This window comes from Strix uralensis, chromosome 4 (assembly GCF_047716275.1).
Source record: "Strix uralensis isolate ZFMK-TIS-50842 chromosome 4, bStrUra1, whole genome shotgun sequence".
NCBI classification, from domain to species: Eukaryota; Metazoa; Chordata; class Aves; order Strigiformes; family Strigidae; genus Strix; species Strix uralensis.
The window spans coordinates 47,423,671-47,567,849 of record NC_133975.1 but is presented as its reverse complement, the minus strand read 5'-3'; positions in this window follow the sequence as shown (position 1 = coordinate 47,567,849).

Sequence of the window (144,179 nt, the reverse complement as noted above, 5' to 3'; positions counted from 1 at the left end):
GATGGGGATGAGTCTCTTTAACCAAGTAATAAGCGATAGGACAAGAGGTAGTGGCTTCAAGTTGTGCCAGGGAAGGTTTAGACTAGATATTAGGAAGCATTTCTTTACAGAATGGGTCGTTAGGTGTTGGAATGGGCTGCCCAGGGAGGTGGTGGAGTCCCCATGCCTGGAGGTGTTTAAGAGTCGGGTCGACATAGCGCTGAGGGATACGGTGTAGTTGGGAACTGTCAGTGCTAGGTTAACGGTTGGACTAGATGATCTTCAAGGTCTTTTCCAACCTAGACGATTCTGTGATTCTCTGAAGTAAGCACCATGATCTGAATTGCACACTCACAGCCTGTTTCTGCTATCTTTAATTTACATGTACTTTCTCTGAACACGCTATTCAGAAAATGAGAGGAAGAGCGGAGAATAAATTTTTTGTAAGAGAAAGAGTGTATCATCAATTGAAAGTGGTCAAAGAAAACACTTACAAAATACAATTTACCCCATAACCCACTTTACAGAGAAATCTCAAAACATACTGAGGCACAACGTCATACTACTACAGCAACAACAGTGTGAGAGCAGGTAAAATAAAGTTGGAGAGAAAAGCCAGATAGGTGTTAAAATCCCTAGCAGGGAATTGTCTGACACCTTTCTAGCTGGGAAGAAAAAAATGAAATATCCTTCCTGGAGTCTCTGTGCCACAAATACAGAGGCAGACATCAATTTAGATCAGGTTTGGGACCTTGAGGATCCCATAGGTACAATCCTTTGATGTGCTGAACACACCTGGAATTGGTCAAGGCCTCCCAATGCTATTAGAAAGGAAGGGGACTCTTCTTGTCCTTGTTCCACATCTGCTGGTTGTTGGGGAGTGTAACAGTTGAGTGGGAGCTGATCCTGACAAGAGGTCATCCCTGGTGCATCCCTCGAGTTGTCGTGGGCAGCCCAGCCTGTGACAAGGAGAGGGGATGAACTTCCCTTGGTGGTCAGCCAGGTCTGTCCTGTGCAACTCTCCTCTGCGTCTGAGAAGACACAAAACCAGCTGTCTGCCACTTGCTTTTACGTTAAACTGTAGCACAGAAGAGCACTAAAGCTGTTAATGTCCCCCAGCACCTCAAGGAAATGCTGCTTCCCCCTCACAGCATCTGCACAAGGAAGCACTGATTTCCCCCAAGCACACCTGGATGACATCAGCTCCAGGGAAAATGGTCCTCACAGCCATCTCTTCTTCATGGCCACGGCCTCTGAGTGGGGAGGAGTGTTTCCTTGCTGCTCTTGAGTTGGCAACAAGTGTGGATGATGCTTGAGTTTGGCTGTGTCCATGCTAAGCAGTCTCTGCTCTGCTGTGAAAGGAGTGTGGACAGGATCAGTGCTCACCTGGGGGCCTCGGGGCCTGCCACTGAAAAGGGACGGCATTGCTTGGCTGAAGCTGAGCCCTTGCAACATCCCTAACCACAGCCTCAGTACAGCAGGATGAAGAACCAAAAATTTAATTTGCCCCAGTGAGTTTCTTAGACTCAATTCAAGATGGGCTTGCTAATATCTGTCTCATTGTCACTCCCTGCTTTGTACATTATCAGCCCCCTTCCCTAGTACCAGAGAGCAGCAAAGCTCAAAGCTGCCCAAAAGAAGAAGTCTCCTTGTTTTTCTCTTGGCTTAACCTGGGGATCACCATCCTCAGCCCACCCAGGCATATGTGTGCACCAGCACTCTCACTCACACTTTACAGGTGTTACCTAGGGGACCCCAGTCCTTGCACTGACAGGCTGCGGTTTGCATCAGGCAGAGACACAAAGAGCCAGAGGTGGTTCTGTTTGGGAAGAATGAGCCTGAGGCTCCATTTACAGAATGATTATGCACTAACATATCTTGTCAGAGGGTGTGATTTTTTTTCTTCTTTGTCTAATGATATTAATGCATTCCCTCAAGTGCACACAGCTATATCAGTATGAAGGCACTTATGTTCGTACAGTTTACTCCTTGCTGTAATTAAGGTAGCAGAGTTTATGTTCCTTAATTAGGAGAAAAATGTCTCTAACTCTCCAGCCAACTATAAAAAAGCACACATATTGCTACCCCAGCTTCTTGTAACTAACCCGTGAGATTTTCAACATCTTTTCAGTGCTGATTAGGGAAAAGAGACAATAAGAAAGGACTGTTTCTCATGATTTTCGTGAGCAGACTAAGCATTCAAAAGCGTGCCACAAACAAATAGCAAACTTCACAGTAAAACATGAATAAGTAAGGCCTGGTTCAGTGTACACACTGCTTGAGAAAACCAGGAAGGCAGCTTGAACTGTGTGACAGAGGAAGAAGGAAGGTGCTGCAAGCAGCCCCTAGCCCTCCAACTGGGAGGTGGCTGGAGAAGGACCCAGCCAGACCGACAAAGAGAGAACTGAGGTGAAATGCATTGGGAAGAAGACATAGATAAGCTGACCTCCACACACTACTTTTCTTTGATAGCAGCAGTCAGTTACCTATAGTGATATTCAAAGCCTCCATATTTTCAAAACTGATGACCCAAAATCCATCTCTGAGCCACTATGAGCAGAGGGGAATCATACGTTTACCCTCTGCTGTGCTGACAGCTCTTCACACCCAGGCAGTTCTCAACAGCATCTCTTTTGATGAACAAGTACCCACTGTTCAGAGTCAGCAGAAGTAAAGGTGGGACCACAGTTAACTTGGGACGGCTTTGGTTTGTGAACCAGAAGAACTGACAAAGTATGTGATTTTCGTCTTTTGTGTTTGACTTCTTTGAGACTTGTTTTTCTTCTTAATTTATTAGCTTGAAACATAAGATGTCACTGTGATAGAAAACACATGCAGGAAAGTGTTCATTAAGGTAGTGTTAAAATGACATTGAGGACAGCAATGTTAAGCATTTAGTGTAATACAAGTACTTTTTCTAATACTCTAAAAACCAGAAGAAATTGTCATTTTAAGTGGATACTATTATAGTTTACATCCCACATCATGCAACAAACTTAATTCTTGCAGCAAATGCTATGCATGAAGCAAATTAAAAGTCTTAGACTCTCTGGCTACTGGCTAATCAAATTAAGCACAGTGACCTAGTGAGGATCAGAGGAGCAGCAGCAGACAGAGGCACCTTGTAACCTTATTCAGCGCAAGGGGAGCACAGGGCTGGCTACTCCTGAAACTGCAGGGAGGATGATTGCACCCTTGTCACTGGTGGGACACCCCGATGCGACTCCCTGCCCAGAGCCTGAGTGTGCAAACTGCTCATGAACTTGAAGTAGGGCTAGCTTGTCCCTCGGTTTGCCAGGGAAATTTAAAAAAAAATTCCAGTTGCACATCTTCCATTACACACTCATTTATAGAGGAAGATTTCTCCCCTTCAATGGTACGTTATTACAGAAACTTCTGCCAGGTGGAATTTATACAGCATGTTACCAGGACATTTAATCTGTTGTGAGGGTAAGATAAAACCAATAAAAGGCATCAACATATATTATTTAGAAAATTATGTGTGAGCTGATTTTATAAACTTAATTTGTCATCAGGTTGTTTAAAATGTGAAGTCTTTTCTATCCCATTTAAAGCCAAAGTCAGAGAATATTGCCTTGTGATCTCCAGGTAGATAACAGGAAAATACATTCTTTCAGCTCACCTAGAAGAAGGAAACGCATAAACAGGTCCAGATTACAGATTTTTAGACAATGATTTAAATTACCAAACCATTAATAGCAGATGAACTATATGGTATTAAATACCAGTACAGAAACTAGATTGGGGTTTTTTTCTGGAACATTAAAATTTTCCAGGACCCTTTTTTTCAGGAGGTAGGACATTTTGTCTCTCATTTTATAAATGTGGTGTGAAACAAGAAGAGGAAAAACACTCACTCTTCCCTCCTCCCCCAGCTCTCTGAGGAGGAGACTCATCGTGGCACATACAAGAAAAACAGCCACCCACACAGTGGAGCCCTTCAAGCAGAAAGCACCTGACAGGAATTTAAAAGTAGGTTTTCAATGGTGAAGTTGGCAGAAATCTACATAAAAGCAGTTCTTCAAGGGAGGGTATTATGTGATATGAATTAGATGAATGTATTGAGTTGTTCTTTTTTTAAAAAACTGTGGAGTCTAAGATTAAATTATTGTTATCGTCATCAAATATTTTGTTTGAAACAGCTCATGCCTGAAGACGAGGAATAACAACAAGGGAAATATAGAGGAACACATTATATTTTAATGAAATAAAGTTTGCCTATCACTCAACATCTTGAATTTTTGTTATTAGAAATCTGGGTGCTAGCTGCTTGAGTCTTCAAAGCCCCCACTATACACAGAGCCATCAGTTTGCCTAAAGCATTTAAAAATTGAATATGCCAAATAAACCAGTAAGAAAATATGGACATAGCGAGTAATTTATTATATTTTATAAGAGAACGTGAAGTGTTTGCAGTTTTTCTTTTAGTAACAAAACCCAATAGCATTCTGTTAAGAATGACACTTGTTTTTCCAAAAGCTTTTTGGAGTCTTCATATGATCATCTTTAGGGCATTGCATTTCTTATCCTTAAGGCCATATGACTACATTAAATACATTTTAATTCTGAGTCAGTTTGTTCTTCTGTAATGAAGAGGGAGGAAAACAGTTGCTGCCATTTAAGACCTCACTTAGATTTTCCATTGTCTTTGCATGTTTTATATAATCTGAATTTAAGTAGCTTTCTTTTAATTTCTTCCTTCCTTTCTTCTAATTTTTCTTCCTATTTATTTTCAAACTGAAGCCAAACAATAACCTCTATATCCAGTTTGTTTTCTCTGCACTGCAAGGAAACTTTTAAATGATTTACTGATTTGTAGATTATTGATAACTTAATCTGGCAGATAATTTCACACTGGCTTCATTGCTAGACATGATCTGGATCTTCTATACAACAATGGCACAACCACGTAAGTCCTTCTTGGAGTGAGTTTCCTCTGATTTGCACCATTCATAAGCCAAAAGAAAACTAAACTACATTGCTCAATCAGTTGTGAGAGCTTTCTTCAATAGCACCAGCCATGTCAGATTTCTTGTGAAGTATCTAAGAAGTACTGAGATTTTGTCTACCACCTCATGTATAAATTAGCCCATAAATTGCTGGTGTTAACTCTAAAATTCAAATTTCCGTGCACACCTCGTGGGGCCAGACTTTCTGATATGCTGTACCTGTAACTAGCTGGTGGTAACGGCAGGTGCACTCGGTGTGTCTTACCCATTAATAAGGAAAGCATAGATTGCTTAATCATTTGCACGCACAATAACAATTCAGAAAGTCCTTGTCCTGGCATTCACAGAAAACCATTCTTCTGAACTGCCATCTTCCTTTTAACTGTACTATGTGTCTTTCACAGATGAGGAACACAGTAAGAAGTGCATACATTTCTTGCTAAGAAAAACTGTATGTCCAGTCCTTAGCTATGCCTTTCAGTGTCACCGCTGTGCAGACACCTCTGCCTCTAATTGCAGCAAGGCCCCTGGTCGCTTTGCAGATGAGAAACACACTCAGAGATATTAAACAGTCAGAAAGGTTTTTGTGGTTTGATGGGCTGGAAGTTCTCACAGCGGTATTGACTCATTAGCTTGTCACCTGCAGGTGAATGAAAAGTATATATACACTGTTCAAAGCCTCATCCTGGGCCACTCTATGCCAAATAACAGCTCCTGCCTTTTCATATTCAAGTATCTCTGTAATCATGGATCCATAATCACAGATAAGCTTCAAATGCTTAGGATTTTTCTGGGATATTTGTTTCTCTGTGGTTAGCTGTTACCTGTAACCATGTGGGACCGACCAGGCCACTCTGGCTTATTGCTTTAGTCCTGACTGATGCCAGGATTGATGTTTTTTACCACTGATATCAAAACAAAGTGTGTGGGGAGGAAGGGCTTAGTGGTGGTAATGGAAGGTTATATCCTATGTCTTAGATGCAAGCCCAAGTTACTGCTGTCTTACAAATCAGTCTTAGAAGCTCATTTCCTACATCAGCTGCAAAACATCAACATGCACTTTGTTTTAAAGGAGAGTTAGGTGAAACTGCTGTTACCACAGCACTGTGCAGCATATGATACTAGCTAGTTTAATTAAATTCCTCTTCATAACTGTAATCCTCAAGTGCATGCTTATTATCTTCTCTTATCTTTCAAGTTTTTTAGTATGGTTCCTAAGTTGTAATTAGACCTCAGTGTCAAATGGAACCTGTGTTACAGTTGCAAAGACACATCAACCTGGTGATGTTGCTCTGTATCTGACCCTTCTTGCATGCTGAACAGAGAAGAAAGGTGCTTGAAAACCTGATATGTAGGATTTGTAATACTGAGCTCCCATGCATTTTTTATACCCAACTCCCACGTTTTGAGGATCCTGAAAATTAATTCATTGTAGCTCACTCCTTGTGGATTTAGTTGTAAAAGGGTGGGGGGAAACTATAAAGGAAATCTATTCCTGCAAGTGGCAGGCCATTTCCTTTGAGAGGTGCCTCTTAAAAGCACAGAAAATCAATTAACAATCCTTGTGTTTCAGGCTTGGGTCTTTTTTTTCATGCCATTGAGCACCAGATTGATACCACCGCTGAAGTCATCCCCACTCTATCACAGTGCTGCCCTGGTAGCCGGTGTTTGTTTTTGACAATAAAATCCCAACTCTTGTTTCTTGAAAGTATGATATTTCTCATCTCCAAGAAATACTGCTTCTGTCCAATGGAGTAGATTTTTGGATGAAAGATTAAAGAATTACATGGAACTTAATGAAAAATAAGAGAATTGCTCTTCATAACTATTTTAAATTATGTCTTGTGGACTTTCTAAATAACATATGTGATGAATGGCTTGGAAATTTAAATAGCAGTTAGAAGATGTGCAATTTGAATTTATAAATTTCTAATCTTAGAAAACTTTCTACTAAACTACAGGGATTTTTTTCCTCTCATTTTAAGGCTCTTCCAGAAATGAGTTATGGATCACACTGCAGCACATTAGCTGTCAGAGTAAAATTTGGCAACCCTGCCACAGTACACATGTTCTCTTTTATGACTTTATAAAATGTCCTATAAACAAGCACTACAAATATATAACTGATATCAGAGGTCTTAGCCCATAAAGAAACTCCAACATAGCCACAGACAAGTTCTAGAGTATCTGATTTCTTGTAGAGAGGGATGAGGCAATTGGTGTTAGTTGGGTACAGGGCAAACTGCCAGGCGAAGCTGGTTTTTTTTAAATCTCTGCCTGCCATTATTCATTGCACTGGGATAAAAATTTCTGACACTGCATAAACTTCATATCTGTGTTTGGGCATTTGACATTTCCACATCATAGCAATTTAAATGATCTGTTCATTTTGAAGGTTGTTACACTTTTTCCCTATTTTTCAAAAGGTTATTAAGGAGAAGAAGATAAGCTTCAATTTTCTTAATCAGTCTGACTGCAGATCTGAGTATGACATGGACATAGATATCTTTGATGGATGTCATAACATCATGAGTTAGTTTGTTTTATTACACTTGTGCCATGTTCTGATATAGGTGAGATAAGGTAGCCATGACAGTTAGGAGAGAGAATTTAGTATTTTACAGGGGGATTCAGTTCATTTAAGAAGGTTCTCATGATACTTATGATGTAGCCACTCTTCTTTTAAATCCACATAAGGCTGTAATGAGAACTGAAAAAGTATTTCAGGTATCATCTCATCAAGATTGAACTGCAAAGTCTGAATTTCCAGGAAATAAGATCTCAGATAAAAACACCCTTATTTAAACTAAATCTAAATAAAGTGTCCAGTGCCTGAGAAATAGAGCACACACACACACACACACACACACACACACAAAATGAAAAGGAAATGGTTCTTTTTGGGGAGAGGATAGATGCATAAGTGACACTGCCACCCCTCAATATCAAAGTCCTTGGGAGAAGATGAGAATGAAGAGTAGCTATAAAACTCAGCTAAGATTTTGTCTATAAAAAGATAAAAATACAAGTAGCTTTTCAAGAGTCTGGTAGTTAACTCTGAGAAACTCAAACACAAATATTTATTTGATTTATCAAGACAAATTCCATGGACTTTTTCCCTGTGTATGGGTACATATATATAGATTTTAAATCACTTTATGTCAGGATTTACTAATAAAAAGCCATGAAATTAAGAGAAAGAATAAAATTGAAGTAAGCATGATAAAGCATGGTGTCTGATAAAGCTAACATCAAACTAATTTTAAACAGGCTCAGTGCTGCAAAAGGTCTGCACATCTGAAAGCAGTGTGCAGCAGAGTGAGTCCAACCCCCGCGGGATTACAGATTGAAGAGGAGATGATTGGTTACTTTAGCAGCATTTCACTCCCTCATGGCCATTCTCCCTCCAGCAGTAACAGTGTGAATTGAAATTGTACCTGACCAAGGATCTGGCCATGGATCCAATGCATCTACATATGTATGTCTGAAGAAGCAAATTGGATGATTGTGCTATTAGCAGTGTGTTTAGAGAATACCCTGAGCAAAAGAAATAAAAGAAATAAAACTACTTTTGGTCATACAGAGAGGGAAATCGTACAAATGTTACAATATTGAATATCTCAGGCTAGCTACAGTCATTTATTGTTAAACTGTACATCTATAAAAAAGATATTAGAGAATATATTAAGCCATTTGGCTTGCAGTTGGGGCTTTTTATTCTAATCTCATTAATTTGAAAACTGGCAAAATAACTAGACTTGTTTATCTCTATTTAACTATATTATTTTACTATCCTTTCCCTTTCCCTTTCCCTTTCCCTTTCCCTTTCCCTTTCCCTTTCCCTTTCCCTTTCCCTTTCCCTTTCCCTTTCCCTTTCCCTCTTTTCCTTTCCCTCTTTTCCTTTTCCTTTTTTTTCTTTCTCTTTTTTTCCTTTTCCTTTTTTTCCTTTTCTTTTCCTTTTCCTTTTTGAAAGCTTCATTTAACATTGTGCCCATGCGAGATTAAGATAGGATCCTTGCTGAGGTTGCTATAGTTGGGCAAGGGAAAGGGAGGTGGTACCAATTCAGTCCTCCGCTTCCAGTTGCTTGTTCTCTTTCTCCATCACCCCCAGGCCCTCCCTTGCACCAGGCACCCATCATCAGTATCGATGGCTCCTCAGGAAGTCTCTGCCTTTTCTGCTTTTGCAGAAGTTGTGAATTTCCTTCCGTTTACTCCTCTTCACCTTTTTCCCCTCTCTTGTCTTCTCAGTTGACAGGTCTTGATTTGGGGGTTTCCCAGCTCAGGATGCTAAGCATCTCTGTGAAAATTGTCTCCTCACGCTGATTTCTCTTGGTTCACATCTGTTAATGTAGGCTCCAGGCTTGCCAGATTCCCAACTAAACTTCTCCATGTTAGTTATATTCATGTTTATAATCCAGTTTACTGTTTAACTATTCAAAAACTCCTTCCTCTTCTCTCTGTTCCCCTCTCTGCAGAGGGACTTGATTTCTTCCAGGTGAATACCAAGAAACAATCTGGCTATTTCTGTCCTTCTGTTCCCTGAACAGCCCCTTTTATGATGTGCATAAGAAATTCTCATATCTAATTGCTTTTTATTCTTTCTACACACCATGATCATCCCACATTAGCTGTTGATTTCTCATTTTTACTTTTCTGGCCTTCTTTCTGATTTTCCTTAACCTTTTCCTTCTCCTAGGTTCCTTTCCCCCTCCCAATAGATCTCATCTGAAGAAGTGAGAAAAACAGGCATGGGTATACCATAGGTATCATCTCTAAGCTTGTGTAGCAGAGTTTCTCTATTCTCATTCAATCATAGGCTGTTGCTAATCCAGTATCCATGTCTTGTAGTTTTTTGAAGCGACTCTTGCCAAAGTCTTCAATGACCGCTTTTGTGGAAATGCCTGGTGCATGTAAGAACTCTGCATCCTCTTCAGCCTGCGATGACTTTATCCTCAACCCCCTGGCATTCAGTAGCTTTTCCTCCTGGGTCTTTTTGTAATCACTCCTTCAGCATGTATTACGACAGTTTCTCTGTTAGCTGTTTTGTGGGGTCTCACATGGCTCTGTGCTGGATATTTTTGTCTTTATAAAGTTGATCTCTGATCTGCTGCTCATCTCAGCTATTGTCCCTAGGAACATGAATCACACATCTGCCACTCCCATCTTGTCATTTCAACATCAACTCAAATTCACACCTGTTGTATCGGAGGTCTTAGTATTTTCCACCCAAATCTCTCCTTATTACCGCCTTCCTCGGTCATTATTTGTCAGTCAGGACTGCAGATCATTTGGCATTTTTCTGTGATACCAGTGTAGGTCCTCACATGCAAATCATATAAATTCTGTAGATTCTTTCTGTGTAATTGTCACGGATGAAAGTTTTGACACAGTAATGATTTAGTAAGAAATCTAGGTTTACTAATAACTAACAGCAATTTATTACTACAAAATGATTCAGAAATATTGAAAGAAAGAAAAGCGACTTATTCACAGATTCTAAAATGACAAGATTCACACTAACTTACTTAATGGTACCTTTATATACACATGTGCATACACAAAATAGACAAACATACAGAAACAAAGGTGTTTGGATTCAGTAGAATGAACACAGAACGGACATACACACACAGAAACAAGGGTACGTACACACACACACCCCACACACACCCCCCCCAATAAACAGAAAGAACGGGTGAAAGAGAAGCTAGCTCAAAGAAAATTTCCCTCTCGAGTTTAGAGCAAATACTCACAATGCCTTGGCATTCCTCAACGGGCGATAATTGAGACTCGAGTGGGCGGACTTCGCCCTGGCCTTCCATCTGGAGCAGACGACATCTTAAGGGTTTGGTACCTGAGAGGTGTCCCAGCTCAGGAGAGGTTCTGGTCACAGGCCCGCTGCAATCCAGGAGAGCTCAAAGGGTCTCCCTGGTGGTCGCAGTTTATAGGGACCAAGATAATTGACTTTTGTCAGATACCATCTGGTGCCTTCCAGTAGTTGCACAAAAACTTCATGAATGTGCAACTCTGTTATTGTTCCCATTTGATCACATCCCAGGCACAGGTGTGTCAGGCCCTTAGGAGATGATGGGCTGTTATGGCCGTTTCCGAGCAATCGACAGGGGGCAGGAGCCAGGCTCCTTAATGTTATCAGTCCTTATCTCCACAGACCAGTGTATAGCTTAGGGATGTGGGTGGAATCGCAGGTAGCACCAAGCAGCCCAACAAGGCGGGGCGGGGGGTAAGGATTGCACCACCACAGTAATCTCCATAGGGTAATATCCACACATCCAGCTAAAACTATCCAGGCCATCTTGAATTTTTGCAACATCTTTTTCCTTTGTCTTTTATAAATAAAGTCTTGGGCTGCTCACATTTATTGAGAATTTGTTGAAAAACCTGATCACTTGAATGTAAGAATTCCCATTCTCAGTAAGTATTCCCATTCAAGGCCCTGAAGGGTCTGTCCTCCTCAAATTAGGTATCTATTGCCTTTCACTGAGGAATGATACCATTTTCAGTTGTTCACTTTTTAAGTTTCTATGATATTTTCATGCATCTCCCAGGCTGTACCTCCCATGTGGGGGAAAAAAGCACCTTGTTGCCATCCATCAAACTACCTTATCATGACTCAAAAATTCTGCTTCTTCTCAATGTATAGTGAAAAATAGCACATTAGTTATTTAACTGACATGTCAAGTTCACTGCCTTTTGCTATTTCCCCATGTGCATTCTTTGTATTATGTCTCATCTTCTTACCTAGGTGGCAAGCTGACTAGGAGAAATAACAGTATATTTCTGGTTTTGATGAACAGCTGCTCCTGCAGTTGGATCTTGGTCCACACCTAAAGTCTTTTGAGTATACAAATAAAAGAGCTGTCAAATAAAAGTAATTGTTTAGAGGTTTGTGTTCATCATTCCCAGTGGTCCAGCTCATAAAAAGGAATAAAATGGGTTTGTCCTTCAAGAGTTTGCAAGAGTATGCTCTTTTGATCCATGGCATAGGGGTATTCCACTGCATTTCCCATCCACCCAAAGCACCTTGACAGCTTTCAACACAGAAAATGCATACAATATAGAAATTTGTTACCATAAAATTTTAATTCCGTGTTCCTTGTTTTAGTAGTAAATTTAGATTAATACCAGGATGAATATATCACTTATTGGATAAATAAATATACAGAATCAATTCATTACTCCTAGCACACAATAATAATGGGTTATTTTCAGCTGACACTGCACTTTCTCTGCATCATTAAGGTTTACATTAATTTTCATTCTCTTATCTATTAAATGTTCCTCAGATACGTAATGTAGTCAGGTTACCTATTATTAAAAAACAGAACTCAAATTATTTTCAGTATTGGTTTATTCATGGGTGACTTAAAAATCATTAAAGAATACTAAAATCAGACATCTTAGGATAGGGGCATTTCTACAAGGACTAGGACTTATTTTTTTCAGGTTGGAAGAGATACTCAGGAAACAAGTTGCTCTCTTTTTTAACTAATGTGACCTTTCTGAGCCCACTTGCTGATTGGTCTCACTTTAAAATCTGCACATTAACACCCTCTATTATATTTGAATTGGACCATTTAAGAAGTGCATAAGAAGTAAGTTATTTTAATTTAGATGATAATCATACTTACAAACCTTGGACAGGAGGAAACATAAACATGTAATATAGTTGCTTAAAAAGCTAAAAGTTACTTTGAAAATGTCAGTTTATGGATTTCTATCAGTCCACAGAAAGGGAAAGTAGACATTCCAACCAACAGAAAATGTACCAGGGAATAATAATTTTTTTAAGAAGCTGTTCAGTGAAAAGGAAATAATCTGAAAGTAATAATGCCAAATGGAAATGTACAAGAGAATGAATAAATTGCTTTCCAAATTAGTCAGCCTTTTCAACCCAGTAAAACCATTAATAGTGGCTGTTTTCATTATAATTATCTTATTTTGCAATGTAAAATTATACTAAAAGGGGATTGAGATAGACTTCTCCTTACAGAGAAGATATGAACCATAATGACTTTCTTTTACAAAAAAACCCACAAAACAACCCACAATAATCACTTTTTAAAGTGTTGTAAGAAGCTAATGAGAACCTCTTCAGGATGAATTCTTTATTTGCTGGGGAACGTAGTTTGTGACTGGTTCTTTCTGAACTCACTCTTTTACCATACTGAAACTTTTTGGACATTGTGGATCAAAACATCTCCAATTCATTTTATTACCAGCTATTGAAATTTCAACTTTGACTTTTATTCTACTAATTTTGTCAGCACTAAGAAAAGAAATACCAGATACAATTTAGTTTGCTGTGTTATTTTCAAAATTACAAAATCCTCCCAAGTATTTTGAGTCACCAAAATATTAACTGATGATAAACATGTTAATATCAAGGGATAAACTTCTACAACCTAGCAACTCATCAAGCTTATGATGTGTTTTTCTGAAATATTTCTGAAGAAATTCTGAAACATTTTCTTCTAAGGGTTAGTATAGATGTTTTTTTCTGATAGATGAGATCATTTGAACTTGAGGACAAGTTGTAGCTGGTAAGTTCCTTACACATGGACTGAAAAACATGACAAAGATGTGCTGTGTGGTTGTTTGGGTTTTTTACCCTCTCCTCTAATGGATTTCTAATTTAGGGAACTTGATTAGTCCAGGTTAATATTGTGACAGGCTTCCAAAGAACTTAGAGGAATATCATAGTACTGGAAGTAGTAATTAGATTAAACTAAATGGGACACTCGTTCAGGTAACTTACAGGGTCAATCCGTTTCAGAATTAATAGGATCTGGTAATATAAAGGGACATAATTCACTATGAATAATAGGTTTGCTGGATATTTTCATGCTAAATAGTTAGTTGGTACCACAGAGAAAAAAAGGTATTTTTTTTCTGTAAAGATTTGTACCAATGCATTCTTCATTACAATGCTTCCTATACGTAAGATGGCCCCCATTTTAAAAATCAACATTTTATCCCTTCCATCTGTATTATATTGCATATGCTCTCACATTTTCTTTCACAAATATATACCTCTTATATTAATATACTCTAGTAGAGTAATAGACAATTAAACTATAAAACCACTAGAATCTTTTTAGAGACATAGACACAATTAAATTTCCTCCTATACTGGTAAATCTAGCTTAAAATTTCAGCAAGGTGTTGTTAAACTTGTATTATCTTTTCCTTTTAAATGTAGTTAGCTTCTGGTAGAAGTCATTCATTCAGTTATTAGGCCAGTGGTTTATTTGCTCAAACATTCTGGGAGTTATGTGACAAAAATTGCTAACAAAACTTTAAATTAACTTTTATGATGTCTCTGCTTTGAGCAGGATGTTGGACAAGATGCCATCTGGAGGGTCCCTACAGATAAAACATTATAATTCTATGATTTAAATTTCCAGGAAGGGAAATCAGAAAGTGAAGGGTGCGACCTCAGTCAGAAGAAATAAGCGTTGAAATGTTTTACTATGCCTTGGTAGATGAAAGAATGTGAAATAACAGAAAATTATATAGAATAGACTTGACAACTCCTATGGAAAAAAGAAAAAAAGAAGGAAGAAGAATGTTAAGGCATTGTAAAACACTATACAAAAGTAAAGAATTTGCTGTATTGCATCACATAAAGGACCATCTAGGTAGGTAAAGTGTATTTAGCTGCGTCCCTTTTCTAGAATCAGTGTCAGAAGAGCCCTAAACATAGCTGTTTAGGTGTATGTTATCATTTATTAATTAAATTACTTATCCTTAAACAGAAATTCACTGTATCTATTAATTTTTCTTTCTCTTCATCTGGAACATAAAAAGTAGGATCACTTTTTCTCTTGTAAATACCTTGATGTTAAATAAAAAAGAAGATCCTTTAGAAATTACTCCAAAACCCAGTTTTAAGTAAAACAGTATTATGCTGAGAATGTGGGATTCCTAAACTAAAACTCTCAGATACTAAATGCAGATTATATGTAGCCTCAAAGGGACCCCATAATTGACATTTGAAACTGAGGTCTATAGAGGAGAAGGAAAGAAACACAGTCAGCAGTAACATTTCTGGTACACCAGCTGGGGCCGAAGATAAACATTAAGCGCAGATGTGCAAGCCTGAGCTTCGGTGGAAAAACAGAGTAACTTGCTGTACTAAGATCTGTGCTTTTTTGATCTTCCTTGCAGTGATGCGTTGTAGGGCCAGAGCCGGTTGACTATCATCCACTGTCAGGGAGCAAGATTATCGCTTATGCCAGAGACCTTCAGGCCTCAGTTTGTACTGCCAGTAGCAGCCTGGAAGTGGCAGTTCTGAAGGTATAAAAATCACTGATATTGTCTAAAGGGAAAAAAACCAAAAAGCCCAGGAAGAGCTTGCAAATCTGCTGATATCAAGCTCATTTACGTAAGTTTACCTTAGTAGTACTATGCCTTAATTCTGTAGCAGGGAGCACTCAGAACATGAAATGAGGATCCTGCTTTGTAGGTTTTTCTTTTGGTGTCATTGTTTTCATTTTGTAGATAGAAATTATAGTTCAGGAGTAATGAGTCAGGCACAACGGTGGGCTTAGCTGCTTCTCTTGTATCTGAAGACACATTAATTGCATTCTCCATTCAGTTGTAGTTAGGATTGAATGGGGGAGAAAAAATCCTGTAGGCAGTTTTGGAGGCTGGGCACGTGTCAGTGGAGGAGAAACTACAGGTTAGCATTCCTGTAGTGCATGCCTAAGCAAAACTGAAATCACAATATCCTGGGTTCACTGATAGTTTTCATTTTGCAGAACAGCCTCAGATATCTTAATTATAGTAATCTCTTTGAAATTTTCTATTAAGACCCAGTGGGGACTTACGTACTATCTTTATTTGAGGTGTTTTAAATTGTTGGGTTTTGATCGAGGAAGGTAGTGAGAAAGGGGAATTTACTGAGCAGGCTTTTGCACATTCATTTTTCCAGGGTTAATTCTTGATGACTAGGTAACTAACAAACTTTTTAATCTTGAGAAAAAACTATTCCGTAGTTTCGGGTTTGAAATATTTTCCTGTCCCTTCTATTCTTTTTTGAGATGAAAGGAAGACAATCACTACTGGCATCTTGGTTTCAGAAGTAAGTGGATATTTTATTTTTGTTGTGTGCCTATATCAGTGTGTATTGTATGAGTATCTACTAGGAGGTGGTCAACATCACAGGATGACTCAATGCTTTCTAAACTTCATACAAAATTTGAGGTCGTTAACAGCATTTAAAAAAAAATACAGTGCAAAAATTTAGAAGAAAGTATAATTTTTAAGAATGGAATCTAAAACTTTATCTTGACTCATTTCAATTTTTATTCAGTGTACTATTGGACAACAGTTTAAAATAGAAGGATGAGTGATAAAAATTCTTAATACAATTCCATCTGCTATTGTAAAGCCTATGTTTGGTTCTACCCTCTCATCTGTACAAGGATAATTAATACGTGTTTCTAATCACTCATTCCTTCTGTTTCAAAAGAATAAGAAAGGTAGCACTTAAATAGGTGCTGAGCTGCATGAAAGAAGCATTTTTGGTGATTAGAAATGGTAGAGAAAAAAGAATCTAATGAAAAAAAATTAACATTAGCAAATTGACATTTTCAAGTGTCTGAATGACACAAAGAGCAAGTGCACCATTATACAAACTTGTTTTCTAGAACAGAAAATGGATTGAAGAAAATTGCTTAGAATGAATTGCTATCAAGTTGAGTTACAGGGGAAAATTAGAAGAGATTTTATAGAGCAGTCACTGAATGAGATAGTACATTAAGACTCCTGAGCAACCATTTATCTTAGGGTTAGTGTGATATAATAAGAGTAGGGTCATTTATTCATGTATTTACCTAAGGGTGGTAAACATAATTAAACAAATCTTTTCCTTGGGTTACCTTCTGAAGGCAACTTGCTAAATCCTGCAGGAAAACTGTCGGCAGAGAGGTTAGCTCTATACATCAGAAGCAGCGCTGTTCCCTCGGGATTCTTCTCCCAGCTGTAGTGTTAACTCCTCAAACCTGCTCTATGCCTACATCTTTTGCCAGAGTAGCTACCTCACTGAGCAACATGAGAAGAATTTCTCAGCTAACAATTGGCAAAAGATAAATATATTGCCAATAAAGTCTTTACTGTGGTGTAGCTTCTTATGTTTGGGGTTATGGTTAAACTACAAAGATAATTACTCATTATTTCTAGTAGGAGAATGAGTAACCATAGAGTGTGACTGCTACAAGATCAAGCTGAGGTTGCTGCACTGATGTAATGGTACATCGTGCACACTGGACTTCATTAATAGTGAGATTTAACTATTCTGCTATGTCTATTTTAAGTGCAGGAAAAAAAACCCCTTTTTAAAATTTACTTTTATCTTCAGTATTCCAAAAGATTATGTAATTAAAATATTCTCAACTGCTACACAGACCTGTAAGCTTTGTCAGTAACATTCCAAACCCAGAGGAAGTTAGAAGAAGAGGAAAAACCAAGCAGCTCTTTTGGCTAAATGACAAATGGACCCGGTTGCTGGCAGGTTCTTTTCCAGTTAATTAAGTACCTTTGTTTCATAAGATGAGAAGTTGGGAAGTAGAGTCCTAGTGCTGCAGCAAGTTCTCCATGTCCACCTGTATCAAAGATTAGTAAAATATGGCATTAGATACACAAAGTATAGGATTCTGTGTTTTATACTAAGGAACATTATGAACTGAAGTCTAGGAGCTGGGATATTCATTAGATGCATGTTTTGTAGCAGAAAATAAGGAGTTCCTTATTAGGGCATTCAGTGGTACATGAAGAAATAATTACAGAATCTGTCATTTGTTTTACCAGGACAAATGTTTGTTGTTTTAAAATATGTGTTCTGTAAAAGACATCCCACAATTAAATGCTCCCCCATTCAGGTTTGTGGATCAAAACCATGAAAAGGCTCGCCCCATGCAAGCAACAACAGTAGCTACCACATTGTGCACATTTATTTTCAGATGAAAACCACTGTTGTCTCTTTAGTTAATAATCTCTGCCAGTTTGGCCTGATTGATTTACTGCACGTCATTTACTGCTGCTGTCCAAATAATCTCTATTCATGCCAATAAAAGACAGTGTCAACAACTGTAATAATAGTGCACTTGTTTTTTCACCACTCCAAAAAGAAAAGACATCCTGAGTTCAGAAGGATCCTGAAAGAAATAGTGTTAATGAATGGCATTCCCAGCTGTATGCGCTATAGCAAGTGAAAAACTTCCCCAAGAGCATTGCATAACCGAGCACCGACGTCACTGTCTTCCCAAGCACACACCTTGCTTGGTCTTGTTGACATCAATGCAATTGCACAGCGTACAGGTTAGCACAGAATTGGCCCAAATACCTCTCATGAAGCCAAAAGGCTTTATCCCCATAGACCAACTGACGCTGAAGAAACACAAGATAATTTACATCTACTTCAGCTCTAGTTCATCTAACCCAATGGGAGTAAGTAGTTATGCAAACTTTGAAAAGGAAGAGCAAAGAGAAAATTATGTTCTGTAACTCCTCACTGATGTTTTTATGCTTCAGACTGGAATAGTAACTCTCTCCCTGAAATAATAATCACTTTCTGTGCCCTTCACAAGCGTGTTCCACATTTTCAGAGGAGATCAAATTTTCTTTCACACTTTCCTCAGCCCTGGACCTCCTGCAATGAGATCTGATTTGGCGTCAGCCTCCGGTAGGCTACCCACGCCATCTGCAGAAGAGGCTTTCTGCAGAGTGAATGAAACAGCTGTAAGAGTGTTTTTAGAGAGGGAAATGAATAATGTGGCAATAGAGGATTTGCAGCCATTGGAGACTTTCTTCAAGTATCAAGGCACTGACTTCACTCCCTATTGAACTGAGGCAACTTCGCTCATTACACAGACAGCTTTTTATACCAGAGGGTGTTGGGATCACTGGACTTTTCAACTACTGCCAGAGGCTTTATGCAAAGGCCACTATATTTCCACAGTTTTGTAAGATCTGCAAAGTATTATTGTTTAAAGCCTCCTTTACAACGGAGACCCTAATCAAGATTGGAACCATACTGAGTTGTATTATGTATTACATCATTTATCTTGAACACAAATATTATAAGAAACAGAGATGAGTATCTGTCAAAAGGATTATGGATGCAGGAATACTTTTCAATTAGAAGGAGATATATTTATCAAAAAATATAATTTCACTAGGAGCTTCCAAGCTTTTATTATGAAGAAGCAAAAAGTATTATCTTGGTGGCCAGTAAAACAAATACTGAATTGCAAATTTTTGATGAAATTTTTAACATTTCACAGAGATAAAAATCCGTGTTTCAGTTGCTCTGGAAGTGAAATAAAACATATAGATTGAGAGAAATTTGGATTTGCAGATCTTATGGCTGCAGCTTGGAAATCATTTCCATTTGGTAAATATTGGACCATTCCTCCTGAGTCCTGAAGATGGATAGCTAACTTCTTTTCATTGGTTTGTTTGTTGCTTTCATTCAGGAACAGTTTGTCCATAGGAACAGCTTTTATTTTTCAGTTATTTTCTCTTTTACTTCCCAGCATGTGTTTTTCTTTTTATTCTTTTCCTTTCTGAAAATAAAAATAAAATAAAACATTAAGATATTTTGTTTTCTGAAAACTAATGTGATGTTTTTGTCAAAGAACAAAATATGGCTGTGGAAATTACAAACCAGGCTATGTTTATGTTGTTATTCATTGCAGAACTTTGTAATTTTATAAATGTGGTTTAGATTTAAAGATTTATAGAAAGTGACTGAAGGAATCAATACAAGTGAAACAAAATTAGCTAAGAAAACTAAGTGAATAAAAACCCAATGTTTATTAATCTGTAACAATAATACTTGTCTTTACCATGAATATTTTTTGTTATATTTGGCTTCAGTGGAAATTATCATGCTAGTTATTCAGCTTTACAATTTGGTTGTAAACTTAGGAGTTAAATTACATTATCCATAGGTACATATAATACATGGTCATCATCGTGAATTCTGTTCTCAGAATTCTCAGGTGTTTTAGAAAACAAATAGAATCATAGAATTATAGAATGGTTTCGGCTGGAAGGCACCTTTAAAGATCATCTAGTCCAACCCCCCTGTCATGGGAGGGAACATCTTTCAGTAGATCAGATTGCTTCAAGCATCATCCAACCTAACTTTGAACACTTCCAGTGATGGAGCATCCCCAACTCCTCTGGGCAACCTGTTCCAGTGTTTCACCACCCTCATTGTAAAAAATTTCTTCCTCATGTCCAATCTAAATCTATCCTCTCATTTTACAACCATTTCCCCTGTCCTGTCACTACAGACCTTGGCAGAAAGTCTCTCTCTGTCTTTCTTATAAGACCCCTTTACGTATTGAAATGCCACAATAAGGTCACCTTGGAGTCTTCTCTTCTCCATGCTGAACATGCCCAACTCTCTCAGCTTGTCTTCATAAGAGATGTGTTCCAGCCCTCTGACCATTTTCATGACCCTCCTTTGGACCTGCTCTAACAGGCCCATGTCTTTCTTGTACTTGGAGTCCCAGAACAGGATGCAGTACTCCAGGCGTGGTCTAACAACAGGAGAATCACCTTGCTCAACCTGCTGGCCATGCTTCCTTTTATGCAGGCCAGGATACAGCTGACTTTCTTGTCTGCAAGTGCATATTGCTGGCTCATCCATCAGTATCCCCAACTACTTCTCCACAGGGTTGCTGTCAATCACTTCATCCCTCAGTCTGTATTATTGGGGATTGCCCCAACACAGGTGCAGGACCTTGTACTTGGCCTTGTTGAAATAGTGCAGCCCTTTGTAAATCTTCATTCATACCACTCACTTATATCATCCTTATCTTGTTTTGAATGCAGTGTTTTACAAATGGCTCCCAAATTTAAGCATATTATGTAGAGTTTCTTCAAGTAGAGTTGTACAACTCACTATAAGGAAACTGGAAATGCTAAGAAGCCTTCAGACTCCACTGCTATAATATACTGGGAAGTCCAGTAGCCTAAGTGTTGAAATTAAGGGTGACAGAAAGGACAAGAAACTTCATAGAATACCAGATTTGAAGCGACCTCAAGGACGATCTGGTCCAACCTTTCTGACAAGAGCACGGTCTAGACAAGATGGCCCAGCACCCTGTCCAGCTGAATCTTGAAAGTGTCCAATGCTGGGGAATCCACCACTTCCCTAGGGAGATTATTCCAATTGCTGATTGTTCCCATTGTGAAAAATTTTCCTCTTGTGTCCAATCGGAATCGCCCCAGGAGTAACTTGTACCCATTACCCTCATCTTTTCCATGTGACTCTTGTAAAAAGGGAGTCTCCATCTTCTTTGTAGCCACCCTTTAAATACAGGAACATGGTGATAAGGTCTCCCCTAAGCCTTCTCTTCTCAAGGCTGAACAAACCCAGTTCTCTGAGCCTTTCCTCACATGTCAGGCTTCCCAGTCCTTTGATCACCTTTGTCGCCCTCCTCTGGACCCTCTCCAGCCTGTCCACATCTTTTTTGTATAGTGGGGACCAAAAGTGAACACAATATTCCAGGTGTGGCCAGACAAGTGCTGAGTAGAGTGGGATGATGACTTCTTTATCTCTGCTGGTGATGCCCTTGTTGATGCAACCCAGCATCCCGTTGGCTTTCTTTGCTGCTGCAGCTCACTGGTCACTCATGTTGAGCTTGTTGTCCACCAGGACACCCAGGTCCCTTTTCACAGAGTTGCCCTCCAGCCAGGTAGATCCCAGCCTGTGCTGCACTCCTGGATTATGTTTTCCCAGGTGCAAGACCTTACACTTGTCCTTGTTGAACTTCCCGAGGTTCTTGTTAACCCACTCTTCCAGCCTATCCAGGTCTTCCTGCAGGGTGGCTCTCCCTTCCCGGCTATCCACTTCACCACTCAGTTTGGTATCAGCAAACTTCATCAGGGTACACTTGATCCCATCAACCAGATCACTTATGAAGATATCAAACAATATTGAGCCCGATATCTATCCATGGGAAGCCCCACTTGTGACAGGTTGCCAGTTTGAAAAGGAGCTATTTACCACCACCCTCTGGGTGTGGCCTGTCAGCCAGTTCCCCACCCACTGCACAGACCACTTCTCTAGATCATAATGCATCACTTTCTCTAGGAGGAGGTTGTGGGGAACCTTATCAAAAGCCTTGGAGAAATCCAGGTAGACAATGTTGACTGCTTGCCCCACATCAACTGAGCAGGTTACTTTGTCATAACTCAGTTTTGTCGAGCACGATTTGCCCTTGGTGAATCTGTTCTGGCTTTTCCCAGTCATGTGCTTAAACTTCTTATCAAGAGATTTTTCCACCTAATTTATATCATAGCAGTGATTTTTTGTTGATGACTGGACTTTGTAAGACAAAACCCAAACATAATCCTTTGCATATAAAATACTATGATTATACCTTTCGTTGTGCATCGGAATAATGAATATTATTTTTCATTAATATAGGGGAGGTGAAACAAAATCTTGATGCTCTTACGTATTTACAGAATCACAGAATCATTCAGGTTGGAAAAGACCCTTGGGATCATCGAGTCCAACCATCAGCCCTACTCTACAAATTTCTCCCCTACACCATATCCCCCAACACCACATCCACATTTAGACAAAGTTGAAATTAGAATTCCTTCCAAAATGAAGAAATTATTTTTTTTCTTTCTGATCCAAAATCTCCCTCCATTTCCCCCCCTTCTTTGAATGACCTCTTTAAAATTCTCATCAGGCTTTCTTGTCCCTCTTGGTCTCAAGTTCAGTCACAGACACTTCCATTTAGGTGAGTTTCAGTCATTACCCGTTATCCTCTATTTGATACTCTCACTTTATATTAAGAGCAGATGACCTATACCCTTGGATTTATATGTTTGTATCATTATTAAAAGCAGCCATATAAAGCTATTCCAGCATGCATTATGTCACAAAGTTAATTTGGTATTACTCACTTTAACCAATGCAAAAATGGAGTTTCTTCTTTTCAGTTAATGGACTAGCTGCTACTTCCGCAGCCACTTGCAACCTTATTTGCATTGTTGTCTGTGTACAGCCCTGTTTCTCCTGTTATTGAAGGATGCTTTGAGTATTTTCTTTCCTCAGGATTTCCCCTCAGTTAGCTCATTATATTTTTGTCTCTGCAAAATCTGTTCATACCAAATGGATTTTGGGTGCATTTTAAGTCACAGGACTGAATATTATTTTTTCTCAGTCCTCTATGCTAGCTGAATTTATAAAAAAGAAAAAGATTTCAAGGATATAATGCTGAAACTTGACTTTTTCAACCTGTGAGTATTTTAATATTTCATATTTGAAAAATACTGCTATATCAGTATGAATACTAATATTACAAATAGTATTAGTTCTGATATGTATTTGTATACAAACCTTAGAAGCATTAAATTATAAATATCTCAAGATGACAAATAAAGTTAGTCGATGGACCAAACAAATGAAAGACCAAAGGCTACACATTAAAGTTTGAATAATTTAAATGAAAAGGCAGATATTTTTAGCAGTGAAGAAGAACAAACTTTAATAGGATTCTCCATTCCTTTTAGTCTTCAGATGAAGCCTTGATGTCTTTTCAAAGTTGTTTAGTCAAATCACAGATCTACTTGTCTTTTGACTGAGGCGGTTGAAGAAGAAATCCAGCACAGAGAGCAACCTCAGAAGACCATCTAGCTCACCACCTCCCACAAGATGTCTCTGTCCTACCTTGCAGGTGTTTCTAACACGCTAAAGACCTTCAGTAGTGGGCACTCTAGGGAAAAAGTCTTCCTATATTTCAGTAGTTTTCCTCTAGTATCTAATTTTGTGGAGTTGAAGGAAATTTATTTTCTTTTATCGATGACAGAAATCAGTCATTAGATGGTCTTCTAAAACTGTCTCGCTCCCCCTTGCTCTCCTCTCCTTTAAGCTGAGCAGCCCACATTGTTTTATTCTTTTCACAGGAGAATGAATTTGGTGCTCTTGAAGGGGGATAAAAAAACTCCAGGTTTTTATTTTTCACATTACATCTTCTGCACATTTGTAGAAATTCAGTCAAAGCCAGGAGACATGGCCTCTGGAAGGGGCTTAATGTTGCTGATGGTTGTTTGGCCTCCTTGCTTTGTGCACAGGTGCTATCAGCTTTCCTTTGTTCCACTTCATCGCTTTTGAGATCTGAGTTTAAAGTGTGGAGTCTTGGGGCTGCCACCTCTCACCAAAGCCTCCCTTCATGGTCCCTGGCACCCCACTGTCACCTCTGCATCAAGTTGCTGTGTACCAACCGCAGATCTGTCCATAGATCCAATAGCTACCATGGACCTGAGGCTGCTCTCTAAGCCTTAACAGTGAGAATTAGTGCAAGTGGAGAGCTATAAGCTTTTCACTGCAATACAAAAACCAGAAAAACCTCCTTTTTTGCTCAGTACCTTCTAATATGATCTACAGAACACTCTGTTAGTCCATTGGTTTTGACATATCAATTTCCTGCACGCAGCACTTAACTTCTCTCTGCTTTCTGTAACATCTGATTAGAGATGTTTCTGTTTTCAAGGCCTCTCAAGGTCTGTCCCTTTCCACTTCTAATCACTAATGCAGCGCTGACTCCCACCTCTGGCCAGCCTCCAATTCTGGTCTATATCCACTTGTTAATTTTCTCTTGGACAAAAGGTTTCTTTTTTTGTCTCCCACTCCATGTGCAGGGACAGACTGGTGCATGCAGTAAATAGGCGTGGAAGGCAAAGCAGTATGAAAAGTTACTGTCTTCAGTTCCCCTGTCAAAGCTCCTTGTGTGGAGAACTTGGCAGAGTAGACAGGGAACTGAGGCCAGTGGCTATTACAGAAGGACATATTTTTTTCTTGTTGGTTCCTCTTAGCAGTATCTCCCCATCTACTTCTTGTTTAATATTTGTAAAAATAGTTATAGAAAGGGTGTTTTTTTCTTTTAATTCTGTGTTTTCATAATGTCTTGCACATTGAAATCTTCATCTATAACTAGGGTCCCTAGTTATTACAGTGATGAAGATGCCTATGTTACAATAATAATCATATAGAAGTGAACATAAACTGTAACAGTCATCAAGTGGAATAACATCATCTGAATCTCTGAAGGGGAAATTTACAGGGGTTTTTTTTTTTTCAAATCAAGATGAAGAGTCTGCTTTCAAGACAGCTTACTCAGAGATCACACATGGCATAGATTCTAAACTGAAATATTTGGCTGCCATACTTTGGTAGGCTGTGAAATCTCGCTGTAGTCCTTAGCATTATTTTGGCTCAAACAGTCAAGAATATTATGAGACGGATCTTGCTTCCTACTATATAACAAGAGTGTGTGAAGACTTCTAAAATTTGATTAAAAATGTTAAGAATGTTATTAGTATTACATCAATTTTTAAAGTGATTGTCACTTATATTTTCTATATTCTCTATTACTCTGAAATTAGAGATACTTCTCATTAGCTCTGGTTACATATCTAATGCACACACTTTAAGAAGTATTCAACATTTTAATATCTTAGCCATATTTCCAATTTATGTGATGGAACAGCCTACTGCAATGTTTCAAACTCTTACAGCTCCTCTCTATAGTTGTTTTTTAGGTATGATTTTCACTGCAATTTGTATTTATTGCTTTTGTATTATGATTTTAGTTTGATGAGAGAAAATTGTGGAACTAGAGTTCGGCTGGTATTTGGGGCAGCAAGGTGGAAAAAAGAAAGTGATAGTTGGTTTGTTGGTTCTCGGTGTGTAGTGCCTGTCTTAAAAGGGACCTGTAAAAAGTAGAAACAAATGGAAATCACTGAGTTTCTCAGGAGACCTAATGGCATAAGACAACCTATAACCTTTCTTATAGATGACAATTTTGAACCTAACCATTTGTTAACCCTGTGTGATGGCCTCTGTACAAAAACATATGAACAATGTCATGCTGAAAATAAAGCAACGTAACAAAATCTATATGTAGAATTAGTAACAACTGTTATTTTTCTCATTTTTGTGTATAAGGTGTATCCTTTTCTCAGAAGTCCATTTTAAATGTACGTCTCTTCTGCTACACCTTTTTTTTTCATTTACAATGTTCAATTCAAACAACAAATATTGGTTATTGAAAGAAAGAAAGTTATTCATAGAAATACAGGCCTGTGAGGGATTTTTATTCATATTCACAATGAGCAGAGACACAGAAATTAATGACAACAATGGGAGATATTTTAAGGAATGTAAAAAACCTATCGATTCCAAAATTTTTGATGTTCTTCTGAAAACCTATTTTATATGAGTATTTCCTTCAGAGATAATTTGCACAAAACAACATCTCAACATTATACATGCTTTTCAGGAAATCTCATCCAAATGTGTTGTTTTAATGCACAATTATGTACCAGAAAATATTTTTTTTTGGCAAATTAATAGTAAAATTTCATAAAAGTCAGGGAGAAAGATTTAAATAAAACCTAATAAATAAAAGCCTAAAGGTTTAGTGAAAGGTATAAAAAGCTAAAATATATTTTCAGATACATAGTTTGATTTTTTACAAAGCAGTGAGAATAATTTGAAATTCTTTTCAGGCATATCTGACCTGTCTAGCACCAGAAAATAAAGTGAAATAAATAAATAAAATGAAAATAAATAAAATAATAAAAGAAAGTGAAAATAAAGTGAAAACCTGATGTTTATACTTACTTTTAGGATCCTTTACTTAAAAAAAAAAAAAAAAAGAAAAAAAAGTAATCTATAGAGTCCCCAAAACAGTGAGAAATTATTTCTTCACCCAGAGTGAAATTATGGACTGATATGTAGGGTTGTGGAGTTTTCATCTGATTAAATATGCCCTCTGTTTCATATTATCCCTTTTCTATTAAGAGTTTGAAAAAGAAAAATTAAAAGTATTAAAAGAAAAATTTAAAATTATATTATATCAAGATATATTTTAGGGAAAAATAATTATTGGTAAATTCCTTTATGACTCATCATTGAACAGCAAAGACACTTGCAAATTCCACAGAATCCTCCAGCTCAATTATAAGCTAGTTTAGTGTGTAAATCTTTGATGACCTCTGCCTTCAGCATAATATGCTTTTTTAACTACTACATTTTGCCCATATATTTAGAGAAAACTCCTTAAATGCTGCACACTAGCAATAATTCAACATCTTTTGTACTGTCCCTTGTCTATGCTTTGTTCCACAGGTGTCGTTGGTAAAGCAACACAGTCATTCATTCTTTGTGCCCTATAAATCATAGTCTTTCCTCATTACACTGGCCATAACATGCTGATCCTTTTGAGTTATGTTGTTTACGTGATGTTGACAGCAGGAACTTGCTTGAAATCAAGACACTTTTCTTTAAATAGCAACTAAACTTCAAAGGGAGCAAAGATGGTTACCCTATGGGCTTGCATTTGAAGCAGCAATATTTATGGTTGGTTTTCTTTTGATAAAAATACATTTTAGAATCATGGACGAGATTTTACATAGCCAACATATCTAAAAGTAACACCTAATGCTGTGAATGTGAATTTTTTAGAAATGAATGAGTGCTGGTCATGATCCATGAAATGCATAACATTCAGTGAGCTCGCCTTGGTGTTACACATGGGTGAGGGTTCTTTCAGAAGGGTAGTCATTGCATTACTCTAACATTACTCCATATTCCTGTCTAGCAAGCTAAATGTGTACAACATGGGAGTGATGCTGTGGAAGTAGACATCCATCACTGGTTAATAACATAATGTAAGCCATGTAAACTTATAGGCACAGTGTTATTTAGTGCCATAGCAGTTCTTCAGATACCATTCAATACAAAAGATGTGCTGAAGTTTCTAGCTATGAACTGCTGTAGTCTATACTTGTTTTGAAGGAAAGATCAGAAATTATGTGCTAATCTTCACTATTGTATTCCAGCTGCACTTCAGGTCTCTACCAAATCTCAGCAGAGTATTTTAGAGTCAAAGCTTTTAGCTCCCCCTCAACCCCTCCCTGTGGCTCATTGTCTATGTTAGCCACTTTACTGGCTGAAATGTGCTTCTAGTGAGAATTTAATATTCTGATAAGAATAGAAGAAGTTTCATTAAGGGGGAGTAGGTGAGACCTCTTAAATACTTCTTTAATACTGTGGAACCTTCTGAAGAAAACTTCTGGATATTTATCTCTGATTTAAACACTTAGACCCTTCCACTGTCCTCTCCAAATCTTTTTACATTTTTGGTTGGTATACCAGAGTCTACTGAGTTTGAAGTTCATACTGAGCAAGTAACTTTCATATCATCTACTATGATAAATGAATATCATGAAATACCAAGTAATCCAAGAATATTTATTTTTTCATTACTATCTGATGCACTTCTCAGTTTTTAATTTACCTTCCATAAGGGTGTATACAGTTTTTCTTTTTCCAAGTAGAAGAGGACAGATGTTTAATTCTTTGGGTTTTCTTTTTTTTTTTTTTTTCCAATCTGCTGTACCTTAATGGTTTAAATACAACCACGCAATCTGTCATATCAGTTCTCTTAAATTCCCCTTGTTTTTTCTAAACAAAATTTCTTCTTAGCTTAGCTTGTCCTCTAGCATCTTTTATCTTCTATATAAAATGGGCCTCAGAGTATCAAGCTACAAACTGGAATCTATGTAGATACAAGTAGGGAACCGAACCCGTATCACTCTGGACAGGGCGTGCATAAAACATGAAACATATACAGACCTCCAATATTCATGTTTATTTCTAAAAGAAGAGCTATGGCTGATTGTGTGAGGTAATATGGAAAAAAAACACCCAAATGTGGTTCCCATTTCACACAACATTTGGCTGTGGGGTAAATATCTATAATAATAATGTACAGTGCCCATAAAGCATGAGAATCAATCAACTTTAAGTTGATTATCAGATTTCACAAAGAGGACTAGTTATTTTGAAATTATAAACATTATTAAATGGTCAAGTACATGGTATCTGAATGTAAAGTTCTCCACTATCATGATGAATTCAAAGTTTAAAACCAGCAGTGCGTAATGAATGCACATTTATCATAAGGCTGTGTTATGGGGTTTGAATAGTCTCTTTTGAAGGGAACCTATAGATTTGCCAGTAATACTTCCTTTTAAACTAGGTTTCATTTTTAAAACAAAGCTCCAAAATAATAGGGTAAGAATCTTCTGTTACTCTACTCTCTGACACTATTTAAAAAAAAAAAAAAAGAAATATACACTGCATTATAATGCAGTACATTGACCCTCCCTAACACAAACCTACAAAAATTTATATATGTACATATTTATATATTTTGTCTTTCTTTCATATGGCCATAAACATGCACTGAACATCTGACAATGAAACAACTGTAAAAACTTTGGAGATTGAAACACAAAATCCTTTTGGTAATATCCTGATATCTAGCTAGTATCAAGCTTCTTATAGCAGACTTGCAGATTTTTGACTATGACTGTGTCTGCTTTCAGCTACAGCTTTCTGAATATAGTTTGAGATGAGATTATTTTCTCTTTTTTTCTTTTTTTCTTAGAGCAGTTCCAAATACATTCCAAGTTTGAGCACATAGTTCTTGATTTAATTAATGTTTCCTCTACAGCAGCTCACTTTTTTAACTCAATGTGACATGTTATTCAGTCAGAATAAAGTAGCTTTTTCATTTGCATGTATTCACCCAAGGCAGTCAAATACAGTTCACAGACAAGTACTGGGTGAGAAGTAAGAGTATTTTATAAATTTACGTAGAAGGAAAAGATAACTTTTTTATTAAATTGGTGACTGTAGCATATACTTATGTATGTAATCTAGCCTGCTTTTTATTCATGTAAGGATGCCATTCTTTAGGTTAATGCTTGAATTAAAGTGTAATAAATTCATGACACAAAATCAAATAATATCAAGCTATGACATGCTGATAGAATACCAAATTGTTATTAGTTCTTCAGGGTTATAAAAGAGCATCTCTAATCCATTAATGGAAAGGAAACGTAAAGAAGAAAAGTAAAAATGTTACATATTAAATGAGTAAAAACTATTCCTGTCTTTCTGTTTCAGCCAGGGCTATTCAGTCATGTCAGAACAACTTTTGCAGTCCAGTATCTTCACGTCATTGCTTTTCGCTACTGCAAAATGTTTTGCACACTATCTGAAGAAAGCACAAGATTTTGACAAAATGGAAGGATGTGGAGGGGAGCAAAGAGATTTGGTTTTTGCTTTGGTTCTCCCAAGAAGACATCAAAATCAACACTGAACTGAAAATCTTGGCCTTATCTGACAGTTTCATGGGAGCAGAGCTCATTGCTGAATGAGAAGACAAAAAAAACTGGTTTACATTAAGAAAAACTAACATTCTCATCCAGGAGCAGGATCATTTTGGTCTTGTGCTTCCTAATTGGTCATTCCCACAACCCACACCATGTCTTGCCCCAAGGTTTCCATCTGCATTTCTTTAATTAGAAGAGAGATTCATTTCTCAGTGTAAAAGAGGGATAAGAGATAAAGTGCTGAACTTGTGTATTTCCTTTGATGTCCAATGTGGGACATAAGTACTTTGGAAGGCCTGTTATGCATCTCATCCTAGCATAGCTAAAAGCAGTTCAAGTTAGAAATGTTTCTGAATCCATTTTCTCATCAAAATGGAATTTATACAATGGTTGCTCCTATTAATAGTAATGGATTCATGTAAGTCTCCAAAAGCCCTGATGTTCATACCAGTGTGGAAAGACACAGATCATTATCATCTGCTTTTTGCACTCAGTCAGTGTGCAGAGATGGTCACATGGTACTGAAAGTGCATTCAAATGTCTTAAATAGAGAAATCTTGTATGTATGGAAGAAGAAGCTTTTTGCATCACATTGTTTTACTTATGAAAGTTTGCCCTACAAAGAGCTACTTAAAATGTATATGAGCTATCACATACATTTTGAGACATTACGAGAGGCTATTTTTAGCTATTTATAATACTGCTATAAAATTCTGCTCCTACTTAGCTTCCAAAGAGATTTTTTTTTTCCTATTTATTCTATATTAGATGCTCAACCTAGAACAGGTATTTGGAGCACCACTTTCAGTTTGACTCTTCCAGTATTTAACAAGAACACAGAACACAGAATCATCTAGGTTGGAAAGGACCTTGAAGATCATCTAGTCCAACCGTTAACCTAGCACTGACAGTTCCCAACTACACCATATCCCCAAGCACTATGTCGACCCGACTCTTAAACACCTCCAGGGATGGGGACTCCACCACCTCCCTGGGCAGCCCATTCCAACGCCTAACTACCCGTTCTGTAAAGAAGTACTTCCTAATATCCAGTCTAAACCTTCCCTGGAGCAACTTGAGGCCATTACCTCTTGTCCTGTCACTTATCACTTGGTTAAAGAGACTCATCCCCATCTCTCTGCAACCTCCTTTCAGGTAGTTGTAGAGGGAGATGAGGTCTCCCCTCAGCCTCCTCTTCTCCAGACTAAACAACCCCAGTTCCCTCAGCCGCTCCTCGTACGACATGTGCTCCAGACCCTTCACCAGCTTCGTTGCCCTTCTCTGGACACGCCCGAGTAATTCAATGTCCTTTTTGTAGTGAGGGGCCCAAAACTGAACACAGTCATCAAGGTGCAGCCTCACCAGTGCCGAGTACAGGGGTAAGATCACTTCCCTGTCCCTGCTGGCCACGCTATTTCTGATACAAGCCAGGATACCAGTGGCCTTCTTGGCCACCTGGGCACACTGCTGGCTCATGTTCAGCCAGCTGTCAATCAACACCCCGAAGTCCCTCTCTGACTGGCAGCTCTCCAGCCACTCCTCCCCAAGCCTGTAGCGCTGCTGGGGGTTGTTGTGGCCCAAGTGCAGCACCCGGCATTTGGCCTTATTGAAACTCATACAGTTGGCCTTAGCCCATCGCTCCAGCCTGTCCAGATCTCTCTGCAGAGCCTCCCTACCCTCGAGCAGATCAACACTCCCACCCAACTTGGTGTCATCTGCAAACTACTGAGGGTGCACTCGATCCCCTCATCTAGATCATCAATAAAGATGTTAAACAGGAGTGGCCCCAAAACCGAGCCCTGGGGGACACCACTCATGACTGGCTGCCAACTGGATTTAACTCTGTTCACCACCACTCTTTGGGCCCGGCCATTTATTATACCTTATTATAGTTACTCTTGTTGCTGTTGAGGTTACTATTCTCCATGTCCGTTTTTGCATATTAATCCTAGGTCAGATTTTGCCTGGAACAAGGTTTTCTTATAACATAACCTTAGAGTGTCAGCTATGATTATATCTCCCTAATAATGATTCTGTGATTCTGTGATAATACTTTGTTGCCTCAGCTGAGAATTAAATCAAAGGTCTGCAAATAGTCTGTTGCGGAACTTGGTGTCCAGCATAGTGTTCTATGTCATATCTGTAGTTTAAACTGTTCATTCACCTGTGGTCCAAATAGCATATGCTAAGCCTTGAATGTTTTCATTTTTATTATACTAGTACTGTACTTTATTATACTAATACTACTCTTTTGATGAAAACATATAGAGCACATAAATAGTTGCTGACTGAACTGGGTAGACTGAATTCCAAATAGTTATCCCATTTTAAAGAAAGCTTAAGTAACCTACGTGAATCCTTCATCAGGTTTTGCATTTTGATCAAGAAAGCAGGTACAGTTTTCTGAAACACCTGTTTCTGATAAAATTAGGAAAGGGATTTGTGGATCATAATAGAATCAAATTTATATCAGCCTGAGTATGCAGTTCTCGATCACAGTGTCAGAGGAGGCAAGCTAAAAAACACAGATCAGGTTTCTTTGAAAATACATTTTTCTACTCAAAAAACAGAAAGCCATTAGTGAGTTTGGGTGTTTGCGTTGTCATGGACACATATATGGAGACCCGGATGCAGAGTCTAGAATCCTTATTTATATCAGAATCCACTTTGAACTTGGATTTATGGATCCTTTGAAGTCCAGGGGACCTTTATCAGTACAGACAAGGGCAGATTTAGCTACCTATTACAAATTACAATAGTCAAATGCTCTGCTTCGAGTGATATTAATCTCAATTTTTCCCTTGCCGACACTAGCCTTTGCAGGAAGCTCCAGTTTGGGCATTCACAGAGACAACCAATTCCCTCATCATATATTAATTACATCCTGTGTGCAAGGGCATCCTTGAAAAACATTTTATCCTCTGCTTATACTATGTGCTTAAAAAATTAATTGTGTCTTAGGAAAATTTATATACAGATCATGTAGGCTTATGTGATGGGTGATTCAAACCTTCTATATTCCTCACAAAGGTAGAATGCATAGTTTGAATTCTACCCTGCTTTATTTTTTTCTCTTACTCTGCCAAGTATTGCCATTATTGTGTTCCTTTTATTTGTATTAGTATGTAAATTATGGTGCAGTAAGCAGATTATATTTATTACAAATGAAATTATATGATATTTATCATCCAGAACAAGCTTTGGACAAAACTGTTGGGGTTTTAGTGATGACTACTACGTGCTGTTTATATACTCTGCTTAAGTTTGGTTGGTTGTTTTTTTTTTTTTTTGCTTTACTATCCTGGAAATTAGTATTCCTGTATTTTTTGAAAAATCTGTTCCTGTTCTGTCTTCCACTAAAAGAGAAAGGTTTTGCACAAAATCTTTATCTATGAGTTCACATATTTATTACTATAATACAAACAGCATCTTGTCTTAACAGTTACATATTTCTTATTTTATGATACCCACCAGCATGCTGGCATCATGAGAAGAGACAAATATATATATAATGCTCTTGTTTCAAAACTCAGAGCTTCTGTATTAGCTCCTTCCATGGGCCAAACCAAGGTATCTTTAGTAGTCAAGAGTGCTCTGATCTGTGAAAAGTGACCCTTGGAATGTGTATAATAACTTTGATATAAAAAATTGGTTTTGTAGTAACTAGAAATAAAACATAGTCAAATACATAACCATCAATAATACTAACACTTCTGAAGTTAAGTCTTGGGTACTTTTTCCAGCTAAACCTTTTACTGATGCACATATTACCCTTAGTGAAATCACCTTTCTAATGGGATGTAAGACACATCTAAGGGGCTTGTACTCAGTCTGTTTTCTGTGTCTGCAGAACTTGTAGGAATAAATATGGAGAAGCCCAAAGCCCCCTCATTTTCCAGTTCCTTTCAGCCCCTTTTTCCATTGCACATTATTCCATTGCATTGTGAGCAAGCATCCAGGAGTTGGCTGGATGAGCTGGTGGACAGTTTCTCATTTACATTGATACCTCTGTCAGAAAGGTGAATGGCAGTTGGTTTTGTACCCTTCATCAAAAACATGTCAGAAATGTGCACAGGGTTCAGTCCAGACATTATCCATTAAGCTGAAGCATGAATCAAAACACATGCACAGAGTCAAGACATTTTCACTGCCTTCACTGTCTTCTAGCTGCACTTTCCAGAGCTGCAGTCTGAGTCATCTCTGCTTGCAAGAAACAAGTTGTGGCTGCTGTCACTTAGACAGAAACTGCCAGTCTGAGACTCATCTGGACCTCTATGTGTTACCAATACTTCAAAAAATAAAGGACTGTATACCTACCTCATTCTTCAGCTCATGTGAATAAAAACCTTTCCCCTCCAAGTTATTATGTTAGGTTCAAATATTATTCAAAGTAATGACTTAACCTTCCCTTTGATAAGCTTCACAGATGGAGTCTTTCATCCTTCATCCATAAATAAATATGTTTACGGTGGATAAAGTGTGGTTTTTTTCACTGTCTGTAAGTGCCTTGGGGAATGTATTTGATAATAGGAGGCTTCTCACTACAGCAGACAAAGGCAGAAGAAAATCCACTAGCTGGAAGTTGAAGCTAGATCAATTCAAGCTAGAAATCAAGTGGGGAGTTTTGACGATGATGGTAATTACCTTTGGAATCACCTACGAAATAGTGCAGCAGGTTCTACAAAGCTGTTAATACTTCAAGTCAAAACTGGGTTCTTGTTGTTATTAAGTTTCAATTAAATAGGAATTTAAAGAGAAAGTTAAAGAAAGGTGTAAGGCCTGTTGTTATGCAGGAGATGTAACAATTCCTTCTGGCTTCAGAACTTCTGAAATATATACTGTAAAACATGGCTTATTTATCAAATCTATTCATGCAGCAGTATTTGCTCTTTTTTTGCTGTTACTCTTCTGTGATTTCAGAAAATTCATAGGAAACAGTCTAATACCATTTTAGTCACAATGCAATTTCCCTCCTGGTGGAAGAAAACTTCTTTCTTCTCTGAAACAGAACTAAAAACATAAAGGAAAGGAAAACATTCTCTTGCAGTTATATTTATCTTCTTTCTTTGTACTGTTAACAAGTTAACAAAGCTTCAAGCCACTCTATGACTGAAGGCAGATGACAAAATTCAGCTCTCATTTTACACCAAGACAAACCCAGAGCTACCACTTCAGAATCCGTAGATTTTCTTTAGATTTTGTACCAAAGAAACTAAAGGCAAGATTTATACCATCATAAATTAGAAGTCTTCAGGAATTATTTTACACATGTTCTCATTTCCCAGAATCTTCTCCCTCCCAAACTTCCCAAAGAAGTCATCCATAGATTTACAGAATCATGAAATTATTTTGTGTCATGCAGATGCTTTTGTCTTATACCACACTGCCAGGTAACTCTAAATGTCAAAAGGAACCCATCTCTTTGCAGTGTCACTTACAGCTCTCATCATAATTTCTTTTGTTCTTCTGCTGGCATTTATTTCTTTATGAAGAACTGTCAACAGTTCTGGAAGAACTGTTCCACAGACTTCAAAAACCTGCTACATTTGAGTTTCCTACATTACACACAGCTGAAATGATGGTGGATTTCCAGATGGTCAATTTTGCAATGACTTCTGTGCCCAGATCTATCCATTCTGAAAGTCCAAAACACCAAGAAGTAAAACTGCAAGGAGCAATAAATATAATGCACAGGTCAGTAGTCTTGTGCACCTTGGGACCTTTGAAAGCTGTACTGTATCCTCTGATTAATTTATGTAACTCTTCCCACTCTTTAATCAAGTGTTCTAATTGAGGATATGGATATTAGTTTCTGCAAATCAATATCAATTTCTACAAAATTTTCTTTGTCAGTCTTCCTTTGTTTATTTATCCCATAGCTCATGTCTGATTACCACAGGTACAATTCCAATTATGTTGTAAATTGATGTATGATATTTATCTCTCAATAGCCATATACAAATCATAGTACACGCTGCAGTATAGTGTAGTATTTCAATTTGAAGACAGCTACTTCTGAATCCTCTTTTTCCTTAACCTTCATGACTGACTGACATCAAGGGTGCTGAAGATCAGGCTACAGCAGTTACAGTGTATACTTCAACACAGCTATTAATCCAACTTTCTGCTGGACATATGTGCATTGTATACAATTCACTGCATTTGTGATACTTGGATAATTGGACTTCTAAAATTACTCTTTCTTTTTTCTTTGGTATGTTCTTTGAAAAATTTAAATATCACCATAAAATTTCCGATTTTTCTGCTTTTCATTTACCCCTTTGAAGAGTTTTTGCACTCTTTCCTGTGTGATCAATTCACCATCATTCATGAAAAGAGATTGAATACTCCATCTTCTGACAGCAGACCTCCATTTGTGGCTCTTAGGATTTCTTCAGACATCTGAAGTGGGTTTGGTCATGCAAACTTCTCTGACACGAATCCTCAGACACATCTGTTTCATTGTTCCTTTATGATGAAAGAGATTTGCAGTAAAATCCCTGAAAGAAGAATGGTTTGAAAAACACAGTATCAATATTCCACCTTTATTAAGGTTTACCAAATACTCAAACTTCTCTTTGGACTTCTACCTGGCAGAAAAATAGCATCACATCAGAAACCTAGGATAGGAGCTACTTAAAATTAAATGAGGGGGAAAAAAAATAAAGCAACTGAGACCAGATTTATATAAAAAGCTTGACATATGATAAAGACACTGCTCTGAGGATTAAAGAAGATGTAGGTGTTGTGTGGGAATAGAAAACTTTTATTTTAAAATTGACACTGTAGTGAACTATGAAGTCTGAGGTTTTTTTTCAGATAAGCTCTTAAATTTCATCAGACCTTTAAAAATCTTGAGTCATCTGATAAATATATAGCAATCTTTTTTTTGTTGTACAGTTGCTGAAAGAGAAATCAGAAGGCATTGATGCTTTTATGCTTACAATAATGTGTATTACTGAGAACATACTGCTATTATTTTATTAATTACTGCTTATTTTTCAGATAAACCCCATGCAAAGTTACAGCTATGTGCAAATCTCAGTGACTGTATTGCATTGCCTTTGTGAAAATAGAATTTATCAAATTTTACTTTTGATTTTCATAAGCTTCAACAGCATATTTGGATTGGTTACAACCATATTCTTCTATCACTATCCAGATGAAGGAAGTATAAAACAGAATTTACCAATACTGTAACTAATTATTTCTAATTATAATATAATTACTGCTATTAGGCAGTGTTAACTTAATCAAATTAGCATGTTATGTATAGATTGATAAAAGGCTATTATTGTATATGAAGCTTGAAGTCACATGTGGAGAACAAATAATAGATAAATGATCCAGGTTATAAATTTCATAATGAATTTACCATTTCATCATTAACATTTCCAGGTTTGGATTCAGATATTTTTCAATATAGTTTGAAGATTAATAATTATCTGATTGTTGCTAACCAAAACTTTTATGGATAACATAAGCATTTAATTTTCTAGTAACCTGTCAGTTATAGGACATTTAAAATGTGTCCATGGGAGATCTGTTTTCCTACAGAGAGGGATTAGAGGGAAAATAGGACAGTTTAGTGTTGAGGATATGAAAATGATTGGAGTTTTAACCATCATGGCAGTGTGGCCATTCAGTGATCTGGAGTGTAGTCTGGTTGTACCCCAAGTGAAAGCATCCATGGACCCAAACATATCCCGTCTTAACATTTTCTGATTTGATAATTAATTGATGTCTCCAGACACTGGAAGATGTGGGGTGCCTTGACGCAGCACTGGATTTTTACAATTTGGAAATTAAATGGGCAGCACATCTTCCTTGGCACTGGTTCACAGGATAGTCACAATAGATGCATTACATGTATAAGATACCCATCCACCCAGGTTAAAGGAAGAAAAAATTCTAGAAAGGTCATCTTAGCTCTATCTTTTCACTTTTCTCATAGCATCAAAAATAGGGAACCAAAGGAAGGTGTTGCCTTCTTTCTCCTGCAGAACAGGTGTAGACAGCTTAGTCAGTGGCCTCTCCTCAGCAATAAATATTACATACAAGTCTGAGGACATTAGGTTTGAGAAAGGTGCTTGGCAAGACAAAATATCTCAGAATTCTTAATAACACCGGCCCTATCAGAGCAGGGATGGCTGAGTGTTCTCAGCTTTGGGTCATATCCTGAGTCCTGCACCCACACAATGAAAATTATTTGTCTAAGAATGGATAATTATAAATACAAGTTGTGACCTACCTCTCGGTCCAGCTTTTACAGTTCTATGTCATTCTTTTACTTGCATGCCTAAATCAATTTTCACTGCATGTTTTATAGATGCTTTAATCCACATATTGGTATAGAGGACATCAGAATTGGAAAAAACATACATCTGTTGAATAAAATGCTTCCTGTCTATGCTCCACCTTTCCAGACATTTTTCATTTATCTCCAGGAAAAACATAGCAACCACCACAGGTGCTTATTAAAAAAAAGGTGATGGTTCATGAAAATGCTCCTATTGCTCATTCTCTTCTCATGAGGGCAAGTGCAAAACTCTTTGAAATATTCGTCAATTAGTGGTTCAATAGGAGAAAGCACTGAGGTTAAAATGTGTAGCAAAATCAAACTACAAGGCCTAAGACTAGAAAGATTTGTGTAAAACCAACACAGTTTAGTTGGTTTTTGTTGATGTTGGATCATTTTATTTTATAACATACTTTACTGGATATATGATACTTGTAAATCTTTGGAGCAATGCTATTTTTCATTTTCTGTTTATTTCTCCTTCATAAATCTGTGTGGTTTTTGTAGCTTGTCTTTGTCACACAGCAGAATTTTAATTTCCAAATGCAATTCCACTGACGCATAAGTAATATTCATATCTTTTATACCTTAGTGACTGCAATGAATGGAGAGTATTTTACAGAATGGTTTATATGAAAGTAAATGTAGTGTTTGAATGTCGTAGTTAGCTGATAGGTGATATTCTTGTATCTGCTGAAACAGTTCATTTGCCAGAAGCATAGGGGGTGGATTATAATAGCAAATCCAATGTCTGCTAAAACTTGGTCAAAACCTGAGAGATCTACACTTTCTGAGGGCTATTCTTCTTTACCAGGTACTGAAGTATTAGTGACATGTTTGCAAATCCTCTGCATCCTCTTCCTGATAAAGCAACAGCTAGAATAAAAAATGGATCCTAGCTTCACAGATGCATTTTTAAATGTGTAAATCATGGGTTATTGCCTTCTGTATTAATGAATATCATTAATAAGTCTTTCAACAAGCAATATAATATTTCCCTTCTTCCTTTTACTCCCTAACACTTTAGCCACTACTCTACTTAATCAGGAACGTAGGTTATCAAGAAGCTTTCACTACCCTTCAGTGAATAGTTAAATCTCTGAAAAGCATATGCAAAATAGTACTTATCACTCTATCTTTATTACTTACAACTGTTCTGTTTGCAGGATATATATAAGCAAGCATTCTGACTAGGGCTGGGTACACATCTTCCATAAAACTAACTATGATATAATCTAATGGGAGCAGAATGTGGATGCCCTGGCAGGTAAACATCAGCAAATACTGTGGTGCCACTTTCTTAGGGGTTGGGCTCCTCGTTTGCCCTTCACTAGCTTGCCAGTACTCCGGGCAGCAATTTTTCTGTTTGGAGTACATTTAAAAATTCAGGGTGCTTTGGAGAGAAAATAAATACTGTTAGCACTGTCTCCATTCATTTCAGGTGACATTGTAGAAGTGATTACTATTTTCAGAAGAAACAGTATTAAAGTAATTAATTAAAGTAATTATTAAAGTAATATTTTAAAAGTACAGTAAAATGCAACATAATCTAAGCAAATTTTACAAGTGTTTTCCCTTGCAGTCAAAAAACAAAAAGTGGATTAATTAAGATAAAACATTTATTCCTTGCTTAACAAGGCTATACAGAGACAACTGTAGTTAGCTTGCCTTAAAAGCGTATGTGTTTGCAAGCATCCTAACTGCACAACAAGTTACTTGATGCCCTAGAAGTTAGTGAGTAATTGTTTCTCAAACAGCAAAACAATCCATTTCATGCTACAATACTGCCTGGAGTGATCCTATCTGCTACCTAGTAGCACTGAGTTGACTAATTGTGACAATCTGGGGATGCTGAAGTCATGTGTAGCCTCTTCTTTACCTTGCCAATGGGGGAGCAACTTCATTCTCCATGGCTCACCACCTGGCAATGCCAGTTCTCAAAGAGCCACTTTCAGGCTGTGTGCCCCAGTTAATGACTTCCAGGTTTGTGTTATTGAGAGACTACGTGCAGGCATTGTTTTTTAGTATTTACTATCTGTAGAGGAATAAACAGAAGATTTTGTTTTCAGCTTCAATTTCACTCTTAGTACCAGGCAAACCTAAAAGTGAAATGTACTAATTCCTGAATATTTGTTCCATGGGCTTTTGACTCTAACCACTGGTCATCTTCAGCTCATTTTTTCTGAGCTGATGTTGCCTTATTTGCCATCATCAACCTTCATTTGAGACAGAAACCTATGTTCCCTGCCTCAAGATAGCAGGCATACACATATATTCATTATTGGTGGTTTTAATATTAATAACATAAAATAATATAAATAATATAATTCAGAATCACAGAATCACTCAGGTTGGAAATGACCCTTGGGATCATCGAGTCCAACCATCAGCCCTACTCTACAAAGTTCTCCCCTACACCATATCCCCCAACATCTCATCCAAATGACCCTTAAACACATCCAGGGATGGTGACTCCACCACCTCCCTGGGCAGCCTATTCCACTGTCTGACCACTCTTTCTGTGAAAATTTTTTTCCTAATGTCCAGTCTGAACCTCCCCTGTTGCAGTTTAAAGCCATTCCCTCTTGTTCTATCGCTAATTACCTGTGAGAAGAGACCAGCACCAACCTCTCTAAAATGTCCTTTCAGGTAGTTATAGAGAGTGATGAGATCTCCCCTCAGCCTTCTCTTCCTCAAACTGAACAGTCCCAGCTCCCTCAATCTCTCATCACAGGATTTGTTCTCCAGGCCCTTCACCAGCTTCGTTGCCCTCCTCTGCACTCGCTCCAGCACCTCGATATCTCTCTCGTATTGAGGTGCCCAAAACTGGACACAATACTCAAGGTGTGGCCTCACCAGTGCAGAGTACAGGGGGACTATCACCTCCCTAATTCTGCTGGTCACACTATTCCTAATACAAGCCAGGATGCCATTGGCTTTCTTGGCCACCAGGGCACACTGCTGGCTCATGTTCAGCTGCTTGTCAATTAGAACCCCCAGATCCTTCTCTTCCACACAGCTCTCCAGCCACACCTCCCCAAGCCTGTAGCGATGCATGGGGCTGTTGTGGCCCAAGTGCAGGACCTGGCACTTGGCCTTGTTGAAGCTCATCCCGTTAATGTTGGCCCACCGATCCAATCTGTCCAGGTCTCTCTGTAGTGCCTCCCTATCCTCATGCAGATCGACACTCCCGCTTAACTTGGTGTCATCTGTGAATTTACTGATGATACACTCTATGTCCTTATCAAGATCATCAATAAAGATGTTGAACAGAAATGGTCCCAACACCGAGCCCTGAGGAACACCACTTGTGACTGGCCACCAGCTGGATTTAGCTCCACTGACCACCACCCTCTGGGACCTTCCATCCAGCCAGTGCTTGATCCAGCAGACCATACACTCATCCAGGCCATGAGCAGACAGTTAAGAAATATAATAATAAAAGAAATATAAATATGACTATATTATACTAAAATCCTTTTATATTATTTGCAGAGAAAAAATAATTTACAAGAACTGAAAAGAGACATTGGGTCACTGATTCAGGAGTCTATTCAAGTTTCCCTGAAGGCCATGGACTTTGCACATCACTGAAAATAGTTAGGTTTATATATAGGTTTATATATTTGTTGTGTAAATTGTGATGGATACATTATTTTCACAAAACAAGTAATCATAATAATAACATTTTCTTGTCCAAACTTTTCCTATCTCACAGTATTTAGTACCATTCAGCCACAAGAGGTGCTCACCTGTTTTTCTTAGGCATCTTTTAAATTTTTCAGTGTAAGATTTCCTTTACTTTGGAAAGGCAGAGCCACTCTGCCAGACTTACAATGATGCATGCCATCTCTGCAGTACACTTTCTTCTTCTACTGCATTTCCCAGGTGCCATCCTTCCACAGGTTACTCGTGCCTGGCTCACCCTGACTGTTCTGACTGAAATTCTCCATGAGCTCTTTCCCTGAGCATTCAATATGAATACTCGTTGGCATATGTCTCTGAATGTGACAAGACTTTTCATCCAGTGCTTATTTTATCCCAGAAGTTCTTCAGAACATTTAATTCCTTCTCCTGCAAATGTTTTCTTCTAAATTCAATGCCCCTATAAAGCTCCCTCCGATTTCTATTGCACTGGAAATTTTGTTCATTCTTTGAGCTATAGACAGTCTCCTAATGATTGTTGCTATGTATTTTTGTTGTGGTTTTTTTGGCCCATTTTACTTTTCTCTCTTTTCTTTTTTAAATCCAAACTGCATCATAATAGAGCTAACAACTTAATTTCTCTGTGTTCAGTCTTGGTAACATATAAAACTGAAATAACAAACAGACATTGACTTCTGTCAATGTGCATAATAAAACTTATCATCCAGAGAGATTGAATATGGAACAAGACAAAACTGGTATTCAATGAAACATGAAGCCATCGTTACAGACACCATTATAGCCCTATATTAAGAAAAATTACTGTAAATTAACATTTTAAAGAGATGGAATTAGAGGCCTAGGAAAAGCTATTCATGTTTTATCAGGAAGCAAAGCTTTCAGATACTGTATGACTGAGACATCCTAAAAATACTGTGCTTTTTTTCCTCTAGTCAACTGGAGCCAGTCACAACATGCTGATATTGATCTTGTCCTGTTTGTTACCCCTAGGAAGGTTGTTTGAGGTAAAAACAGGATCAGGCGTGATTTAAAACATCTCTGTTTCTCTCAAACACTGAAGACAGAAGTCCAGGACATGGCTATTTAACCTTTTCTTTGGTACCAATCCCATGCTCCAGTGGGCTCAAACCATTGCACCTCCAACTTGCATCAGATTAAAACTATTTAAGCTTTTTGCCTCTATTGGAGGGATGTTTCATACTTTAGTGTTTAATAAAATTTTTACTTTTTAAACAGCCAATTTTAAACTGAATATTGTTGCATTTTTATTAGGACAATGATATGTTGCTGGGCCTGAAGAAAAAAACATGCACAGGCATGATTGTTAATAAGTCTGACAGCTCCAAATTCTAAACAAAAAAACCTTCTCCTATTCTGGGATGTTGTGATATAGCAGTTATTTATAATACTATGATGAAGGTGACAGAGGTTGCAAGATCATGTCTGTTTATTTACAACTAAGAAGCTTAAAAACAAACATTGTTTATGGTGATGCACAAGCATGGTTATCTAATTTTCTCTCTCATCAGTAGTGCTTGCTCTCTAACATTCTTTCTGAAGATCCTTTTGCTAGAAGCTGACCTAAGCAAATGAACATGTAGTTGTGTAAGCTATTTCTGTCTTTTCCCTAATTTGTAGAGTTCTTTTGCCCATAAAAAAACCCAAACCAAAACAAAACAAACTACTTTCAAGCATATTTCCTCAGCCATTTTCATTCAGCTTGAGGTTTCTGGAACCTTTCACACTGTCTGAAGGTACAAGTACTGTTGTAAAGTACTCTTCTGGGATTTGAATATGAAAGCACCAATGAAAACTTAAGATATTGTCGTATGTAGCTGGATGCACACACAGCAATGTTCCTTTCTAGTACCTTATGACAACTATTTGTCATTTGTACTAGCCTCTAACTTATTTCCAAATTCAGAAGAAAAAAAGAAACAACTTCCAAAAATTGCTCCAAAAATTCTCAATAGTGTAGGAAACTCATGGCTAAAATGGTGTTTTTCATGAAAGCCACATGACTCTGGTTTTAGCTATTTCCTTATGCTTTAGCTTGTCAGAGTCAGTTTTGATATGAATTAACAAGCTCCAAATTTAAACTCAATGCAGCGCTTACTAAAAGCCATAAATTGAGAATTTATTCCAAAACTAGGTCTGAGAGTCAGATTTTGAGCTTTAAGGCATGCCTCAAGGCTCTATGCAAGGGCTTTTGCTCAAATATGAGAAATTAAAGGGATTGATTTTTACCTTCTTTCTGTAAAAATCTTATCAGCCATTTAAATTAATACTTTGTGAATTTATTAAATTCCCTTTTAATTTATCACACACATTTCACATGCACATTTCACATGCAAAATAAACATACATGTTTATTGATGTCAAAGGCTCTTTTGACTAAATTCAGGTTGAGTCTTAGCAAGAAAAGAGATTTGGGCTTAGTTCATTTTATGTCTAAGTTATGGGGATGGGACCTAAAACCCCTGATCCTCGTCTCACAGAACACATGTTATTGTACAGACTTCACAGAATCACAGAATCATCAAGGTTGGAAAAGACCTTGAAGATCATCTAGTCCAACCATTAACCTAACACCAACCGTTCTCAACTACACCATATCCCTCAGCGCTATGTCGACCCGACTCTTAAACACCTCCAGGCATGGGGACTCCACCACCTCCCTGGACAGCCCATTCCAACACCTAACAACCCGTTCTGTAAAGAAATACTTCCTAATATCCAGTCTAAACCTTCCCTGGAGCAACTTGAGGCCATTCCCTCTTGTCCTGTCGCTTGTTACTTGGTTAAAGAGACTCATCCCCAGCTCTGTGCAACCTCCTTTCAGGTAGTTGTAGAGGGAGATGAGGTCTCCCCTTAGCCTCCTCTTCTCCAGACTAAACAACCCCAGTTCCCTCAGCCGCTCCTCGTACGACATGTGCTCCAGACCCTTCACCAGCTTCATTGCCCTTCTCTGGACACGCACGAGTAATTCAATGTCCTTTTTGTAGTGAGGGGCCCAAAACTGCACACAGCAATCGAGGTGCGGCATCACCAGTGCAGAGTACGGGGTAAGATCACTTCCCTGTCCCTGCTGGCCACGCTATTTCTGATACAAGCCAGGATACCATTGGCCTTCTTGGCCACCTGGGCACACTGCTGGCTCATGTTCAGCCAGCTGTCAATCAACACCCCGAAGTCCCTCTCTGACTGGGAGCTTTCCAGTCACTCCTACCCAAGCCTGTAGCGCTTCTGGGGGTTAATTTATTGTAATTTCTCACCCAGGCTGAATTGAGTGGTTTTTGGCAATGTGAAAAACATAGACCTTGATATTTGATACCTGATTGATTACACAGTATTAAGATCTTAAGCCAGGTTTCCAGAGGACTGCGAAACAAAGACTTGTAGACAGTCTACATTCAAAAAACTGAGAGGCCAGGCTGCCTGCAATATATATATTCAGCTGTGTTGAGAGTATACTGTGGGGAGAGCCAGCTGAAAACAGAGGAGTGGCCATCAAATCTGCAAGTTGTTCAGGTCTCCCATAATCTCAGATATGTTTAGCACAGAATTTGTATTTTAGTGACACCTTCCCAACAGAAAGATAGGAAATCTGAGAGTGAAGCCTGTGAGGAAGCTTAATCCAAGTTTGGGAAAATATTATTGCTTGTTGTTGCTTTATGTGGCAAGCGAATGTTATAGGAAAAAAAGAATTTAATATGTCCTTATCCTAGGTATTCATCTGTTGAGTCTGGAAGCTGACTGTGATCTAAACTTTATTTATAATATTATTGACCTGGAAGAGAGGTGATGAACACCATAACCTAAAGCATTTTTGATGAAAATATAGTCTCAAAACTATATGACTTTACAAAAAGTTTCTATTGAAATAGTAACTGAAATCATCTTAAAGAAGGAGATGCATGTGAAAGAATACAGGGGTAAAACATATTTCAAGGGAAATAAAACAGATTAAATGACAAATGCAAGAAGAGTTTAAATAAGGGGAAAGTAATAAGTTGGCAATTTTCCAAACCTGAAGAATACCAGTAATGTTTCATCCTTTAGAAATGATAACCAGTCAGCTATTCTACTAAAAAAATACTAATGTGCAAAGAGGAGGCAATCCTTTCAGAATTTATCTAATGAGGCAATTTACATTTGTACAATGAGACAAAATGTCCACTGAGGTCAAAAGTATAAATACTATGTTTGTTCCTTATCACAAGTGAATTAATCTGTTTAATACTAAAACTTATTGCATAGGTTTCTCTCAAACACAGGCTAATACCAAAAAGGTTTGGATCTGCTGACAACTTGCATTTGCATTTTAGTAGAGGTAATATGCTTTTATTTATTTATTTATTTATTTATTTATTTATTTAAACTCTAAATTACCTGCTTTCTCTAACATAGCAAAATGTCATGTGCAAATCTGATACAGATTAAAATTCAGTAAACATGGTATAGGTTTTCCTTCTAAAGACAAAATTAAAAAAGCAAGTTAAGGAAAAAGTCAGGGAAACAAAAAGGTTCATAAATCATAGGTTTCAGTAAGGAAGGTTTATGTATAAATACTACATGTGCTTTTATACCTGCCTCATTTAATATATAAAGATATTTTTTCCATAGAGGTAAAAATGAGCAAAGATATCCTCGGAGGAAGATAAGCAAAATAAATTGTTCAGGAAGTTTTTCCATCTTGCTTATTTGGCTTGGGGTTTTTGAAAGCTGCTCTGTTAGAGGAAATTCTTTCCACTCAGTTTGCTCTGCAAGGATGCTTTAGTGGAGATGAAGTGGCCCTTGCTGAGGGATAGGCCCTTCGAGGACCCTTTAGCATCTGCCCTTCGAGCAGCTGTATAATCAAATTCATTATATCCCCATATTCCTCTTCCCACAGATGGTAACAGCTTGATCCCTTCCCCATGAGTCATCATGGCTATTAGGGCTATCTCAGTAAGGTCCTTCCAGTGCTTCCTCCCATGCACTAACTGAAGTGTGTGTGGTCCACACACGGCCTGTGACCACACCACGTGGCCTGAGTTTTAGGGTCCTTCCTGCCTCACACCATTGTTCTTCAGGGCCTTGTAACACAAGGATGGAGTGTAGTGGTGAAGGGTGAACCACTGATTTTGGGAGACATCGGCCTGTCAGCCTTGCACAGCCTCTGAATCAACAGCTAGGCTTTGATGAGAAACAGGCCTTGGGAGAAAGATAAGAAACTACCGAGTTGTGCCAAGGTGGCAGGGAAAAACAACAGACAGCTGCAACACTGAACTGTGGAAAAGTACTGAACTGTGAGAAGTTACCGCCGTGTGAACAGCGCGTGAACAAGAAGTTGATTGGTCTGCACAGCACGTGTTAGAGTGGTCTTATGCTGATAGGAGAAAAGGTTGATAACTGTCTAATTGCTGATTTGCTAATTATGATGAGCTTTGGCGAGAGTATAAGTATGTACTATTAGAAAAATAAACGGCTTTGCTTGATATAACTCTCATAGATTTGTGCAAGTCCAATATCCTCCTGCAACAACTGATCTGGTGGCCTCTGAGTTCTCCAGATTCTTCCTTTAAGGCGTACTGGATCACCTATAAACCACCTGCACAGGGATGTCCTGCAGGCAGTAAGACTGAGGGCTTTATGGGAGACTAGAGCTGAGCATACTGGTGTGATGAGTGTGAGGAGGAAGACTGAGCCAGAAGGATACGTACCTATGTGTAGCAAAAGTCTATTTTATCCAGTTTTTCTTGGCCGTCAATCTGGTTCGGAAAAATAGTCATGTCCATAAGAAAATACATGCTGAGCAAGGGCAGCTTCAGGATGTGCCTGATGTGTCATGGGTTACAACTGCCTGCAGTGGCTGCTGAGGAAGAAGTCTAGGCTCTCCTGAATGCAATTGCTGGTCATCCAAGCACATTATAATTGGATGGTAAGACCTCAAGTTTTAATGCTAATCTGATAAACAGGTTTTAGTCACTTGGAAACCCCAGAATCAGTATTTGCCTGAAAATGCTGAATCAGAGTTCCAGGCAGTAGACTACACTATCTACAGTGATACACATACTGATCTACTCAAGGTGGAAGGCCATCCTCTGTGGGATGTTTTTTCCTGCTGTTGTATCCACATGCGAAACCTTTTGTGTGGATGTCTCCCAGATACTTCTCTGTTCTAAGAAAGCTCAAACAGGATAGATGTTCTTACTGCTCTTCCTCCCCAGCCTTCTGAGTGCCCTCTAAGGCCAAGGCACTTTGGACATGCAGGCACTGTCACTTCAGTGGTGTCTCCAGCAATGTAGTATAGATGTATGATCTCAGAAAAAGAAAAGGGTAGAACATGGGCTTTGGAGGAAGATGTCTGTCTTCTGGCACCTAAAAAAGCTGTCAGCAGATGGGAGCAGGAGGCTTCAAGATATACAGAAGATTACAGACTTCTACCCAGTTCAGACCTTTAAGGTTAATAACTTCTTTCAAGATCATGATGCACGTTAGCAATATTATTATTATTTGTATTTGTATGGTTGTGATATCTGTGTAAGTGCTTTCCAGTACATATAATAAAACATTCCTTCTTCAAAGTTCCTGTGCTCCATAACTGGACTTAGGAGAGAGATCTGGGTTGTGTCTATCTCAGGGTCACTTTCTGTGTGCCAGGCAAAGTCCCCCCTAAAGAATCAATTAAGTACCAACTTTCTGCATGTAAGAGAAACCTCGGGGAATTTCCTTCTCCCCTACACCAGTTTTATTTGCACAGGAAACAATCTGTCCCAAGAACTTGATCCACAGTAGAAAATGCAGTCCTCTGAAGCTCCAACAGTAGAGTCCTCTGGCTTTCTATATAATCATTATGTTGAAGTACAAGTGATACATACAGGGGCTTTCCGGAATTCTTAAACAGGAATGAAATCCAAGGCCAGCATGACAATGCATAAGCTTGAAGAAGCACTGCTCAGGCTCATTGCTTTACAAAATATTTGCTCTTTTTTAATCATGCAGACAAAATCTTTCACTAATGACCAATAGTTATTTCAGTCTGGCTCTGTATGCAGCCTAGCTATTTCTATTTTTTAACCAATTTAACCAGTACGAAGTGAGCGACCTGAATCTCAAGCATAAATTTGAAACATCACTACAACTTTCCAATTCTTTTCTTGCTTATTCATTCTTGAAATGGAGTGACTGGGCAAGAGTAACAAGCTCTGTGTTCTATTTGTCAGATTGATTTAGTTTTATCTTGAGGTCTGAATTGTTTCACTATTCATTAGAGAAAAAAAATCATTGGTTAGCTCAACTATGTTATTTTTGATGCAAGTGTAATGCTTTTTTTGAATTTCAGTGGAAGATCCTTCCAGTAATTAGCTTTCATAGTTTCTTGGAAATCAGTTATTTGTATCAAACTACAAGAAAAAAGTACATTTTTTTTCTTTACTTGGACATGGAACTCACTCAAAGCCTGTTAAAGTATACTGACTACTTCCATTAAACTGAACAGTTTAAAAATTAACAAATGTCAACTTTCCTAAATTTTCTGATCCCATATGCTTTCTGAAAATACACTACACACAGTGGAAGTTTTGCCTGAATGGGAATGGCTAGAATATACATCCTATCTGTTCCTGGGGTGCCACAATGAAATAATTCACGTCCAAATACAAAGGACTGTATCTGATGAATTTACCATTTACGAACACAAATACAAAGAGGACTCCAGATGATCTTAATATCAAAGATCGTATCTTGTTAAAATAAAATTTTGCTGCACCTTTTGTAGATCTACCTAGCTAGGCAGTGACAAATGCATAGGTTTATACTGAGTCAAAATTGATGCCTTATTTTCTCCAAAGAAACCCAGAAGCAGACTAGTTGTTAAAATAAATTTAGCTTTTCATTTGCAGTGCAAGCAGATATGGCTAGAATGTGTGAGAACCCTGAGTTTTAACGGCAGTTTTACTGCCTGACAAACCACAGGAGTCTTTCTCTCTTGCTCTTCTATCCTGTAAGGTGGAAGTGGTATTTGACCCACATTTACTCTATATAAGTGCTATGATGGAAAGTAAAAATATGTGAGTGGTTTGTAAATGTTATTACTACTTAAGTACTGTTATGCATTATTACCATATCATTCATTAATCCTGTAATGGGTAACTTGCTTCCCACTCTGTAACCTTCTAACAGGATATATCATGACCAAATGGAAATTAATTTTTTAAAAGTTTTATCTTGGGTGTTAAATCAAATAATTTATTGTAGATGCATCCTGTGAGTCACCAACTCCTGGAAACCTTTTCAGTTTAGCTGTAACTCTGAAATAAAATTTCATTCATGTCACTGAATCAGTCAGATAAGACTCCAATTCCAAACAAATTGAAATTAATTCAAAATTCTCAAAAACATTCTCATTTGACTTTAAACAACTATAATTTTACTTTAAAAACATTTCAACTACCCAGTATATAAAAAGAAACATCACTTATGATTATAATTTGGGGTTCCAGAAGACACTTAACAAACTCTGCATCATGGTTAGAAAATGAAGAGATGGCTGTAGACCCTGCCTCTGGGGGATATAAAGATAATTAGTAAGAAATAAGAACTTAGCTTGAGACTTGACATTTTTTTTGCCGCATTTTTTGCTACAGTTTCTTGCTGTACACATTAAGAGAGATGCGATAGTATGAAACTGTAGTATGAATAATATAAATAAAAAAGCCACTCAATTATGTCAACATTATGCATGTATTAAAACCTGTATCGATCATAATCTATTTCAATCTATTTTCCCATCTATTTTTTTTCTTTGATGTATTTGTTACATTTTTCTACTGTCTGTCCAATTCGTGGGTCACTTCTGTAAAGTGCTGAAGATCTCAACGGTCATTAAAGTCACTAGCAGCAGGGCCTGTATTTGTCCTGTAGGATCAAGTCTTTTAACATCCATGCCCCAACTTTCTGGTTACAAAATGGATAAATATTCATACAGCTCAGCTGTCCAAAAAACTTGCCTTTAGCCTCTGCACACCCTCAGCTCATGATCTTGAAGGAATCCAGGTACTATATGCAGGGTAGAAAAGTTAGTGCCTTGTTCAGGCAACTCCTCCAAATTTTAACCTGTTGTCCAGAAATCTCATGATGTTCATCCTGACCTTAGCAAGTGAATTAGGACAAATATACATCTAAGCTAATGTAATATGGGAGCTTCTTCACTGAGCAAACCCAACTGATCTTAGTAAACTTTATTCTGTTCTATTCTTTTCTTCCTTCATGACCTAAATTATGCATAAAAGCCAGAATGTGTATATTTTGCAAGTTGAGAAGTTAGCACATTTTTTACTAAAGGGAAAATTAATGCACTGATTGCTGATTTCATCAGAAGCTTCAATTTGGGAAAAAAAAAAAAAAAAAAAAAAGAAAAAAAGGAAGGCCCTTGATTTTTGACTCCAGATCTAAAATGCATACAGGCTTAGAAGTATTTTGGGGAAGAAAAATGGCATGGCATGTAAATGTAAAATATGACTGTTCTTTTTACTAGTGAGGTGATCTACAGGTAGAGCCATTAGTGAAAATAAATAATGTAACCCTGTTGGTAACATTTCAGGTCTTCATTTAAAATGTAAACCTCTAACAGTGAAAAAGAAAAAAAAAAAAAAGGTTGTTGTTGGTGCAGGCTGGCATGAAATTGTTCCTTTTCACTGCTAAAAGCATTTGCATCTCAGTGCACACTAACTCTCTATTTTCTTTTCCAATGCCCTCTAGTGCTAATTGAAGATTTTGTTACTAACTGAATATACAGGAAATCCTACCAGGAACCCAGAGCTTTTGAAATGAATGAAGTTTCTTGCTAACTTGTTACATAGTGTCAGCCTTTGGGCCTCATTAGTAAGCACATGTGCTCCTCAAGTTAGCTGGAATTAATACCACTTAGATTTAAAGATGACTCAGAAAGAGTGGGTGTAATTCCACACATTCACATTAAAAATGTATTGATGAAGCAAAATTGTGTGCTGTAGATATAAATCTGTAGGAAAGATTTTGCAAAGACATGAAAATGGATATCAACACCTAAGTTTTCTACTAGTTTGTTGCTCTTATCTTTTCTGGTAATCTAATTTGCAAAATTTCCTTATTATCCCTAATTTTTTAAAAAAATTACATCTAATGAAATGACCTGTAATAGTTGAGTAACATTGCTGTCACACTACGAAAGAGTGAAATAAAGTGTCTAACTTACTCAATGTTTGTAGACTGGCAGTACAGATTTTATTGCTTTAATAGTTGTTGCTCAAACCAGTAACTCCTAAAAAGCAAAATAATTCATTTTCATATTAGACTAAAACCACATACATTTCACTATCACCATGAATAAACTCATCAGATGATGCATTTTAAACCCAAATTTACAACCTAGTTAGGAACCCAGCAAGATATGGAACTGATTTTCTTTTTTAAGTTAAAAAATAAGAATGTGTTATTAAAAATGTATCTTTGGGGTTGCAGGTTCAAAATGTCTCATAAATAAAAAAATATGAAAATAAAATAGATATAAAAATAAACATTAAAATAAATTAAATATAGAGAGTGCCTCAGAAGTAGAAAATGTATCTATGAGGAAAATGATGCAAAACAAATTCAGGGAAATATATAGATGGAGGATAAGAGAATCACTGCTGAGGAGGGAAAAATTCTGGGTGGCTTATTCAATAAGCACTCAGGTGCACTAAGGCATGGAGAGTTTTTTTTAATACTGCTGGTGGACATTGTGGCAACAGACTGAAGAATGAAGTGGGATGGAGTAGCATTTTGCATTTTATGTAATAGTTCCAGGTTTTCAAACTACATGGAGATATTGATGAATAAAGGCTCACAACCATGTTCTTGTAAGTACTGTTATCCCAGTTTTATGGGGGAGGAAAACAAAGATGTGAAAAATGAAATGCCTTGAGTCACTGAGTCTATGGTAAATCTGGATACAATTTAGGTTTTTTACCTCACTGTTACGTGGGCAAGCAACAGGAGTGATATCTTTCCATGTGTTAACAGCTAGAAATGAAGTTGACTTCACTATTTAAATTAATCTCTAAAAGTTGTTGTTTAAAAAGGCTGACCAGAAATAGATTTCTCTTGGCTATTGCTATGGTTTCACTACATTAATATCTGAAAGATTATCCATTGCTAATGCAAATAACACTCCTGTGAAACTAGTATTAGTTACTGTTCCCATTCTCTACCTGGGGAAGTAAATCAGGGAGGGTTATGCTCCTATGTAATCACTGCTGGTTTTCTGAAACTCCCCAGTGAAACCCGAAACCTGCCAGTGCATGGGCTTCTGCTGGTACAGTGGCGTGCTGTGGGATGTGCACAGAGCGCTTGCTGCTCAAGTTGCACTAGTACTTGGCTGTTCAGTGTCTCTGCCTGAGCAACACGTTATCGTGATTCATCAAGCCAGTTGTCCTCTGAAGGTGATAAAGGGCAGGCAGATCTCTGTATAACTGATATGTTCCTGGATTGTTAAGCCATTTTGTTTTGTTATTCCAATGGTATAGATATGAATTATGCATATGACAGGTTAGATCACTTGAATAGTCTTGACTTCCTATCCTTAGTCTCCTTTTCACTAACCACCAGACTGCTGTGTCCAAATTGTGTAGCCATTTTTTCTCAAGAAAATGCATTCTGGCTGCAGATTTTCATCCCTCATTACCAAAAGCAAAAGACTATAGCATCAATGGTGTCTGTCTTACTGCTGAAAGTTATATACAGTGGTGGGAAACAGGACTGATCAATGGGATAATAGACATTATAAAAGGCCATTTGAATCTTCTGTGCCCCAGCATTTAAGTAAGTCTTCTGATGCCTGCACCAAGTAGACTGTACCCGTTTCCTTGTAATTTCTTACATTCTGTGACTTCTATGTGACTTCAGCCTGCTGTCATGGAACAGTGGATTGATTTTGCTCTTCTAAATAAATAGTCTTAAATAGTGGCAGCTATCCATCTTTTTACATAAAGGCTTTTCACACTTTATTAATTTAAATTCACATTAAAGGCCTTCAGGGCATGTTCAGTAGTCATGTTTTTTAATCAGTTTTGTATTGTGTTTATTTCCCCTAAGAAATCCCCTGAGGCAGGGATGTATTCCTGACACATTTCAGACTTCAAATCTTGGGCTTTAGTCTGTCTTCCTATATATATCCTGCTAGTTTTACTGTTGCCTGTCACCTTGTGCATAAGCCAGACTGAACATAGTGAAGCCACAAGTAAATCTTTGGCTCTGGGCTTTTGAGGGAGGAGACAAGCTGTGATGTACAGGAATGAGGAAAGAGACTGGTTTCATCTGGCTTGCTCTTCTGCAGAGAGACTGGAGTAGCTTTTGGAAGCGCTTTGCTATGTGGGGTGGCATCTCTTCAGTTTAACCTGTTATTTATTTGAACCAAAGACTCTTAATTTAGTCAGGACAGAATTCTTGTACACAGAGCTACATCTAAATACTATTGTTAGAGGTGAAAAAGAAGAGAGAGACACTGGTGTCATCTGGAGAAAGGTAGTAACCAATCTTATAATGAGAAAAAATGTAATTTGTACGGTATTAAAATTGCTTCAAACATCTGAACAGTCAGTGTTCAGACTTTTTTCCCTGTCACAAAACATCTTTAGGCGAATAATAAGCATGGATGTTCTGGTAGAACAGCTGACTATTAAAAACTCTAATTGAAAATGGAGCCATAATGAAAATATTTCTGTTTGAAGTCCTAATATGGGTGAAGATGACAGGGCATTAAATATATGTTGCTCATTTTCAGACAGCTTGTGAACAGAAGTGGTGTACCTGGTCTTTTTGGTATGAATCCATTGCATTGGTTAGTAAAATATTTTAGTGTGGCAGTCTAGTAACTTGATTAAACAGCACTGATTTCACTATACAGCCATAATATAGCAGCTTTTGAAAGTTTCCTTGTCATTTTTTTCCCATTTGATATTGATGTTATTGTGAACATATACTGTCTTTCTGGAAACTCTCATGTAGTGCTGAAAAGTAAAGCTTAATCTCCATGACTGATATATACTTTTTATGAAGTCGAGTTTAGTGTATTCTGAACAAGAGGATCAAGCTATTTCTCTGCCTCTATATCTGTTGCTTATGGGCTACTGACCTTCAAAATATCATGTCCTATAAGACAACACAGTGTTTTATATAAGTTGACAGACAGAAAAATAGATGGGTTTCTATTAATAGGCTGATTGCTGTGACTGAAAAATTTAGTTATGCAAATGAAGTCTTTCCCTCTCTGCTGAATTAATTATTAAGGAAGAAGAACAGAGACTGAGACACAAATTTTCAGCAGAGGTATAACTCAACATTTCCTGATCCTTGGTGGGACTCTGTCTGTCTTCCTGCAGCTGTGTCCATCCTGGCCCATGGCTGTGAGCTGATCAGGCTGGCCAGCACCCATCTCTGGAATTCAGGGGAGTTTCACTCCCTCTCCTTCTTTCCAAGATGGAGGCACAGTGTCCTGGAAAGCCTCCTGTGGGGTTTCTTTGAAACCAAGCACCACAAATTCTATACACTGCACATTTTGGTCAATCAAATGGAGGTGAGGACCTGCCTGAAAGCAGCAGGAAACACTTCAGGCATTCCATCCCTCCGTATTCACTGAGACAGCATTGGAAGGTGATGAGGAAAAATAATCTGGCAGCCCCGGTTAGTTTGGAGTTAAATGAATCAAAGCCAAGCCCGGCTTGCTGGGCTGCTGCTAGGCAACAAGTAACTTTCTGCATTCAGAAGTTCCCCACTAATTGATTCTTGACACCATTCCCTGTTGGTTTATATAAATAGAGAGCTGTTGCTGGGGGGAGGACAGGAAAGCTGGGGTGCGAGTGAGCACCCGGCACTGGCATGGCCCTGCCAGGTGGTTCAGGTGTGCAGAGGGTCACTTCCCATCGAGGAAGGGGTTCACTCGCTATAGGGGATGGCAACCACTTAAGATTCATACTTGATAAAACAATACCAATGTTAAAGGGCAAAGAAATATACAGAAGCCACATGAAATATTGCAGTATGTCAGCTCTTTAATACATGTCCACCCGACACAGTTTTTTTTAATCCACTTGTTCCTTGCTTACATGTAAGTGACCAACAAAGGAATAGGAAACAGCCTTCCTTATGCGGCTAATATTTGGCAAGCTGGCATAGTGAGTGTAGTGTCAACGGGATATCCTCCATGTGGAAGCCTAAAAGCACACAGAGCAGAGAGCTAGAGTAGAGATTTATAGGGGCCGGAGATACTGGGAGAGTCAGACTAATGGAAAGAAAGGGGAAGCTTGCCTGAAGGAGAAAAGTAAGCCCAGCAAGTATCTGTGTCAAAATCCTCTTTTATTGATGGCTCACTTCTGGAGTATTTATTATATTGGCTCTATGCCTAACCCTGATAAGATTTTACCCTTACCACCAACTGCAAGACTCAGGCATTTTAAAGACTGCTTCATGAATTAAACTATTGTTCCTCATAAATAAACTCTAATTCTTTTTTTTTCCTCGTACATTATTTATTTCCTAGCTCTTTCTTCTGCTGCAGAGAAATGAAAGGCAGAGGGGGAGTACAGAAAGGAAGAGAATGAAAATGGGATGTTTCAAAGATGATGGGAAGAACATAATTGTTTTTTGACAATGGTGAAAATTCCCTTTCATAACACGAAGGTAATTGGTGGATGTTACATGTCTATATCCAGTGTGCACACGCTAAAACTTGCATGATATTCTTACTTCCTTTTAGCAATGATAGAAAAATATGTACTATTATGCTCTTTCTATATATTTCCATATTTTCTTGCAGACATTGGGGGGTATTTCTTTCTTCTTTGACATCCTCTCTAAAGTGCTCTGTTTCAATAATGCTGATATTGTGTTGCTCAGGTGACATGTTTCCCTAAGCATCTGGGAGGGTAGAGGGTGAAAGGAAATATTTTTTCAGAAATATATCAGTTCTGAAGCATATTGAGTGATAACAGAGAACACTTTGGATTTTGTCATTCATTTTACCTGGCCAAAACCTGCAAACAGGGCTTCATTATTATGTTGAGGGAGTTTTATTTAATTGCTAATGACCATATTCATCCCCTTGCTAGATGAGATGGAACTATTGCCAGTGAGCACTACAGCATATTTTTGATAGTTTCATTTATAAATCAGTAGCTATTCCATGAATATTTACATGTTGGAAAGACTGCATTAATATATTTTGGCATGATTTTCAAATATGCTGCTGGTTTTTTTTTTTTTGTATCTGATTACCCCTCACTACCTTTTCTTTTTCCTTAACAGTGACAAAATCTATTTAAAGAACAAATCATCATTTTCCTTTTTATTAGAATTGCAGATTGTCTGTGTAAGGTACAAGACAGAAGAATCAGAAGACCTGACCAACATACATCCATTTGTAAGTAAGTGTATCCTGGCACACGTACCCTTTGTAAAATAGAAAAGCATTCTGGAAGTATTTAGGCAAATTTAAATCCTGACCTCTGCTGTTTGCAATTCCTTGTGGAACAGCAAAAGTGAAATGCACTACCCAAGAGAGCAATATGGAGCCGAGAGAAAAATCAAACTGATGTCTTTGTTCCTTTTTCTTTTTAAATCTCATCTAGTTCTCTCTTGATGCAAAATAGTTGAGCTGCCATTTCATACAGGCTTCCACAAAAAGCTGAATAATCTATTCCAAAAACACTTTCTTTTTTAGATTTAAACTCATTTTACCTCTAAAGTTATATAACAATATATATTGCATATAATCTAATTTACAATATCTAGTTATTCAGAAATGCCTACCAGTTGGATTGGTACTCTTAAACTAACATTTTGCACATATCAGCACTGCTAAACTGGCCCTGAGCTCTTCATAATTTCTGAATATTTAGGATTTACTGTATAATTCATGCTATCTGGATAGTAGTGCAAAGTTACTTTTTGCAGAGACAGCACACATGACAAAAAGCCAGTGGGCTGATGACTCCCTCACGGGAAACCTGAGAAGCCCTTCAGGGAGACACAAAAGTTCGTCTTTAATATAATTACAGAGACTCCTTAGAGAGTTCACACATGAGACCAATTAGTCACAGTGTGTGCATTCCCATTGAAATACTTTTCTGTCTCATCTTTCTACCATCATGCCAGTTTTTGCAGTATCTTTTCAGTCTTTAGAATCAAATTTGCAAACCACAACACGGAGATGAATTCAACATTAGGTAAAATAAGTTAAAGCCTACACAGGAGATGAACATGAGTACTCTGATCATGCCTGAAGAGCCAAAACACATCTATTAAAAAAGGATTTTAATCTTGGACAATCTTCGGCAACATTAACTAAAGAGATGGCCACTGTTGCCAGTGATGTCTTGCTTCTGTTTACCTTGCTTTAAGAAAGAAAATATATTATTTGCTATATCAATTTTCTCTAATTATTCTGTACCATTAAATACTGTTTCTGTTGAAAGAATAACTGTTCTTTTCATTGTTATTATTCAAATATTGGTGCACTGCAATAAAAAGTTAAATGATGACTTAAATATACCAGAGAAGTTTTTAACTCTCCTTTTATATTGAATCTTAAATAGAAAGTAATTGCAATGATGACTTTGAGTAACCTCAGCTTAATGAAGGAATTGTGATTGTCTGCATTTGGAATTGTTACAAGGCAATCATGTAATAATAATATCTACTGGGTTCTAACATCACTGTATAAGCATTTTTTATGACTGCTTGCTGGCAAAGCAGTAACTCCATTTTCCAAGCCAAGTTGCAGTGGAAATTCTGGCAGCAATCAAAGAGGAGCCTCTAAAAATATGTATGCAAAATAAATAAGATTTCTGTCTTTTAGACATTATCAACAAGAAAAGGTGAATAGAATCTCAAACTGTTACTTTTACTAGTCTCTTTATACTGTCACTTGTTCTTCTGGATTTTGGCACTAAGGTAAAGAAGGTAAGGTGCTAAGATAAATAACTCCTTTTGTTTTAGACCAAGATGGTCTAAGCTAATAACTTTTTTTCAATAACACAACTTCGTATTTTATTGCTGTTGGAGAGGCTTTGTTTAATACATAAGAGTAAAATCCATATATTTGTGATCCCTCACTGGTTTGCTGAAGAAGAGCAGGGGCTTCACTTTCAGATTCAGCCTTATGCTGGTGCTATTGGTCTCAGTAACAAGCATTACTGATAGTGTCCTCAGAAGCATCCTCAGACAGCGTCACCTCGTGTCTCATCATGCTACCCGTGAAGGACAGGTTTCCTTGTGCCTTGGCACTGCCTACACAAGCAACCAGGAAACAGTCAGAACAGGTATATCTGGCCCAGATGTTCCCAAAAAAGTCCCCACAAGGTTCTTACTGGATAGAGAATATGGACTCAGGGTGAGGGGAGCACCCAAGATGTGAAGTCAGACCTGTCTTTGTGCTCTTTTTGGCTTGTGTCCAGAGGACTGGGGGGCCTGACACAACACTATGTGTTCCCTGGCTTGCATGCCTGCAGAAATCACTTATATCAACCATGCCAACCCCGTGGCAGCCAGGCTTGCCCCCATTTCCTTCAGATGCTTATTTCCCTCATGCTGTCAAGCTCATGGTTAATATCATCTGTCTATGAGGACCCTGCCAGAAGCCTTACAGCTACACAGATGAAACCAAGTACAGTTAAGAAGGACCAGATAAATATTTCATGCTTGCTGCAAGGTGATTTTTGAGCAAATACAGTTTCATAAAAGCAAGAGAAGGATGAGTCAGCAACTGATTTTATAATCAGTTTTGGAGCTTTTTGAAGAACTCTCTGTTATTGCCATAAGAGCATGATCATTTCAGAGTCTCATATCCAGCACAGTAAGGAAATATTTGAGACAGAGTCCCTCAATGTTTTAAAAATCTTATGGACAGACAGAAGGACTCCCACAACACCAGAAGAACCACTAAAGAGTCACAGAAACAAAGTGCACATGGAGTAAAGAAAAAGAATACAATAATATATTGCCAAACCAATGCCTATAGTTTGCCAGGCCCCAGCAATGGGAATGACACAGAGGATGTTGTGCAAGGCTAACCAAACTCCTCATGGACAGCAAGTTGAGATCTCAGATCCTGTTCACCCTCTCTCAGCTCTGTTATAATTTTCCCTGTCTGCTAAATAAGAAAGTAGAACAAAAATGCTTAAAGAAGTAATGTTGGTGGTCACTATAGAAAGCATGCTAAGAGAAGCAGAGAGTCTTAGAATAGTTGGACCCGTGCGACAGCAAAGGTACTCAAGGTAGGAAAACCAGGCACACGTAAGTGGAAGGAGAAAAGCAAGCAGACAGAGGAGTTTGCTTCTTGAAAGTTTAAAAATGGAGTTTCATTCTAAAAAGGATGTTGATCAGCTGGTTTAGGGTGGGAGAGTTTTTTTAAAAGTGTGAACTTCTGTATTTGCAACAGAATTTCCAGACTATTAAGAAGTAATTATTGGTTGTGTTTACTGTCCCTGTGTAATTGTAAAAAGATACCAACTAAAATGTGTGGGAAATGAAATATCTTAGATGACAGTATCCCTTGTTAAAGAAAAAATTGCTTTTGCCTTGCCCACTAATCATCTGCCAAAAAGTAGTTTGCATTGGAAATGTTCCATTTTTATGCTAATGCTACTTGACAGTAACTGAGATTTCAGCATTGGGAACTATATAAGCACCTTAGGAGAAATTCAGAATTGTCTGTCTTAGAGCTGGGAGAATGTACAAAGTATTATTTTTAAGGAACAAGGTTATGATTTGGCTATTTTTTAAATAGGACTAAAACTACCCAAATACTGCATAAAATAATCTAAAGCTGCATTTTAGGGCCTTAGTCTCTGCTCATTTCCACCATGCCTAATGAAGTCTCTGGAACTACAGCAATGTATAAACAGTTTGAAACAATAATAAGTATCATATTAAGTAGTAAATACAATTAATAGTTTAGGAACAAATAACTAGTTTTAATGAAAATTATTAAATTAATTTTTTTTTCCTGTATACCATTAGGATGTAAGAATTATAGTTGACAGACATAAAATATGCAAGGAGAATCACAAAAATAGATAATTTTTTGTAGTGTTCACATTTTAGAAAGAAAAAAAAAATTTTGATAAGGCAGGTTAAAAAGCAAAAGAAAAATTGTTTACATTCCTTCAAAAAGGGGGAATGTAAACAGTTTTCACATTTCACTGCTTTTTCACATTTCAGATGTTCAAAGTTAGGAATGTTAAAATGGCATGAGAACATATGTCAGTACTGAACCAGATCAAATGCACATCTAATCCAATAGCTTGTCTCTTACAAAGGCCATAGTGTTGCCTAAGGACAAATAAAAATTATCAAGCACGTATGATATGATGCTTCACAAGCATGAAAGTGATTTGCTTTCACTGCTTAAGGGTCAGTATATCTCAAAAGCCATATTTTATTCCTTGAATAATGTTACCAACACAATTAGAATTGTACTCAAAGAAGTGATTCATGTAGGATAAAGAGTTCCCACTAAGTAACAAATACTTCCATTTATCAAACACCTGTTGTGCTTTATAAAATATGCATGCCATTGTTCAAGAAGACAGATACCTTTTATAGTTACACATGAACATTTAATATAATTCACAGATTATAATTGACATTATCTTTTATTCCCATTATTGAGGTTGAGAACTATTGAACTAAAAAATTCAAGCAACAGTAAATATCTTTGTAATATTAATGATCTCAACATCACAGATATTTGCTTTCAATGAATCTTATTTGTTTATAATATGAACCAAAAAGATGATAAGTGTTTGTATTGAAGAGAAGGAAGGGATACTGCATAAAATAGATATAGTTCAATCTAGTATCTCTTTATAGGCTTTGCCTCTCTTTGCTCAGCAAAGATTGACCAATCTGCTAAATCTGTTCTCTAATTTCAGTGTTTATCAAGGTTCGAAGCAAACAGATGCCCATCTTGCAGGAGGTTACACCACCAGGTTCAATAGTCCCCCACACAAACAATGGTTGAGGAAAGCTGGGAGAGGAGGTGTGCAAATGGAAGGGATTGTTCTGAATCATCAGCAAGCACTATGTTCCTGTTGAATTAAGAGACCTTTCAGCTGGAAAAAAGCAGCTGAATAGCAGTGCTAAATTACTAATAGATATCCTTTAGAGTTAATGGAAGGAGAAAAAATTCTTCATGTTTTAGCAAATGTTACTCTTCATAATAAGAAAATAACACATTTCTTCATTTTCTACAGCTCTTTCTTCCAGACATTTATCCTATCTTTCTTCTGTGTTAATTCAGAAAATAAATGGGTAAAATTAATATTTATTCAATAGTAGCAAGTCTTTAAATGCATGGAAACGAGCATGAAGAGAAGAAATCCTATGCAATAAGTTGGTTATATCTGTTAAATAGACCACTTTGTCATTACAACATGCCATTTACTAGTTTTAGAATTTTTTAAAAAAATGTGACTGCCCAATTTACTAGCAATTATTACTATATATATATATATACGGGTGTGCAAAATCTATGCCCTGTGGCTCCTGAAAGGGTGACCTCTGTTTCATCTACTTTGAAAACAGCCAACACTCTTCTTGAAAAAATTTATTTCAGGGAGCATTGGCAATGCTTAAGTGAGCAGTAAGTATAATATTATCTGGTTTGTAAACCAAGGCTACAATGTAGAGCTAACTAATGACTGTGAAATCATAAAGAGGTCCTCTATGTATCCATCATAAAGATAATAATTGTAAAATGTGTAAAATATGCACAAATAAATATTCTTTTTAATTGTCTGAAAGCATATCCTTGTTGAAATATAGACACATCACAACACAAAGTGTGTATACAGCAATAGTATTTCATATAGTGATAATATTTTATTTTATATAAGATGGGAAAAAGAATGATCCCACCATTATACATTTTCAGGACACAAGCTGTTTTTTGCTCATTTTATGAGCATCTGTAGTTTCTCTATCTAAATAGCTATAGGATTTCATAAAGTTTGAGTGCGTTAGTAGCACCTTGAAGTATTTCTAAGATTTGTGAGCATACTGGAATTGACCTGAGTAGTAGGACCTGCCAAAGCACAATATACTCTATGCACAAAAAATATTTGCTGAGGTAGACTTCTAACAAAATATGAAAATTGAGATGTCTTTGTAGTATATCAGCCTGCAGTAACAACATGTTTGGGAGAGACTCAAATGATGTAGAGGAGATGGCTGGTAGGAATAATAATTTTGGCAGAGCTGATGCAAAGGAAGTGCCAAATAACACAGATAACCTCCTAGCCCTAAACAAATCTAAAAAACCTAAATCTGAAATGGGTCTTTTTCAAGTCTTATCTTCAGAATTCATTTATTCTGCAGAAGCCCCTTGCTTGTTCTCATTGTCTCCTGTAATGATGCAGGATGATTGTAAGTTATCTTGAGCCAGGTGTATCTGTCCGTTATAAGAGGGATCTAATGTGGGTTGGAGAGAGGAAATAAGTTGCATATTGTCATGGCAGAAAATTTTTTGCTCACATGCCTTCCCAAAATGTAATAATTACTCCATATTAAAAGCTTGTACTCAGATATTATCACTGAGCAGAGCTGCACTGAAGTGAGTGCTGATAATCTTGTTTCCCACCTAAGAAACTGTTCCTTTTATGCACCTAAAGATTTCCGTGTACCAGAGGTGGAATTTGGTTTGCACAACTTTCAGCTGCAAAATAGATAAACATTTGATATTGTCAGGGGTAGTTTTCAAAGACACTAGCTTAGCCTTGCTCCCATACAAAAAAATGTCTACAGCTACTCTAAATGAGTATAAATATAAGCTTATGTTTTACTTGGGGTATCCTGACTTATGTAAGCCACAGAATTTTTTTTTTATTTCTCAAAGGGGAAAATCTGGAAAAGAGATCTTTCCATTTCTCTTTCCTACTTTCCTTGTCCCTCTACTCTAGTGACCTTTCAGTCCCACTCTTTTTTCTCTTCATCCCTTCCCACCTTCCTGTCTCCCTGTTATCTGTCTTTCTCTTTTCCTTCTCTTCTCTTCTCTTCTCTTCTCTTCTCTTCTCTTCTCTTCTCTTCTCTTCTCTTCTCTTCTCTTCTCTTCTCTTCTCTTCTCTTCTCTTCTCTTCTCTTCTCTTCTCTTCTCTTCTCTTCTCTTCTCTTCTCTTCTCTTCTCTTCTCTTCTCTTCTCTTCTCTTCTCTTCTCTTCTCTTCTCTTCTCTTCTTCTCTCTCTTCTCCCCTCCATTCCTTCCTACCATCCTCCCTTATCCCCCTCCTTCCCTCTCTTTCTCCCTTTCTGCCTCCATTTCTCCTTTCATTTCTCTATCTTTCTTCTTTCCTTGCCTTTTTTCTTTCTCTTTGGATTTCTTTCTTTCTCTTTTCTTTCTCTTCTTTCCTCTTTCTTTTTCTTGTTATTCCTTACCTTGTTTCTTTTTTTTTCACTGCTCTTCATAGAGGAAAATAGGACCCGAGTCTCAGATGAAGTCAGTGTAATTGAATAATCTTCATTAGTCTCAGCATTATTTTCTTGGCAAAAGAAAGACTGCATCATTGCAGTTAGAGATCCTCTGAGTTGTTTTTCTACTGCTGTAATTAAGATATCGTGTTTGGCATTGCCTGTGAAGGTCTCTTCAGAAATTTGTTAAGGAACAAAAAAAGGGAGGATTTGAATTTAAAAGAAAAATCTTTTCGTCTTTTCACCCGTACCTGAGAGATGAGACAGAGGACTACAGTCTGTAGCAGTTCATGTATATTTTCTAGCAGTTCTGCAGCCTTTCTGTATCCCATAAACCGTCTCAGTCATGTCCTATGAAAGTTCTCCCAGTATGCAGATGGGCAAATACTAATTTTTTTGAAATTTTCATAAAACACCAGAGAGGTCAAAGAGAGTCTTTGTGTATGGAACATTTAAAAAAAAAAAAGAGGGAACTGCTCAATTAATGCTCTATGGTGTATTGCCAAGTGCCCAAGGGGAAAAATGTGATCAATATCTTAGGGAGATAGCAAATAAAATTATTTAGTACTTATTGCATGGATTTTTAATCAAAACCTCTCTGTATGTGTAGAAGTCTTGTCTACTCACAGACAGTAAAATTCAGATCTTCACAAAAAACTGCAGGAACCATCAGGAGCTGAAACCCTGTCTGACACGTTGTCCTGTCTGACACATTGCAGCTACCGTCTACATGTGAGACTTGGATATCAGCAAGGTCCCCAAAATGGGCCTGGGGTTCTGTTCTTAACCAAGACGGTGTCATGTGTCATCTCTACGAACGTGAAACATGTATTGCTGCTGCCTCCCACACTCCCCTTAGAAACCCCAGAGAGAGTGTTTCAACAGCATGTCTTGACATCAAATATACAATACAGAAAATTGTCTTAAAAGATATCTTGAAAAACACAATCAAAATCAAAATTGTCGAAATTTCATAGAAGGAAGTATATTTGCTGTTTTCCCCAATATGATGTGTGTGCTTTTCAAAATAATTGAAAAAAAGTGCTAAAAATACTTTTGCAAAAATAAATAGCTTTAACTCCTCTTTAAAAGTACTTTGATATTCCAAATATAGATCTCCTTACTCAGAAAAGGGACTCATATTTTTTTTGTGGAGAACAGGTGATTTTGAGCTTCCAAAAAGCAGCTAGGGGCTGGTTCAGCCTTCATGTCAGTTTACAGTCACCCTGAGCCTGTTTTGGGTCACATGCAAGCTTCCTGTTGGATCACATACTAAACAGTTTTATTACTAGACTACAGTGTGCTCATGCCACATCTGTCTTCCTAACTCGACCATCTAACCCTGTGCAAAGGACTAAAAAAACCACAAAGTCTTAGAAGAAGGTGACTGCACAGAATGTAGCTAGAGTGAAACCATAGCTAACAGAGTGTAAAACAGTCTCTGGATAGGTTTTCTAGATCAGTTTTTGTGCTGCAGTACAGCGAAGCCAAAGATAAAGCTTATTGTGCCTATACCAAGGATAAATACAGATATATATATGCATCATGGATGCTCCATTTAATACACCTTGCACTATGACCAATTGTATGGTTATCCAACTAATTTAAGGATGACTTAAACTCATAATTTTTGATTTTTTCCCATATCTAATGCAATAACAAGAGCCTGCATTTTCCTTTTTAAAATATTGAAGTTAGAGAATGCCAAAAAAATTCTAGAGAAAAGCTTGTATTTACGCAACTGATTACTGTAAATATCTAGTTTGCTGAAAGGGTAGCTGCAACTATTACATGGAAGTGCTTGGATTAACACATCACTAAGGAACAATTCAAATGTTAATGAAACACTCATCTGCACCTATGAAGAATAAGGTGGTCAAGTAATTTCAAATGAGTCAGTGAACCTACCAGGTCAGCAATCTACAGGTGAAACACTTTTAAAAGCTTTTGAACTATCTACTCTCCCTAGTGCCTTCTATGAGCATAAAACAAAGAGAATGTCACGTTTTGTCCCTTATGACTGCAAAATGCTTTTAAAGTTAGGAATGCACTTAGTATAGCACATGGATTTAACATTATAAAGTTTTATTTTATTCCTTCAGATGTAGGAAACCTGTATTAAAATCACAATCCTGCAAAAGATGTACTAAATATAATGTGATAAATCTTGTTTGTAGATAACGAGATATTATATTTGCCTATTTATTTTGTTTTATGATTTGGAGGTCATTTACACTCCAAAGTAAAATAGCAAACCCGGACTTCATCCAACCTTTGTTCAGATAGAAATCTATTGAAATAGATTTTAAATCCATCACATTTTTTTCCCTCCATTTAGGCATTGCTGAATACTGCATCTTGACTGGACTTTCAGGAAGCCTGCTAGTCCATCCCCCATGCCCCAAAGCAGGAGCAGCTATACCCTGTGTCATTCCTGACAGATGTTTGTCTCTTACTCTTAAAAACCCCAAGTGACAGCGACTCTACAACATCCCCAGGCACTTTGTTCTCATGTTATTCTACATTTGCCTTTGCAGTTTTTCCTAAATGTCTAATCTAAGTGTCCCTTGCCACAGTTTAAACCCATTATTTCTTCTCCTACCCTCTATGGAGATAGAGAACAGATTAATTACTCTCTTTTCCCTTTCTGTTGTCCTTTAGATATCTAAAGTTAGTTATCATACTCCTACTTTGTCTTCACAGTCTCCTCAGGAAAGGCATTGTTATTTAGCATCATTGCAAAATGAGGAGACAATATTTTCTGGTAATATTTATGTAATTATTGTCAAGGGAATAGTCTTTCTACTGTATGAATTTCCAGCAGTATTTGTGAGGGGATTATGTTAGGAGAAATGATAATACTCTTCCTTTCTGTAGTTCTATGGGAATAAAAAGAATAAAATGGTCTAATGGGAACAATTGCAAGAGAGAGAACCCTTCAATGAATTTTTGGGCTGCAGCTGGCTGAGAGTTTCTCTTCTAGTTAAACAGTATTCCTTGTCTTAACCCAATTGCTGCTTGTGTAACAATATGAGAAGGGGAACTTGAGGGATCAAAACAAAATGTAAGGGCAGTGTTTTACATGTGAGTGTGCATGTGTAACGGAGAATGTTCTGAAAATGCTTCTGAAGATGATTTCTGCCCCATGAAAATAGTCATGTCAAGTCTTTTTGTCACTGGGAAAGAGTAGTAACTACAAGAATATTTGTTTCTACTGACTGATTCTTTGGCACCTGAAGCAACTTCTTTGCTCTCTCAGAGTCACATCTCCACTCATTTTGACTTATTTGGGCACCTTTCAGCTGTCACTCGGGATCTACGGCCTCTCCTCTAGGATAGCAGTGTCAGCAGTAGCCTTGGAAACCTGAGCATATTTGCCCCTATTTTATGCTATCATCAAAGGACCCTTTTTGTCTCACCCTGTTACAGCTTTGACTACAATGCAGAACTCCCAGGTAAAGCCAGAAGTAATTTTTGCATCACAACTTTCTTACTTTTTGTCTCACTGTATTGTTTAGGGGAGTCCATTATGGTCATACCACATGTGCCTCCATGATGTCAGGTGTGGGAGGTCAAAGACCTCTGCCTGGTGAGAAGAGAAACTGTTATGAGGACATCTGAGCTCATGATGCCCACAAATCTCAAGAGTCTTTGCTTATCTTTTATATTTATTTTTCCAAGATGTTTTGCAAAGACCTCTTAAGATCTCTCCCAAAGTTTATGTTTCAGAGCTCATTCTTTACATTTCTCCAAATTTAGAGCCAGCTATATGCTTCTCTGCAAGTTGAGTCAATGAGTCATAAAAGCCTTACCTTATTTAATTTATAATTTTTTATTTAATGATCTTGAAAGTAACATTAAAGTGATAATAATGTAAACAGTATACAGAGATTAAACGCAGATGCTCAATAAAGTGTTTTAGTAACTTTACATTACAGAATATAATAGTTCATATAATTCTTTCTGATATATAATTACCATAGCAGCATTTGGCATTTATAACAATTTTTAGAAGAAATTTTACTTACAGCTAATTTGTAAACTGATGCATAGAGATGCCAGAGCTTATTCCTTAATTTGAAAGTAGGACATAGACTTCTGGGATTTTAGAGAGCTAATACAGAATTAAAAAACAGAATCATATTTTAGACACCTGTCTCTCCCTCTCTTTTAAGGAGAATACATAAGCCACTATTAACTCTATGTGGGAATTATGTGCCTCAAAGAAGAATGCCAAAAACCTGCACACAGGAGCTACCTGCAAGAAATGCTTGGCACAATTTCGTTCCGAAGTCAATCAACCAATCAATCTCTGATTTTAAAGCCCACAGGAGAACTTACATCCACACTTTGTAAGCACCTAGAGTGGTAAACCAACAATCCTTCCTTTCTTTCCCTTCCTTCCCTTCTCTATTTTCCTTCCTCTCTCTATCTTTCTCTTTCTCTCCTTTTAATTTTCTTTTATTTTTAATAATTAGGCACAGATTTACCAGGCCCTGCCTCCCACTGACTGCTCAGATGTTCTCAGCACAGAACTGAAGCTTCTCCCTGCTTCAAATGAAATGTGCCAGATACAGGGAGCCAAGCAGAGACTGTATGGCTCTGCAGAAGTCATAGGGTTGATGCTCACCCCTGTCCACACCCCATACTTCTTCTCTGCTCTATCATGCAGTTTGACCTGGCTGCAGTTCCCCTTAGCCCTCATTTGCATTGAGGATCTGTCTGCCTTTTCCAAAGGCGATGGAATTACTGTTGTTTATCTTTTCTATATCTTGGGTTACACAAATGCCTACAAAGCACCCAACTGGGTTTAGTTTCTTCCTCCAACAGTGAGATTCAAATTTGTATCTTCTTTTAATTGATTAACTACTTTTGAGAATAAGCTGGAGATCACTGACAAAGAGCTCTGAAAATTATGGAAACCACCAGGAATGTGATTGCCCTGTGCTTGTCCAAGGTGAGTGGAGTGTGATGGAGAAACCTGTCTTCCCAAATGAAGATATCCTCCCAAAACTGCCACAGGAAAGATGAGCTAAAGTGATAAAATTTCCATTTTTAAAGACTTTTCACTCTGAAACACCTTATGAAGAAAGAGTGACTGCGCTTCAAATTCTGGTTCATAGTTGTTTATGTGTCTGTGGACTTGCTTGTCTGTTGCTTGTGCTTTTCTGAGGAAGTTAAACTATTGGTAAAATCTCTGTAGGTTTTACTCAGAGCTGAAGTATCAGAGGCCATGGAGGAGCTGCATCTATGACAAGACATAAGTAACTGGTCTGTGAGGTGACATCTGATAGGAGTGAGCATTAGAATGACTGTACATAAGAATCACAGAGTCTTTGTGCTGAACCACCTCTAAGCCCTGAGATTTAAAGCAGCTGGGCCTTACAGCAGTCTGGTGGGTCTGCGGGGTGTGAGATGTCAAGCTACAAGACAAGTTTTTTCTTGTCATGGGAATGATAGCCTCCCCCAGGAATTGGATGTTGGTAAGTAGATTAGGTGGCTTCCCATGCTGAAAAACAGGCTAGACTTAGTTACATCCATTTACACTCAGTGGAGCTCAGTATTTAGCTTTGACTTTTGCACTTGCCCTCTTATATATTAGCTTGTAATCTTAGTGAGCTTTTTGTATTTGCCCCTTTTTCCTCATGGAAAAATGTTGCTACATTGAAGACATCACTCAGAGGCCACCATAGTGAAACAAACATTGAGCTATATGATGATGCATGTTTCTTAATTCTCAGTTTGCTGAGTTGTTTTAAAGCCACTCTCCATCAAGAGCTCTGTATCTGTGTCTGTGTCCCGGTGCAATTTGTAACTCAGGAAGCATTTATATTTACATGGTTCTTAGAGACCACCTCGTCATCCTAATGTAAATATCACACGTAAAATTATTTTCACCCATTTTCTACCTATTGCTCAGAATGCAAATCGTTATGGAAACATGAGATTTCTCATAAAGCCCCCTGATAACTAGACTCTGTTGCTTTCTGTAAGGGTATAAAATAGTATCCTAACAAGATTTTATGGCTAATCTTTCATGGTAATCATGAAATTTATTTACCTCACCACAGTATGTTTGAAATTGTATTTAAAGATTCATGTAGTGTTTATTTGGTTCCAGTAACAATTTAGCTTTCCATACAGCAGCAAGTCATACTCATAAAAGTACAACTTATTTTAAAGTATTGCCAGTACATGAAATAAAATTTATGAACTTGGAAATGTGTTTAAAGTCTGAGTATTTATTTCTCTTAACCAAACAAAATGAAAAACACTTTCACTAATGTATATAGTCCTCTGTTTAAAAAACATCTCAAAGAATATAAAGGCCTTTCTTGAGCCTCATCTATTTTGATAAGGACTGAAAGAAATTATAGTTTATCACCAGATTTTTATTTGATTGTCTTTGTAAGAAGCAAATATTCAAAATGGGAAAGTCAAAGTTTTGATGCTGTTATTTGCCTATTAGAGTGATGCTAGTCTAGACCTAGAGCTTGAGTCATCACTAGCAGCCTGTGTATTTTTCTGCTAGAAAAAATGTTATATTTTAAGGTGTTAGCCTAACAGAAGCAAGTAGTCCATTAGTCCAGAGCAAAGTTGAAGGTCATTGTTATCAGACTTTGAGATTCATTTGAGATCAGTTGAAGTTCAAGCATATATCTCAATCACAGTAATAAAAGCAAACTGTTGCACTGGTCTATAAAGACCCATGACTTGGAACTTGACCGTTTCTGGTCTGTTCTGCTACAGTTTTTTGGGTGCTGAGGTCAGAAGCTAAAGAGTGAATGTAGCTTGCAAAAGACAGCTGCTTTCTGCCCAAAGGTATGAAATTAGGAGGGAATAACTGCAGATATATAAAATGCTTTATTTTTCTTGAGTATAAATATCTAAATTATAGAAGACAAAAAATAAAACAAGCATAACATTATATTTTTTTAGCTATGCTGTTAGCTGATTTTAAAAATCTCAGTTCCCAAATTCCTTGAAATAAAGCACTTTACAGAATCTGAGTGTTAAATGTCTGTGGGCATATCCAGCACTTTTCTGTACTAATGTGCATATTTGGTACCTGCATATATTGCCTGTTTCTTTTTTCTGTGATGAGTCTCACCATTGTTGCACAATGAGAATCATATTTGATTTTAATATCATTTTGAAGCTACATGCAGCATCTCTATGTCCTGTTCTCTTCCTCTGTCTCAAAATTCCCATGGAATCTCCTGTAATTGTTCATCAGACTTTCCAAAGCTACATTTAATGTAAACCAGCTCCATTAAATATCATTCATCTATTGGAAATTAATCTATTATACAATCCATGTGTAATGCATGGATGATTCTAAATTAATAACTCTTTCTGTGCACAACAATAAACTTTACTGTAATTAGTTTATTTATATAATACACAGAATTTTGTCTCATACCTATGCAACTGTTCAGGTTAGCAGTAAAAAAAACCCCAAACCTGAATTCATGTAGATAACTCACTGCCAGGGGCAGACACCTGGAAATGAGAAGAGTCGGACTATTTCAAGTCAGCCTCTGAATTTTTTATGATCTTAGGCAAGTCATTAATATCTATGCCATAATTTTACAATATGTAAAAGAGGGATAATGATGCCTGATGACCTCTGTGAAAGTGTTCTGAGTTTTTATTTTACTGGAAGTGTTATTGCTGCTGTTCTTCAAGGAATAAACCCATCCCATGGAACTGTGGAGGAGCTTCAAAGAACATGGAACGTGAATGAGAAGATTTTAAGAGTCCCAGATAGAATGTAAATTAAACCTTCAAAGCTTTGAGTCCTGTCTGAGGCTTGCATATCAGGCATGAGAAGTGAAGCCACAAAATGCCTTTTCTATGCCTACCAAAGGCATAGGTAAATGGGATACAGGTGTTTCCTTGCAAACATCTGCAAATAAAGACAATGTCACACTATTCTGTCTGTTTGAGCATTGTTAGAGAATATTTTGGTTGCTTGGCTGCTGAGTTTCATTAACCACAAGAGAGCTACAATTTACTGTAATTTACAGGTATCATCCCCTGTGTAGACCTTATACAGAAAAAAAATACAAATATCCAGATCCCTCCTCCCACTACCCCCCCCAAAAAAAGAAAAAAGAAAACCACATGAAAAATAGAATCATAAATCTTCAAATAACATGACATGAAACTTTAAATAAAGTTGGAAGCAACTCAGCAGCATTCCTCAACACTGGACCTGGAGTAGCATATCTGTAGGACTTGAAGAATCTTAGCAAAATGAGATACCTCTAATCCAGGTGGGTTTTTAACTTCCTTTCATTCACTTTGTTATTTATGTCTACAAAAGTGAAAGGAAGTAAAGAATTTTGCCTGAAAATGATTTGTCTTCTTACTCGTCACTAGGCTTCTATACAATCCATGTCTACACAATCAGAGAGAAAACAATGGAGTGGAACAGAGTGACATAAGAAGTGATGGAGGTTCTTTAAGGCACAAGAGTAAGAGTGAATAGTCAAGTTGTGAATAGGCTGCAAATATAAAGATCACAAAAAAGTCCTTATTAACCTAAAAAATGAAATTTATTTAAAGTATATATCTGATACTGAACCTGCCAGGGGAATGCTGCTTACCTAAAAGAGTTTCATTTCATTCCTTCACTGTAATATTTAAGCTGCTGCCTAACAGCGTGTTTATCCAGAGCAGAAAACATTTGATCATGACATCTAGTAAAGAATATTGGTAGTGCATATTGTAGAAAGAATACAGATATTTTAGGTCAGTCAAAGGATAGACTTTCCAAAAAACATACAAGACCAGGAACAAAAAAAGAACAAATGACCAGTTCTGTAAATATGAGTATACTTAATTTTTATTTTCTGTACAGAAATTATCCAAATAAATAGTGTGCCAGCCAGGCATCATGGTGCAATTAATTCTAAATATAAGTAATTCAAATAAAGCAGGAGGTTTTTATTATTTTTTAAATTTGTAACTTCGCTGAGAAAATTGCAGATTTTCATATCCTACCAGTTAAGTATAACAATTAGTCAATAATATATAGGAAATCATCAAGTTTTTTAGTCTTCCCACTCTATGTTTAGCTTCTCCCACCATTTTGAGAAACCTCTGCATTACTGGTATTAAAAGCATACCCTTATTAAATTGTCTGCTTATTCTGTTTCCACATTCTTAATAATGTCAAAAGCAAGGATATAGTAGAAAATATCTTAAGCCTTAAGGCTAGAGCACGGATAAAACCAGCCTGAATCAAAGCCTTTGAGACTCTTCTCATTTATTTCAGCAGACTCTGTTTGAAGCACTGTATCCAGAAGAATCTGTGTATCTCTGAGTGACAATCCTTGTCACAACAAGGTTATAGCAGATAACTGACTGCAATTCCCATTTGCAATGAGCAAGAGAGGCTGGATTAGTCATTCTGACTCTTGCCATCCATCTTTACAAGGGAAGATACTAATAGAAAGAAGGGTTATCATGAACGTATAAAAAATGCATACATTATTGCAGCTGCATGAATGAATATCAGTATTAAATTCCCTTGCATTTCCACCACAAGATAATCAGTCTCAATAAAATTATCTTCATGTGACTATATTGTATGAAAGGACATTTTTCCAATAGTTAATTGAAATTTAATTCTTAAATGTGATGAGAATATTTTGTAAGTCATTTCATGGAAAACAAGCTGTTTTGTCAGTGGGGGAACTAATGGAGCTGTGTTTCCAGCACAGTGACTTGTGACTTTCCTCCCATTTAAAAAAAAAAAAAAAAAATCTCAGGTCACTTTCTGATGCCTTTTGTCACCTTTTCTAAACTTCTTCCCAGGATCCTCTGCTTCCTCTCCTGTTCCTTATTTATCTTTCCCTGAGCTGTGCTGAGATTGGTTTAGAATTATTCACAGTGGGTAAACATGAGGCTTTTAATCAGCTGGCTGATATCTGAATAAAAAGGACTTTTTTTTTCTTTCCTGTCTCTTAGTAGATCAGGAACAGAATCCTGCTGAGATTTCCACCGCTTTGTCAGATCTGGCTGAAATTGGCTAATATATTTAAAAATTATTGGAGAAGGACAGACATATGATCATAGAAGGTGAAACAGGGTTCTCACTACTCCTCTTTCCACCCCAAACCCAGAGTATGACTGTCAAAACCACAAAAAGCATCTCCGTGTTGGCTCACAATAACTTAGATCAGTGAAACAAACACTATGCTAGCTGAACAGATTGCAAAGCTTTTGCAAAGTTAATGCCCTTCAGCAGAGCAATGTTTCAGCTCCCATGTACTATAGTTGCATATACACTGCTGTATCTCCAAAGCTAACCTTGATAAATTGGAATTGTACGGAAAGATTGGTAGTCTTTTTTCTTTGAAACAAGACTGTATAAAGAACAGTGTGGAGGTAATATGGTGTGCAGGCACCACTAGCATTACCATCAAATACAGAATCACAGAATCACAGAATTGTCTAGGTTGGAAAAGACCTTGAAGATCATCTAGTCCAACCATTAACACAACATTGACAGTTCCCAACTACACCATATCCCTAAGCGCTATGTCAATGCGACTCTTAAACACTTCCAGGGATGGGGACTCCACCACCTCCCTGGGCAGCCCATTCCAACACCTAACTACCCGTTCTGTAAAGAAATGCTTCCTAATATCCAGTCTAAACCTTCCCTGGAGCAACTTGAGGCCATTACCTCTTGTCCTATAGCTTGTTACTTGGTTAAAGAGACTCATCCCCAGCTCTCTGCAACCTCCTTTCAGGTAGTTGTAGAGGGAGATGAGGTCTCCCCTCAGCCTCCTCTTCTCCAGACTAAACACCCCCAGTTCCCTCAGCCGCTCCTCGTACGACATGTGCTCCAGACCCTTCACCAGCTTCGTTGCCCTTCTTTGGACACGCATGAGTAATTCAATGTCCTTTTTGTAGTGAGGGGCCCAAAACTGAACACAGTCATCGAGGTGCGGCCTCACCAGTGCCGAGTACAGGGGTAAGATCACTTCCCTGTCCCTGCTGGCCACGCTATTTCTGATACAAGCCAGGATACCATTGGCCTTCTTGGCCACCTGGGCATACTGCTAGCTCATGTTCAGCTGGCTGTCAATCAACAAAGACTCCACCTACCATCCAAGCACCTGAGTGAGGGTTGATCCCCCTCACGCAGTTTGCTGTATGGGTGTATTAACTTGTGTCTGTTACCAAGAATTTGCTAGTACAAAGGAAGTGCTAGAAATTTCCAGTTTCCTCCTATTTTCCTTAGTAAAAGAAATACCAAAAATATCAGTCTCTTTCTTTTCTGTCCGTTGTGCTTTGGTGATTGTGGGAAAGATGCAGACACTACATGCAAGCTGCATTTTTCTTGCAGCATAGATAAAAATATCCTGGCAGTGAAGTGTTAACCATCTTCTCCAAAAATGGTGAGAAAGAGATAATTTAGTTTTCTCTTGGTATAGTTTCATATGTTTTGGCAATCCTTCTTCCTTAAAAGGCTAACCTTGGAATTTAGGGCAATAATCAAGATAACCATTCAGTAAAGGGCATGGAAAGCATTCACATCTGAACTCCAGTCACATAAATTCATTGCTTTACATTTTTGAAGCTCACCTATGAATCTCCGAAGCCAGAAGGGTAAAAAACTTGTCATAATTGTCTCAGATAATTTTCAGTCAAAGCTAAAATGCTGTAGCTTCAATCAAACAAGTGAAGTACAATTATTCAGACTTACACTGGCTTTATCTCACAACAATAAATAATAAAAAATCCCAATGTAATAAGGAGATGGCTTATTTCTGAGGATCTTGATCTACTGCTTGGGAAGTGACAGGTTCATGTCCCTTTCCTGTCACAGACATACTGTAGGACCTTATGTGCATAACAAACCAGTCTGAACTTTTCCCAGGTATCAGTAGCATTTCTTTCTCTTAAATAAGTGTTGCAAGGGTAAGTCTACTAAATACAACTGGTACATCTGTAGACCAGGAGTGGGGACCAGGTGCAGCCATGTGCAAAGATGGAACAATCAAGAAAATATGAAGTTTTTACCCCTCTTGGGGCTTACCTGTCAACAGTGACTGCCCCTTGGATGCTGCCAGTTGTGGTGGAAGGTGGCTGACAGCTGAAGATGGTGACATATTCCAGTAGGTAACTAGAAAAAGATCTACCTGTGAGGTAAAATCTTCTGGCTTAACGCTTTTTACTACACATTCTGAAAAATAATTTGGAGAAATCCTCACTGTATTTCCTGTAAGAAAGCTCAGGACAAGCGTGCAGGAAGCAGAACCAAGCCACTCACCAACACTGGCAGGGCCCAGAGGGCACCAAGAGGCCCTAATTGCCCTGAGCAGCCTCATGTGGGACCCCCACCCACGCACACTCTGTCCATAGACCCAGGGCACCATTTAAGATCAGGACTGCTACTCCTTCTCTTTCTGAGCCATGGTCTAGGTGTGCTTGTCTCTAGCTCTGCCTCCTTCTTGGTGGGAACTTAGACACCCCATATACCTTTGTTTTCTGTACTGTTACTGGCTGGACCTAGGCTATCCATTCACTGTGCCTGGACCTGCCTTTCAGCACCCAACTCAGCTGATGCATACCCTGGTGAGTGAAAGCCTGGCCTGTGCTGAGGTTGCTCTCAGCTCCCAGCCCCATGGAGTAGCCCTACTCCCTGGTGCAGAGGCCATCCTGCATATTCTCAGCAGCTGTTTTACAGGAAGTAGGGAGTATATTGTAATTTTCTTTATGGGAGGCTAGCCTCACTGCTTTGAAGCAATCCTAGCACAGTCTTATCAGTTTGATTTTTTTCTGTATGCTTTTCTTAATTAAAAAAAAAAAAATCAAATTCTTTAATTTCAAGACACTAATTTCCAAGCTGGTTATTTTGGTTTTATGTGGGAAGCTTATATAGTGACTGTATATGATGCTAAAGTAGCAACTATAAAAATACTTGTGGAATTCTTCACTTCTAAAGAAGATAAAGAACTTCACAGGTTCTGATAACCTGATGTAATAGAGTCTCCTACTCCTTTCAAACTGCCAGGGTAGTTCTACAACATAACTGCTTAAAGTAAGTGTAATGGCAACTTTACTAGCTGCAGCTGGTCTCTCTCTCCACCTATTTTGCAGCTGTAACAATATTGCTTTGATCAGTAATTTAACAAACTAAAGTTTTCAGGGAATGCCTTGTAGAGTAAACCAAATAACACTTATTTTCTTCTCATCTATCAGATATTAGGAAACTTTCTCATTATCCTAGAAAGAGTGATACATTCTAAAAAGGTATAAATAATTTTATGCAAGTTTGTATTGAGCAGCTGCCAGGAAAAACAGTTAACTAATTATTTTCTGCAGCATTAACTCTCCTTCAGCAAATGAGTCTTCTTCTGCAGAACTGACTTACTGAACAACCTACAAATCAGCAAGCTTTGTGTTTCATGGTATGTAAAAACATTAAAGGATGCAAGTTGGCTCTCATGCAAGAACAGATGGCAACTACACTGATCTTGGTTTAAGTTGACTCAGTTAAACAAGTGGTGTTCCTCAGGGCTCAGTATTGGGAGCAGTTCTGTTTAATGTCTTCACCAATGGTCTGAACAAGGGGATTGAGTGCATCTCAGGAAGTTTGTAGATGATGCCAAGTTGGGTGGGAGTGTCAATCTGCTTGAGAGTAGAAAGGCTCTACAGAGGGATCCAGACAGGTTGGATTGATGGGCTGAGGCCAATTGTATGAAGTTCAACAAGTCTGATTGCTGGGTCCTTTATTTGGGTTACAACAAGCAGATGCAATGCTACAGGCCTGGGGAAGAGTGGCTGGAAAGCTGCCCAGTTGACAGCCAGCTGAATATGAGCCAGCAGTGTGCCCAGGTGGCCATGAAGGCCAATGGTATCCTGGCTTTTATCAGAAATAGTGTGGCCAGCAGGACTAGGGAAGTGATTGCCCCCCTGTACTTGGCTCTAGTGAGGCTGCACCTTGAATACTGTGTTTAGCTTTGGTTTCCTTACTACAAGAAAGACATTGAGGTGCTGGAGTGTGTCCAAAGCACAATGAAGCTGGTGAAGGGTCTAGAGCACATGTCTTATGAGGACTGGTTGAAGGAACTGGGGTGGTTTAGTCTGGAGAAAAGGAGGCTGAGAGGAGACCTATTGCTCTCTACAACTACCTGAAAGGAGGTTGTAGCAAGTTGTCAGTCTCTTCTCCCAAGTAACAAGTGATAGGACAAGAGGAAATGGCCTCAGGTTGCACCAGGAGAGGTTTAGATTGAATATTAGGAAAAATTTCTTTGCTGAAAGGGTTATCGAGCATTGGAACAGGCTGCCTGGGGAAGTAGGTGTGTCACCACCCCTGGAGGTATTTAAAAGATGTGTAGGTGTGGTGTTTAGGGACATAGTTTGGTGGTGGTCTTCTCTAAACAAAATGACTCTATGATTCTAAATTTGCAACCCAGTACAGAATGCATGCAGGATTCTTCCAAAGGACAATGAAAAAGATGCCAAGTATTCAGTCAACTGTTAATCTAAGCCCTGTTGTAAGGATCTATAGCATTACTCATTTTCTGAACATCTTACCAGCAATGTCAGAGGAGACTCCAGTTTTCAGTTAGAGGAATCAGACTCATGAAAGGCTTATGTCCCTGCTGCCTTAGCCCACGCATGCCTAGTGAGCATAGCCTGCCCATGCTTCCTGAATTATGGAACATTAGGAGGAAGTCCAGGAAGACAGAAAGACACGTCCCACATAGCTGCTGGCTCGTATCATCCACAGTAGTTAGAAGATCCTTATGGCTGTGTCTAAGATGATTCAAGGAATCCCTCTGTGCATGTGCTCTGGAGAGCAGGGGAGTAGAAAATGTTCTCCAGTCTTCTCAGTGAACCATCACCAACCTCACATATTTGCATATCAGGCCATGAAACCGTTCTCAAGACTTGACTTATTTTTACCCTCTGAGGCTTTAAATTATAGAATCTTGAATTTTAAACCTTTAAAAGATTAATTTGAACAAAACCATAAAGCTTTAGATAGGGGTGGGTGGATTTTTCTCCCTACACGGTTATGGTGCAAATAAGATGCAGAACTCCCTTCCAAGCTTTCTGTGAGAAAGTCACCTTTGGGCTTGAGATCAGGCAGAGAATAACTTTGGAGACAACAAAGGACAGACTGAAACCACGGGTTATATTGGGAAATGGTTTTAGTTGGCACATTTTATTACATGGTGTGTGCTTTGCAAGTACTGATGTATAAAGTGTCAGTTTTGAGACATTTGGGAGGTACAGATGGATTGGAACATTTCATAAAGACCATAAATCATATTTTTCATCATATTTTGCTTATGTGTTATTCTCTAGAACTACCCATTCATATTATTTTAAGGTAAGTTATAAAATTTCAATTTTATGCCAAAATAGCCATCCATAGCCATCCACTGGTGAATTCATATTAGTAATGATAATAGGATTGAGAGAGTAATTGTGTGCAGGATTTTCGATATTTAAAAGGATGGATATGCACAGTTTAGCTCCCTGCACTGCACAAGAGGCATTCTGCTTGAAATGAATCATGAAAATAGTAATAAGTTTTGTATGTTGTGCACTGCTTTGTACAGAAAAATGTTGAAGCATATTTTGTAGAGAAATGTTGGATATAGTCTACTTTATGTGCCCAAGGGACAGAGTTCTTCAAATTCATCCATCAGACTTCTATGCAGAATGGTAATTCTTCAAAAATGTTAAATTTGCATAGATCATGACTTTAAATTAGCCTGAATTTCAAGAAAGCGCACTACTTTAGGGGATAACAAATATCAGCTTAACCAAAACCAGACAAATACTCAACTGCTTCTAAGTTACTACGGGTATAGCAGAAAATGTAGGAGATAATGTGAACCCTGTTAGAGAACTGGTTAAACCTCCCCAGTTCTGACTCAACCAGGCAGCAATTCAGAAATGTAGTGAAGATCTGTGAATTGTGCATTCTTGTCTGCTGAAGTGGTAATCATATTCCAGCTGGGTATGGATGAAGTGCAAAGTCATGTTTCAAGTCCCAATGGAAAAAAGTAGTTTAAAATACCTCCTTAGTTTCTTTTTAACATTTGCTATTGCAATAGCTTTCTGCTGGTCTTGTACTCTTAGTTGGTCCCTATATTATATGAAGCCTATGTGTTTACCAGGAGGCTTTGGATTCCAGAAGGCAATAGGTGCCTAAATGCAGGGTGAGTGCTTCAGAAAAAACCTACAATTTCAGTGGTGTGTCTTGATGACTCTGCCAAGATACAGATCTCTCAAGACAAGACTTAAGGCTAGTTCCCTTCTACCATGTCATACGAAAGCTACCCTAAAGGAGAGCCATGCTCCAAAGAATTCAGCCCAAAACCACTGCATGAATTATTTCAGTTTCAGTAGCAGTTGCTAAGAAAGAGCTCACCAGAGTGTCTGTAAAAAATCCTCATAGATTTGGGCTTAGGATCAAGTTTGATTTTTAGAAAAGGTTGGCATATTTTTTCCATATAGTGTTCAAATCTGATATATGCTATGCTTTTCATCAACTAGGATCAATGAAATATATGTTTTGGGTAACAGCAGACTGGAGGTGGAATCGTTTGCTTGGAAGGTGGCCAATCTTTACCAAAGAAAACCTTTATCTTTCTACATTTTAGCTGATGGATGCTGATGAAGCATTTTTACTGTGTGAACAGCTCACCTATTACTTTTCCTCTCGGTTCTGGGAAAAGTCTAATAATGAAGCCTACATGAGGTCAGTCTCATAATTATAGCTGTCACCACAGTCTTCCCCCTTCCCTGGATACTTTAGATCATAATCTGCAAAGCCAAAAGTATCTCCAAGGCTAAAAACTACTGATTGTAATAACGAAAAGTACTTAGTTCTTATCAAATATCAATGTCTTCGAAGTTTAGAAAAAAAAAAAATGTTCAGCTCTGGTTAAAGGCAACAAAATAACTGAATCCTGGAAGAACACAGCATTAGATGAATTTCTTGGCAGTCAGATATGCTAGCTGACCAGATTTCTGTGGTTGAAGACTAATAAAAATGTGACACATAGCTGAAACCTCCAGTTAAAAAATCATATCACTTTATATAAAAGTCCTAGAAATTTTTGACCTAGTAATATTATAAATTCTTAATCTAAATATTGTTATGTTTCAGATGAAAGAAAGATTGTCAGTCATTCTTATTGTTAGTTACCTTGTGCTAGTACTAGGATAAACATATAGCAATATGCTAAAAAACATCTGCCCCAGTGATTAGTCCTGGCTGACAACGAACTTGTGGATAGACACAGGTGATTGGGAGGAGGAGTTTTCTGTAGTGCAGTTGGTTTTCTTTTTCAGTAGACATAATGTTCTAGTTTTAGATATTTATATCAGATACAAGAAAGTATCCCCTTTGTATTGACTTAAATGTTTTAACTAGGTCAGACCAGACAGTTTGAATGTTGCTTCCTGTAACTTTTAACCTCAGTTCTTGGCTAATTAGCTCTAAACAAAATCACTTAAAGCTGATTGGACGATGTATGTACACCTTTATTACAATAGTGCACACCTGCCAGGAAAGCCCTGCTGAAAATTTCTAGTGGCTGTCTTGCTCCTGGAACCGAAAGTCTATTACAGTTCTTAAAGTGAATGCTGCTGAATGACAAATGCAACAGGTAGGACAATGTTTCTATACAGCAGGTACAAAAAGATGACTAGACTACTAACAGATCTGTGAAAATCATATTTAAAGTAGAAGGAAATTTTAAACCAGCACAAGTATTGCAGGCTAATGGTATGCAAGACAAGGACCGTGCATAACAGTAACATGGTTTTATCAAGCTCTCATGCATGCAAATCCTTTTCTAGATCTGAGACAGCAGCAACAGACTTGTGAGCTAAGTGCAAGTCAGTGACTTGCAGATTGGGGAGGTACATATCGGTCAGCTCAAACTCAAGGGCAGTGAGCTTGAGTGATGGGGGATAAAACTATGACAATATAAAAGACAGTGCACTTACACTTATGTGCTTAAGTGTATGAGAGGAAGTAAAATGGTTGTTGAGAGTTTGGCAATGTATCACCAGTATTTTGGTGTGCTTCAGATGGCTGATGCTGTTATGTGTTGGGTGTAAGCACAAAATGTAAACCTTCTCTAGCAGTAAATCTCTTCTTGTGTATGGATTTAGGCCAGTTTCATCAAAACATTGCTAGACTAATCTCTTATGAATTTCATGATGATATAGACCAGAATATTAAGGTATTGAGAGATAGTTAAAGGTATGTGCTTAGAATACACTGTAATAAATCTTTTAAAACATCTTTTTAAAGTGGCTATTTACATTAATTATCCAGTATCTAGGAATAACTTGAGTATCACAGGATTAAAAGGGAAAGGGGACACTGGAAATAAAATACAATAACATTTACTGACTTAATTTTGTATTGTCTGAAGATAATGACAAAGCTTCTAGTTCATGTGCCGGATTAGTATTTAAAAAAGCATAACTAAGAACAGAAATGTTCAGATATTTCAGTTAATGTCATCTCTCATCAGAGACATGTAACAGTCAACAGACATAATTTTGCCATTTTAAAGGGATATGGGATTCCTTTAAGTATTCCTTTAAGTATTATCAATATAAGGTTATGTCTCAGTCTTTAGACATGGCAGATGTTGAAAGTCTTTTTAAAATTGTAATCTTAACTTCGGGCTAGTCACATCACTTAATATGATGCTTCTTTCTCATTTGAGTCATATTTTTGCATTTTTTCTTAGGAAGCATGTTGTGCTTTGAATATATAAATCCTTTAATATATCTAGAAATTATAGAGAGGAAAGACATTCACGTTTTAACTCAATGCAGTTTTAGCAGTGTTCAGTTGAAAAGCAGACTTCAGAGACCACCAAGAAGCTCCAAACTCTTTAATGAAACATGATCATATTAGATTTACATTTTTCTAAATGCATGCAGATTGATTTGAGAAATATTACCACCGTAAGAGAGATCAATTGATGTATACACATTTTAGTGTTAACAGGAAAACCTTGATGTGGTAAATTATTTACTCTTTGGATAATAGGTTTCATGGAGAAGCCAAGGTAAGTTGTGACTTAGGGTTTGTGTTAATTCTGGGAGTGAATTGCATAAATATATATGTATATAAACAGTTACAAAAAAGGGGGCAAAGCAGAATAGACATGCTTAGGATGGTTGTGGAGCAAATGCACAAATATAGTGGTAACTTCTGTATTCTGTTTCTTATGAACAAATGATCACTTTTGTCTGGTAGTGTCTTTGAAAGAAATTATGCTTTCATTCTTTCGTGTTCACTTTACCGATTTTTAGATGATCCTTCTTTATATAAGATTTAAAAAAATGTTTTAAATTCAAGTAATAAACATCATCCAGGGTTTACCTAAAAAAAAATAAAATCATTGATATGATAAACTGTTGCTCCTAAGGTAGGAAAAAAACCTAATGAGAGCTATGGCTAATCATTCTTCACTACTGTACCACCACATCTGCACTGCATACTTTGTAAAAATATTTTCAAATATAATATGCTTAGCATTTGTTTGAACTGGTTTTTTCCACTGCACTTTCCTTGGCTAATACTAGTAGATTAGGCATTTCATATTCTGTTTCACTTTGTTGCTATGCAAAAAGGTTTTCCCTTAGGAAAATAAGACTTCCTAAAGTACAGCACTTGAGAAGCATATTTAAAAAAACCTGTTTGCTCTTGTGAAATTTCTAAGGCAATTAATTTGTTATTCCTTTGAAAACAAAGCCCTGTTCTTCACAAGCAAACAAACAAATTTGTTTGTCTAAAATGTTTGACTATATTAATTATCTCTTTAGGATTGACCTGAGGGAGCACATGACTGAGGCATCCCTGAAAAAGGAGTTAGTGTTGCAGAGTAACATCAGCTGCAGTACTTTTTGTTTTTAAGCCAACTGTTTTTGAGAATAGTTCTTCAAATCTCTAAGGAAAAATCAACACAGACATATTTATCTGTAATGTACAGTATACACAAAAAATATAATAATGCCAAGGACTATGAGAGCATTGACAAAATGTTAAAATTTTATCCTTCAGATCACACGCATGAATTTGACAGAAATTCAATTCAGTAAACAGAAGTAATTTTTGTTAGTGCTTGCAAAGTGTCATGTTTTCCTGGCTTCTAGAGACCAGGTGTGCACAGCACCTTCCTCCATCTCCTCCCACTTAGACCCAGGTCATCCAGTTTGGAAGATCAGATACACAGTAGGAGATGTGAAAGGTGACACCTGCAGTGTGGCTACTTGCACAGCTGACTTCTGCAGAGTGTTCTGAAGCTCTGCAACTGCCAATCCTCTAATAACTAATTTTCTCTGAAAATACAATTTTTTTGATGGGAAAGTAAGTGAAGCCTTAAAGAAAGCAAGGGGTAAGGAGGCAACAACAATCTAGAAGTCTTTGCTCTATAAACACTGTCCAGTTCAGTTCTCTCCTTTAACAGAAGGGCTCTTGAGAACTGTGGCTCATCTGCAGCTGAGCTGACCCCTCAGGTACACTGAAATATCTGTGTTTTGACAAGAATTTGCATCTAAGGCAAATTACTGGAAGAAAGGAATCAGAATTTTAAAGTTGAGGCATGGTTAAGACCTCCTCAGGAAGGTGTTTCTCATGGGCATGAGTAAAAACAGTCAGTCACAGTGGTGATGGCAGTTGGGTAATGCAGTGGACCATTTCAAACCATTATTGCCTTGCACTTTTACCAAAACACAGTTGTTTTACCTGTAAGTGCACAGGTACAAATATATAAATAAGAACAAGAATGAAGCATATGGTGTGTGGCTATATGTATATATAGGTATACTGCTACTAGAACCCAAAAGACTGCACTTAATGTGTAATCTCTGAGCTGCAGTGAAGAAGCCATGTGTGTCAAAGAGGATGTGTGATAAAGGTTTTTCCTAAGCTGCACTGTTCAGCGGGCGCTGTGATGAGAGATCAAAGGGTTTTTCTCTCATTTTGCTCCAACACAGGAAAAATCCATACAAAACACATCCAAAAGACGACCGTGGCTCATAGCATATAAAAAATGATCTAAGTGAACCACCCAACAGGAGCAACTGTGTATTATTCTTTACCAGTGTCCACAGAAGTTTCAGCTATTGCTGCCCATAGAAAGGTATGTCTACCTTCCTGAATTAGAGATCTTTTTAAAAAGAATTTTTAGGTGAACCCAGACTAGCCATTAAGTAGCCAGTTAAGTGTGGTTAAGTTTAGTGTGGTTTCTGAACCCTGCAGAATACCTGATATGAAATAGTCTATTTTTTTTTCAGGTTTTTAAAGTCCAGTTAAACGTAAGTCAAGGTATGCCCCTCTAGCTAGTCAGTAAAGGAAGACCTTTTTACATATTAGCTTATCTTTTATACCTTTTTAGACTGCAAAATACATACTAATAATTTAATTAGTGAAGAAAAAATTAATAGAAATCAAGCAAACAAGAATTCCAATCTTTTAATATCGTAGTATTAAGGAAGGGAAACATAACCAGCACACACTAAATCAGTATTGAGGGAAGCCCAAAGACACTGCAGTTCTGAATTGGCTTTAGTCTGTTGCCGTAAAGTAATAAGTACTCTTGGGAAAAAAAAAAAAAAAGAAAACTAGGCAGCAAATAGATATAGGTCTTAAAGTTCAGTGATTGCCTGCAAATTTTGCTCAAGCTTTTGCTCAAGCTCACATCTCATAAGTTTCACAAAATTTCTTTCTGGCTATATAACATCTGGTGAAATACTAGGGCTTGTTGCTTTATTGAAGATAACTATTCATGTTACCTTTAGGACAGTATCTAAGACATGCTGTATAAATTGAATCCTTTTCCAAGTGGAAATTCATTGCAACATCTCTTGTTTGGTTACAGCTGAACAAGTTTTGGGAGTGTAGGCTAAGTTGCATTTGAGTGGACAGATTTACTTGCTTACTTCAGGAAGAAGATTGTGTTAAGATTAGGTTTGACTAGCAATCACTCTTTCTAGTCAAGAAAAATCTTCAAGGGAATAATAATAATTTTTTATAGATGCTGACCTAACTTTTAGCTTTCTTTACAATCTCAAGTCCACAGTATCCTTAAAAGCTTCAATGGAATTGCTTCACATTTATATCTGTTTCAACTGAAGAATATTTGGCTGATTTTCAATACCTAATGTATACAGCACATGACCTGATGCATTTGAAACAATCATGAATGCTTACATTGAATTGGTGTTGTAGCAAGTGTAAAGAATGGACACTTGCTGGTTCAAGTGCACTGAACGTGTGTCTCTATGACCAGCGTGAACCCCCAGCTCTGGACATTGATTACATTATGGAGGACATTCTCCTTATATTCATTGATGCATTTAAACAAGCCTTTTACTATGTAGGTCAAAGGAATCTTTCCTGGCTAAATTATTTCCATTGAACATTTTTACTGACAACTTTAGTCTGTTTTTCTGTTCTTTGTAAATTCTATTCCTCAGATCCTGCTACAAAGAAAGTTGCATGCAAGTATTTGTTGAAGAAAATAGCTTTATACTGCAGTTACACAACTGGATTTTCCTTCACATCTGTGTGTTTCTCTTCAGGTTTTATTTATCTTTGTACTTCTCTTGTACCTGTCCTCCACTCTACCTACAGCCTATTTCTCATACCTGCACATTTTGTGTTCAGATGATGGTTTGATGAATGTCTGGACTCGTGATTGAAAGTAAATCATCTGGGACAGCTAGTTTTTGGCTTTTTTGAAAAGGCAAATGAAAGAGTGAAAAGTAAAAGAACTCCAAAGCAGATTTGGAAGAAGGGGGATTTACTCTGAGTGTGTGATATAGCAAAATCTGCTAAACAATACATTAAGCAATCTTCCTTTGTGGAGATTATTTTAAATTAATTTCTGCTAGTAGGAAATAAATCAGTGCTAAAAAAGATGTCATACACATTTTAATTAAAACATTGGACATGGCTGAATAACTTCAGAGGTTTTGAATCTGCAGAAACTTGACTATTTCTCATACATGTAGATGGGGAGATGAGAGAGATCCAAGAATTACTTCATGTGAAAGTCCAAGTGACTACTGAAACTCTGAACAGTAACACAGACAAACATATATAATACCTACATATTTTCCAAGTAGTGAGTTCTGCTTTTACAGATTGATCTCTTTTTAATCTCCTTTATTTTTTCGAAGTGCTATAGATAATCTCCTGACATAATGAACCTTTTCTTTGAGAACATCTAGGTGACACTTCAGCCATTTTATCATTACCCTGTGAATTCAATTTTGTATGGTAAATCCAAGAAAAACAATATTTTCCAGTAAAATGGACTCAGTGTTTCTCTCTGCTCTATGGGAACTAGACATGCTCTGCATAAATCAAAACACCTAAGTGGTCCCCACTGCAGATCCTGGAAGATGCAGAAAGCCATGGCTGCCCTTGTAAAGGGTCTGTTCCTTTATACCAAACACCTTCTGCTGGTGACTTTAGGCATTGACCAGTTATTTAGGATTTTTTTCTGTCATTTAATCATAACTCCCTTGATGAGGTATTATAGTATGTTAGTTTTCAAAGAGTAGGTCTGTAGATACTGAAGAATTCCCATATGTGCATGAATGCATATACTGTGGTCCGAGTCATAGGAGTGTATTTGTTATCCAGCAGCACAGAGTTCTTATCAACAGTCTTAGAGTGAAGTAGCATCAAACTCTGTGGCTGTACTGGCCCTTTCTATGGAGGTGATATGAAGCCCACTTGGTAATACTCATTCTCTGTTACTTAGAAAAAAGTAGTTCTTCATAATGAGGGTTCAGGTCAGTCAGGGTTGCTCACAGACATACACTGAACAGGATTTTTATTGCCTGCTTTCAAATATAGTTACAAGTCCCTTTGGTATTACTGACACTTGACACTGGAAATCTGAACAGAATTCTGAATAAAAGGAATAGATCTTACTAAATTTTTCAGTAGAAAGGTGGCTATGGAATACTGAGGAAAAAAAAATTGAAGTGTACTAACCATTTCATTCTGTGACTTGAACACAGAAGGTACTCAGGATACCTGGTATAGAGTGGGAACCTAGCGTTAAGAAGGTAGGCTTCCCACAGGAAAAAAAAATGGAGGTGTGCTTAGCCTTGGAATGCTTGGTTTAATTTTATTATGTGGGTGTCCAGTTTTACATCCACTACTAATCCATTTTTTCTAAAATTCATTGCCTTCCTGTCTGCCTTCCTTTCAGGAGAGTGTGTTAGTAATTGCTCCAGAGCTGTTCTATTCTTGCTCTTCATCTGCCCAGTGGATTATATATATTCTGCCTACACAACAGCACACCTCTAATGGGAGAGCGCAGAATACATCTAGGTGACTTAATCTGTAAGTAGTTCTGGCTCTTGATGTTAGTGGTTACTGATGCTTCTGGTAACTGCAGCCCAGAGACTAGGATCACCTGCTTTTGATTTCAGGGATAATTCACTGTGCTATCAAATAAACATTTGATTACAGCAACCATGCTGACAGAAATATTTTCTTAAACTATTTGAATTATGAATTCATATAGATTAGAATTTGAAATATCTTCCTTTTCCTACTTAGATTACCGACCTTTCTTAACTGTTCTTGTCATTTGATTCTACAATGGGCAAGCTGTTCTTCTGTCCAAACTATAAAAACTGTACTTTTGAGCATGATAGACAGATTTCAACATATGCATACTCCCAGATACTTTTAAAAATGTGATTCTACCTAAATACCTAGTCTCATCCTTGAGGAATACTGAAGGCAAAAAAGTTCTGCAAGAATAATCCCCAATTTTTTAACAGATGATTTTTACTTTATTTTTAAACAACAGGCATTCAAAAATGTGAATATCTAGCAGTGTGTTTAAAATATGATTCTCTTTTTTCAATCAAATATTTCATTCTGTTTTAATGATTAGAGAGATACTATGCCAACAGATATTATCTTCATTTGTTGAATCACAAAGGGCCTGGGTGATTATTCAGGGCAACCTAAGATCACTCAGGATACAACTCCCAGTGAAAGATATATTGTAGTATTGTTTTAAGGCCAAGTGATTGGCCTTATGAAAATGACAACACCCATGGTTGTAGAAAATAAAACTCATTGCTTACAGTTGTAATCTCCCATGCTTTAAGGAATAAATCCTTGCCCAAATTTCACTGGATTTGATGAGTTTTATATCAACTTTAACAATGATTGAGCTGTGTTCACCCAGTTTTGGAAACTAATTTCCTTCCTAAGATCACTGCGCTTTATTCCTCTCCTCTGCATTCCATTCTAGCATTGACAAAAGCAGACACAGAGGTATGATAACTGACCTGATAAGCAGTGGATGAATAACTTCAGTGTTTTCCTACAAAAAAACCAGTTCACAGCTCCCTCAAGGAGGTACAAATCCATTGAATTTCATAGAACTTAGACAATTTAAAACTCGGCTCTAATTTCACTAAAACCAAAATTTTCCTCTAGTTTACATTTAAGTTGATCCAGAGCTCGAATTATGAACTGAAAATGTCTGTCTCTGCATGTGATTGCTTTGAACTGTTCTTATAACTAACTCATGTCACAGACAAAAACAATTAGAAGTAAAGCTATTTTAACAGGCTGGTTTCCATTTTCCAAGCAAAGGATTTGTGCATCTTGTTCAGCATTTTGGTTTTACAGCCATTTTTAACACTGATCTTACTCATTTGTGCCAGTAATTTGTCTAGGGACACATATAGAAAAAGTAAAGGAAGACCAGGTCATGTTGTAATTGAAGCCCCACCTAACAGGCTTGGAAGCAGAGCCAAACTCATGTCCTCAGTCTGTGAATCTAGGGTAAACTCTTAAGACCATTTTCCACAACTGTTTCAATTTCTGTTAACAATTCAGCCCTGAACTATCCTCAGATATGACTAAATCTTATTTGTATAGATGGGAGAGTCATTTCTTTTGTATGAATCATCATTCAAAATGAAGTATACTCTGTCTGGAGATGCTGGTAACTGTTATATATAATTATTAGATGTACCTGTGGCTTCAAGACATTCGTATAAGTTCTGTATTTTTAGACAGCCCCAAATGATATATTTCTGGTTTGTTAACCAATGAGCCTTATGTGTTCACAAGTACGTTTACATTATATTTGGCTGATGCAACAGTGTAATATGGTTCCTCTGGAAGATTTGGTGACAGCAAGTAGGGCAAACAGTTACTAGGGATATGGAGCATTCACTATTCAGATGTTTGGGTGACCTGTATAATAGATACTTCATTAAGCATATGAACTGTATCTATAAAAATCACTAATATTATAACACTATTAATAAAATTCCAAATCTATTCAGATCAACAAATATTTAAGTTGTCAATGTTTCCAATACTATTACAGAATTCAGTAATGTGTACCTCACAGCAGATCTGGATGCAAAATTAGAAACAAATTACTGCTTCCGTGAAGTTCTCTCTGTGTATACAAGAGAAGTTTCAAGCATTCAGAGGATTAACATGCAAATGATAAATTTTCAAATGTAATTATTCACACTGGTGTTTTGAGTTGGAAGTGTTCAGATACACCATAAACCTAAAAAACTTATGGCAGAATTCAACAACTTCTGTTAACTTTATTTTGTATGAACTTTTTTTTCCTTGCAGAAGTCACCTAGCAAAAAGCTCTAATTTACAGTAAACTTGATTAGTATGTATCTGCATATTTTGCCATTAGAAAAAGTAGATCTTTCCATTAATTCTAAAGAATTTCTGTTGCTTTTCAAGCTATGTATCTCCAAATGTTTTCATGGTAAAAATCATCGTTGTGTGCTTGTTTCATAGAATCATAGAATGGTTTGAGTTGGAAGGGACCTTAAAGATCATCTAGTTCCAACACCCCTCCCATGGGCAGGGACACCTTCCACTAGATCAGGTTGCTCAAAGCCCCGTCCAACCTGGCCTTGAACACTTCCAGGGACAGGGCATCCACAGCTTCTCTGAGCAACCTGCTCCAGTGTCTCACTACCCTCAGAGTAAAGAATTTCTTCCTCACATATAACCTAAATCTACCCTCTTTCAGTTTAAAATTGTTATGCCTTGTCCTATTTCTATACTCCCTGATAAAGAGTCCCTCCCCATCTTCCCTGTAGGCCACCTTTAAGTACTGGAAGGCTGCTATAAGGTCTCCCCAGAGTCTTCTCTTCTATAAGCTGAACAACCCTAACTCTCTCAGCCTGTTCTCATATGGGAGGTGCTCCAGCCCCCTGATCTTCATGACCTCCTCTGGACTCACTTGAGCAGGTCCATGTCCTTCTTATGTTGGAGGCCCCAGAGCTGGACACAGTACTCCAGGTGGGGTCTCAGGAGAGTGGAGTAGAGAGGGAGAACCACCTCCCTTGACGTGCTGGCCACGTTTTTCTTGATGCAGCCCAGGTATACGGCTGGCTTTCTGGGCTGTGAGTGCATATTGCTGGCTCATGGTCAATTTTCCATCCACTAATACCCCCAAGTCCTTCTCTGCAGGGCTGCTCTCAATCCACTCATTGCCCAGCCTGTATTTGTGTTTGGGATTGCCCCAAGCCATGTGCAGGACCTTGAACTTCATGAGGCTTGCATGGGCTCACCTCTCCAGCCTGTCCAGGTCCCTCTGGATGGCATCCTTTCCCTCCAGTGTGTCAACTGCACCACACAGCTTGCTGTGATTGGCAGATTTGCTGTGGGTGCACTCAATCCCACTGTTTGTCACCAACAAAGATGTTAAACTGCGCCGGTCCCAACACCAAGCCTTGAGGAACACCACTCATCATTGCTCTCTACTTGAACATTGAGCCATTGACCACAACTCTTTGAGGATCTAACTCTATGTGCTACCTATTTGTAAATAATTTATAACATTATTGTTATACCTGTCTCTGAGCTGAAGAAGAAAAGACGGTTTATGCACAGTATTCTATTCACAGATTAAAAATAAGATCCAGGGCAGGTTCTTATCTTTTTACAGAAAGTACTCTGGGAACTTTACTGTCCAGGCAGGTCCACATCACTGGCACGTTAAGCCTCCAGAAAGTCATTAGACTACATTATCTACTCTCCCTGTCTAAATTTTCCTGCTGTGCCACCTTGATGTTTGATGAATGTACAAAAGTAAATACTTTTCTGAAAAGACCTTTAAAACAGTGAAGGGAATTTTCCTTTTAAATGCATAGGCAAAGAGCTTAAATATTCAGGTATACTGATAAGAAGTAAAGTCAGTGTGCAAACAGATATATTTTTTAAATGTCAATTTCCTTTTCACATGTAATCTTTGATCTCATGTCATAAAAACAAGTCTTTAATGGCTAAAGTAATTGAGGCAAGTTATGCGTTACAAAGAACCTGTTAGGAAATCTTAACTGTTACATAGGTCTTTCAATCAAGTTCAGGGTTTGTAAAGCAGCCTACCAAGTTAAATCTAAAATTAGCACAAATTGTTTATGGCAATAACTCATGTAAGTTTCCTGTTAAAGCTTTCATTTAAATAGAGATTGAACAAAGAACTGAAGCACAGCATACTCATGCAGAAAAACTGTGTACTGAGTAGTTATGCAAAATAAATGAATACCAATTTCCTCTTTAATGTTTTGTTACCTATAGCTATAGCCATCAAGGAAAGCCTGTTGAGCAATAAAGGACATAATATTACATAGCTGAATAGCATCATCAATCTTGAAGAATGCTGAAGAACTTCATAAACCATATATCTTTATATATGACTTCAGCTCCAATATATAATAATCCACTGTCTGGAGGTTAGAATCTGAGATGGCAGGAAGTATACAGCATAACAGTAGACTGACAACCATGAGCTTCTAATTTTTTTCCACAACAAAATCCTCAATGTAAAAATTTTCTGAGGTCAATTTTGTTTCCAAATACATTATATCCTGGAAAAGATTTTTTAATTCTTCATTGAGTTTGAGGAGGGAAGATACGTTGTACTTGCTGCATGAATGTCATATTAAATGGCTGACTCCACAAAAAAAGGAAGGAAAAAAATCCTTGGTATTAAGCCAGAAAGCATTTTACAGCCATTCCCTTATCTCAGTGGCCAGCTCTAACAGTAGCTGTGTACCCTGGGGTCACTAGTAGCACTGTAGGTGAGGTCACAGGATAGGCCTGAGTATTTTCCAGCTTGATCCTTAAACCTGATTTTTCTTTTTATATCATTCATATGGAAAAAACTAAATTGTATGCCAGAGAGTTGTGTTTCTAAAAGAGCATAGCTTTCTTTGCTCCATTCCTCAAAAGCATGCCTCCCTTACATGGCTGAATTCAGATCATTCTGTTGTATCTAAAGGCAGCAGGGAGCACCACAAAGTGGACACATTTTTGGGTACTAAACAGCCCTGTGTCTTCAGTTGAAGCCAAAAACCAATCTGTTTTGATCCCAAAAAGGTAAATTTAACAAACCTAACAAATCAGGCTAAAGGTGTTATGTTACACCTATAATCCTTTTCAGGTGCTGCTAGTGAAACTGTCGGGCATACTAATTTTGCTGACATTTTCTCAGTGTCTCAGCTGAGACTGCTTTTCTCAGCCAACACCATTTATTACCCTGTTAAAAACTGAATGCTATAATCAGGTGAAAGGAATTATCAGAGATGAAGCTTGTTTCCTCATCATGTCATTAATTATCAGCACAGGTTTCACAGAGCATCTTTCAGGATAAGGGCCTTTATCCTTAATTTCAAAGTCATGCATTAAAAAGTCAAGAATTCTAAGTCTGGTGTAGATGTTGAGTGCATTTTCAGGAGCATACTTAAGTTATTACAGAGGGCTAAAACTATTTTCCCAAGTTAAAAGAAGTTTTTCTTTCCCTAGTTGTGCCAGGTCTAAATTTCCAGGGTTAAAGAAACCCGGGTGATGAAGGTAGTGTGCTAATGGGCTTTTTCTTCTAGATACTGTGGACAATAGCCTGTAGTCTATTAATTAGTTTAGAGGTGTTGTTTGGCAGAAAAGCTGATAGAAGCTGTTGAAAAATCAGGAAGAAGAAAAGGAGTGATAACTTCTGGTCAGTAATTCCCTGTTAATAATCACATTCTTCAGAGTATTTGGGTAGGCGTGGCCAGCACCTCTTTGTATCTTCACTTTTACGCCTTTAGAAAGTGAAGTGTAGACATTAATCTAAAACCATCAGTGATGTATGTATCATATGTACCAGGCAGCACTTATATATTGTAATTCTCCTGCCAGTGTTGTTTTCCTTACTTGCCAGCCAAAATTGCTGCTTGACACTGACTTTTATTAAAACACTGTCTAAAACTTTGAACTATATTCTTTCACTTAGTCCTCCTGCACCAAGCACCCATTCTGTAAAGATGCGTAGTTTTAATAAGGAAGCTTTTCAAGTGTGGTGTGGCCAACTGTTAAAAATAAATTGGGAGCATAGTACACCCTTGTGAAGGTTCTGGCCCGAATCCCTCTTTTTTTAAAAAAAATTATGACTTTATTTTCCAGCCAGCACAGATCAAAGTCCATTGCTTTGCCTCTGCATTCACTGGTGTTTCCATCTTTTATCATTACCATAGCCAAATACCTCCCTCCTATCCCATTACTCATCTCTTCTGTGATTAGTCAATGACATGCTGGGGAGCTACACCACAAGCAAGAGGGAAGATGTTAGTGAGACTAGCTCTCCCTTCCACTCACACATCTGTAAATATAGATGTGCTACTCATTGCCAAGGTACACTTTGTTTAATTGTTCTTTTTAGATAATCAAATATTAATCATTTTTTTCAGTTGTTGAAGGACTGTTGGTACTTTTATGCTATAACCTTGAATCTGTAAATATACATGTCTTATGCAACACAAACAAAACTCCAGTAGGAAAAATATACATGAAATTTTTTTAGACCTAAACGCCCATGGCACTCCTGGCTGTTTGGATCACTTCTTATTACTCTCGTGACAGTGTTTCATTACAATTTGGTATGAGAACTGGAAGAGCTATGTGATTTCCATATGTTTTTACATTTGTATTTTTCTGCTATTAGTATGCTAGAATACATTAATACATGGGTGTTGGTAGTCAGAATTATCAGAAGACTGTTTTGAACCATGAGATTCTCTCATAAAAATATTATGGTACTACCTTAAGGCAGATATAATTTATAGCAAGAACATCGAGATTAGAGGTTAATCTAAGATAACCCATTTCATATAAGAAGGTTAACTAGCAGAGAAAGAAACTAAAAATATATGCAACAATGATATCAAAACACTAAATATATTAATATTCTAATTTCTCCTTTTAAACACTACATTTTCTGATGTAATAACACGGAGAACCTTATGCCAATAACCTCAGAGAGTGGTGGTTCTAATGTTTATCAGCTGATGGGGCTCTCAACAGAAAATTCGGTAGTGGACTTTTGTGTGTATTTGTACATGTGCAGGTATGCACAGATAATCCAATGGAAGTCTAAGGGGATGATATCTTACAAAACAAAACCAGTATAATTTATTTATTAGTAAGGTAATATTAAGAAGACAGATAATTTAGTTGTGATATGCTGGAAAACAGGAGAAAAAAAAAAAAAAAAAGAAATGTTGTTAATCTGTAAGGCACTTTGTAATTTTTTTTCCTGATACACAACTTTTTGTGCTTGGCTTGAGTTGTCATACGCCAGTCTTTATGAGCTTAGAGATGGTCAGTGAAACCCCCAAAGAAGGCACACAGGAACGTCTGATGACTGCGATGTTTTAGCACTGGAGCGGGCTGGGAGGAAGACCACTTGGTTGGGTTTTTTTTCTGTAAGAAAGTGTTAGGTGATGCAACTTGTTACACACTGTAACAAATTTGTACAAAGTTTGTCCTTGCTTCTGTTGTGTTACACCACTCATGAAGGTCAGGACAGACAAAGATTTTATTTAGTTTGCAATGTCCTGGAGGGAATGTATCTCACTGTTCCCAACATAAGAGCTACCTTCAACTTCAGAGATCTACCTGTTCATTTCAATATAAATATACAGAAACCCACTTTGAGAATTTCAAGAGCATCTTCCTGGTTTTCTGTCTTTTCCTACAATGTAAGCAGCATTGATGTCAAAGGCAAGCCAGAAGAACACACTTTCATGAGGTGGTTACACTATCACTATGAGAAAAAAATGGCTATATAATGGCAACTGAATATTTATTATCCTGATTATTACCAGCTCTGGAATAACATGTTTGACCAAGACTTTGACTCAAGACCAAGCAAATGAGAGTGAACCCATTCTCACCAGTGTTGAAACATGAACTTTTTTTTTTTTCTTCCTCACCTTTCAGCAGTCATACAGGATTTAAAAGGGTTAAAACATAACAGCTTTCCCTCCAGGCAACAGTGAAATCATTTAGCTAAGGAAATTATAACTAATAATGTTTTGAGCTCTCCAAATTGCCTGCAAATGCATTTTGCTGCAGAGCTTGTAAAAAATCTCAAGAATTTCAATATCCAAAATCTAGGTAAGCAAGAGGAGGGTGGTCTGGTAAGAGGAGGCTTGCCCAGGTAGCCCAGCAGAACATGATGTATTATACTCTGCTCTGCTGATCCTATTGCTGGAAGAGGGTTAGGTATTATTCATTGCATGTCTCAGACTAGTGGAAGCTATATTTTTGAAAGGGCAGATTAACAATCAGAGGAGTTTTTTTTTTTTTAGTCTGTCAGTTTGATGTGAGTTTTTTTGATGTTTATCATGTCTGTTTGAAGCTCCTCTGTCAGGCATTTTGAATGCTAAAATAAGTTGTGAGGAGGTGGGTTAGTGGTGAAAGAACAAATAGTAAGATGTTCATGAGAAAGGCAAATGGAGATCTCTGTCACTTATCACACAAAGTGCAAGAAAATAAGGTGCAAAAATGGTTTTAACAAGTCTTCTATTTTGAAATATTCTCCTACTTCTGGTAGATTCTTCCAATAGCAAGAATATTGTTTAAAAAATTAATTCTTACAGAACTGTACATATTTTAAGTGGCTCTATTGTAAGCATATTTTTTCAAGCTTTCTCTTAAATATGTTTATTCATATGTAATAAATATAAGAATTCCTTAGAAAGTGAATACAAATGATGAGATATTTTAACAATATTCTAGTCTTTTCCAGAAATTACATGTATGGAATCAGAATTTGAAAACACTATATTCTCTCCAACCCCTTGACATAAACTGGATATTGACAGTATTATTTATTGTCTCTGCCACAGTTTAGTCCCTCACAACATTAGAAAAAGTTTAATTTATTACTGACTCACTCAAGCTTTTAGGCTGTTCTTTTGAGTTCTTTAGAGAGAAGATGCTACTGAGTACAAGTAAATTAAATAAACTGCACCCTTTTAGATACCTTTGCATTTTGTTTAACTCAGGAAATAAATTACTAGAAATACTCTATGCCTACCTGTATAATGCAACTGCATCACAGATCTAGTCTTTATTATTGGCATAAGAATTCAGTTCTTAGGCATTCAAGCTTTAATGTCAAAAAAGCTTGCAAAAAAATTACATTTACATAGAAGGGCAAAGTGGCATAAGTGTTTTGTCTGTTAGTACAGCAATGCTTGAGGTGAGTGGTTAGATTGCTACAGTTTATGCATAACATACATTTAGCCTAATTAGCAAATGAGGTCAGCAATTAGATAGCTGAAGGGGATCAGTGTATGAGCCCAACTATGCCATAAAGGTTATAAGGAAAAAAGCACAAGCTAAAATCTTTGCATTAGCCTTAAATCACAGTAACGCAATGCCAGCAAGAAAATACTGCCACAAAACCTGTTCTCAGAGGACAGAAAAGCCATCTGATCAATGGCTTCAATCATTGTGGTGGCTGATCAGTAGGGTAATGATGTAGGAAACTACATATCCCACACATCATCTGCTAAACTGACCTCCTCTTTGATAGGTGGGTTTGGCAGGGAAATGGGGGTGATCTGGACTCTCTTGAACTTGAAGTCGTCACCACAGGCTGCTTACTTGGTGGTAGCAGAACCTGCATTAACAAATAGCACAAACTTGATCACCATAACTGTTTGCGGTTTTTTAATCCTCATTTTGCTTGACAGTGTACAAATTCTCTGGCTCCTCCATCACCTGCAAGCTAAGCAGGATACATGGTCTAAAACTCGTTGAACCACCACCACCCATGACCCTCATCTTCAAATAATCCTGGAAATACTTCAGAGTGTTGTATAATACAGTTCCTTCACAGAATCACAGAATTGTCTAGGTCGGAAAAGACCTTGAAGATCATCCAGTCCAACCATCAACCATCTTGTTCCTTGACAAGAATTACAAAGCGCGAAATGTAATATAAAGGGATAAAAGAGAAGCTGTCTTTAATGAGCACACATGGCTCTCTGTCATAACAAATTACCCTGTGATGCTCATGATTAATTGTGCTGCCACTTGTATGGCAGCACAGTAATGTAAGCCAAATAAGCACAATGCAAGACTGTCTGCAAAATTAGTAAGCTTTTTAAATTTAATATTTATCACTGACTGCCAGCTGTGACAATCCTTTGACATATATGTGATCTTGCCTGTAGTGTCCTGAGTTAAAATGGAACATATAGAGCCCTGGTTCAGTGCAGGGCCAATGAACCTATACAAACTGGTAAGCCAGAAGGTGCTACAAATTAAAATGAATTTGTGCCAATCTCTCTTGAGCTAGATCTGATATTATTACGTTCCACTCCGTCTCTTTTTAAGATATTCTCTCACCATATTTTTCCAAGCATGTCGTCGTCTTTTATTCTTTGCATAGATTTTCTTGTAATTAAGATATTTTTTCTTTCTTGTACCTGGTACTTAGATTATGCACCTGTTTCCAGATTACTAATGTAATGCTATTAAAACTGAGTTACAATAGCACTACAGAAATCCCAGTCCAAACAGTATATAAATTCTTTCTTCAAGTCAAAATACCAGTTATGTGTGAAGATTGCAGATTAGCCTCAGGCATTCTGCTTCCTGGGCTTGTGACATGATCACTCTGCCTCAGATGATAAACTACTGAGATATATATATTAAGAAAAGCATATAATCTGAACAAAAAAATTTCTAAAATACCACATCATGACACTTATTAATAGTTCATCTTCTGGTGCTTTTGATTATGTTGCTTTTCATTATTTTTCAAGGGAAAGGGAAATTTCTCAACCTTTTCAGAGATTGGAGTGTGGAGGTAAATTTAAAAATTAGGTCCAATTTATGACAAATTATGTTTCTAGAATGTTATTGGGAATCCAGATAGCCTTTGAAGATTTGGGCTTTAATATTTACTGAGTTTTGCTCTCCTTGGGGCCTGTAAGGAACTGAAGGAAGAAATGCCTCAAAGATTCGTTGACACAGAAAACCTCAAGGACAAGTTGTGGCCTTTGCATTAGTCTAAGGAATGTCACCAAGGAAGCAGGAGTGTATCGAAGGATGCACCCCCCACTCCCTTGCAGTTGCATTGACAAACTCCTTAGATAAGCCTCAGAGGGGGAGACATGGACTGAATGAAACCAGGTTGTTTCCCCTCAAGCACAAGTACCGCTAAACCCAATACTTTGAGGCTCTATTGTGCAAGCCAGACACCAGGCTTGCCTTGCTAGTGACTAATGGCCCCTCACCATTGAAGTGGTAACAAGAACTGATAAGAGGCGATCATTTCTGGGATGACTGATAAGATCTCTGGGAACAGAGGAAAAACCAAAGGCAGCAACTACCACCGACTCAACTGGCACCCATGCTCCACCTTTTTCCTCATATGCTAATTGGCTAATAAGACAAACTTAAAGAGGCAACAGAAACTTTGCTGTGTGTGCACCCACCATTGAAGCTAGATACGTGTGCACCCGCCACCCAAGATTACTGGATCTGAGCAACACTGGATCCAGGGGTAGGGATCCAGATTTCTTTGACTCTCTTCTTCCCCCTTCCCCCTTCCCCCTTCCCCCTTCCCCCTTCCCTAAATTTATAAGAGACCACATTGCTTATTAGCTTTTTCCAAGTTTAAATTGTTCTCTACCACAAGTAAAATGTTTTAACCAGTCATTTGGTGTCATTTCACCTTAATTTAACCCAAGGGCAACACAGAACCATTGCAATTCTCTGGGCTTCCTGTCTGGGTCGTGATAGGGCCCTACCGTGAGAAGGAGAGTTCAGCCAAACTGAGTGCTTTTGAGAAATCCTCTAACATTAAGGGAAGCTGTAACCTCAGGTTCTGGAGTAGACACAAATATTTTTGATCTTCAACCCCAGATTAAATGCACAATCAATAGTAGCTAGCATCAATAATCATTTTTTCCGTTCTCTGGAAGAGCAGGTCAATAATGGAGTGATGTGGGTTTCTCTCAGCATTGTATGCACCGCACAACTGTGCTGCAAGACACTCCATCTGCTTTTACACAATTGTGCATGCAGACCTAACTCAGTAAGGTTTTTAATTGCTTACCCAGCAGAAGAATATGGTGTTTCCATTAAAACTATCGCTCAGTAAACTGCAAACAATCAGGACAAAGTGGTTTGTAGAGTTATATAGTATAGCTAACTAGGACTGTGTTACATGGACCAGCATCTATTTAAAAAAGATTCAACTTGTAATTCAACTTGTAAAAATGAGATAAAGGACTGTGTTTTTCTGCTCAAGTAAGTTATCCCCAAAATATATAGAGAGAGTTTTAGAAGAATGATTATGGCTCAGAAGTTCCTCTGAGAAAGAAAGTGATGGGTTTTCAGAAGAAACACTGAAGCTCTGTTTCTGGAAGGAAATGCATTATTTAGCTTATTAATGAACGGCATAAAAGCACCAGCTGAAACCAGCAAAGAGAAAATTCAGGATAAATAGCTGTAAAAATAGTGACTTCAGTCCTCTACTGGATTTTTTTCAAGTAACTAGAGGAACCACTAGTAAAGGTGAAGTAAGAAAATGTTCAGCACTAACAGATGAAAGGATTCATCAGAATTATCTGAGCCATCGCTTAGCTTCTTTAATACTTCAGAAAAAATTTCATGCTTTCTGGTAACTTTAATTTTACTCCTTTTTATTTGATGATTTTTTTTCATAACAAATTCCTGAATTATTTTGTGAGTAGATGTCTGGTTTACACATGGATCATGATTTTTATAAGCTGAAGAAATGCACCAGGGTTGACTTCAGTCCATACTGTTTTTTCTGCATCTCAGAGCTGTCAGAGAAAAATTATGAACTCTGGATACATGATAAATAAGGTCAGTTAGAAGAGAATCCACAGATGCCAGTACTCCATTAAGAAGGAAAACAATGAAATGTGTGAAATATGTGTTTAATAAATCTAAGCCTATTTTTGGGCTTAAGCACTTCGCTGAGGGTAGCCCCCTCCACGTCACTCCTGAGACAAGAAAGTCACAGCTCAATGTTATCAATATAGCAGCTCACCTTTAATTTAAAGAAAATAGAAGAGCAAGATGTAATGTACAATGGAAAAACAAACAATATTTTTCTAAAATAATTCAGTAGCTAGGGCACATCTCTAAATGCAGAACCAGGACATCCAGATTTGGTTCCCTTAAGAGGGTTTAAGTGCACATTTGGCATCTTGGAAAGTAGTCTTACCCCTTGACAAAGGCTACTCTGAGGCTTGAGGGATACTGCTTTCCTCATCTGTTGAAACTCTAACATTGCAAAAAATTCAGGTTTCTTTGGGCAGGAAAAACATGTCAGGCTGTTGGCTGGCTATTCGTTTAAAAGAAGAGGAGAGATGGGCTCCAGTAGTTAGGCTTGATCATTCATTTCACCCAGTTGTTTTCATTCTTAAATACTAAAACAGTGTTTCACTATGAAGTCTGTAAGCAGGACTCAAAAGAAACCTGCAGGCTGCTGTCCCACTGGGTCTCTCTCACCCCATGAACCCTGGCTTCTTTCCTGCACTGTGGGAAGGACGAAGGGAAAGATTTACAACCACATCAAAACTGAAATGCCTTTGGATGTCCAGGGAAAGAAGCTTCAAGAGCACATAAGGAACAAAGGTATCTATGGAGCCTGTGTGTTGCAGGCATAGTGATAACTGACTGGGAGGCTTTTGAATGTGTGATCAAATCGTAAGTCCTGTCTTGCATCTGTATGAATTTCCTGCGACATAATTGTAACCTAGTTCTGCTTTTAAAATGCCGTTTAGAGAAGCTAAGAGACCTTGCAAATAGACATTACATAATTTAGAGGGCATTTTTTAATTGAAACAAATTACTTTTTTAGAAAAAAGTCTTTTGAGTAATATCTTATCTGGGGCTCACTAGAAGAGTATTGAAGTACTTGCCCCAAATTATTAACATTCATTTACACTTAAACATCCTTATTTCCAAGACAGGCTAGATCCAAAGCTGCAAATGACCACACTTCATCAAAATATTTTATATTCTCCCACACAATTCCTACACACATTTTCATAAAATTGATTTGCATTACTCCTGGGCTATCTTCAAGGATCAAATCCTGTCACTCTTGTTCAGGTTAGTGACGCCTCACTCTGCAAAAAGTCGCATTAATTTTGAGTGATTCCTCTTCTCAGACCTCTCCTGAGCTACAAAATTACAGCTTCTTTCAGTAACATATTTGATGCAGCAGCAATTAAAAATGAGAAGTTCTGCCAATAATCCTTCATTCCTCAAAGTGCACTGACTTCAATGCAAGGTGGGATGTACTGTCAGGCTGTGACAGCCCAGAGCAGGAGACAGCCCTTCTGGCAGTCCTCCAGTGCCTCGCTTCCCCAGGTTGAGTTACTATTTTCCTACCTTTCATGTGAAAACTACTTTCTTCATGTGACTACTATGTTCAGATGCTGCAGTGATAAACACCAAGGAAACCCATTATGAAGAAAAATGTGTATGTGAGTGGTACAGCAGCTGTTGCCAGGCCTTCTATCTGTGTCCAGTTTTTGCTGCTACTTCAGGGAAGCAACATAGAAGGTCCCGTTATGCAATGCAGAGCCATAGGTTATGTAAAGCAGATGCAGTAAAAACTGACACCAAGCAAAGCATAACTTTGACTCTATCCCTAATTGATTATTAAATACCACAGTAATTTTCCCTATAGCACTGAAGTCTGAACCTGTCCTAATACTGACATCACTTATCCTAGTGTGACTCTATAGATTTAACACAACTTTATGTCATTGGGGACAGGAAAAGGTCATAAAATTAGCCGTAGGTGACTTGGTACAGTATAATCCATGCTTAAACACCAAATATAAATGACTAACTTCATATTTGTTAAGCAACCTTCACTCCTTTTTAAAATAAAAGGAATTCTGGTGGTATTTAGTATGTTTCAAAAGCAGGTTATTCTTTACCCAGATGCCCAGCTATGGCATTAGTTAGCAGTGATTATGGCTAATAAATCTAAATCCTACTAGAGAAATAGGGGGGTTTTTGGAGTTCATCAGCATGAAAAACTAAATACTATCTAACGCTACAATATAAATATATTGTATTTGGAACAGACCCTAAGACACTGTTGTATTTTATTGTGCAGTCTGTTTCACACATAATCTGAAACAGCAAAAATATAAGGATGAGCCCTGACATCTTTCTGCTTCTTTGTAATTATCCTCGGTAAAATTCCTTGTGATTATATTGATTAAAGTTTTCTTTCAGTTTTTCCTGTAGATGAAACACATTTCTCGTTTATGGAGGTTGAATTTATTCTGTCATTTCATTGTGTCATAAGCATATATTTAATGTTTACAAGGACAAAAGTGTATTCTATTACAATGCAATCATTGAGAGAGCTAATAAAAACTGCATTTTCTGTCAGCATTTTCCTGACTTTTGTTGAATTCTTGTTCTCTGACCACAACAAAGCAAGCTTTATTTGTGAATTAATTTTTCACACTTTTTTCAATGAACAAGAATGCACAGGCACACATATATACAATGTCTATGATTTTAAAAGTCATGCCCCAAAACTTAAAATAATTTTTGATGGACAACAGACAGAAGCTATAGAAAGTCATCACCTTATGATAAGTATTGGGTTAAATATCAAATCCTTATCTTAATGTGCAGGTAGAGAGGGCAGAGTTACAACAGAAAGGTCTTTCCGAGGTGAAAAGCAGCAGCACCTTGACAGCCTTCATGGTGGAAGCACAAAAAGATACTAGTATTGTGGTTCCTGGCCCTCCCACTCGAGATCTTGAGACTGTGTTTCCAGCTATGGCTGTAACATTACTAAGTCCTTAGTAAGCATGGACTGAGGGGAGGACAGCAAACCAAGGCCAAAAACTGGGGGGAAAACACTGCTTTCCCCCCCGAAGCCCACCCTCTATCCTTCACTGAACATTTCAGCACACTCTTTCCATTTCAGGCTGACAGACTCCTATATCCACCTAAATATGAAGTCCAACTACGTTGCAGACAGCATGTGTGACTTAGCGGTGGCAGGATTTTCTAGTGCAGTTGCCCATAGCAGAACCACTACAGCCCCTTCATCTGCTCCCTGCATCTGCAGAAGCCGTCCTTGCGGAGTGCCGCCAAGCCTGACGGCAAACCCTCTGTTGTGCTGAGTTGTCTTCAGTCTCTATGCTTTCCCTTGCATAATTTTTGGCTTTAAATATTAAAGTAGTGTATTACTAAACATCAGGGAAATAAGCAATTCTGTGCAATGGAATAGTTGTTATTTCCATCTGACTGAGAAATATGTTGCGGTCTGGTCTTTCTGGCTGCCGGTCAAGACACCGTAGTTCACAGTTTGTCATCTCCAAGACGTGTTGCTGCAGACATCCCCTTCCCACTGGTGAGGTGAACAGGAGGGATCCCATCAATTCTGCATGTACACCCTGATGACCCATCAACTGCCAAATCCCTTTTAAGGCCTCCTTACTCAATCTGTGGATTCTTCGACAGGCTATGCCTAAAATGCCTCCACCTGTTTTTCCAGCAGTTTTCTGTTGGCAGCCAATATGACCATTAAGAAAGGTGAAAATTTATTCTTCTAAACAATTTCTCCTTTAATCTGTACATATTATTCAAAACGAAAATTGAAAAAAAAATAGAGTATATTAATAGCATTATAAGTTCTGTTGTTCAGTTTTTCAACATCTTTTTTGTAAATAATGAGGACAGGAAAAAAAGTTGCTTCATTTCATAAATTTGCACTTGCAGGAAGTTACAGTCCCTGTGTTCATTTCATCAAATTAAAGTTCACTTCTTAAATTCACTATATCAACATATATCTTTGCTTTCTAATATTTCTAACATTTTCTATAGCTTTCTAACATTTTAAATTCCAAATTATTAGGTGCCTATTTACATTATAATTGAGACCTACAAAAAAGGTCTTTTTGTTTACAAGTGTACAATTCTGATATTACATTTCCAGCCATTGTATTTTCTCTTAAAATTAGAGGGGTGCCATCAGTTAACCAATATACATACATATTTCATATGCAGAATACCCATCTCTAATATAATCTATATTTTTCATTACTGAGAAACAAAAGATCTACATTTATTTAATAAATAGAAGCAAACATTTCTGTGTTTTACCTAACAACGTCTAATTATACATAATAAAGAACTGTATATGCCTTAAAAATTTTTCTAACTCATGATGTAATTGAGTTTACTTTTAATAAATAAATTCCCAAGACTATTTCTGTTTCACTTCAGATTTCTGTTTTTTTCTAGGAAAGACATGTGGAGGGGGAATGCTTTTCCCTCACTTCATAATTTCGATGTATTTTGTCTCTGAAAACTTTGATGAAGCAATTACAAGGAAAGGAAAGCTTTGAAACTCTGAGGCACAGAACAAAGGGAAGAAAGGTCTAGGGCCTTTCAGCAAATGCCAGAGCTCTCCTCCTGAGAAGTCAGGTCTTAAGGGATTCTGGAAGAATGCTAGTGTCCCCACCCCAAGGATGTTGCTGTTGTCAATAATAAGTGATCAGGAAATTATCTAGTATAAGGACCTTTACTTTCTCCTGTCAGTACTTTCATGTGAATTTCCTTGAAAAAGACCACATAATTCCCTGAATACTGAATTCACAGCTGAAGTCCTCTATTATTCAAGTCCATGCTTCCTTCCTCATTCTCTGGGGCAGAAAAGAAATGAAAGCAAGAAAGGGCACAGGCTGAAATAATCAAGTGGAAAGGCTATAGGTAGGTTTTAGACTGAAAAAACCCCCAAACACTTAACACTGACAAACCTTAACAATGCATCAAGCAATTTGATCATGAACTTAGGGGCTGAAATGTCATTGCCACTTAATACCTTAGCTATTTCATCATACTTTGCCATTTGAATTATTATTCTTGCCTTCCTAGTCCTTCACTTGCCCAGACCTCTGATATATATTGCCCACATATTTTAACTTTCCTAATCAAAATAACTTCACAACTCTCCAAATCCTCCTACACAACTTAGCCCATTTCCATATCCTGATTTTTTTCTGCCTCACTTTCCTGATGCAAGTCATATAAATTAGTTATGAAACTTTGAAGATATATTTCTGATGGGTGGATTTTTAGAGGTTCTAACTATTCCTTTTACTGTCTAAGACTGCCTTCTGTGGTCTTCTTACATGGTACTGTCTTGGGAGTGGGAATGCTGTACGTAATTGTGTTTTTTGTGCACTTTTCAATACACATTTAGTGCTTAAAGGATGGTTAAAAAAAGTAGAAGAATGAACTCGCCAACTCCAGTAGTCACAAACACTTGTGCCTCCAGTCAAAGAAAGGAAGGACCTTCATACTGGAAGGCAAAATGCTGGATTACCAAGTTCAGGGAGAAAATCAATGTCTTAAATATTTCTTGGTAAGGAAAGAAAGAAGAACATTCAGGTGTGCTGCTACACTTTGGTTGAACAATATATACAAACATGCATATTCTAACAGTCCTCCATAATACTGAAACCAGTTACTTATGCCTATAGTTCATGCAAGGGGAATAAACCACATTAACACATAATTCTCTTTCTGTAGGAATTAGCAGCTGTTCATTGTTATTGTCAAATGATATCAGTAAAAATAACATTCTTGAAATAATTATATCAGTATGTAAATGAGCCTCTAAAATTTGTACAGGTGAGTACTAATATCAATATGAAAAAGTTAAAATAACTTTAAAATCCTCAGATTTATTTTTTTTTTTAAATCAAGTAGTCATGATATACGCACAGGCAAAATTGCATCTATGCAGTCTGAACATTTGTTTGGCTTCATAAACTAGTTTGAACTGTTTAAGAGATGAAGGGTAATTCCTTGCCACCTTCACTGTAGAGGCATTGTTAGTTATATCACTGCAGATGGCCAAAGGAAATGTCTCCCTTTTAATTGATTCTCTCGCCTTTGAGATTTACATGGGGCATCTAACAGATTAACAGATTAAACTGTGAAATTATAGCTCTTGTTAAAGAATTGCAACAATACTTGGAAATGTAACCTCCTTGTTGTGTCCATTTAGGAGTTGTTTTTTGTTTTTTTTAAGTTTACCTTAGCTTCGCTGGTGTTCAGTGTGAAAAGATGTAAAACATGAGATTTGATTTTGTTTTAACGTATTATCTTTCATTTAAGAGAGTCACCGAGACTTTGTTCCTCAGTTATTATTTTAGATAGATATAATACAGACTTTTTTCCTAAGCTATTAGTGCTCTGGAGAGGTTCATGCCCAAAGGGTGTTCTCTGTTTTAATATTGTTAAATTACATTTAGAAGATAACACAAGTATCGATCTTAGTAAGAAGGCAACATTCTGCATTAGTCAGGTCAGCTGTGATAGATATTACATTTTTGGCAAGGCTTGGTAATTTCTATGTTTTTTATTGATCTCCCTTCTGGTCTAAGTTGCTGTTCAATAGCTGAATTACTAACCTAGTTATTTCATTATAACAAGTGACAAATAATACCATTTTTAGACCTACAGTGCCCTATTTCAGATTCTGGGATCCTAACACAGATTCAGTCAATACTGATTCAAGCTCAGGATTACTCCTTCTTTGTGGAGAATGTATCAGCCTCTTCAGATGTAGACTCACAGGATGGACATATCCACTGTTTTTGTTTGCCAACAAAGGTCAAAATGCAAGTATTAGCATTCAAGAACATTACAGTAGTTTGGAAGCTGCCTGGGGGACATGTCTAGCAACTTGAGACTGGAAATCCTGCCTCCATCTGTCTCCTGCTAAAGAACAGTAAAATATGCCTATGCTCCTTATGCTATCACTTAGGAATGTCAAGAGAGACACCTTTCAGCATGAATCAGGAAGAATCACTGCTGAAAACAAAGTGATCTTCTGGTTTTCTCCTGTGAACAAAGGTCTGTACCATAAGAATAATACGCAAATTTCATCTAGTCACCTAACAGAATAGCTAGAAACTGTTTAAATGTCAGGTTGAGGTGTCCTATTGACGATGTTCTTCTCAGTCAAGACCCAGGTATACCACTGTTTGAAAGTAGACCCTAGAGAATTAACAAGTCTTAGAGCTGAAAACATTCTCAATGTACCTAATTCTTCTGATGCAGTGCTATTTTCTCAGCCAACATATACAGTACTAGATGTGGTTTTATACTCTGAAAAGGTCTAGATTCTCCTAAGTGTTGCAATGATTTGTGTAATTTTCATCTTTTCCCAGCTAAGTAACATCAGGAGAGGAAAGAAAGGATCAGAATGGATGAAGGCACTTCTTAATAAGAAATAAAACTGAGTCCAACAGTAATGAAAGGGCACATGGGCACATCCACTCATTTTTAGCATTATGGCAGTGACACTGCATTGACCAGCAATGACCTCTCTGCTGCCTCTACTGATGATGGAATGTCACCAGCTTGTAATTACATGCACTGAAGACAACATCCTGCCATCCAAAATCTTCTCAACTCTGTCAGATAAGTGAGAAAAAACAATAAAGATCAGCCCTTTATCAGAGTTTTATGCAGTCATAAAAACCTCTGTAGCTACTAGGACACAGATACTTTTTGCTTTAAAATGTTGAAAAACTTAGCAGAACTGGCTTGCTCTTCTGTAATTTCTGTGCTCAAAAAAATAATTTCTTAAACAGTCAAGTAGACCTACAGCTGAAACATATCCCATTTTTCTGACCAAGTCAGCAACCAGTGACAGAAGTCTACTTTTGATCCTTTTCTCCAGGTCTTATCTCTCTGCCATCTCTAAACAGTGCATTACCTGCGGTATATCTATTTTTCAGAGATAGGTTCAGAATGATTTTTTCTGACCTACAAAGATCATAGGAGACAATAAACATTCTGTTCATCAGTGCAATCTTTTCAACAGTACAATTTTTCATTTGCATCACTCAAGAAGTAAATATAGTTGCCACATACCCACATATGAAAATCTGAGTGAAATACCCAGATGGAACCACATATGCTGACATTTTCCTGCGTCATCATCAAATCAATCTTAGATAAGCATGCAGAATGAAGAATCTCATTCTCAACAAGAATTATGTTGTTTTTATTAGCTACAAACATGAAACAAACAATTGATTGCCCATGAAGAACTTGATCTCCTGCAATCCCTTTTTTAAAGTAAAATCAGTGCAAATGAGACTAAACACCTTGATCAGAATATGTGGCTATTATTCTGCATTGTTTTGTTTGACTGCCTATCCCTTCATGAGACTTTCAGTTAATCTGCTGTAAATCCCTTCTTCTCAATACACATGCAACAGAATTGTTCAACCCTTTTGAGACCCTAATGGTCTGAAGCTGGTTTTGTGGAACAGAAATTTTCTCACCACCTCAGACCATACACAAACAATACTTTTTCTTAGCCTTCTTTTAGCGTAAGTCCACAACATACCTCCCAATGTAGCATAGAATTACCCAAGTAAATGTTAAACTTCCAAGAATCAGATAAAATGATCTTGAGCTGCATTTTGCTTCTCTGTGTTTTGCCTGGTGCCTGGACCCAAGCTAGCAAGAATCTATCAACTCCACGTTGCGGTCTGCCACATGGAGATACTGTAAGATGAGCAAATTCAATTACTTTAGGATTTGACAAAGCAATTAGACTCCAGCTGCCATTATTACTACCTATACTGTATTGAAACAGCAATCTTACAATTGGCCAACCCATCATCATCCATCCTTTCTGCAGCCACCAAAAACTGCATATGGCTAAGAGTCACATCCCACATGTCAGACAGCTGTGGAAAGGGAAAGGCCTTGATGGGTTTGAACTGGAAGGACCCACCCACTTTGGAATATAGTGTTTGTCCCAGCAGCTGCTGCTGCCTCATCTCATTCCACAGCTAGAGGTCTGTGTCCTTCATGTATCCATGCATGGACCTTGCAACAACACAATGCTGTATAACACTGTCTTGTCTAAGCTTGAGCTGTTTAAGTGCCTTAAAGTTGTTTGCCTCCTCATACAGCCATTCTGGCCCCACATGTGGCCTGAGGTGATGTTTACCTAGATGAAATATCTACTTTAACAAAATTAGTCTACACCAAAGGAGTTTAGAAATGAAGTAGATTATCTATTTCTTTTGTCACGGGAATGCTGAGATTTTCTTCTGCAAAGCCATTTGCCTATTAGATCAGCATGACAGTGAAGAACAGGCAAGAAGGAGAAAGCACCTCTGTGGGCCACCTACACATCCATGAAACTATCATATAATGCTATGCATAGCATTCAACATATAAAGTGAAACAATTTAAGCTGAAATACCATTTTTTCCCTATTTCCACATAAGTAATTTACCTGGATGTTACCAGGTAATCAGTTTGAAAGCTTGTACAGCTAAAGCTTGATGAATAACTGGGAATAGAAATGCTGGGGTTTTTTCTGACACTATTTTTTCTTTAACAAGCGCATTCCTCAGATTGCTCCAAACTGCTAAGGTTTTCGTTGAAATAAATCACATGTTCCTTCATTGTCACAATAATTACTGGACTTTCAAGTCTTGATCACCATAAGAAACTAGGCATGTAACAGAGGAGTTAGGTGGAATTTAAGAAGAAACGCTGTATTTCTATCAGACAATTTCCCTGGTGCACAGGCATTTGCTTCTGTGCATTCCCTAAGCTGATTCTATCTTTTCAGGAAGGAATAATTCAATGCTTAATTAACATTTAATATTTAGAATTAATATTAATGACTGCAAGTGAGTACTGCATTTCCAAAGTCTTTGGAGGCCCACCAGTTCACTTTTAATAAATACCACCACAAAACTTGACAATATAGGGTTGTTTTTACATCAACCTCCCCTGGGATCAGCATACCCTTGTCCATTGGAGTTGCTGGTTAGAAAACTTTTCACAGTGTATGGTTGAGCCAGATTCTTCAAATGAACTGGTTCAAATCCATATAATCTATGAACTGTAAGGTCCTAACCCCCCACAGCTAGCTATAAACGAGGAGTATTTACCACTTCTTTGTACACAGGGATAGCACTACCTAAATAAAATAAAATCAGTCATGATCTTCTTCCCCTGGACCAAAGGAAGGAAGAAAGAAGGATCATGAGGGCACTAACCTGACATGGGGATATCTAATTTTATTCTCTGCTTTGAGAACTACTTATAGGCCATTTTTCCAAGTGTTACATAAAGAAACTAAAATTACATTTGCACATCAGTATAGCCTTGAAAAGAAAGTTATATACCTGTGAAGAAATGCTGTCATTTCATATAATTTCTGATATGATCATTCACCACATTTATATCTGCAGTTGACAGTTATTGTTTTCTTCTTCCCTGTTCAGTATGTAATGCTTGTTCTTCATCTTGTGAAGCTGTTCTCCAGAGGGGGATCTAAAGTAATCCAGAGAAAAGGAGGAAAAAATCGAGAGAGAGAGAGAGACTCATTGACCAAAAGCTGAATGTGAACCCTCTTGTGAACCTTCTTATCAATCACAGCTTTTGGCGATATACACCTATTTGCCCATTCTCCTATACCCACCCTTCACTGAGATCCCATATTTCTAAACATTAAAGAGACCCTTGACTAAGAAAACTATTTACAGTCAGCACTATTCCCCATGCCTACAGATTTGTCTCAGCATTTCAACACAGCCTCTTTCATTCAGGTTTTACAGAGGTTTTTATCATTGTAACAACAAACTACAAATAGAACTCCAAGAAGTTAGACGGTCACTGTATTTTAACAAGAAAATAATTGCATTTTGACACCTATGCAGAGGCAGAAGAAAACAACAAATTCATTAAAAGGAATAATATATATGGTGTCAAAGTTAAAAGTCTGAAAAACATGACTTGTCTCTATCTCCTTCAAGGAAAACTAGGCTGCCAGCTGAATTGATATCAACACTCAGATGAATTATCCATTCAAAAATATATCCAAACTAACATAAACCAAATGATCTTATGACCATGACTTCTTTCTCTCTAGAAAAACCTGAATAATAAGGCCGCAGACGCATCATCAGAAAACCTGCTTTGTAATCTATTTGCAAAGTTCAGAATCAATTACAGTAACAGAATGGAAAGTCTATGTGCTGATAATATTAAATTGAATTAATTAAAGGCACAGCTACCTAAACCTACTAGAGATAACACAAAATAAGGGTAAGACTTGGTAGTAGAAAAATACCATCTTACTATGGATTGTGGGAAAGAATTTGGCTCCAGGAGCTTTTGCCTTTTTTCCTTCTGTGACAAAATTTATGGGCAATTGCACAATTCCAAAGAAAGAAAATTATTATTACAGAATTTAGAGGCAAGGAAAGGAGTTATTCTTTCAGTTCTAATGCATACGGAACTGGAGATCAGTTGAATGTATTGGTCAATTCTGAATGTCCAGAAAACCTAATTACTTGGTTCTCCCATATATATTGGCTATTAACTACAGAGAGAAGCAAAAACCATCAATAGGGATCACTGCAACTCCACAATATTTTTTTATTTTGGTCATCTTTTTCAATGTGAGCAGAATGAGGGTAATAACAAATAGATGTATGGCACAGGAGATTGCTCGTTAGCTTTCTGCCTCCAAAATGATTCCCCTTGCATTAATCCATCTCTGGATGATGTTCAGAGATCAATGCTTAATTTAAGGTAAGAAAGTTCACAGGATAATAATTCCTGTCCATTTGCATTTTGTCTTTCACTGTTACACTAAAATAAAAATTACAATGCTCCAGTGATTCTTTTTTACCATATAACCAGGACAATATCCTTACTTGACTGATTGAGTTACCAGGTGACCTCTGAGCATATTACTGACACTTGTAGCTGTTCATGATGGCAAAGTGTTTCATCTACTTATCCATCACTAGTTATTATTTAATGGTAAATACATATCAACAGAAACTCTTCTACCTGTGCTCTTTCCAACTGTATGATTAGCAGCCTAATTATTACTTAGTGACATTTTAGTATTTTATTCCCTGAAATATATTTACCATTCTATTTTCCTATACTTTTAAAATTCTTTATTGAAAGAGATCAAGGGGAGAAAATCACCCTTTTCATTCCATAACAAAAAGGATTGCATATGGCTGTTCCAAATGTACATGATTTAAAAATAAAACTAGTGTAGTAAAACTGAATTAGGAAATATCTCTACTTGACAGAGCATTAAATATACCTAAAATTGTTCAGGATCTGTGGCTCTCTGAAAGAACTAGTTTCTCAGGTTCATACAAGGCTGATGTAGTGATTGTGAATTGTCATCTTCTTTACACCACTACTGTACTTAATGTGACAAGAGGTCAGAATATTGTACTCAGATGTGAAATTCAACATTCTTTGTGTTTTATGAATCTCCATGACAGTGGAGAATTATGTTGGTACAAAAAGCACATCACCATGACCAAGAGCAAATCATCCAAGGGTAAATATTCCATGTGAAAATCTAAATGAATAATTTACCTGTTTCTTTCTGACTGCCTCCACAGTGCAGTCTTCCAGTGAGACTACAGGAAAGATGGATGGATATACTAACTGGATCCCATTGTTCTCTTACTAGAGGGTCTCAATCTGATTTTTAAATTCACACATCAAATTGCCAGTTTATGAGGAAATGAAAGTGTCTGCTCTCAGGTGTTTATTCATTCACGCTCAGTTGTGTAGCACAAACATCTGACTGAGGTGCACCCTTAAATATCTGTGCGTTCTACAGGACTCCATACTTGAGTGCTTGTTTTTACTTCACTTGAAAATGAAATTACTGTATTAAAAGGAAGCAAATGCCTCCTCACCATACAGCATGTGAGGAAAGACTATGTTACATGAAATGAAAATACCATAGGATAACACAACATAAGCTTACCCGAGGAACCATTTGAAAATGGAGAGAGACTGAAAGCTCTATCCTCAGGTCAGCATTCTTCATAATGCAGACATTATCACGGTGCCTCCTGGACATACCACAGCAAATTAGCTGCCAAGACATAACAAGACCAGAGTTGCACAACAAAAAAGCATCAACAAGAAGATCAAAATCCAGTTTTCTAGAAGTCTGAATTTCTTGGGCATCTGCCAGACTGCAGAGATTCCCCAAATGAGTTACACTGTGCCCCTTCTTCCCTCAAAAACAATTACTTAAAAATTTGGCATATAAATTCATATAAGGGGAAATACCTTAAAAGGAAGTAGCTTGGGATTTAGAAGTGTCCATGGATTTTTCTTCCACCTTTGACTACAAATTTCCTATATAAATCACACCACTTCTCTATGAGGTATAAACCTTAATTGACAAGGTCATTCATCCTATCTCCATGTCAACATCTGAGGCCTCTGGTACTGCTATAGTCACCACCCTGGGTAAGTAATAATTATCAGTGGCAGTCAGAGTAGATCTCAGGATCTCTTATTTCTTAACCTCTGCCACGTTCCTGAGCCAAAAACCATGTTGGTAGACACCCAGAAGAGCAAGATGATCTTTTTATAGCTCCCTTCTAATGATGCCCTTTTAAACAAGACTGCTATCTGACATCAACTATAAAGCCATTCTGCCTGACTGGAAGATAATCGGAGTGTGTGATGGTTTTATGTCAAGTATAGTAAACAACCAGCACATGCACAGAGTACACAGTTTATAAGCAAAACACTTGATAAACTCAGGAGAAATTTGCTGTGCATGCAGGTACTCCAAGGCCGATTGGCAGCAGGGAGAATTCAAGTTCTTAGTCAAATCATAAGTCATTTGTATCAGAATACACTTTGCATTATTCCTCAGCAAAGATTTTACTTATGCAAAAAATGGGCATTCCTAAATAAGCTCAAACCGAACCTGTTAGAAAAGTTACTTCCCTTTTTCAGTAGGAAACAACTTGTTCCCTTCCTTTTCAGCAAAAGTAAGGGGAAGGGATTTAGCCAGTATTTTGTGTTTCACTGCCCCAGGCAGAACAGTTGTTATATCATGTGCCAGACAGGATATGGAGTCTCATCTACATAACTGAAAGAGACAGTCAATATATATTTACATTTATGTTTTAAAAGAAAGCATCTTCAAATTCACTCTTTATTTCTCTGTAAATAAATGGAACACTGTGAATGTTACAAAACAAGGATAAACAGCCACATAAAATTAAAAATTTCAGACTACACTAAAAATGACTACATAATTGTTTAGCAGTGTTTTCCAGTGATCCAATTAACAAACAGGGACAGTGAACACCTCTGTTGCTGACTCTTTGAAAAGATGCTGTTTCATGTCAGTCTTGTTATTAACTTTCATTAATTTCCCTGGGACTAAATTTGAAATTTTATCTAGAAGAATCCCACATAAAGTTTTGAATGTTTGAAAACAGGTGTGCATCATGGAAATTCCTTTTCAGCCTCACAGAATTTCCCACTGAAGTCTTACCATTCCAAACATATGGAAATGGAGGGTGAACACAACCATCAACATGTGCTTTTACAAACAAAATATGGCATAAAGCATATTTTTATTCTTAAAAGTAGTATTGAATTCAGAGTAGCATACACCCATAAAGTGAACCTGACCCTCTCTATTTTTCTCAATTTTTCAACTGTAAAAAGTCTCTTTTGGGATTCAACTTAGAATAAGAAAAAAAATAACAATGGCTCCATTCTGTTCAGATATTTTTTGAAAGCACATATTATATTATTGATTTTAAAGTTACCAACTATAGAGAATGCAGTTCAGAGCTTACTAGGAGTTAATCATGTTCACTGCTACAAGCAGCTAGTAAACAATCTCAAAACACATTGGTTATATACTCTTAATGTCAAGTCTGACATCATCATGTTTCAGAATTTACATCAGCCTCTTTCCTTGATCTGTGGGGAAACTCTGATTACTGGATACCTTGCTGTCATTCTTCAGAAAACATTCTAGGGACAACATACCACAGCATCAGGAATAACATAATAAATTGTCAGGTACCAGTAGTAAAATACCTTTAACCTCTAATTTATTTTGTCTCTTTTATTGCCCAGCATAAGATTGATGATCCAGGGCAGATGTTTTGCAATGTGGATCTGCAAACTGTGGTCTGCTTGTGTAGTTGGGAAAAATATTTTACTTTCAGAAGAAGTTGTTACTGTAGGACAAAGAAAATAGCTATCCAGCAATTAAGCATCAAAAGTGCCTGTCATATGTCCTTAATCTTGATATCTCCCACCCACTTTATCCAATTCATGGATGTATGAAGAGTCATGTAAAGAGCATTTTGCGTCTAGACCACTGTTGAAAGATTTAAAGCTCAGTGACAGAATTCATTTTTTCAGTCTTTACCTGTGAGAAGGTCATAACTTCTAATCACACAAAAGCTTTGACCTGACAGCTTTTTTGATACAGATCAAGAAGCATAACTATTTCTGACTCTCAATGTAGAAATAGCTATGTAACAACATTTCAGAGACTGCAGACAATGCTGAAGGGCTGATGGGATTCTACTCAACATTGCGCTCTCATACACATGGCTTCCGCTCCTTGTCATGGGGCAGCACATAGTCATCTGTTGTTAGTTCCCTCTTCTTCCTCACAGGTAAAGTATGTGTGGCAGAGGTTTCTTTGCTTTTACCAAATGCATTAAAAAATAAATATTTTCAAAATACTGGTAAAACTTCTTAACAGAAATATTCAGTGCCATCATGCCTACTTGGCTGCATATTAATTAATGATGAAAAGAACATAAACATTTATTGTAAAAATTCTGAAAAATCTGCAAAAATCAAGAGCAAAAAGGAACTAGAGACATATTCAAAGGTATTTAAAGCTCCAAAATTAAAAATGGCTTGGATTTCAGAAACTGGAAAGCTAGACAGACAAGTCCTATAAACATAATTCAAGTGTGTGTAGGCATTATGTTTCCTTTTTTTTAAAAAAAAATCCATGTCGCTCCACCACAATTTTTAAGTGTCTACTAGACTTTGACCTCCATCTGCTGAAACTAAGAATGGACAAACCAAACAGACATAAAACACTGTATGGTACCATCTCCACTAAAATGCATTCTCTCCATTAAAATGCATTAATGTACATAGAATCATAGAATCATTTAGGTTGGAAAAGACCTTTAAGTTCATCAAGTCCATCTGTACTTAACATGGGGTGACACCGGCTGGGACAAGAGAGATGTGTAGCACAGAGGACAGTGCAGAGCAGGTTTAGACTTTGTTTAGACACTGATGCTATGAGCATTTTATGAATATGTCAAATGGATGAAAACAAGGAGCAGGAAAAGCACTAGCTACACCTCCTGACCAGTGGATTGACTTCCCAGCTTTACTTGGACCTGCCTCTTCATCACAGACTTGCCTGATGCCCAGGGCTGGGGCTGCCCCAGCTGCCTGCCTCCACAGGGAGCCCCTGCTGTGCCAGGACACCTCCATGGCCTTCAGATACCTCCTCCTCCCCAGATGAAAAGGCTTGGACTGCCCAACTTGATTTACATCTATGACAATTGTGCATCGGCCCAGCAGTCACTGTAATGAGCATCTTCCCAGTCTCCATCCCAGTAGGGTTGGTTTCTTCCCAGTTTGACTGACGGTCAGGGAGATTGGATGGGCCATGTAGCTGAAGATAGAGTCCAGGGATGACAGCTCTGAAATGGCTCCATTTGACGATGCAGCAGCTTGGACATGTTTGTCAGTAACTCTGAATGCAAACAGAAAGGTCAGAAATTCCTCAAAGCAACATTGGAAGAAATTTTAAAGAAATGTCCTGTTCTGAAAAGGTGGTTTGGTAAAAATTTGATCGCCTTTAAAAAACTCAAAACCTGTCTCTATCTATATTCTGAATGTGCTGAGTCTGGAAATAAAAATAGCTGTTTGATGTTTTGTGTTCTCATTTGCCCTGCAACAGCATCACAGATAGAAGACTGAACTAGTTTTTATTCCCTCTTGTGTGTCTTCGAGATTTGTTTTTTTTTTTTTCTGCACCTGATCACTTACATCTGCTGTCAGAGCATGGCTGGATAACAAAGCGTTTGTTGCACAGCTGTCACCAATGCTCTAATTTGGCTTCTAGTAATGGTGAGGATGAACAAGATGGAAAGGAATCAGCTTGACTCCTAGAGCTCACACTGGGTCACTAAGGCTAAACGTTGTAGGAGGAAAATTATGTATAGCAGCTTTGATCCAATTAAGTGCTTAGCCTCATGGTTAACATTAAACATATGTGGAACTTCTCTGCCTTGTAACTTTGCATGCTTGATATATCAATCTGAGAGGGAAAAAAACACAGAGAAGTTATCCATTTTCTCTATAATAGCATTTTAAAAATAAATGCACTCCTAGAAAATACAAAGTTAAACTGCTGATGAAACCACTTGCCTATTTGTTTGAAATTATCTTATGAACCATATACCAGCTTTGAAAAATTGGCTGCAGTTCCATTTCTTCTATCTAAAAGGGTCATCAAACAAGTTTAGCCCTCCAGATAGGTCTACTCGGGGTTGATTTTTTTTAATTCAGCACAGAAAGTAGAACATGGTTTCCTAATGGTTACCCTAACCACTAGTTTGCTTTTTTTTCTTTTTTTTTTAAACCACTGATCTTATTTTAGGAATTTAAAATTTATAAGGTTGGAAAAAAAATTTTCTCAATTATATTATAAACTTTTACCTGTAAGTGATGATGCCAATTTATCATCAGTAAAATGCTGGCTTGCATTTAAAACATCTTTTCCTTCCACTACTGGAATTTTTTCACATCCGTTACATAAGAAATGCAAATATTTCTCAGGACCAACCAGGAGGAGAAAGCGAGCACTGCCAAGATGATGATTATGGTTATATTACCTTGCTGACAACTGTTTTCCCTATGCATTTAACAGGATATACCAAAGAGCCAAGTGATGTCAGCAAGAATATTTCAGATTTAATGAAGTAATCAAGACATATCCTAGACTTTAAGAGTTAATACTGATACTGATATAATGTAGTAGAAATAAATCAGTGCTGAAAGCTGCAAAGGATGCTCGTATCTATAGGCGCTGTATTCCAGCTAGGCATTTTTAATTTCCTCTGTAATTTGCTAAGAAGACCACAGACTAACCATCTATTTGAGTGTTTATTTTCCTTCCCAATATGACTGGCATGGGATGGGAGGGATGAGTGGGATGGAATCGTGGGACTCAGGAAGATGGTCCTTATCTGAAATTTAGTTAGTTAATAGTCTGTGTGATGTCCTAAAACCATGAAATAATTGCTTGTAAACCGCAGAAACCTACTTCTTATGCTATATCTAGTGATCCCCACTGCTTGGGTCTGGAGCTCCACAGTACTGCAGAAGTGCTGAGAGTTTTGTGTTGGAGGTGTAGGGTAATCAGAGCTCTCTTAAATTTGTCTGCCCTGGTTTCAAAGCAGCCCTGTAGTAGCTGGGACAAAACAGCAGTAATTTAGAACATTCCCTTCAACAGCCTGAAATCTGGGATGTCACTTTTCACACTCTTTAGACAATCTCTTCTGTTCTGTAGCATGACCCAGCTGCTCCTTGTACAACTTTATTTCAATGAAAGTATAATATTGTAAAGTTGCTGTTTATTTAGTAGTTTTTAGAAAAAGTCAGATATGGTCAGCGAGAAAAAAACTCTGCAGAGAACCCCATCACAACTAGAAAGTACTTAAGAAGCCACTGCAAGGAAATCTATGTGTTTCAACAAATATTTAAAACTGTCAAATTAACATTAGACAAAAAAATGCTATTGAGAGGCATTCTTATAGTCTTGTTCTATGAATAACAGTGGGATTCTACCATTAATTGTAAGGAACATTAACTATGAGGACCATAATCATCAGCAGTAGAACACATGAATGCTGGGTTTTTTTAGTTATTCAAATCAGAATCTGACTGCTCCCAAACTTTCTGAGCCATTTACTCTAGTACTAAGGACATTTGTATAATATCCAAATTGAAAAAACCCTTAATGCCTTTCAAGATGTAATCTCCCCTTTACAAATATCAGTTCTGTTTCTAATATAGGCACATTGTTTCAGATCAGCAGCAATGCCAGGATAAATGTACTGAAATACAACTTTTTCATGGAGAGACAGAAAAGAAATTGTGTGGACATAATGTATGTTTTTGTCAAATAAAAGTGTTGGAGAGAAACTGTATGAGAAATGCTGATTAATTCTTTAAAACCTCAGCTGAAATGACAGTTTAAATCATAATAGTTGTCAAGCTATACTAAAAAAGATCTTAATACTGCTTCTTTGTTCTAAGGACCAAAATATGTAAGAGAAGCTGAATAAGTTAATTCCAATAGGTCATTCTATTTGAAAGCAATCATATAGTGTAACCCATAATTTTCCAAGCAACAGAGCTTGTAAAACAGTTCTCTTATGACCAGGAAGATCAGTTTATTTAAGCAAAATTGCTTCTACCTCATTCTGAGGTTTCTTTCATGTCCAGGTGACATATATAAGTTTTAAGAAAAGCATTTCCAATGCAGAGAAGCAAAAATTTACTACACATGTTAAAAGAATCAATATCATTGATAGGACTAAAAAGCTATGTAATAAAAGTCTAAATATTTTTATCAGCTCCACTCACTCTCCTGCCTTCACCTCAGTCTTCTGCCTACATCCAGATCCAAAATAGCTGAGGACTGGTAGGAGCTGGTTGGAAGGCATGAACATTTATTGGGACAGATGAGGAAAACTGCAGTAAATAAAACACTTCAAAATATTTGTTATGCTTCTACTTCAAGCAAATTCAAGAATATATTTCTACTATTGTCTCAATTCCTTTTGCAACCCATGTAGTACTAAGGCTAGTATTAGAATCAATGGATTATTACCAATACTAGAATTTTACAAGAATTTGCTTTACTTTAAGCAGACTCAAGTATCTTTCCCAGAAAGATACTGTTCACCATCAGGAGGATTTAAGAGCACAGAGTCAGTTTCTTTGCTTCTTCAAGGTTTTCCTCCACCTTCTACTTTGTTTTCAGTTCCATCTGTGGTTCTAGAATAGCATATTTCAAAAAGATAAAGAATCAACTTTAAATGGGTCCACCGGTTTAATGGGATCTTTTGCTCTAGTTCAGGTCATGACTCTTCATGCTTAACAGTTTTCTAGGAACGAGTATTCCTTAAGCATAAATGACATCACAAGTAAATGAATATGCTTTAATGCAAACTTAGTTTGTGTATGTAAGGAAATTAACATCTATAGCCATAGTTTTTTACAACAGTAACATTTCTCTGATTTCTGCAAATTTTTATTACAGTAACCTTTAAAAGTTTATGGAAATATATGTATTTTTATAACTTAAATATAGTTCAGCAACTGTAGTGTATGTTCTTAATAAATGAAATCTTAAGCTTTGATTTAAATGTTCTGATTAGTTTAGGCTTCCCAAAAATGAGAATTTTTGCTAGTTTCCCATAGAAGGAAGAACTGGCAATCTGTGAGAAGAGCCTTCCACCAGATTAACTACATGAATCTGCTATCAGGATGAAGAATCCTGGGTAGCAACATTTTCATAAAGCTATTTGGCATACCTCCACTTCAAGGAGAGGTGCATTTTTGATAGGCATGAATAAAATTTTGAATTCCCTGAAAAGAGAAATATATATCTGTATCAATGAGTTGGGCTGCAATAGGGCATGTCTATTAATGTCTTTTGCAGCAACAGACTGATAAATCAATACATATACCTTTCTTAAATGTTTTGGTTTTCATGTTTGTCTCTTTTTCTTATTCTAGTTACAGTATAACAGTAATGAGAGACTGCTGCATGTGTTAGAATGGTAAATGGCCTCAGTATGTTCATTTAAATGCCCTGTTTCTTAAGTCTGTTACATAAAGCCCTTTTCCCCCTTTTCTGAAGATCAAAAAGAAATTAATGTTGTACCACATCAAGAGAGATTGGTGAAGGAATGAAGTGAACTTGGAGTTTTCCCCTAATTACAAAGTATAGAAGCTGCAACCTTATTGAATAATTCATGTCTAAGACAGTGATAATCACAATGTGAAATGACCTAATACCTATTATTCATAGTCCCTATTATATCTTGGTAAGCATTATTTGCTTATTGAACACTTGCTTATCTATTTATTGAAGAAAATCTTAAATGTAATCTGTGTTTGTTTTTCTGTAATACTGTATTTTTTCCTATCTGTTTCAGCTCTCAGAGGCTTTCTAGATCTTAGTCCATGTACTTCGGAATCATGCACAAATTCATTATTCACATATAGGAAACAGTACTGAAGTGCCCGGATCATTTTGGAACATTTCAATGCTGGAGCAGAAAGTCAAGGCTAACTTTAGCCAACATCCCCCACCTCCCACCCCCCAATAGAAATGACAGTAAAAACTGTATTTTTAAGAAAGACAGACAGGACTGGATAGCTTCTATCCTTCCATTTGTATCCCTTCATTGCAGCGTTTGGACAGAAGAGTTGTAGGCCAGATCCGCTCAATGTGGTCTTGAAGACAAGATGGGTGCTATCCTTAATAAGGATATGAAAATCCATGTACCTCTCTTCTTGAAGGAATTATCTGATGAAAATTATGTTTCTTCAAATGTAGGAATTTTCTCATCCTTTCAAATGCTTTGTTGAATGGGGAAAAACACGATGCATGTAGGAGCTTTCATCAGAAAGCTGTCCATGTGGTGTTTTGGTGCTAAGATGCAGCTGCCAGAGACTGTTTTTACTACTGAAAGAAGTTTTTGGAAAGTATTTGTATACATGTAGCTTTTAAGTATACCCAACATTTGCTTAGGACTGTAAAACATCCCCAAACTCTTACAGTAAGTCATAGTTTGTAAAATGTGATTCCAAAGCAATAAAAGGACAGAAATATATAAATGTAAATTTAATTAAAATAAGCTTGCCTATCCTCAAATTTATGGGGGCAAAGGGAAAAAAGTGTTTTTTTGTATTGCAATACAAATTTGAAAAGATTATTATTATAGATATGTTCATCTACAATATAGAGGCAAAGCTTTCACAGTCTACTTGTATGCATGTTTATTAAATGTATAGCAGATTCTGGAAAGAATAATCATCCACGGTCTCTTCACTGTGTAGTGTTAAAAGAAACAAACCCAGGATGGCAACCAAACCTTTTCCATTCCTTTTATGAGCACATTTTTAAACAGGCTGCAGCGACAGGAGGTACTCTGCAGCCCTCTCCCTCACTGAATTCACGCTAGGCGCCCACCAACATCCTTTGCATTTAAATAACACAACTGCGGGTCTCGCTCACTCCCGACTGAACACTCAACCTAATTTCCTTTGCCTTTTCAGCAGTTGCTGCACTGGCAGCATAAAAGAAAATCAGAAATTTGAAAGACCGTTTTGTTTCTTCATCCAGATCGTTGCTGTTTATTCAGCATAGTCAATGTTCTACAGTTCATGTGGATGGATAAACAGGAATGGCCCACAGCAACACATGAGAGCTACAAATAGGATCAAGATATATTTTTATGATTGCTGGGCTCATATCACTGTCACGGTACAGATTTGAGAGGCTCTTTTATCTGTTTAGCACCGTGTGTTCTGGACATTGATTTTTACACTGAAGTATTTGGAATTAGGCATTTATCATTGACAACCGTTTGTGTGAGAGGTGACTTATTGATCTGTTAATTGAACAATCATTGCCCCATATTTGTCACATATCCTGCTATTACTGCTTTTACTCTGTGACCCAAAATCCTGTTTTGAAGATCTCAGAATCTGCAAAGATCACAAAAAAACCCACAAAAAAAGAGCAGTAAAAAAAAAAAAAAAGCTGCAGAAATGCATGAATACTCTTCAACAGCAGCTTTATACATTACATAAACAGACCTAGAAACACAGCAAAAGCCATTTCTTTAAGAATGAAATCCCTGCTGTGCAAAGGGTCATCAAAAGGACATAAATGATGATGAGATCTGCCTTCCTGGCCTTCTCTATAGGGGTGAGTTTCACTTCAGGGCCAGTGCAATTACATCCTATACACCTGCAGAAGAGTACTTTGACACCAAGACTTAAAAATGATAACCAGGTCTAGCTTTATACTGATAATGCTAACCTATATGTTTTGTTATTTCCCTTACAGTTCTAAAAGGTTTTTATATCTGGGTTGTTTGTTTGGCTTGTGAACAAGGGAATATTTGACCTTTTAATTTCACTCCTTTCATTTTTCTTTCCCTGCCTCTCCAGTGAACTCTTTCATATAATTTTTCCTGTGAAAAAGGAGGACAAGGTTGCATCTGCTTGTGATCACTTACTAGCAAACAGGGAAGAACAATACCGACCTCTGACACCTCACTTTGTCCCTACCCGAGGAATAAGCAACTGGTTTTGACTGTTACCTGAAGCTGATGGAAAGCTTTCTCATTCCTGAAACACTCTCAAAATCTTCTGATGCCAGTGTAATCCATAATTCATGCCAGTGAACTCTGGTCTCAGTGAACTCTCCAGTGAACTTGCAGAATCCCTGATTTCTAAACTGTAATCCAGTGCTGGTAGAACTAGAGGTTTTAAATACTTTCTTATGCTACTCTCCACCACTTGTCATTTTCTGCTGCTGCTTAAAATATTCAAATGTGATGAGAGAGTTGATACTAGGAGGAAGAGAAGTATTGGATTCAAAGCAGACAAATTAAAAAAAAAAAAAAAGTCTGATTATATGCACATTTTGAGCCAGGTTCTCAGTTAAGATGACAATGAGTTTAGTTCCATAAATTCATACCAGAACATAGAGAATAGGCTATACAAGACAATGGACTTCTCTCCTTATCACTATTCTCTATCATTACAGATACCTTAACGTTTTGGACTAAGTGAAGAATGTCAAAGCAGATCTGATTGTTAACAGGGTCCAGTCAAGATTTTTAATCAACCATTAAAGTCATCAGATGGTACTATAAAGTACAATGTTACCATATTACTGGTTGTATCACAAAATAGACAGAAGTAGTGTGCTATCTGTTTTGGAGAAGGGAGGATGCCTAAAGTATCTAGTTGAAGTGAGGCAGTATAAACAACAGGACTTTCTCTCTGTACTCCATTTCCACTTGCAGCTAATTCAAGAAAAGGGGTAGATCTGTATGAATTGTTCAGTGCTGTTAAACTGAACACCCAGAGGGACAGAATTGCTTGTGTGCCATTCTGAGTACATGCAGTCTAGGATAGGGAGACAGAAAACAATGGCACGTCACTTGTTTCTGTTCTACTGACGTGTTTTCAAGACCTTAACTACCTGTTCCAGCTTGTATCAGAATAGATTTGAGGTAACAGTAAAAGGAATAATTAAAAAAAAAAAAAAAAGTCCATTTTGATCTTATCTTAGTCAGTGAACAAAACTTACCAGATGCCATCAGAGTTAGTATGAAATATGTGTCTCTCCACTTGTCCAGCTGATGGTGTTGTAACCAGAAAGTTGTCCCTAGGCATCAGTAGTGATAATGGGGGAAACACACACCTCTCTGAATCTGTCTTTGAAGAGGCATCTCTTTTGCATTAGCATTACGGCTGAAGGCTGGGGTCCCCAGTCTGTCCCTCACTGAAGTGCTTTAAGTTAGGCGATGTAAATGCGCATGCCTCTACATGCTCCCTAACAGAAATAAGTCAAGATTTAAAGAAACTATACAATTGCCAATCTGAGTCACATTGATTTCAATGAGATGGGATTGGGCTCTAGATAAATACACTTTGGGGAAAAAAAGGCTACATAAGGAAACATGTTTATTTGCATTGGTTGAAGAACAGGAGCAGAAAAACTACCAAATTCAGAAAATCTGTTTATTAAAATTGAGCAAAGAGACCCCATGAAAGGAGAAATGGGTTAACTTGTCAGATACACTGACAAAATAAAACAGTATATACACCAGTTATATGTGTATATAATTAGATTGCCAGACAGGTTCCAAATACGCTGTGTTCTGTACAGCAGTCCAGGAACAGCAAGATCACCAATTTATTTTGTGATAACCCTTGAAGGCAATTAGAAATATTGGTAACTTTTGAGGAGGCTTCATTACTTATACCCAACATCATCTGGTGACTCTCTCTTAATAAAAATCTATTCTTTCCACAAAAATCAACCAGCCATTTTTCTAATAGATTCTGCTCTTTGGCATGTGCTGCTGAACCGCATGTCAAGTAGGCATTTCATTACATGCAGAGAAAGGGGATTTCAATGGTGATTTAGAATAAAGGATAAAGCAGTAAATTAATTCATTCTTCATTCCTTGTGAAACCTAGAATCAAAGACAGTTTTTTCTCTGATGAATATGGTCCTCCATTTCGGTTAGTTCTCGTATTTACACACAGCCCTGACAAAAGAAAATTGTAGATTTACATTTTTTTCCCAAAATTTAAATGAAGACATTTTATATTCAGAACTAAAGTCTCAGACATCTCTGTTTATCTTCTAAAATACAACCGAGATTAATGTATAGACTGCAACACGAGCTGATTTACATTGTAAGTGTTCAAATGCCCCATGTCAATATAGAGAGAATTAAACCTACAGATTTCTACTAGCACTGATATTCTTTTCATTATGACCTTGGAAATGAGAACCATGGGTTGTTCCTTCCGATAACTCAGCTTACAGTCTACAAAGCAGTTCTACAAACTGCTCAGCTAACTAGGATCTAACTAAAAGTGAAGTCACTAAAAAAGCTTCAGTTCTCTTTATTGCAGGGGGAAGTGGGAAATTCAAGCTCCACAGAAGACTGCAAAAATGAGTCACTCCAGATGGAGTATATTACATTCCTAATTAAAGAGCACATACAGTACTTCATGATTTTAATGCTCTTAAACAATCTCACTGGCCATAAACATTATGCTAATGTCTGTTACAGGGAAAACCATTTCTGACAGAGACAGTACGTGTTTGGGTGAATATCAACAGCACCACTCTATGAAGTTTTCTCTTCCTACAGATAGTTCTCCTATTTCTTTGCTTTCCAGAGAAATCCAAAGCATCTGCTGAGATGCTACTTGATATGAATTAAGATGTAAAGCAGTAACATGTACGTTAAGATTATTCACCTAATTTAAGGTGAACTTGAAAGTAACAATGACTGTGAATTATACACTTAATTTTATTTCATTGTTTAAAATCAGAACTGGGTGATGTTTAGAGAATCCAAAGAAGAATAGCATATCTTTTATTAAAATTGATATTATGTATGCACACACATACACAGCCACCCTGACACATGTGGAAATACTTCAGTGGTTGCTCCCTGTCATTTTTTTAAGGGGCAGTCTTTGAATTACAGTAGTTGAGTTACTTATTTTCCATCTAATTTCCGATCCTCCACATGACTACCTGTATATTTCTGAGCATTATGACAGAATTTAGGCTAACACTCCCGCTCGCTATTAAAACACCTGCTATAACACTAAAACAAATGTGGGTTTTATATATGTTTAAAGCAAGGAGTCATTTACAGTTTTCAGCTTATTCTTATAATTTCCAGTTTGTTATCGTGTTGTTCATGTTTAATTTTTTTTGGCTTTGGTAATCTTTGATTGATGATAGAGTAGCCCATTGCTTCTTATTTGTAGAAAGACGTTTCTTATGGAAGAAACTACACTTTTCCCAGTGCTTCCCAGGTTCTTTCTAACTCGGAATAGCCTCAATAATTTGGACTATGTATCTGAACTGCAATATGTAGGCAATATCTGTTCATGAACTGGACAGAAAACTCAGAAAATGTACTTTCTGACCCTAAACACATCAATTAACAAAGCAAACAATAATTATTTTTTCAACTTATAGAAGTTACTGGCTCAAACAAATCAAGGCCTGGTTCAAACAGGATCCATAGTTAAAAACACTGTGGCAAATTATCTGCTGTGCTATGTGGGTGTCATGTCAGTCAAATAAACAGATTTATTTCAGTTTAATCAGGTATAAAATTTTGCCAAATACCTACGCTAGCAAGGAGAGGATATTATATTAGTAAATACGTTCCATTATCCCATGATGATCCTAAAAAAATTAATATATTTTTTGACTGAATTGGGAAAAAAAAATAACCCCAAATTTGAAAAAGAAGTTATTTAAGCAGGAATCAGAATGCAGGTGTTTCCTGAACCAGAACCAACTGTTAAATACAGACCTGAGCTCTCTCTTGGACAATGACACAGGTCCTGTATGTTCTCTGTGATTTGACTGCAGACTGGCGATTAAGGGATTTTCTTAATATGGTGAGGCATACATTTGAGTCTTATCACAAAGGAATCAAACAAACACTAGTTTTCAAAACAAACTTTCCGGGCAAGGATCTTATCCCTTCAGTTGTGATATGGGCGCAGTCACCACCATCATCAGAGGTTAAGCCAAACTTCCCATATATATGGGAGCAGGAGTCAATCACTTTCCTGCCTTATTAGGAACAAGAATGTTAAAATTTGGGTCACAGATAATATAAGCCTGGTTATGCTCCATCTTTCCTGTTGAAAACGTTCCAATTCACATAAATACATCTGAATTACAGCAAGAACTTGCATGACATTCACCCACATGAGTATCCCAATAACTAAGTTACAGTTATAATGTCAATCTCCCTTCCTCCTCTCTTGCCCAATTAAATATTAATTTATGCAAACTAGAATAATTACAGTAAATGAAAACAAGAAACATCTGCCCTTCCATAGTCCACTGATTAAGGCATGATCCTAGAAGACCATGAAGCATTAAGACACATAAAATCTCTCTTTAAAATGTATTTCCACAGTGGTATATAGTTTGAATTTTTTCTTCTTGCTAGAGACAATATCTCAACTGAAATTAGCCATTCACATAATTTCTTTTAGATGTACAATGATATGCATCAGTAGTAACAATAAGCTTGATTGGTTTGTTCAACCCAATTCAGCACCCTGAGAATGATGACTACTCTTTTTTGCTTGGTTTCAGTTATAGTTTTCAGCTTTTGTAAAATGGTAAAACGTATCTGATTTCAAGACAAATTTTGTGAGTAAAATGTATTTAGCCTCACCTGTCATGCTGATCACTTCTCCAGCAGAAAACTCTTGCATGTCCTGATTTGTAGGTAGAAGTGACTCCTGATAAAGTGTTCTGCTGTACACGAGGACTTAAAGCCACCATTTAACATCAAGAATTTCTATCAGTTGAAACACAATCTATGTCAATGAGAATTTAAGCATACTACCAACTAATATGTTGCTTTAATTATGGTTAAATAGACTTTTTTTAATGAAATATGTTAAGTCATTGTCTTAAAAGGACAAATGCAGGAAGTAAGCACTACTGTTGGAAACCTTTTGGTATTACTAAGTGCTAAGAAGTCAGAGAACCACTCAAGAGAGCAGACTGAAGTAGTGTTTGCATCCTTTAATAATTTGGAATAGTTTTATTTAAGAAAATATCCCACTGACTTGAGTGCAATAGACTAATTTTTCTTTGAAAACACCAGACAGACACCCCCCCCAAAAAAAAAGCCACATCAAAAAGACTGGCAGATTATCAGACTCATCTCCACCCAAGATGCCAACTCTTCACAGCCATTTGACATTTGCCCCAACAGAGAAGTCAGAAAACACTACAGAGAAAAGGGAGAGGCAGCAACCTCCTAAAGCAGATCTGCCTCTATTCTTCCACCAGTAGCTCTGCTTCCACTCTGCCTTCCCAGCCGCACTTATGCCCTGCTCCTGCAAGGTGGCCCTACCTGCCAGCTGCTGGAGTTCCCCCAGGGATAACTGATGTACAAGATAGCAGCTGACCCACCTCCCCTCCCAGTAGCCTCAGGGACCATCTGCCCTGGAAGCCATGTCCATTTTCTGGTCATGTGGTCTGTTGGGACTGGTTGTCATGACCAGTCCTTTGCTCTGGTTTCCATTTTGGCAGGCAGTGTTGCCTGTGTCATCAGGTGCTGTGAAAAGGCCCAAGCCTGCCCTAGCTGCTCTGCTGGACTGGGCTCTGGTGCCTCTTGGTCCCACTCACAGCATCAGGCCAGGCACCCCTTGGTCACTTCCTTGGAGGGGTTCATGCCCCCTACCCCGCCGTTTTTGACACCCCTTTGCCCTCTTGTAGTTCCCCCACCACAGGAGTGTCAGGGCTTGTTCTGAAGCCTGATAAAGTCCAGGCCCTGAATATGCCCTTTACTTTTGTTTAATTGCTTTCTATTCAGATTTAAACTTTAACTATTGCTTCCATTAGCTTTTATTAAAGAACGTTTTATCTGTTTTACACCTATGGTTTTGTGGATATATACATTTAATTACGATATATTTATAAATGCATATATATGTATAAAAATATGCATCTGTAGAAGTGTGTAAATATATAACAGTGTACCTATGTCTAAACAAATAAAGTATATATTTATAAATATTTGTACACTTCTTTATATATATATATATTTCTATATATCTATATATTGTGTATAAATTACATATAAAGGTATGTATTTTTATATCTGAGCACTTTCTGGGCCAAAGGAAGCAGGCAGCCAGTCACAGATCTACCCGAGAACATGTGGGTATGATGGTGTCAAGAAATAGCTGTCAGCCTATCACAGAGCAGTATGAAAACACATACATGATGATGTTTAACAAAATGGCAGCTCCCTGCCACAAAACGATGGTGCCTTGCACCCTCTCACTTATTATTTTGTGTATCAGTTGTCCCTATACTACTTTGGTTCTATGAACATACGTAAATCTGTAGCAGGTAGCAAAAAAAAAAGTTGGAGTGCAAGGCAACTGTCTTACAATAATAAAAAGGTAATACACCACATATAACTTGTATAAATGATAGCTGGAAATCCTGTTTATTTAGAACAGCTATTTCTGTATAATTACTGCTATATAAAGCAAGTTAATTACTGTCATAACTTCAGAAGTCATTGGAAAACTTGTCAGAATCCTTCCAAAAAGACATGGAATTAAAAAATAATTACCTTTGTGAAGAGTGATTTCCCAGATATTTCTGTCACAACCATTTACTGTGAATTCCTCCACAATACCTCTCCTAAAGTACAAATATTTGAAAATTTGGTCTTCTGTGATAGACAGTTCTGAACTCAACTTTCCCTGCTGTGTGTCTTGCACACATGCTTTTTGAGTATTTCAGCAAAAATAGTAGAGCTGTTCATGAGGGGGAAAATTAAGTCAACTTGCAATTTTGTTCATTACCAAAACCCCAGACAGTCTTCTTTTTGATGTGATTTGGATGGAAGGAAAAAATTTACTCCAACAATGTTCTGTGACAAAAATAGAAAATGGTTGAAGGATGGTAGGACACATGTACTGTAGTATGTGGGGAAAAAGCATAAGAAGTGGAGTGTCAGAGAAGAGCCTAAACCAGATCTGCAGAGAATTGAGGTTGAAAAATTTAAAGTTAGGAGACTGACCATGACAGTGGGACAGGGAAAAAGGTGCTTGATGTGATAGTGAGCCAGTGTAAAAGACTGAGTCAAGAGATCAGCTTACGGTCACAGAAGTGACGGAAGAGTTGGCAACAGTTACTGTCCATTTTTGCTTCCAGAGTTTGGAACTAAATCAAAGACTCATGAGCCTTACCATTCATTTGGCAACACTAAGCACTTGTCAAATCCATGGTCAAAACACTTGTTCACCAGCAATGATCTGTCAGTTCAAATACCAAAATTCCACACAATGCCTCTTGCCTTCTGTTCACCAGAGGATGTTAAGGGTTGTAGAGAAGCAAGTTTGGGAAGAAGGAGGTCACCCCAGCCTCACCACCAGTTCCTAGAAAATAATGCATGCATGCATGTTGTGCTAAAATAATATTCTTAAGTTTGAAAAGTCAAGGGCTCAGAAGTAGGATGGTTCATGCAACCCTAATTTAGCCATTTAAGAATGCAAAAGTCATTAACTGCAAGGTCACAGACTATTTTTATGCATGAGACATCTTAATCAGAGTAGAAAGTAGACCTGCTCTAAGGAGGAATCAAAGATGTGTGCTGAAGGAGCCTACTTATGGGACTTGTTGCAGATTCTGAAAAGAAAGAGGTAATAAAGCAGGAGTACAAAAGATGGTCTCATACTTAAGACAGCAAACTTACTCTGGGGAACTGGATCCTATCTTCACTTCTACCACAGAATTCCTACATGCCACGAATTTGGCAGATTATTTCTGGAAAAGTAAGACCTTATGTTATGTAGTGTTGTAAGGCTCAAAGAGATTGAAACAAGTAAAAGTTCAAGCATTATATTTATGTGTGCTCATAACCCTCATTGCTACCCAGCTACATACAACCATCTTTTGCTCTTATGCCTCTTCTTACCCTTGTAGCAAGTGACACTGGGATCCTTTGATAAAGATCACATGACATCACCTTTGGGGTAAGCAAAACATATCTAAGTAACCAGACCAGGCATAAAGTATCATTGCTAGTCCAAACTTCTAAAAAATACTGTAGAACATTTGTGCTTTAAAGCACAAGACAGATCTGAAATATTTTCTCTGAGTACTCACAGTCACCCATATGGGTCATCCCCTACAGATTTCCTGCAGGTTAGCAGATCTGGAGTTACCAGATTTGTCTGCCAGAGAAGCTTCAGGCACCTTCTGCACTACACGTAGAGATAGATGCAGTCTCTATGCCTTAAGGCCTGCATCTGTATAATGAAATTAATATAATCCTTGTCCTCATACACAAGGTGCTACGGTGAAGTAACTGCTTTTTCGTATGAAGCATTCCAGTACTATGGTAATACAGAAGAGCACCTGAATAAACTTCCAAGTCTCCCTTCAAAGACTGTTTGAACAATGTGTAGTCAACAAGGCACAGCACCGGGCTCTGTACAACATGCACAAAATGTCAAATTAAGGTTGTAAGGTTGTAACATTTATACTGACATTTCCTACATTGTGAATTCTGGTCTCTGCAACCCTAATGTTCTTTTAATATTGTTTCTTGGGACAATGCTTTTATAAAAATGCTATCTAAGTGCCCACCCATATAATAACACTTTATTATTTTGTCAATGTCAAAGTCAAGAGAAATACTGGGATTTTTGACGCAGCTAGCTAATGTTTTTTTAAGTGAACTATATATAGCTCTCTTGAGTGCCTTAAACTAAAGAAGAAACTCCATCCTCTTATAAAATTTTATTAAGTCTTCATGGAAACATCTATGAATACAGATGGGAAAAAAGAATATCACTAATATCACCCTCAGATGTTAGAAATATGTTCATGTCTCCTATTTTACAGAGGTGTTATAACTTACTCATTTACCCTAGCACCCTTAGGATGTTCTCTTTATTTGCATAAGGCTCAAATATGAATACATATATTTTCTGTGAGTCTCATACTGCATTAATTGATTCCAATGAGAACAAGATTTAAAATATTTACATACAGTTGTAGTAGAAAATTTTACCTGTAGTCCTGTCTCAATAGAACTATGACTGTGAAGATCGTGTTTATGATAAAAATAAAGGGATGAAACAGCTTTTGCATTTCTTGCAATAGCATTAAAATACAGCAAAAGTAATAACTTTCAAGGATTCTGGCTGGTTCATCAACAGCTGCACTTAATTTTCCCTTCTGCTAATTAGCAGTGCTTAAAAACCTATCAAATGACACTTTTAATCGACAGCATACTCTGTGATTATAAACTGATTAAACTCCATGATCTCTCACCCCCTTGTAAATAATTCTGTCACCTTTTCCAACAGAAATTAGTCAGAATTATTTCCTATGCATGTATGTTGTGTTGTTTTATTGAGCTAAATTTCAACTCCTAAACTCAACTGCAATTGCCCTTTTATTATCATTATCTAGTCAGTACAGCAGTCATTTCTACTAATGTTTCTATATTTACTAAAGCAGATAGTATGAATGAAGTTGGCCTAAAAGAGCAAATAGAGATGCCTTTTTTATTAGTAAATGCTTCTTTAATTACTGTACCATAGCAGCAGTACTCCTAGTCTTCCAGTTGCCTATTCACTTAAGCTGAGGTGAGCTATTACAAGTTAAGCTATATGCAGACATCTCTTAAAACCAACTGAGACAGCATCTTTTCAAACACTTATTTGAATGCCAGACTCTTTTGGATAGCTCTTCCCTTTTACAGAGAGGATTAAGTCTAGCCCCTTTGATGACCTTTTCCAACAAGTATTATGGAATGGTAGAGTTTGGAAGAGACCTCTGGAGATAGTCTAGTTCCACCCCCTGCTCAGATCAGGGTCAGCTAGACCCCATTCAGACTTTGAGGAGGGAGACTTCTCTCTCTGGGCAACCTGTGCTGGTGTTAACAGTAAAAAAAGCTTTACTTACGTTTAAGTGGAATTTCAAATGGATCTCAATGGAAGGTGATGGGTCTCAATACTTCTGAGAACAAAAAACACCTCAGGCCACTTGCTTATTGTTTAAACTCAGGAAAGCATGTAGATATGCATTTTCCTTTAAACTAATTAAGGTTTTTTATCTAATGGAAGTTTTACGGAAGGTAGGCTTTTCAAAAATCTCGATAGCTGCTACCACCATTTTTAGGTATATAGCATGTTCAAAAGAATTCAGCTTTCACCAACCTTAAAAACAGAAGGATCTGCCTTTATATGGTGCAATGTAACTTTCACACTTTCACACTTGTGTTAATTTGCTGCAGATTGATTTAATATAACATTTAATATAACAAGTATGAATCTCCCATATCCTCAATTCATGGAATTCAAACATTTAAATCAAGGACACATATTCAGAAAGAAATGCTTATTTCTGAATACAGTTTTTGGAATATCACTTTTGTAATGCAAGTCTGAGAATAAGTAGATTGAAGGTCAGGTTCTGATTATAATTATGGTCAGTATAAATAAATCATGAACAATATTAATTTGAAGCAAAGGATGCTCATTTCTGATTTAATTTTAAAATTTCCTGTGAACCATATTCTATAAAATTAGCCTTTCATCTCAGAGAAAATTCACAGAAAATAATTTTGTAAAAATAATTTTAAAAACAGGTGTTTTTTTTCTTTCTCTCCACCTCTATTGCTGCCACTCTTTTTCCTTGCACGTGTGTTCTTTCCCATAATAGGAAAGCGATTCCAGTTTAGGAAACATAATCCAATCAGGAAACATAAACAGTACTTGTTTACTCAAGACCAATGACAACTTGCAAAACACTTCAAATAACTGACAGTTATAGTGAACTTTCAAGCAGTGCATGGGTTAACAGTAAAAAAAGCTTCTTCATAACTACAGTAAAATCCTAAGAAAATGTAATCTATACTGCAAATGCTACTGCAGAAGGGAGGACAGAATACACAGACAATTCACAAGATCTCTTACTGATTTTTAAATTTGACTGTACCATATCTGCTTTCCTTTCTACACAACCGCTATCAAAATAGAGGTCACAAATATTTACATTGTAAAGGAGTTCTTGAAACATTTGTAGAGTGGCAAAGTATAGAATAGCTGGAACAAAGCTTTCCACATCCCAGTCCTACTGCCTCTACCTTCCCTTGTCACCCCCAGGGGTGCATACAAACTGAGATGAATGATTATTTGGTTGTTTGGCATATAAAAATTCATTCCCTCTGTCCTCCACTATAAGGCCATTTCGCAATCATAAACCGAAATATTTCACTTTATGTGCTAATACTTGTGTTTTTTTCTAATTAAAGCTGTCTTTTTAGGGCTGTCCTTTGCAACTAAGCCCACAATATCACAATAAGACTGTTTGACATAACAGTCCTTGTGGAAAGACTGGTTTTCTTTCTTGGAACTTATCAGCAGAAATGCTTCATCTGTTTAGCAGATCTGTACTCTTACAGTATCTCATAAATGTCAAAGTTATATTCTTGCAGAAGGAGCCATAGTGGCAGAGAATGAAGAGGTGAAAGTAGAGTGTATGAAGACAGTAGTCCTGGATCAGAAGCAGAGGTCTAATGCATCAAAGACTGCTTGTAGACTGGAAGGTACACATCCCAGGCAGATCCTGACTTTGCATTGGGTATAAAATACAAATATTACCAATTTTTTACCCCTACTTTCCATGGAAACAAAGATTGAGTACAATTTTTTAAGTGAACTATATATAGCTCTCTTGAGTGCCTTAAACTAAAGAAGAAACTCCATCCTCTTATAAAATTTTATTAAGTCTTCATGGAAACATCTATGAATACAGATGGGAAAAAAGAATATCACTAATATCACCCTCAGATGTTAGAAATATGTTCATGTCTCCTATTTTACAGAGGTGAGCTCTTAGCCAAGAGCTAAGGTCCCCAGCCTTGGATGCAATAAGTGCACTGGAGTTCCCAGGTTCAGTTCATATTCTCCCCTGCATAGGTCTGAGGGGCAATAGCCAAACTGTGGTCTATATTCCCTAGATTGCTCTGCAAGCCACACTGGTTATTGGAAATTTTTTCCCATTTTCAGAGATGAAGTCACTTAAATTACATCTGTTTCTTGCTTGAATACACTAGGACAAGAGATATTTGCCTCACTGGGCCTCCGCAGTTCACTTGGACACTAGTAGAGTTTATTCCATGTGACTTCAATTTACACACTGACTACACTTCAGTTTACACACTCAGAGCACTCCTGTGGTCCTGAAGTAATGAAAAATGTAAAATATTGAGTAATAAGCAGAAGACTGGGAAGGCAACTTTTTTTTTTTTTTCTGTTGAAAGAAATTGTGAAAATAAACAGGAAAAAAAAAAAAGTGGAATGAATAGACTGAACAGATTGGAACAAATCTTGGAGTTTCCATATTTTGTATCATAGAAAGCTTTGTGTTAAACTGACCACAAGGCCTAGCTTCTAGAAAGTGAACGGAAATTATAAGTGAAGGTTATTTCTAAAATTTGAGAGTCATGACACTAAACCAAAACTCTGATCTTAGGATAGCATGGAAGGAGGGCTCTACCCTTAGCAGGTCTCTACTTTGTCAGGATTCTCTAGTACTTGTTGAAGCAGCATTAAAAAACCCAAGATATCTGTTCTTGTGTTTTAATTCTTTTGGGTATCCCAGAATGGATCACAGGGGACATCTTTGCCAGCTTCCTGACAGTCACTTGGCAGAGAAGTAAACTCTCATTGGTTTCTGAATAAAACATGTGCCTATCCTGTAGTTCTCAAATTCTCCACATTATGTCAAGTGCTTCAGATTTAATGGTGAATGTTAACTGCACTCTGCCTGCTTGCCAGGGCTTAAGCTAGTTAAGATTTTAATTAAATTTTTAGGATTTATTTATTTATATTCCATCTGAAGTGACCCTCTAGAAATCCCCTTTCTGAAAGACAACATTGTTCAGAGTCCGTATGTGGTCAAGGAAAATAGGGTTAGTGCCTTGTAATAGCACAGCACAGGAAAAACAGCACCCAAGTCTGAATGGAAAGAAGAATCAGACAGATGGAGGGGGAGATAAATGGGACAAGAACAAAAAATTCTGGATTTCCATTTTAATGAGATCTGCCCATAGATACTAGGTCAGCCAAATATTCAAGTTTTACAATTGCAAGCTTAACTGTAAAATAACAAGATTTGTTTATTGGGAGTTATTCTAACTGCAAATCAGAATGACCCTCAAGGTCTCTTGACCTTTGACAGCACCTCAGAAATTCAGTTCTTTCATAACTGAAGTTACTGGACATCACTAATGGAATTATGGAAGCATGTGGAGTGATCTGATATAAATGCATCCAACTGGGTCAAAGCATAGGACAGAGAAGATTTACAATGTTAAATTCATTCTTACAGACTTCTGAGGTTTTTAAAGCCTTTGCACAGCAAACTCCTTACAAAGGTGTCTGAAACTGGGTGTGGTTTTTGTTGGTTTGATGGATTTTTTTGGAGGAGGACATCCAGGTGGAGTGGGACAGAGTGAATGGTACTTGCTAGAACAATGAGAAGGGGCACTTGACTGATGCTGGCAGCAGTAGAATACAAAGGGCAGAAGTTGGGAAGGTCACTTGGAAGAAAGACAGTGAAAGTAGGGGTCATACAAGTCAACAGCATCCTTCTTCATGCCAACAAACAGGCACCTCAGGTAAAGGAAGTATCTGAAACATCAGATTCTCTCAGGGGCTCACAGCAATGTAATACAACCTTATTAAAAAATCAAGGTGACAGCAGCAAAAGGATGAAATGCTAATTAAGGACATGACATTCAAAAGTTAGTTTTGAATTAAATTTAGTTTGTATGTCTTCCTAAAAAATTAAACACATATATGCAGTCATGTAATCAGTGGAATGGTTAGGGAATTAACTTTAGATAGGAACTAATTTCTTCATTCTGCAAGCTGGAAGGCCATTGCCTAGATTTCTGCCATTCTCTGAAGTTTCTTTTGTCTCTTGATACTCTTCTACAGATAGAGATCAAAACAGATTGCTCCCTGCTTGGAGTAAGTGGAACCAGGCAAAAGTTGTAACTCAGTCATAATTCCCTTCCTGATTTACTCCCTGGGTATTACAGCAGTACATAGCTCACTTTCAGTACATTTAAATTCACCACATCACCCCTAATAATTACTACGGGCCTTTGTGATTTGTTCTGTCATTTTATAAATAAGAACAAACCCACAGTGCCCTGATAACTGAATCAGCATTTATAACTTTGATCCTATTTTCAATGTAGTATGTTTGATAACCTCTTGGTACTGCTTCAAACTCACACAGTGCTGCAGTATTTCTCTTTCCTAGTTGTGCATGTATAAAATACTGGAGAGGGAGCTGGCTTCCAGCAAGAATAAAGGTCACCTGGACCCTGAAAGGCACTTTCTGAAAGAAGTTTATTTGAAACATCATTTAATGTGAAGAGTGATACCAGTAAAATGAGGATTTTTAGCACATTTCAAGGAATGTAAAACTAAAGGTATCTCCTTGGATATTTTCAGTTTCACAAGTCTCCTTCAGAATCTATTAGAAAGTAACACTAATCTAAATTTCACGGTTCTCTTCAATACGTATTTGGATTTAAAAAACTGCTGCAAAATAAATGTTTTTAACAGGCAGGTATCAGCAAATTACTAGAGGGTCCATTGGCTACTGGTTCTTCTGTCAGTGATATTACTTTTTTTTTTTTAACAGTGATTAAAAAAATTATATTAATACATTGATGGTAAATTTTGTAGGTGACTCCTGGAAAATAAGAAAGGAAGCAGAAGAGGCTGGTGCTGTTTGAATGCCATGATCCAGTCAGATATATTCCAGTACAATTAAATACAATATAGTGTATTTTAAAAAATGAATAATTCAACCATTTCTATAGAATGAATGTCTCAAAAAACACTCCCTCACAAATAACTTACAGGTCATTGTATAGTTAACTACCTCAGTGTGAACTCTTCCTGAAATGTCTTACTAAATGGGCAAGCAAATGCTTCACAGAGTTATGAAAAGGAGTGGTGTCAAATAAAAGTAGGAAAGCATTTGTGCCTCTGTACACAGCACTAGTAAAAATCAGTGCTAGAATACATTTCTGGAATGGCCCCAGGAAAACAAGTAAACACTGAGAAAGCACAGAGAGAAGCCTGCAATTATTAAGTGATTATAAAACAGATCTGCGATGTCAGGCTGATCAGGCTTAACTATTCTGTTTACTTAAGAGGCTGAAACATGACTCAATCACAGTACATAGTTATTTGCACATGAAAAAGACATTACAGGAAAGACTTAACAATGTTCAATGACTACAGAAAAAAATCAGAGAAATCCAACCTGGAAGTAAACCTGAAGTATATATAAGCAAGTATCAGAACAGCCTACTGCAGGGGGTCGTAAACTCAGTTGTATGGCATCTTCAAGACAAGATTGTGTATCTTACTAAAAAACATGTCATCAGCAAGCTTTCACAACATTCTTCAAATCTCCGAAATCTGCTACTGCATAAGTATCCACAACCTTACCATTTAAGGAATATTTATATTTAACAGACTGTTTCAACTTGTCAATTCCTCAAAATAAGAAGGATCTATAAAAGCATAAATATCAGTTAGTTAAAACTATTTGACAGAAGAGCATTCATTTTTCCCCATTTTGAGATTCTTTGTGAAACTTTCCAAGAATAAGAACCCTAAGCAGTACAGTGTACTTATACTACCTAGACAGAAGGAACATATATAAGCTATCTGAAACATACTAATTATACTGCAGAAGAGGAAGAACTCTTTTTTTAAAAATTGCCTAGAGGGTTTGTTATGTTATTACTCTTCATCTGCTCTTCAGTGTACAATCTGCTCTAATTCCCAGAGCAGCACCTTCGGAAGAAAGTTACTCCTCAGGTAATGATCCAAACTTCCTGATAACAATGATGACCATTTAATCTCCAACCACATATTATTTCATATCACTCACATTGTTCTCTAAAGGAAGCATGTATATTTTACAACCCAAAAAATCCACTATTCCTTTCCCCAGCAGTACTGGTTGTCTTTCCCAGCACTGATCCCCCAGCTGCAGGAATTTAGGTTTTCCTCAGCCCTAGACCTGGCAACTGCCCTCACCTGTCATACTTAAGTCCTCTTACAGTCAATAAACAAGATTTTTTTTTTCTCCTCCCCTTTTTTTTGGAAGGAATTTCTCTGCCACAGCTAACAGAGAAACAATCTGAATACAGGCTTACAGAATTCAGTGAGGAGGCCCTATTGGGCAGTGGGAGATGTGGGCTTACATTATGCCTCAAGACAGAAGGACCTTGTTCCTGGAAGCAGGTGGGGTAAGAGGAACCTATTCTGTTGCTGAAGCTGCTCTAGTACTGAGGTGGGTGTTTTAGCCACAGTTATTTTAGTTTAGGCATGTGATCATGGGAATAACTATTTTGACTACGGGGACTTTGGCAGACTAGCTTATGACTTGTGGTCTGATACCAGAATTAAAACAAATTTTTTACAAGAACCCATGGAAAGTGCTAGGGAAAATATGAAAACAAGTGTCAGATGAACAACTCTTTCAAAACTATCATAGGCACATAAATTATGGAGGAAGGTATCACTGAGGACCTGGATGGTAATGCCTCAAGTGGCATTATTGATCCTGCCCTTTCCCAAATTGGCAAAAAGAACTAAATCAAGTAGCAGCCACCATGACTAGGTTTGTCTGTACACATGGTTTCACTAGCTAAGTTCCCGATGGTGTGTTAAACCAAGTATCCCCTCACTACTGACTCTCTGTTTTTCTTATTTTTATTATGACTAAAATATCTCCAATTGTCCTTAGAAATCTAGTTCTGCAGTTCCTGATCCTTTCTAGCCTTATAGGGAGGATCCATAGTCTAAATTCACAATGGAACATTGTAGGATCGAGGGGAGGAAAGCCCCAAATGAATGCATCTCTAATGATATTCAAGCATTTCTGCCTGCAAGAATGTATAATTTTTTTTGAAGTCAGATTTGACAATAATCATGACATACTATGCAAATAATATCAAACCTACTTCCATTGACTGTAGAGGAAAAGACTTAACTTGAAACTGTTTATACTAACCTTCATAGTGATCAAAAGCCCACACAAAACTAACACACAATAAATAAATGTTCCTATGAGAGGTGAATAACTGACAAAAGTTTTAAGTATCATCTTGTCAATAACAGAAGGACATCTGAAAAGAAATAGATAAAGCTCCTGATATAAGCAAGGTTAAAAAAATTCCATAAGGTAACAAAACAGACCTGTGCTGATGAAATGGGTAATTGCTGGCAATGACTCAGATGCTAATGATAGAGAATATGTCTCTAAGGCATAGGCGCACATCTAGGCCACAATAACTTTCAGCTTCCTCTTATCACATCAAATTAGCAGTAAAAGAGGTTCCCTAGTGATTTTTTTGCAGAAAGTAGAAAACAAGAATCTGAGGGAGAGAAGCAATGTTGGAGTAAAGCAGTTGTTGGGAAGAATATGTGGATTGGGTCAGACTGTAGTTTTCTCTTGTTGTTTTAAATCAACATCTTAAAGAGCATTCTGAATATTACACAAATTAGCTCATGTTACCTTGGACAAGATAGTTTTATGTTCTATGTCTGGGTAGGGAAGAAATCCCACAACCCAAGTTCATATTGTATATGCCGATGTCTCAAAGCCTGATCAAGTACTAAAGAAGAACGAAAGTAGAACTGAAGAAATTATACAAGTGGCCAGATACTTGTGATTATATACAGAAATAGTTTTGTTTGCACTTATTTATTTATCAAGGCTATTACTATCAAAAATAACCTTAAGAGTTCTGCATGATAGAAGCTGAAGAGCATCTCTGCTCATGAAGCACTGCAAAAGTCTTCAGGCTGATTGTGTTTGGGAGCAATGTCTAGTGGGAAACCCTGCAAGTATTTGTAGGTAGCCCATGATAATACAACTGATTCACTGCTAAGTATAAAGGTCATTTGAGCTGAACATTTTATTTGGTTTCTTTTCAAGTACTGTTGCTTTTTCTTCATTTTTGTTTGTCAGCAGGAAAGAATAGAAACTTGATTATACTTGGTTTTCATTGTGATTTTAAAGACTGAAGCAGTGAGTCACGATAGTTAATATGTTAAAGCACAAGCTGCTGCTTAGTCATGCACCATGTCATAATGCAATGATACTCTTCACCCCTTATGAAAGGAAGGAGCAACTCTCGTATGATTATAGAATCCCTCATCAAAATCAATGATCCCAGGATCTGCAGAACAAATACAACTGACACTGTCCACATCAATAAACTGCCATTCATTACCTTTTTCTATATCATTAAGATGAGCACCAAAACTGCTCAGTCAGCGCAATCAGCCAATTGCCCTACACAGGTAATTACATCACTGCAAAACTGTTAAGAGTGGAAGAATTGCTGCAAGATAGAAGAATCTTGTGAGTGATTTCAGTGTTGCCCATCTTTTACTATCATACCTGCTGACATAGGAAAGCATTCAAAAGACAAATTTTGAAACTGGGAAAATATGAATTAGAACTTCAGCAGTTTTTTTGTATAGATCTTGTAATTTACTTGACCAATTTACTGTAGAATGGTACCAGAGTTTTAAAGCTGGAAGGTTTGGCTGCTTATCCTAGATTGTAGCCACCCTTTGGATATGTCTGTGTGCGAGGCACTTGAATTTTAGAGATGCATGAATTTTCTTCATAAGGCACAGCATGGCATGGCTTGGTGCTGAGATGAAATGCTGTCTTGAGCCTTAAAATGAAGGTCTCACTACAGTAGTGCTGTACACACAGAGTATAATCTGCAGGCATAACTAAGCTGCCTTTGGTCCCAGAGCGACACTGCTTGTCATCTGTGTGACTGTGGCGGCTCTGTAGTGGT